General features: G+C 49.8%; 1 protein-coding gene across 3 annotated transcripts; it reads right to left on the reverse strand.

The window, feature by feature from the left end:
* Nucleotides 1-6,267: 6,267 nt before the first annotated feature.
* Nucleotides 6,268-102,442, reverse strand: Erg (ETS transcription factor ERG). 3 transcript variants are annotated; one of them, XM_026399403.2, is made up of 10 exons: nucleotides 102,324-102,442; nucleotides 56,774-56,991; nucleotides 40,144-40,295; nucleotides 24,314-24,517; nucleotides 23,476-23,556; nucleotides 21,735-21,806; nucleotides 14,402-14,470; nucleotides 13,719-13,775; nucleotides 13,060-13,107; nucleotides 6,268-8,157 (listed from the first exon to the last, which is right to left on the reverse strand). In XM_026399403.2, the coding sequence occupies exons 1-10, from the start codon at nucleotides 102,339-102,341 to the stop codon at nucleotides 7,637-7,639; spliced, it is 1,440 nt and encodes a 479-aa protein (XP_026255188.1). In that variant the 5' UTR covers nucleotides 102,342-102,442; the 3' UTR covers nucleotides 6,268-7,636. The 3 variants fall into 3 exon arrangements, with proteins under 3 accessions (XP_026255188.1, XP_026255190.1, XP_026255189.1); XM_026399405.2 differs by lacking the exon at nucleotides 102,324-102,442 and adding an exon at nucleotides 101,852-101,976; XM_026399404.2 differs by lacking the exon at nucleotides 21,735-21,806.
* Between the last annotated feature and the right edge of the window lie 41,737 nt (nucleotides 102,443-144,179).

Consider the following 144,179-nt stretch of genomic DNA (forward strand, 5'->3'; position numbering starts at 1 on the left):
AAACTTTACAAACTGATTTCATAGCATCTAATGCAAATTCTTTCTCACACATTTAGGCTACAGCCACACCCCTTTCTTGGCCTCTGTCTACCTCAGGAGCTTGTGTGAAAAGCCAGCCTTGGTCCCCAGCCTGCTCTGCCTACTAGGAGTGGAAGTGGTTCATCTGGAGTTGGGTTGACCAGGTCCCTGAGGCAGGCTGACACTCTTAGCTGAGCCATGTCTAATGCTGAGCAGGCTGTTACCAACAACCTCCATGTCGTGTGGCTTTGTGCCAGTGTGCTGTGGGGAGCTGGTTTTCCTCATAAGTGAGGGAAAGTCCAGCAGTTCCATTAGCTGGCTGCTGCTGTTCTCAGGGCCCTGCAGAGCTGAACAGATAGGTGGTGTCTAATCTCCAAGCCGACTGGGCTCAAATCAGTCTGGAGACATAGCCCAAGTAATCTGGGGTGATTCCATTGCCTCTAATGTTTAAACCCTAATGTGGTCTTGCCCTTAGGACTAAGTGGTAATGATTCAGAGAGAGGCTACTGCACCATTATTCATGTCAGAACCTCTTCCTGCATTTCCTGTGGGTCCATATGTAATTTAATAACTGCAGCACCCTAGTTGCATAGAATTGACAAAAGACCTAATGAGCCATATAGTCCATGTGCTGCCAAAAGCCTGGCAATCACATGTCCTTACCTGAATCCGAGAACTCCTGGACAATGTTTGGTCATTCCATTTGTAGTTCCTACAACTATTAAAAAGTTCTTCCTTGAGTAGGACCAATGGGCAACCCCACCTTTAGTCCCAATACCACCTTTCTGCATGTTCATTCATGAACACAGCTTACTGTTTTCAGGCACCAAGCTTTTCCTGAGTCAGTGGGTGATAAATGCAATAGCACTCCCAGCAAAGACACGCAACCTTCCCTCCAGGTTGTCCTCCGTGGCACAGCCTTGAGTTCCCTCCTCTATCTCTCTCCAGTGAGTTTGCTGGCTTATGTCACTCTTCATAGGTAGGCCCAGAATTGATATGGGAATCTGTTCAGTGCAGAGTAAATAATTCTTTTTCACAATCTATTTCAGAAAATATAAACCTGAGATTGAGCTGCCACATCACCCTTTCATTGGATTTTCTGTCACTATGAGGCAAAATAGCTTAAGACTAAGAGTAGAGGTTTGGGGATTGGATAGCACTTGAACAAGACTTAGTTCTACCTCTTACCTTGGGCTAACTAGGCAAATTGTTTCTCCAGATTTTTTAAATTGTGCCATGAGGGCAGTTGGAAGGAGAAGGAGTAATGAGGCAATGCGTGTGGCATGTCTGGCCCATATGTCACTCATTTGGTGATGGCTCTTCTATATATTATTGCTATCATATCCAAGACTCTGAAATCCTCTTCACACGAGTTTCTGATCAGTCCAGCACCCTGGTGCTTACATATGGATGGAGGTCCCAGAATCTTAAGATCTAGCCCATCAGTCTTGCCTGTTCTTTGGGATCCTGAATTTGTCATGTAACCTATTGTCAGCCCCAGGACATCTGAAATTGTCTTCAGTGTGCCTTCTGTTCCTTATTCCTGAAAAGTATGAACAAGTGAGTTCAAGGAAAGAGACATGCAGTTTGATCCTGACCTCCCTTCCAAATACACATTGATCTTTTTTATTTTATTTTACTTTTTTATTTGTAGTTGGGCACAATACCTTTATTTTATTTATTTATTTTTATGTGGTGCTCAGGATTGAACCTAGTACCTCACATACTCTACCACTGAGCCACAACCCCAGCCCCAAAATATGCATAGGTATTGTAATCAATGCTCTTGATCCATACTTTTCCGGTATTCTTAAGGGACATGTTGTTACAAAACATGAAAAACTTGTTTATTTCTATGTAAACCATGCTTCCTGCACAAACCTGTAGTTGAATATGTCCTAGCAAAAATTATGATCAATTAATATTATGGCATATGTCTACAGAATGATAGTTTGTAAAAATTTTGTGAGAAAATGAAGCTATTTTACATAGTAAGATGAATTTATAATTACAGTGATAAGTTTAAAAAGCTTACACACTTGTTTCTCTATAGCATTAACCTGGACAGCTTTTCTTTCTTTTAAAAGGACACAGAACAGCAGATGAAAACTTAGCATTGGTCCTGACAATCCTGATATGAACAGCTTCAAATCCATCAGATCATAACTGTTAGATCGGATGGAGAACCACACTGCCTGCCTGCAGGAGAAGGAGGGATGGATCGCCGGACTTCAGTAAGGTGCGTGAGTGTGGCTGGTCTTCTAGACGATGTGCATATTAAGGACACTTGTTGGCCCGAAGGCTTTCAATGCTATAAAGACAGGCAGGATACCCACGGTGTGGAGGCTCAGTTCTAATATGGCCTCCAGGAGTCCCACCCTTGTCCACGTGCCTGAGAGACAGGAAGCACCATGGAAGGGGCAGAAGCTGGAACAGTGAAATGACCCCTCAGGCCTCAGAGACTGTTGCCTGGGAAGCAGGGCGTGTGGCTTCTCTCCTCCTGAGCTCCTTTCAATAGACCCACGGTGAGAGCCTGATAAAACCCAGTAGAAAAGGTTTTCACAAGATCAAATTGTTATGGGAAAACTCTAAATAACCTTCTAGCTTCACTTAATCAACTTAAAAGTCATTCATTTTGGAAGTCACACCTTGGAACCATGTGCTGTAGTCTCCTGCTGGCTTTGCTATAAAGGACACCTCTGACGGTGAGCTACAGTCATAGTGACTGAGGCCGGTTGCAGGGACTTGAAGCCCCCTTTTGCTGAAACCACTGACTCTTCACTTGGGCCCACAGAATCTGATGGTGAATGAATGGGGTCTCTGTCCTCATGTCTGTCCCCTTTGCTGCCTTGCCTTTGGGGTGGGAGTCTGCTCATGCTGACATGGTGACTGCCCACGGAGCGGGTACCTGTTTTCTTCTACTTTCACTCCATGCTTTTCCGGCAGCATCAGCAGCCCAAGCATCCAAAGTCCTTCAGCCCTGTCATCAGGTCCCAGATGGAGCCACAAGGCCAGGAAGTCTGCACATTGACGGCACCAGTAACAAGAGTGACCACCAGCTGGTCCAGGTCTCAAGCAAGAAACATCTTTTGGAATTACGCCATTGACCAGGGGAGATTATAGGACTCTTGCCCACTCCAGCAAGACAACAGAAGCTTGCATCTCCCTTTGTTCAGAGAGCAGCCTGGGCTCTTGGTCAGTGCTGTCTCCCTCTAGCTGAAGCCCTAATTGAAGCTTTGCCTGTGTGTACTCACAATAGTTGGCTAGGCTTCATTTCTATTGTTTCAAAGCAAATCATCCCATCCCCAGTATCACTAATGTGAGCAGACCCTGTGATTATGATGAGCCACGAATCCTGTGATTAAGTTACATTCTATGGCAGTAAGGATTTCACAAACTAAAAAAAAAAAAAACAAAAAAAAAAAACAAAAAAAAACCAATGATTTTCTTGGGTGGGTCTATCCTAATCAGGTGAACCCTCAACCAGTCAGAGAGACTCAAAGTAGGAGTCTCCCTCTGTCCTTGAGTGAGTAAATGACCTTGTGTGGACAAGGCCATGTGGCAGGGACCCTGGATGATCTCTAAAAATTAAAAATAGTCCCTGACTGACCAGTAAGGACATAGGAGTTCAGTCTTACAATGGCAGAGAACTCATTTCCACCAAGAACCAGAAAGGACCCTGAACTTCTGGTGAGTTTACAGCCCCCAGCTAATTCCTTGATTTAGCCTGATGGGACTGAACCACCCACACACACCTGGACTCTTGGTCCCTAGAAACTGTAATGGTACATTGTGTCAGCTGCCAATTGTGTGGTTATGTGTCATGCACCATGAACAGCTGATTGCACAGGGAGAAGTTAGCACTGGTGAGGACAGTTGCTCATAGGTGGCACTACTTGCAACAACTCTTTCAGGGTAAGATGGTTTTCTTAGTGGCTGATTTTAATTTGGCTACAGAAAAAACAGTCCTGGATTTCGTACTCAACATTCCATGAGGAGACTTGGGCTTTCTTTGCTTCTAAGACAGGGGTTCTCAAACATCAGTGCATATCAGAATTACTTATAAGGTTTATTAATGCCATGGTGGGCCCCACCCTAGAACCTCTTTCAGCAGGCTTTGGTCAGTTCCTGGAAATTCACTTGTCTTACAGGTGCTAGGTGTTGCTGATACACTGGCCCAGGCTCCTCTGTGTAAACCACTGCGGTACTACAAAAGAGATTTGATTGAATACTGATTTCTATATCCAATATTGCTCATTTAATGGGAAAATGACAAGATTTTTGAAATCAAAGTTAAAGTGCAGAACTTGATATACCTTTGAACCGTCCAAAGCACTTCTTATTCTCCATCTGTCATAATTTTATTTGGGTGGAGTGATAACAGACTAATTAAACCAAGTTTTTAAAACCTTAGGCTGTTCCCTTTCTGCAGGGGAAGGGTCTGTTCAGGGATCCACAGGACATCCATGATCTCCTGCTTCCCATCAATTCCCAGCTCACAAGCATTAGCAACTGGTGCTGCACCTGCCATCTGAGTAGCTGCCCCAGGCCCTTGCAACCAGCAGGCAGGTACTTCAACTGTGCAGAGGCACTTGGAAGAAGCAGAGGACCAGCCGAGCCAGTCCTGACAAGTCACACTCATCCTAAACCCACACCAAATGTAACAAGGGCATCAGACGGGGAGTGACGGTGAGGCCTTGACTGAGGTTTGGGTATTTCTCCAAGTACGAAACCCCAAAGACTGTTTAAGGCAAGAAGAGAAGACAGAGCTCTGCCAGCAGGAGTGGGGTTGTGCAGGGACTGTGATCATCAACAAGGAGGAGCCAGGAAATGGGGAGAAGCCTAGAGAGAGGAAGGATCATGTAATTGTGAAATTGATCCAGGGGGACTTTGGAATATGATCGTGACAGGAGCAGAGCACCACCATTATTTCAAGACAACTTAAGAATCATTTATTTGGGGGAACTCAGTATTATCATGTTATCCTCAAATTATCCCAGTTGCTCACGCTTGTGGCTAATAACTGAATTTGAGGGAGGGGTTTTGAGAAATCTAACTTAAAACATCTGTTAGAATTGAATATGATAATCATGTCTTGTTTTTATTATTTTGCTCATATTACAGTCTTGAAAGGGAGAATTGAATGATTAGCCAAGCAAACTTGTATTTCACACATGCAGAACGTAGGTGAGCCTTGCATTTGCATTCCAAAATAGAAACAAATGCTCTTTTCCATTAGGACTGTCTGCTTTTCCTCATTGTGTCCTAAGGAGATGCAGGCCCTCTGTGGGCCTTTCCCAAGCTGCTGCAGAATGATTGATGGTTGGGCTCCTTTCCATCCAAATAATGAGGGATGTCTGAAGCTTTGGTAATCGTACCCTACTGAGTTTCAAGACCATTGCCAAAATATGCACAGCACAGAGGTTTGGCAAGTTTGTTTAATCATAGCAAAAGGATTACAAAGTGCAAAACAAGCCCCGAAACCGCTATAAAATGGCCAATTTAAACTGACTCAGGCTAAGAAGGTACACAGGCTTGCTCCTTTTTACAGGTGACTTGCCTCTCCTCTCCAGAATCACCTTCACCTTGGCCAAGGTGGGCCGCACTTGTGTCACAAAGAGAAGGTGTTCAAAGAAATCGAGTTTGGATCACAGAAACAGGATGTGAGAGGAGGGCTGGGAAGGTCAGGCCCAGGGCTGGGGAATCACAAACCACAGTGCCTGACTATTCTGGCATGGAAGGATCAGAGCACTCGTCTAGTTGATGAGGACCCCAGAAAGAAGCTACATGGCAAACTTAGAAGCTGTCCCTGAAGTGAAAAACTGCAGCTGTCCATGATGATTCACTGACCAATGGTAACAACAGCTTTTGTTCACAGGAGTGGCTTGTTCACCATTCTGCAAATGTTTTATGATCATAGCAGAAACTAGGGTGATTTGTGGCCAGTGCTGCCCTGGAATTTCTCAACTATAGCCTCAGTTTCAGAGGCCTCTTTCCCTTCTAGGTGTACATGTGGAGGTTTCACGGTGAAGCTTTGGGCCCTTCTGTTGCAGATGGTGCTGAGAATCAAGGTGGAGGCAAGAGGGTCGGGAGGGGTACACATCACCTGTCCAACATCCTATCTGCTTGGCCCCCACTGGCATCAGTTCCTGGACAAAGTAAAATTGTAACACAAAACCCACAACACTCAGCACAAGTTTCTATTAGGCAACTTTCGTCACTAAAAAAGTGCAGATGCAGACTCCTGTGTAAATCTGATTTGCCATGCTAGGCCAAGCTTATTTTATTACATACATTCTGCATTCTAAGAACTAATAACTTCATATTGTAAACATTAAGCATACAGAGTTAAAGTTCAAGGCCACATTATATCATTGATTGTCTCTTTTTTTGTGTGTCATGTGTCTTTGGCTGGCCGAGATCAACTCGTAGTGTATAAATGCATAAGTTATATAATTATTATATAAAAAGGAAAAAAAATTGACTTGTATACTTCATTCTGACAAACGCACAGCGTTCGCGACTCGAAAAGGAAAACTGGACCCCCACCTCCCCAAAATGCCTTTGAGATCTGATTGTGGTGGCCAGAGGCCAACTCTTACCTGACCCTGTGGGGCACAAGGCCCCTACAGAATGCTGAGGTCCTGAACGTGTCTTTTAAATATCAGACAATTCCAGTTAAATTTTTCTTTTGACAAACAAAGAGATGGCTCTTTTGGTTCTTAATTCTACCACTCCCCCCTCCTCCATTACACTGGGTCCTTTCTGGTAACACTGGGTTTGGTATAACACTGACTGCATTAAACCTCAGGTCTCCACGAATAATCTTTCTCCACCAAAAGTGTCCTAAATCCAGTCTTTGCTGCTTGAAAAGTCTCTTCCACTCCTCCTCTCCTCCTCCTCTGCTTCCTCCTCGTCCTCCTCCTCCAGCCCTCTGTCTACCATAACACACCCACTTAATACACATCCGCAGTCCCACCATTTGGCTCATAGTTCCTGCAATCCTGTAAAGGAGATGGAAACTTTGGGTTGTCTTCACAGTTTGAGAGAGCTGACAGCTGTCTGTCAAATGGAACGAATCGGATTCCAGCTGACGCAGCAAATGCCGAGGAGCCCCGGCCATGTCTGTTGCGGGGCCACAGTCTCTCTCGTCTTCTTGTTTTGGCTTTGATATGTTTCTATTTTAAATACAGGTAGTTTTCCTTAAAATGACATTATAAACGGTAGGTTAGGCCAAGACTGTGTTATCTCTATTGCTTTAGTTTAAACCTGGGTTGCATGAGCGGGATCCCACACTCTACAGTTCATACACTACTTAAGGCCACTTCCTTTGGCACTTGTCCTCAGGACTTCCTGCTTGCTGCACACAATGTCTTTGTCACGGTTGGTCCCACAGATCCTACATCCATATGCATTACACTTTGAGCATCTTATTTCTGTAGTAATACTTTAGAAACTCCCTCCCGCCATGAGTCTTTGGGTCTCTTCCCTGGCTCCCTTCCCCAGCCCATCAAGCTTCTTCCTCCTGCGTGAGGCACTTCTAATTCATGTTCTCCGACAGAGTTTGTGGCAATTGATCGGCGATTGTACACTGTTGGGAAAGGCCTCCATCGAGGGGTTAGTAGTAAGTGCCCAGGTGGGAAGGCATGTGGCCGGTGGGCAGCCTGGTGTTCGGGTATATGCCCCCAGTGGGTGAATTCCAGTAGGGGTTTGGGGCAGCAAAGAAACTGGAGGATGTGACTGGGAGGGCTGGAGGGTGGGGCGCCACAAAGTTCATCTTCTGAGGGTGGGCGTGGTAGGAGCCCATGTAGGGGAGGTCTGAGGGGTACTTGTACAGAGAGGATTCTGGCGGGTGGGGCTGGAGGGCCTGGGCGATCCCGTGGAAGTCGAACTTGTAGGCGTAGCGCTTCCCGTGGACCTTGGTCATGATGTTCTTGTCGTAGTAGTAACGGAGGGCGCGGCTGAGTTTATCGTAGTTCATGTTGGGTTTGCTTTTCCGCTCTCCCCAGCGCCGGGCCACCTCGTCGGGATCTGTCATCTTGAACTCCCCGTTGGTGCCTTCCCAGGTGATGCAGTTGGAGTTGGAGCTGTCAGACAGGAGCTCCAGGAGAAACTGCCAGAGCTGGATCTGGCCACTACCTAGTGAGGAGGAAGGACAGAAAGCAACGGTGAGAACAGGCTCTGAGCGGTGGGCACCTGGCCAGGGACAGCAGCTGGCACTCTTCCCATGCCACCCAGATGCCCTGGGCCAAAGCCTTCCCCCATCCTTCAGCAGCTGGAGTATTCCTGCTCTTGTCCTGTGGTCACCCACTGCTCCAGAGAGATGGCCTGGATGGACAGGGGCTGCTCATCTCCCCAGGTGTCCCCTGGTCAGAATGACCCAGGAACTACGGGACAGCCCTTGGCCTCAAGAAAGGATCTACATTGTAGGTCTGCTCCCCACTCCCACAGGACCAGGTGGACGCTAGGGTCCAGATTCAAGGAGGCTTTAAGAAATCTGGAACCTCCTTAGTCTCCACGCCGCCCCACGCTGCTTCCTCAGCCTTCCCTGTTGAGAACACGCCTTTGACCATGACTTGCCCAGTAGCCTCATCCCCTGCTCGACACCTAGGAAGCTGACCTTGGTCATTCTCAGGCTCATCTGAGAGATCCAAGTCCCCTATGGAATGCAGGAAATTCACATGGGGCCAAGCTCAGGCTGGTTCCATCCATTTCTGACTTCCTTCAGAGAGGAGCCAGGTCAGCCTGGTGTTTGGGGGGTGGAAAAGCTAATTTTTCCTATTTTCTAAGGCAGAGAATGCCATTCTGTGGATGGTCATAATGACTTAATACTATTTATATTGGCTAGGTCAAGTGAAATAATAAAAGTCAGATTTCGGAAATGAACATCTAAATGTTTATGGAAAAAAATAGAGAATGGAAGTAAACACTGTTATTTCTGACAAAACATTTTGCTGGTGCCCAGAAAGCAATTCTGTCAAAACTTTTCCTAACACAGAATTAACCCACTCAAAATGAGGAAGTTCAGAAAAACGTTGGCTCCATTTCAAACCAGATCACCCATTTCCAGTACAGAGGCCAGCACAGGGCAACGGAAATCCACGTGCGGCCCTGCTGGCCACACCGACTGTGAAGCAGTGTTCCCGAGAGAAACCCCCCAACGTTACACAGCGGCAAGTCCTTCTGGGCAGCAAAGGAGACCGGCCCAAAGCGCTGCCACTCAGCTGCGAGGACAAAGTCGGGATTCTCTCCATCTATCGCAAGCACATAGAGATGGCCTTTGGTTTTTCTTAAATCAGAGAAATTCCTGGCCCTGTCGTTCTGACCACCCTGCTACAGTGCTTTAAGTCCACTCACGGCTCCCCAAGGAGGGGTGATGTGAGTACCGACAGCCATCACGAGCCCAGAGAAGCTGAGCCGTGTGGCACAGGCTTTAGAAGCTTTAAAATGGATGAGAGGTGGGTCTTCTCAAAACCCCACTACAGAATTATCTTGGGCTTAATGCCAAAAAAATTACCTTCTTTAATATGATAAATAGGATCAATAGATGTGATAAAATGATTAAAATAACTTCAACTGGGAACTACTCAGGGAATTGATGTCATGTGAAAATCAATGATAATTTTTTTTCCCCATAAATTCTTCCCACTGGCTCCCTATGTAATTGTGCAACTCATAAATCCTTGTTTCCACTTTGGCTACATGGAAGTGGATGTTTGTGAACTCATCCTTACTATAGCATCGTGAGAAAGGTCAGCTTTTAAATATATATATATTCTGGAAAAGATGGTCTTTAGCCTGCAGTACATTTGAAACATATTAACAGCTTGTAGCTCATCGCAATGGAAGTCTTTGCTTTTTCGGAACTACATATACAAACTGTTCCCAATCAAGTTGTGTTCCTTCCAACATTTCATTAATATGCATTTTTAAAATACAAAGAATGGTATGAGAGAACCATATGGTTTTAGTATATATATTGTAACCAAAGGATTAAAACTCGAAAAAAGAATTCTATAGTTGACCTGGGAATAGGAAAAACCATGGATGTTTGATTTAACAGTCTAACATATGCTTCACTATAAACATATACAGTTGTTTGAAAATAAATATTCAGTGTCAACTTGCTCCCATAGAGCAGCTCCACAGATTTGCCTACACAGCTCAAAGAGCACTTGGTGTCTGTTCAAGCATTGTCGTCACCTCTAAGAAATGTGTCCCTCACCCACTGCCCCCACCAACATGATGGGAGGGAACCAGTGGGGGATGGTGGGCTCATACCTCTCCTGCCTCTGAGGAGCTAGAGAGTGGGGGACTACATCCAGGGCAGGAAACTCAAGCTGGGCAGACAGGCGTGCCAACGGCCTGCTAGGCCACTTCACCCACTGACTGGCAAGGCACAGGGGTCAGGCCTGGGAGCACCCCAAGGCTCTGTGGAACCAGGAGATAGGGGGCAAGATTCAGCAGCTTCCAAACCTGAGAATTAAACTACACATGTAAATCTCAGTGCAAGTTTGAGTGAACAACATAGAATTTAACACGCTATCAGCCTCATTAATTGCTAAATTTAACACTGCGAACCAAATGCTTTGCGTTTCCAGTGCAGGCTGCGAGGGCTCTCACTGTGTGAGAACTCTCAAGGACACACAGTGGTAGGTGAGAAGTCACTGTTACTCTTGGCCACAGAATTTCAAAAATTTCAAAAGCACCTTAATAAGTCTTATTTTACTGCTAAAACAATAATGATGTGTGATGAGGTGCATTTTGTGATATGGAATAGAATTCTTTAAAAAAAAAAATAGCATTTAGAGAAAACCAAAAGTGGCTTGGGTCACACACTGGCTATGCCAACAAGGAAAAAGATAAAAGGATTTTTCATGTGACAGCATTGCCACCCCCCTGGAGAATCACCTGTCTGGTAAAAAGCCCTCCAGACCTCCCTTCTCACCCTGTCTTGCTGACTTCTGTCCAACATCAGCAAGGAGGAACCAGTTCTGTCCTCAGGCACTAAACTAAAAAAACTCAGAGTTGGGAAAAGACTGGCATGTGCCAGAGAAAAGGTGGCACGTGCCACCCAGCTACAGGGTGAAAGAGTTGAAGTGTAGCTTTAGGAGTTTGGAAGGCCACCCCTTCCACTGGTGGGAGAAGAGCTGTCTCCCAATAGTCAAGAAAAAGAGGAACATCCTAGCAACGAAGTAGAAACTTAGCAAAAAGGGCAAGACACTAAACAGTCCCCAAAACACAGCGAGGCAGAGTGTTGCAGGTGGACACTGTCCCACTGTCCCACTGAGGCCTACAGCCCTCCGCTGACCAGAACCAAGGGCATAAAGAAAGTGAACAGCATGCCCCAAGGTAGCAGTGGTCTGGGGCCACTTTTTATAGAAGGTGGAGGCGGCGCAGAGAAGCACAGCACAGCTGGACCCTCTGCATGGAGGCAGGGGTGTCCCCCTGGGAGCCCCTTCCCTGAGCCCTAGAACTGGACGGCAGGTGAGCATGTGCGGGCCTGGGCTGCTCAATCTTGGCTCTGCTGCTCATGGGACTCGGGGGAACTCCCCAGCTCTCCGCACCTCAGTTGTCTCTTCTGCAAAGTGGGTGGGACAGCAGTAGGCCCACCTTGCAGGTCACTGTAGGAATGAACTCAGTTCAGGGATCTCGTTATGATTGTCTGGGCTGGAAACCAGAGTGAGTGAAGGTGTCTCTTCACTGAAGAGGAAGGGGATTTGTCCAGCAGCACTCTGCTGGCTCTTCTGATGCTTAAGATATTGGTGTTCTTGGAACTTCCTGAGATCCTCTGAAAGCTTACTCTGTGCTAGGCACTGTCCTAAATCCTTACAAGTGACAGTTTAATGCCCATAGAATCATGAGATTAGCCCAATAGAGCCACAGGACATTGGAGCTCAGAACTGACTTTGTTGCCCACGGTGGGCAGAGGTTGGAACCCAGGCCCCAGGTGCAGTGCACGGCTGGAGCCGGGGGCCTGCACAGCTGGTTCTGATCTGAACACAAACAGGACGATTAGGTTGGCACAGAAACATGAGGACAGGTGATGTGCTGTAGCCAGGTGCTGGCTACAAATGGACCAAGGAGGCATTTAAACACCTTATTCTAGTGTTTAGATTCAGAAACAGAGGATGGAAGAGGGTCCTAATTTGAAGTCTTGTGGTTGTCATTAAGATGAGTTATTTTATCTGCATGTGTGATGGATTGAATTGTGTCGCCCCCCCCCCCAATTCACGTGTCAAAAGTCTTAGCCCAGAACCCTAATTCCTATACCTAAAATGTGTGTAACCCAAATCCACCCATCACAGTCTTACCCCCCAGAGCCTTTGTTTTTACAGAGATCATTAAGTTAAAGTGAGGTCACTGGAAGAGGCCCTATTTCAATATGACTGTGTCCTTATAGAAAGGGGGAATTTGGACACACAGACACATAAAGAGGGAAGATCATAAAAAGAAATATAGGAGCTGGATGCAGTGGCACACGCCTGTTATCCCAGAGGCTCCGGGAGGCTGGGGCAGGAGGATCGTGAGTTCAAAGCCAGCCTCAGCAAAGGCAAGGTGCTAAGCAACTCAGGGAGACCCTGCCTCTAAATAAAATACCAAGTAGGGCTGGGGGTATGGCTCAGTGGTCGAGGGCCCAAGTTTAATCCCTGGTACAACAACAAATACAACAAAAAGTCATCGAAGGAGGGAGGGAGGCCTGTGGCAGGTCCTCCCTCACAGCCCCCAGTGGCTGCCACCATGTGTGTGGACGTCAGACGTCAGACCTGCAGCCTCTGGATGATACTTTCTGTTATTAAGCAAACTGCTCCATAGTACTTGTTACAACAGCCCTAGAAAAGTTACAGCTTAGATTAGGTCACAATGCTCTTCGCTGAAACTAATAATCTTAATCTATACCCCGACCTGTTTTTCCCCTAAAGCAAACGATCCAGTGAAACCTGAGACTACAGTTTGTTCAGTTGAAGGAATTTCTCACCAGTACACATTTGCCACCACCTGAAGAGTAAGGTGTGAGAACAAAATCATCAGATATCTCACCTGGGTTAGCAAGGCGGCTACTTGTTGGTCCAAGAATCTGGTAAGGATCTACAGCAGAAAGAGAAGAAGTCAAATCCAAAGGCTCACTGTGACTTGGTACCCTGAGTCTTCAGGCTAACAGAACCGATTTCTGTATTTCAGAACTGAAATCGTTCCCTGTCCCCAAAGCACCTGCCTCCATCTCCTTTAGGAGGTGCCACATGGAATCCCAGAGATGCTTCTTGCTAAAGGCTTCCTGGGTAGTAGCAGGACTTGGATTCCCAGATTCCCAAAACCTGGCCCACAGCTCCCTCTAACCCAGGACCAGAACAGGGCTATGAATTTGTGCCGAGTGCCCAGGCTGGCCATTTCAGCTCAGGGCCACATCGACCTTCCTCTGCTTTTCCACCTGGCATGTGTAATCGTCCTGGCCCTGGTGCACACAGCACAGGAAGTAAAGTTAAATGAATTTGTAGATCTCAAAGACACAAATATTTTTTTTTTCCCATTTTTCAGCAAAATCTCAAAGTCATCCCAAAAGAGTGGACAGACTGTTTGGCCCCTGGTTTATATATGAAGAAAGACATAAACTAAGTTCTTTTCAAAGATGGCATGTTTTAGACGTTCCCTGATGCCCTGGGTCCTCTCTTATGACCATCCGGAGGGGTCCTGAAACGTACCTAGTTGAGGACGTTGGTCTTCAGTTTTGGGCACTGTGGAAGGAGACGGCTGAGCAGCTGGAAATTCAAACACACAAAAAGAGGACTGGCTATAACTTAGGTTTGGGTTGGCCACTCGTCTTTGATGTTGTTGATTACATAATGGTTCCATCGATTACTTTCATTATTAAGATGATAATCTGACTCTTTTAACAAGAAGCAACTTACGGTGAGGACAAATTTCCCTTTCCAATGAGAGCAAATGAAGACATTGTACCAAAAAGAAGGATTTAAATTTTCCATTATTTAAAAATTTTGTGACTACCTTATTCCTTTGAAAAATAAAAAAGGAAGAATTTGAGATGGTTTACAGAATAGGAAAGAAAAATGACTCATATTGTAAAATAAACAGATAAAAGAGAAACCATCAGGAAAATAAAGTGAGGCAGAGCCAAAATTGAGGAAAACACCAGTCATTGGGTCTGTCCTCAGACATCTTGTCAAACACGCACCTCATTCCCTCCTTTCTGTCCCGAAGGTAGGTCTAACCCAAACAGCATTTACAGCTGGTTGTGCTTTGTGGCCGAAGGAGTAAGCCAACCACTTGTTGAAAATCATAGATTAATTAAATTGTCATTTACTCCATCAGCAGTCACACACACCTGGTGACATGCAGATCAAGGCAGGGGGAGACAACTCTGTACCTTTTGACTGAGGGGTGGGATGGCCATGACTGGTCCAGGCTGATCTCCTGGGAGGCTCATAAGGTAAATCTGGAAAGACAAAAAGGTGGACTCAAAAACCCAATAATGCAATTGTTCTAACAGATTTTTAAAAAGATTTTATGTTTATTAGAATAAATAGCTTATAAGAAAGTCTAGTAATAGAAAACAGCATTCAACCTATGTGCCATAGATCTTGGTTCTATGTACAAATTATACTTTTGTATATTTTGTTGACATAACAAAATTATCCATTCTCTCTTCCATTTATCTGAAAATTCCTATTGGCAGATTCCTCCAGAGCTTGCTGACTCTTCTGAAGCATTTTTCTCCAATCAGAGGTCGAGGCCATGTTAAAGTTGTTTTTTGTTTTTGTTTTTTACCATCTAATTTGTCCTGCTTTCATCTTGGACAGACCCAAATCCACCCCTCTGTTGGATGACCCTCCCTCCAGCTTAGCTGATTCACCCACTTCCTGTTTGTGGTCTGCACCAAAATCCATCAAGAGGCATCTGGACTCCTCCTTCCCATCCCTAGGAACCATTGCTACCTTCGATCCTCACATTTGTGAGTTGACGCCCGTGGTTTCCTCCCATTTTTCCATCTGTTTACACTGCTAGTCGTAACTGGTCTAGTTATGTTTCTAGGCAAATGTCCATTCTTTCCCCTTTTCCAAACAAATTTAGAATGTCTCTAAAATTAATTGTATGAAATGAATTAGAGGACATTACAAGAACTACAGAATTGCCCCACAACCTATTAATGATGACCTTCAGAGCTAAGGACATGTCGATGAAAATATGTCCTGGATCCTTGATTCTTAAACTGTGGTCCACGGACCAACAACATCAGCAGCACTTGGGAGTTAGTTAGAAATGTCAAATCTTACTCCATGATTTCTTCGTGTTTGTATGGTGATCTCACTTGTCCATAAACCTCCATTGCACTTTGCAGAGTAAATCTAATAACTGTGCTTCTGCCTCCTCAGTGTGAGTCCTATTAATGAGCACCAAGACTCTATGTTATTTCAAGTTTCTTTCAAAAATATATTTCAAAAATATTATTATGCCGGCTCTCACTCACTATGCATATGCAAAGCTGTTCCTCCTTGCAATCTGATTACAGAGTCATTTCACAACTGCTTCTTGGATCCAGGGGCCTCAGTTCAATGCAAATGTCCACCTGGGGCCAACTGAAAGCCATAGCCAGGTATTCCAACAGGTGTTCTCCTTCCAGACAGCAGGAGATGGCTATAACAACCTCACTTGGGGGCAGGCAGTGCCGTCATCGTTAAGCCTCTCTTTAAACAAACCATTTAATCAAATTTAAAAATGGCATTGGGGTGGGTCAGTCTTCAAAGAGCTTGACCAAGTTGCTGAGCATGTGTCTCTTCCTATTTTCATATCCCAAAGAGAATAGAAGTGATATGTGATGTGAAATCCAACACAGGATTGCCTTAATTTATTTGGTCTGTTTGGCTGCAAGCATTGCGACTGGGGTGGTCTCTGAAACCCTACCCTCCTGAGCTTTGAAGGGCTAGAGAATTTTTCTTTTTAAACTTGCTGTTGCTCACTTTCCTTCTCGGCTGGCAGTCTTGCAGGAGACCTTCAGCTTTTCCCACCCAGCTCCTCAGAGTTTCACTTTTCCGGAGTTGGGATTGCACGTGGGAATTACATTTGCAGCCGATATCAATTTACAACTAAATTTCAACCTAACTCTCTGGGAGCATTTTGCACTGTACAGATTCTTAAAAAAAAAAAAAAAAAAAAAAAAGGTTAGCCAGAGTCTCAATATGAGAATTGTCTCAGAAAGAAGACTCTATGAGTAATGCATCACCTACCCCAATTCATGAGCAGACAGGCACATATTTACCAAAAGAAAAAGCAAGATACCATGGAAATATGTCTTGGATCCTTGTTTCTTAAACTGTGGTCCATGGACCAACAACATCAGCAGCACTTGGGCGTCAGTTAGAAATGTCTAATCTTGCTCCAGACCGACTGAGTCAGGTTTGGCATTTTAATAAGATTCCAGGTGACCTGGGTGCACACTGGAGTTTTGAGAAAGCCACCACTAGGGAATTTCCTCTGGTCCTCTTGATTCCACATTCTTGCAGGTAACGATTTCAGAATGCTCTCTGGAGTGTGCCACTACAAATTTCAAAGAGGGCCGTGAGCTCGAGAGCGCCTGCTTCTCCCTGCGCCAGGGGACTGTGCCTCCGCTCTCGCTGGCGTCCGTGGGTAGCTCAGACACGACTGCGAACCCAAAAGCTTCGCAGATGAAGTGTGACTGGAAAAACACCAAGCACCAAACTATGACTACAAAAATATTTTCCAACTCTTTATTCATAAAAGTCCTTTTCAGGATGAATAAGCACGTCCTCTCCTCCCTAGACAATCAGCCGGGGCCTGAACACACCAGACAGCATCCGACTCTCAGCCAAGTGCGCGAGACGTCGCTGGGCGTGATGGACGTGTCCATAAACACGCTGCACGGCAGCTCAGCTCCCTTTTGTTTTCCTTCATGCCATTCTGGGCTGGCCTTCCTTGTCAGATAGGGATCACATGCTGTGGCACGGAGCTGCCCCCTGTGGGACGTGACACTGGGAAGCGCTGACCCTGGGAACCGCTGGTGTGAGGGACACAGGGTGATGCCTCTAGCGCCACACCAGGGTGGGTAGTTCTACTCTTGGTTCCCTAAAAAGTGACGGCCCCACGTGTCCTGCCTGCCATTTGTCCTTTATCACAGCAGGCACGGGGTTGGGTAAGGATACAGTCCGTCTTAGTTTTGGGGGATCATTTCAACACCCTCATCGTTTCTCTTCAACTTCCACTTTCAAGGGCTTTTGCTCCAGTGCCTGGCAGGTTCCGTGGGTGGGAAAGCTGCCGTCTGGCTTCGTTGTGCTCTTCCTCCTGCACAAGACAGGGTTTAGAAGCTAGACTTCATCCAAACGACTTCCCAGGCGTCTTGGGCTGACTGTAGAGTGTGCTACACACCGTGATCCAGACAAGAAATAATGTGACGGCACCAGGGAGCCTGGCGGGTGCTGCTTCTCCACACTCGAGAGATGGAGGGGTACATTTCCTGGGAACAGGATGAGTTTCCGATTCTGGGTGAGGCTCCTTCCCACGGCATCTTCCCAAGACATCAGCAAATCAGGACGTCCTGGCTGCCCTTCCCAGGAGGCTGAGTTCTCACCAAGTTCTCGGCTCTCCTTCCCCCAGCTCACTGACACTGAGCGCACTAGAAGCCTCCCAGTCACTTCTGCCAACTAAAAGTCCAGAACCAGGATCACAGAAGAGCTCACTTGCACAGGATCCAAGCCCAGTTTGCAAAGCCACTGCGGAGGCCCCTGGCAGGGCTGGCTGGGAAAGGAGGAGACAGGCCCTCTCCCACACGCTCGGATGCCAACGGGAAGTCAAACTTGGAAAGACTGAGAGCTATTTCCCAGAATCATTCAATAAATTCCTGTTCAGTGGAAGGGATTGAGAGTCAGCCCTCATGCCATTAAGCTCATCTTTCTTGTCTTCCTCCAGATCGTCCTAAAGTCTTCTAAAATCCTGTTTGCATCCTCTTCTTGCCCAGGTGCACAATTCTGTGGTTCTGGTATAGCTATAGGGGAGCAAAGAACACCTGGAACCATCTGCTGAGATGCAGGCTTTCCATGGCACCTGAGAGCTGGCGCACTGTCCCGCCGTGCTTGGTCACACTGAGCAGCACTGAGCTGAGAGCGCCAATGCAGGGGTGATTTAAGATCCCAAGAAACTCCCAAAGAACAGCAGCTTCAGAGTAGAAAGCAAGGCTGTGTGTGCAGGTCACACTCTTCAGTCACCTTTGATAACAGGCAGATGCTCAGCCAGATACCCGAGTTGTCATGGCGATGCAGGAGGAAGGAAGTGCTAGTAGAATGTCACCCTTGTGACAGAATGGAGCTTCGTAGGACTGCTCCTACGAGACCAGGCAGATGGTGCATCATGAGGTCGAATACTTTGCAATGTTCTGTGGCTCACACCTGTTTTTATCCTGAGGTCTCAAGGGGCTGTGGCTTCAAAAGGAGCAGAATTAGCAAAGGAGAAAAGTGTTGACAGAGGAGGGGGAAAGGGTTTCTGGTAGCAATAACTGTGACAACTCAAAAAACACAGTACTGTACAATAATGACCATAAAACCACAGCATGTAAAATAACAGGTCTCTGTGCCAATATTTTATAGAGACTGATCTTAGTGCTAAGGCAACACAGGGGTCATGGAAGGTGTGTTTCGAATCAGGAAAGTATAGGGACAAGTAGGGGCTAGAAGGGATGAGGCATGAGCAAAGGAGGTGAGCACTGACCAGAGGTGGCCACCTGCAGGGTCACTGAACAGTCTTGGCCAACCATGAGGTGGGACTGAAGGACAGGGGCTCTGGAATCAATGACTCACTGAGGAAGTTCAGCCATGATAAAAGGAAAAGGCAGACTGGGACAGCAGCCCAGGAAGGGGTGACCCAAGGCAGGAGGGAAAGGAGGCAGGGTGGGGAGGGGGCACCAGGAGGAGGACAGGACGGAGATACCCGCAGGTGGAAGGGCCTCACAGAAAGGAGAATGCTATTCAGACTAGCACAGCGGGAAGACCATCCCGCTTCTCCTACAGGGACTCTGTGGTGAACAGCCGAGTGCACAGAAGGGTCTGGACAGACTTTCTGCTAGGAACCTGGCTTGGTTCAGGGTCAACACAAGGACGCCAGCCAGGGTCCTCTGTGCCTCATCCCATGAAGATCACAAGGGTGTAGGGGGCAGGAACTTGGGGCTCTACTTCCAGGTTAGAGTCCAAGAGTTAACAGTCATCTCTTCTGAAAGCCACTGGCCACAGGGACAGGGCTAGATTCCCAGTGGCCCTTGCTCCGTGACTCCTGCCACTCTGGGAATCACAAGTACCAGGCCCATTCTCCCTGAGGCCCAATCCCAACCTCTTAGGCCCGGCGGCTGAGTGGTTGATTCTTGGCGATGGCTGAGCCAAAAGGTCAAATCCCTGAATCTGGCCTACAGTAAATATCCTCTGGCTTCTCCAGTCTGATTTACTTTCTTTACAAGTCAGATACCAATATTTGTATGCATTTTCATAATGACAGTAGTAGTAACCAGAATGGGAATTTCTAAAGACAAATCAAGTCCCAGAAGCAGACTGTGCTAATACTAAGGGAGCAGTGAAAGTGTGAGGCCTCCCAAGTCTGCTTAAACGATGGGCACATGGAAGGGCACCATCAAAGCGATGGGTGAAGTTGGAATCTGTCACCCTGGCCCTCCCTGGGCTTGGGGACAGAGGGAGGCCAGCATCTCCTCTGCTGCCACCCTCCTTTTGATACTTCTGGGTGAGCCACAACTTCTGGGCCTACCACATTCCAAAACATGAAGAAAGTATGGCAGGGCCTGCTGTTCTACCAATCAGCTGGTCTGACCAATGGGTTAGGCGAACAGAGTTGGCCAATGATGTGGTCAACTCACAACATGAGCTCACAAGCCCAGGCCTTGAAACTCAGCAGGTGATATCCATGAGACAGCTTTAAACAAACGAGTTTTTAAAGTTAATTCATTGTTTTTTGAGGGGGAGGAGGTACTAGGGACTGAACCCAGGGCCTCATGCCTGCCAGGCCGGCTCTCTACCCCTCAGCTACATCCCCAGCCCAATTGACCATTCCTTAAAGGCCAAATGTTTTGCAGATAAGTTTACTTTTCTAAAGTATGGATGGAAACATCTCTGAAGTGCTCACAATGTCGCTGCCGCCCTTCCCTGTGTTTACCCCCACGCGCACTTGCTAGCCGTGAACTCAGACATCTCTAGAGCCAGAGGTGAGCTACTTGTTTTTCATTTTCAATACACTTGGTGGGGTTCTTTGGGACCAATCTGGTTTATTGCAGACTCTAGGTCCTGTCGGCATATCAATGGCCTCTAACATGACAGGTAAGGACTCGAGCTCAGCCTTCCCACCGTGCTTCCCAGGAGCAGGGGAACAAGCTTTGAATCTCAGACTGGGGGAGAGAGAACCACAGCAGAGTCCCCCTGGCAGTCACAGGGCAGTACAGAGGTAGAAACCTCCCCAGAGAGCTCCTGGTCCACGCCCGTCCAGCTCCTCATCCCGTCCTCATCATGGGAAAGCAGCCGCAGAGCCACTCGGACCACTTCAGCCGAGGCTGATGCGGCTGGGTGTGGACAGAGTTAGAGGGCAGCCTGGGTCTCGGAAGACACGGGTTCCACATTTAAATATGGAGGAACCAGCCAGTGCCCAGGATCACGACTCCTCTACCTTGAGCTGGCACTAGTACACTCAGCTCCCAGGTGGTCCCAAGATGCTGAGGGGACGGGTGTCCAGGGATGGCAGCACCCTCGGTCTCAGGTGCCCTCTCCTGCTCACTCTCCTCCTGGCAAAGGCCTGGTCCTCCTGGGGCCTGGGCCCAGTCCTGTGGGAGGCTCCTGACACCTCTCAGGTGGGCTGCATCTCTCCCGGCTCCTGCGGCTGCCCCCTCTGGGTTTTACAGCTACAGGGGGCCTCTGCTGTAAGATCCAGCTCTCCAGGTTCAGCCTTTAAAATCCTTGTCTGCTCCTCTGGCTCTAAGTGCTCTACGGAAGCATCTAGAAATTTAAGCATTTCCTCTAGCTCACAGCTGTGCCCTCTGTGGCCTCTACAGGGGGCACTCAGCACCGAACAGACCCAGGAGCCCAGTCGGCAGGTGAGCTCTCCAAAGACAGCCAGCCTCCTGGGGTCTGGTTCGTGTCTATAGTCCCAGGGTCTAACTTCACGCTTGGCACTAAGAGACACTCAATACACGTTGATTTTTGGGTGAGTGACATGTAAATCAATCACCTAAGTGAACCTTCTTACAAGTGAGATTCAGAGGTAAGTATTATCTATCCTGTGCTCCTACTCGAAAGATTGGCTTCCTGTGCCAAGCTGGGAATTTGGTCACTACAGCTCTGGAGATGCCTCTTGCTTTGTGCTCTCCCCCGAGGAAAGATGACACAGCAGTCCTTCCATCAACCTGAAATTACACGTATTACTTTTTCTCAGGCACCCTGGGCGCCTTTGTTGCCCATCTGTCTTCAGAGCAGCGAGTTAGAGAGCTAATGTTCTTCTAACTCAGAAGTTCGGACTCCTTTCCTGGGGTCTCTGAATGCTGTGCTTAGACTGGATTTAGTTTTTGAATCAACAGGGGCAGCAATAAGACTGTGGGGACTCCTTTCAGACCCGGGATTGGCTCTCTGTACATGGGACTTAGGTCCCGGCTGTCAGCGGGACATCTGGGCTCTCTCAGTGGGGGTCACGCGGGGCTGTTGGCGTACCTGGCCTAGTTGTAATTCTTTGCGTAGCTTCAGGATATACTGAAGTATTTGGGAAAATAAAAGCTGCACCCCCTGCAGAGAAGGAAAGACAAAACATGTGAAGGTCTGCGTGGAGGTTGTCCATCTCAGCCTCAGCCAGTCCACCTGCCCTGTGACCACGAGGAGGACCTCCTGGGAGCTGCTCACCAGGCCTCAGGGGAATGAGCAAGACGGGGCCCAGAAACGGGTTCTGCAGTGCGCAGCAGCCTGCTCTCCCGTGCTCTGTTCGCTGTGAAGCACTTTGTGTTTCAATTTCACAGCTTCTTCCCAGAGCTTCACCTGTGACCCACCAGCAATTTCATTTTATTTAAAAAAAAAAAATTCTGTGGTGCACATTTTCCCCCCAATTTGTATAAAAACCCATAAAATATTTTACAGATCTCTTAGAAAATAGTACCAGGGACTTGGAAATATTTTGCTTAGGACTATATGGATATCATTAGAAATCAACCCACGGCTACTCAACTGCATGTTTTCTCATTCCCTTTTCAATCAATGCTCATAGTGTCAGCTGAGAAAATTCCCTTTTCAACATTCAGTCCATTTGGAATTAATTGTCCTGCTTTTTGAATGCTTTTATGTTTAACAATATAAAGTTAATGAATTCAGAGCTTTCTTGAAATTTTCGTTCACTGTTAGAGTTTTTTAATGACTGTGAAATTATCAGAAAATGTGCGTAGCTCCAAGGTGTCTCCTCAGAGGGGAACATTACTTTGCCCGTTATTTGTTGTTTCTGGCCACAAGATCATTAGCAGGTTCAATTGAAAAGGTCTACTACCAACTCAAAGCATTTGTTATGTTATATGAAAAGCCTGATCTTTTGAATACAGAATGAGAGAAACAGCAATTTCATCATAACAGTCAAACTAGGACTCACTCGGGTTACACATTTTCAAATAGAAGGTTGGACAGTTGGGAAATGGCTGTGTTTCTCCAGGAGGGTGGCCCCTGAGCTGGCTGGCTGGCTTTTGAGGCCCGCCAAGCCTCTAGGCCTTGCTGCTTTTCCCCCTAGCCTGGGTGGTTGTGGAGGGTCCCTGCAGGCTACCCAGGGGGTGAGCGACTCCATCAGGAGGGAGGAAATGGAGGCAGACCCAGAGCACACCCACCCACAGAGAACCAGGCTCAACTGAGCCCAAGGAAAGGGAGGAGGGTTAGCCAGAAGGAAGCTCTGGGTTCCACCCCAGCAGGCCCAGGCCTGACCATAAACCAGTGGTTAGAGAGAGAGGCATGGGGTCAGTGACCACCGTCCTACTCTCCAGTTAGAGCAGAATTTCCCTCAGAGCCAAAGTTCCAGAGAAGTTAACAGACATTCTCTCGGACTGCGTTTCCCCAACAAACACGTCCGAGCCAGACAAGTCTGATGACCCAAAACTGTATCAGGAAGGAAAACACAACCCCAACTTGTAGTAAGCAATCCCTTGGGAATCCTACTGGGGGAAAATGGAGGTGACTGGGGATCCCGCTACACCAAACAAGCTGTACATGTCTATTCTGGAGTCCGCAAGGTGGACGCCTTGGGATCAGCAGCAGAATGCTGTAATCCAGCCAAGGTAGGCTGAAGTTCAACCTCCTTTAGACACAAGGTCCATCAACTGCCCCGTGTCCTGCCTTCTGATGCCCTGACTGGTCCTGGTTTCGCCCTCAGCGTGCACCTGCAGACGGGGCCCTGTGTTCCTCCTGGGGTGGGCGGGGCTGGCATTACCTGTGTTTCTAGCGTGCATTAACCGCGGCGAGTTTTGTAAGGCTTTATCCACATCATCGGAAGTCAAATGTGGAAGAGGAGCTACAAGACACAAGAAAGAGCAACATCCAAATGAAAAAGACTTCCCTTAATAAAAAGAAAGAAGAAAGAAAAGAGAGAGGAAGCCACGAGTCCCGTGCTCCCACCAGGGACTGGGGGAAATACCCACATCACCCGCTCAGCATGTTCCAGGGAGAGGTGACTGGCACACTGGGCAAAGCCACGCAGGGGAGGTCTCGGCCCCTCCACGCTCTCCTGGCCATGCCTGGCGGTGCAGAACTAAAGCCTACCGCAGATGCTCGGCTCCCTAGCCTGGTCACCAGTATGCCATGCCCCCTCCGTCCGGTAACGCTGACTGACTGTCTTGGTGAAGTGAAAACCTCCCTCCTTGTGCTGGGCTGGGCATGAAGGGCCCTGGCTCCGCTTCTGGCAAGATTCCCCTCAAGCAGGCACCTTGCTCTGGTGCTTCTATTTCAATTTAGGGCACTGTGGAGACCAGTGAGAGTGTGACCACAGAATGCGTCTTTTCCCTGGGACACTCCACCTTCCTGCCCACAGGGACCTGCGGGAGGTGGCACTGAGCTATGGTGGCTTCAAAGAAAAGCACTCACTACTTCTCACGGGTGACGTCTTGTTCGCCTACGTCCACGACCTTCTAGCACATTGTCCCCTTGGGTCCGAAACAGGCAAGGGGGGAGGGCAGGAAGCTGCTGTCCACCCCTGTGTCTGGACCCTCTGCAGCTCAGGCCCCTCAGCCCCTGGGGACAGCCAGTGCTCCTGGTGGGGAGGGGCGGCTTACTCTCTCTGAGGTAGTGGAGGTGGGAGAGCAGGATGTCAGCGTTGTAGCTCGGGGTGAGCCGCTGGAAGTCGTCCTTGGTCATCTTGCACAGCTCCTTGCCGTCGATATTCTGGAACAATAAGATGTCCACATCCGGAAGGCCATACTCTTTCACTGCCCACTCCAGCCACTGCCGGACATGGTCTGTGCTCCACAGTGTGGGATCTGAAAAGGGGAAAAACATCTGCCATCAACCTCTGAAGACAGGTTTTAGGGCAGAGTGTGCCCCAGCCCCAGCCCAGCCCAGCTCCAGCCCCAGCCCAGCCCAGACCAGACCAGCCCCAGCCCCAGCCCCAGCCCCAGCCCCAACCCCAGCCCCAGACCAGCCCCAGCCCCAACCCAGACCAGCCCCAGCCCAACCCCAGCCCCAGCCCAGTTCCAGCCCAGCCCCAGCCACAGCCCCAGCCCTAGCCCCAGACCAGCCCCAGCCCCAGCCCCAGCTACAGCCCCAACCCCAGCCACAACCACAGCCCAGCCCAGACCAGCCCAGCCCCAGCCACAGCCCCAACCTCAGCCCCAGCCCCAACCTCAGCCCCAGCCCCAACCCCAGCCCCAGCCCAGCTCCAGCCCAGCCCCAGCCCCAGCCCCAACCCCAGCCCCAGCCACAGCCCAGTCCAGCCCAGCCCAGCCCCAGCCCCAGCCCCAACCCCAGCCCCAACCCCAACCCCAGCCCCAGCCCCAACCCCAGCCCCAGCCCAGCCCAGCCCCAGCCTCAGAGCAGCCTCCTCCCTGCTCCAGAAGTGCCCGCCTCAGGCAGGGTTCAGCGCCTGCTCCAGAGTGTCTTGGGGGAAAGAGAAATGACTCAGACCACAGATGTGAGATGTCTTTACATGGATTGTTCTGGAAGGTGAGGATTATGCATACCACCTACCTCTTTTGGGGTTCAGGTAAAGTTTCCCATCGGGACCAGGGATATTTTTAATTCTTTATTTTTCCATTTACTTTCATTTTAACTTATTCATTTAAAAATGCATAAGACAAAAAGGCAACTTTTTCTTCCTTGACAGACTACTGGGATGTTTGGAGAGTTAGAATACACGTGCAGGGGGACACTCACTATGGATTAGAAAAATAATAAAAACACTGACCACAAATGGGTGGTGAACCCAAAACCCTAGCTGCACTTGAAAGTGAGCACCGCTAGCTGTCAGCTGCCAGTTAGACTTTTCCTGTGATGAACTGGCACCTGCAGGAGCCGGGCCTGTGAGTGACTTCCACATTCCAGAGCCTGGAGCACAGACACCCCCGTAGGGTACAGAGAGTGTCTTCACGCTCCACTGCCATGTGGAAGGGGACCCGGGTGCAGGACAGGGAGGGCAGGCCCTAGGGAACCAGAGCAGGTGACCCTGAACTGTAAACAGCCCCAGCTGAGGGTCTCCCCCGAGACTGCTCCCCAGAGTGCTCGGAGACACCTGGGCAGGCAGAGGGGCCCAAACCCTGGTCCTGCCACTCTCCACTCTCTGGACCCCACCAGGAGCCCCCTCTCCCCCTGCATCTGCTTCCTGTGGGCCAAGGAGCCTTGACCTCGGGCTCTGGACAGGCTCCGGAAGCCAGGCATGCCACACCCTCTGGTCATCTAAATGAGGAAGTGGCATGGGCCACTTTGTAGCCAGATGTCCCACTAACGTTCCCAGCCACCCGAGTGTGCCAGGAGGAACCCGAGTGAGGGTGAGCACAGGCCGCTGCCCATCACTAGGGCTTCCCTCCCTCCCGTCCTTCCCTGCTCTGGTTCTCACCCTCTGCCTCCCTCCTCCCTTCCCTCCCTCCCCTTCCTATCTGCTGAAAGGAAGAAGTCATTTCAAACCCAGCAGAGTCTTCCCCGTGCCATGCCCCTCCTGGACACCCCAGAAGTCGCCATCACCCTGAAGTGAACTCATGCCACGTTCCTCGACGAATCTTAATTCTTTACCATATCAACAACATGTATTGTTTTGCGCTTTTTCAAGTTAACATAAATGGTATCTGGCTTGCTTTGGGCCCACAGCACTCTACTTGCAAGATGCAGCCCAGTGAATTCAGGCAGATACAGTCAGTCATGAAGCAGCCCTGGGCGTCCTCTGTGTGAATATCCCCACTGTCTCCCTGCACCCACGTGGAGGAGGCTGCACAGGTCCCCAGCCTGGCAACCACCTGGGAAGACTGAAGACCTGCAGGGCCTCACCACGGAGGTCCTGGTGTCCTGAGGCTGGAGAGCAGCCTGGGCATCCAAGGTGTGAAAGGCCCCTGCTGGAGACTCCAATGTGCACCAAGGTTCAGACCCAACACCCAGCACCTCACCATTCAAGTGAGGTCCTCGGCCTGGGAGCCCCAGCTTGAGGGGGGAGCTGATTAGAAACACAGACTCCCTGCACCCACCCCACCTGCTGAACCACACAGCGCCTTTCCACCAGGCCCTCACTCGATACTGGGGGAAACTGGCCAGGAGTGAGTACTGTGGTGTGGAGTTGCTGGGACCCAGGGCACGTGCACCTTCCACAAGGCCAGTGAGTCGTGGGACACGCTCTAAATCAGCAGCCAGGGTGCAGACACTGAAAGCTAAGGGTGCTCTGGTTTTACTGCAAAGAAAACATCTCTAAAAAGGCAAATGGCGGTGCAAAGAGCAAGGAGGGGGGTTCCCTGTTGTACATCTGCTCTGTCATATGGGAACAGGTTGTTTGTCTGTGGAAACTGAGTGTGATGTCGAAGGCTAACGCTGTCCAGCTCACTGAAGTTCAGAAAGCTCTTTGTCCTGGGTCGGGGTTTTACTTTCAGGGACAGCATGCTCAAACCTTTGGGATATTTTAGTTTTATAGAAAATATGGACTTTTTCTTATCCCCAAACCGATCATACTGATGTCCCAGGATACCCTCGATTGAACACTTGATTCTCAGTTCTGTGCTGAAGACACTCCGCACACCCTCACAGAGGGACACCCCACCTCCCACAGCCCCACCCCAGTCACTCCCAGTGAGAACCTCTGTTAGGCACTAGTCAATCTGTCCGTTTGGTTTGGTTTGGTTTTCCTAGTAACAACATGGGAGGGCTATTTCCTCGGTACAACTACTTCCTAGAAATTGGTTGATTCTGGAAGTGGATTTTCTCTTCTTCATGTCCTCAAAATGTTGAATAAACACCTCTCCTAAAAGTCACGGGCTCCAAGTTCAACAGTGAAGTGCACTGCAGGAAGACAACTCAGAAGAGAAGTCCAGTCTCTTTGGGGTCCCGTGGTGCACCCTTTCCTGGTTTCCCAGTCAATGCCAAGGTGCTTGTACCTCAGTCAGCTGTCCTTCAGGAGATGAGGCGCAGTCACCCTACGTGTCCTGCCTCCAACATGCTCCGGTTCCTCTAGGAGAAGGCTATTCTCGATTACTGCCAAGGAGTTTAAATCTCTACCAACTTTCTGATAAACAATTTGACCACACATTTCCATGTCTTTAAACATGGTCACAGTCCGCGGCTTAAACACCCCATTTCTAGAAGTTCCTCCTAAGGAAATACTAGACGATGGCTTTTCAAGGATGCTCCTTGCAGTGTTGTTTATAATAACAAGACACCGGAAACCCCTACGCCTCCAGCAAAGGAGAACGAGTTAATTTGTGGTTCATTTAGGAATATTCCTGTGATTTTAGAAACTAAAAGCTACACTGCTAAAATATATTCATGGATCTGAAAAAAATGTTCAAAGTAGACTAGAGTTAAAAGTTCAAAGCAGTGTTGCAATATAGCTGGCTCTTGTAAGTATGCAATCTGTGGGGAAGAAGCTGGGGCCATGCAGCAAAATGACAGTGGCTGTGTCTGGAGAAAGGAGAGGGTATTTCAGATTTTTCTTTGCCATTAACTACATTTTCTCTTTCTAAATTTTGGTTAAAATTATTTCTAAAAATGAAATGTATTTTCTATTTTAAACAACGAAAACCAGGAATTAGAAACATCCCTCAGCATTCTCAGGAGATTAGCTCCTGTGCCAGACTTGGAGGATGTTCAATCCTTTATGTGAAGTGACGGAGTATTTGCACATAACTTATGCACAGCCTCCTGCATAATTTGAAGCATCTCTAGGTCACTTACAATACCAAACCCACGTGAATACTAAGTAAATAGTTGCTATTCTACCCGGTTACAGAAATGACCAGAAAATCTCCCTGGATGTTCAGTTTAGACACATTTCTGTTCTCCGTATTTTCAACACCCGGTTGGTTGAACTGGCAGACGTGGGACCCACGGATAGAGAGGCTGACGGTGTGTGTTCAAGTGTTTTTATGAAATTTCTTTCATGAGTGTAAAGATTTTGTCTCACTTTCTTTTACATTTTGTTAATACAAATTGTTTTATAAGCAAATGCTGAAAATCGAAAGGGACACTGGCAGAGGAAATGAGGGTGTCCATATCTGACCTGTCTGGGTACAGCCGTTCTGACCTCCTCTGGGTGCCGCAGTGGGGGCAGGGGCCAGGGGCAAGTCCAAGCACGAAGCTCGCAGTCTTCGGTCACCAGTCCCTGCTGTCTTCCCACCTGCCGCCCTCCCTGCAGCCACCCACAGCCTCCTGCCATCTCCAGAACCGACACCCCGTGCCTGTGCCCCACACCAACTCCTGCCCGGAGGACCAGACCCTTCTCCTGCCCTCACTTGGCCTTGTCCCCTCCTTGGGCAACTGCCCTGGATGCTCTCACAGGACACATCTTGTGAGCAGGGAAGTGACAATGAGACTGAAGACATGGCCCTGCCCCAGTGACACAGCCCCCTCTGACCCCCAGCTGCCCGGACCAGGCCTGCAGGCTGCAGTGGTACACGGTGCCCCGTAAGCTGGGGGTCAGGGTGCTGGGTCCCCACTGCCATCCATGGGTCACCTTTCACTCCACAGAGAGCCCCAGGAGAGTCTCTCTGCCCTCCTCCACGGGCCTCCTCTCGCTCTGCCCCACCATCAGAGAGAGAGATTACTTGAATCCTAGCAGGAGTGACTGAAAGTGAAACTAGAAAGTTCTGAGGGATCAAAATACGTCTTCCAAGACCCCCGGCACAGGAAACTTGGCCATGGAAACATAGGGCTTCCCTGGGGCAGGGATACGCAGATTTGCACATTGGGGTTCAGAGTCCTCCACTTACTGAACATCAACTGGAATTTCTGGAATTCAATTTTCTTTTTCTGTTGGTCATTGAATGAAATGTCAGGGAAACTGAAAAGTCAGTGAGATAATGCATGTGAGCACGCTTTGCCAACCACAACGTGGAGCAGAAAAGGGGTTCGCCAACACGTTGGATTTTGTGTCTCAAACTCCGCTAAAATGAAAGAATATATTTAATCGCTGGGGCCACCTCTTCCTTTAAACACAAAAGTCTGATTTATTGCTCTGTTTTAAGGAACTCTTGGAGTGGCCGCTGTCAGAGGAATCACGAACCACAGAAGATAAGTCATTTTGTTTTCGTCTCCTGCGGCCACTGTTTTGGAAAGAACTGTCATCAGCACTGCGCGACTCCCGGGCAGGAGGATGGTGAAGCCCGCAGCCCAGGGGAACGGGGCCATGATTCCCGGCCGCCTCTTGTGTCTTGGGTTACACGGTAAGAACCCATAAGGTCTCTGAATCCTCTTTCAGGAGGTCCAAGTTTTAAAGTGTAACAAAGAATAAAGTGAAGCGCACCCTCGTGCTCTCGCTCTGGAGACGCGCTGTCTCCTGCCCATCACGTCGGTGGGGTGGGGGTGCCAAGGTCAGGGGGTGGCTGGCACTGAGCAGCGAGAGGCTGGAGGAGGTGTTCTTTAAATTGCTTTAGGGTCTTCTTTAAACAACTCTCAAAGTGGACAAGTTACTCTGCAGCAAACCAACAGAAGCAAAGGCGCTGGCTGGGAAGTCCAGGGCAAGTGCTGGAGGGACAGACTCTTGACAGGGTCCACTGAGGTGTGGGGAGCTAGGGATCCTGGCTAGAGGTGTCTCCGTTTGTCTGGGAAGGAAGGTAACTGAATCTAAGAAGGCGATACCCAGCATTTACTCTAAGCTATTGTTAGTGTTCAGATACACTAGGGTCACTTCTGACCAGCTACTGACCCCAGCGCCCACATTAACATGGGATTGACTTGTAGACAAAGCCCCCTGATGAGCATGGCCACCATGACCGCTCCAGAGAGGACCAACTAAGGTCAAAACTCCACACCCGACGTGACGGAGGAGCTGAGCACCTGACTTGCAAAGACTGAAGGGGCCGGTGCCTGGTTCTCCCGGTAAACGTCAAGCAGTGGTCAATCTGCAGACAGCGCTGCTTCCTGTGTGGTCCTGTGGACACGGCCACTGTCTCCCTTGAGAGTGCTCCCTGCTTGAGCCTCACTTTACTTTAACCTCCCTGGTGCACATAATAAAGTTCTCTGCCTGACTTTGGGGGTCTGACTTTTAATCTTCTTTCTTCGGAACACAAGAACCGAGGTTTGGAGTTTCAGCTCCCGGCGTTCCAGAGACACGGCACTGGGTGGGGGAGGGCTGAGCGGTTTGATCCTCCATGAAACAGGAGTCTGACCAAGGAGAGCTCCAGGGCCACCAGGAAAATATAAAGTCGACACTGAAACCAGGCCAAAGGGTGCACACTGCCCCAGGCCACTGCCACCCCTCACCCAGGCCAGCGTAGTATTTCCAAGGCCCCTCGAGAGATGGGAAGAGGAGCAAGATTAAACAAGGGCCCAGGTGGTGTTAATGAAAGTCCTGAGTGTCCTTTTTGCTGAATCATATCAGTGTGATTTAATGCTTTCCTGATATAAAAGCCACCCTCAATTATAAAAAAAAAAAAATGAAAAAAAAAATCAAATGGAATAAAATGTGTCCCCAAGCCATATCACAGGCCTGGGGAGGTCTTTGTTTATGAAACCAGGCCCCAGGCCCATCTCTGTCCAAGACACTCTCAGAACTGCAAAAACAAGACGGAGCCTGTCTGCTCCCCGGAGGGTAGGGCTCCCATTCCTGAAGCAGGCTGGACAGAGAGGGCTGCGGGCCGGGGACAATGCCTTTGTCCTCCACAGAGGAGCGGGCCTGCCTTCCAGGCTGCCTCTGGACCCTTCAAAGTGTTGAATTATGGATCCCTTCATCCTCCTGTTGCTGATTGCTAGTTGTACTGCTCTCTGGCCAGCAAATTCTGGTTTGTACTTTTCTGTTAGCACCATCCATGGCCAATCTTTGTTTATGTCTCTTGACATTTAAAATCCATTTCTCTAATTATTAGGTGTAGAGTTCTATAGATCACCATCGTATCAGAAGTGGTCATGCATATAGACATTATTTATACACATATGATCAATTTTAATGTCACGGACCCTGCCTTTGGTCTGCAGAGCTTTTACACAGCACTATCTTTGGGGTTCCGCCGTCTCTCCCGGATACAGTCCGTGTGGGCAGATTTGCATTGTCCTGCTTGACTTGGGGTCACTGTATTTGCAGGTTGGCCTCATTCACCATTCGTCAATGTCTTAGCTTTCATCGGTTCCAGTGTTTGATCTCTTCCACTCTCTTGGTTTTCTCCTTTCCATCCGATCACACAGGACGCTGTCATCTCGTCCTTCCTGACTTCCAAGTCGGCTGCACAGATGGAAATTTCCACATTGTTCCATATTCTGCATCTCCGTGTCACCGTTTTGTGCCCCGAGTAACGTCCTTGTGTCTACTTTCTCTAATTCACTCCTCAGCTGTTTCAAGTCCCTGTTCCACCCGCCTCCTGAGTGCACGTCATGCACCTATTTTCACATCTATCCGTTTCTGTTTCCAGAGTTTACTGCTGCATCTTCCCCATGCCTTTGGACACGGGTACCCACCCCCATCCATGCCACCCAAGACAACCAGTGCCAACACAAGGTGCTGCTCTCCTCTCAGTCCCCTCCTTGTTTAGTCCCTAAGGAATTTTTTATTCCCCATCCACCTGTCACTTAAAAAGACGTTGAACTTCATGCTGCATTTCCAGGGGTTTTGCCAAGGGAATGTTATTCTCAGGTCCTTCTAAGCTGTCGGTTTTACTGGAATCTAGAGCATTCTCTGCTTACTTGTTACAGAATCAAACATTTCCCATTTTCAATGCAGCCATCAACCCAGTTCATGCTATTGGTATGCTTCCCTCCAGGCATTACTAATCAACTGTCCAAAGCTCAATTGTCCATATAAACTGTGCAGCTTCCTACGAAAGGGTCTAAGTCTGTAAGAAATGGTTTTATATAACTAAATTATTTTTGCTGGGCTCTAAACACATCTTTGACATGTCACCCAAATTTCTTTCTCTGGATGGAGCCATGCTCTGTTCTTCTTGAGCTAATGATGGATGCTGACCTTTGTTTTTCCTTCCTGTTCCTTCCCATTAGTGCTTGGCAACATGACAATGTTCTTGAGCTCATAATGTTGAAGCGAAAGAATGGCTTCCACCTGAAAATTTCTCCCTGCTTGGGTTGTCTTTCTTTGTCCCTTCTTTAAATGTCAGTGCCCCAGAGTTTTGTCCTTGGTCTACCCCTGTCCTTGTGGCATAGGTATCTTAGAGCTTTCTTATCCACTCTGTGTTTTAATTACAACATGCAAGCTGTATCAGTTTCCTATGGCTGCTGTAACAAAGTGCCATAACTATGTGCCTTAAATTAATAAAAATGTATTCTCCCTTTGTTCTGGAGGCTGGAAGTCTGAAGTCAAGGTATCAGCAGGGCCACTGCTCCTCTGAGACTATGGGTAGAACCCTCCCTTGCCTTGTGCTGGCTTCACTCCTATCCCTTCCCTCTTGACATGATGTCTCCACTGTGTGCAGCCATAGCATCTCCCCTCTGTGTGTGTCTATGTCTGAATTCCCACGTTTGTGATTTTATTAAGCCCACACTAGTAAATATGCCTTAACTGGACTGAATCTACAAACACTCTTTCTAAATAAAGTCACATTCTGAGGTATTAGGGGCTATTGAAGCCCTTTCTACATATTGTCAAAGTCAATCCATAGGGCACCATGTGAAATGGGCATTACAGGTTAAACATCCCTCTAATCTGAAAACCTAAAATCGGAAAGGCACCAAAATAAAAGCTTTTTGAGCTCCAAGATGGCAGCACATATGGAAATTTCCACACCTGACCTCATGTGAGTTACCGTCAAAATGCACGTGCACAGGAATATCTAAACGGCCTTCAGTCTGTGTGCATGAGGTGTGTGTGAAACGGCGACTTCTGTTTTAGACTGGGTCCCACCCCTGAGGTATTCATCATGTGTGCGAACGTTCTAAATTAAAAAAAAAAGAAAAAGATCCAAGATCCGAGACACTTGCTGGTGCCCGGCATCTCGGGTCAGGGACACTTGGCCTGTACAGTCGTGTTCTGTGCATTCATCAGCATCTACTCAGCTGCTCAAGGTAAAATCTAAGCTCCTTTCAAAGTGGAGACTGTGGGTTTCAAGAAAAGCAGACCAGGTCCTTCCACTGTGGACATGTCCAGGTCAGCTGGGCGCCATGGCAGACCATGTGGGCACCTCTGTACCCCTTCCTTCCTTCCTAAGCCTTCTTGGGAAAGGACCCTGCAGGTCCTTCACATAACTGAACCCCTTCTCCTGTGCCCTTTCTGGGTGCCTGCGTGGTGCAGGAACAAGGGTTCAGACGAGTCCACAGAACTGGGCTGGGTCCCGGCTCTCCACACCACTGGCCAGGACATCTTGCGCGGCCCTTCCAGCACCCCTACTTTTGGTTTCTTTGTCTGTAGGGGGATGATAATAAATAGAACCTACACCAGTGGGTGATTTGGAGATGACACCTCAAAGTAAACGTTCAAGCGCCCGACAATTGTGCGTGCTCCGGAGACTGCAGCTGCATATTAATAAATATATCTATCTCGCTCTCTCCTGTGACCCAACCTCTATTCAGCAGATAACTTTACAAATATAATTGACTCTGACTGAGGATGTCCACTCTAGTTGGGGTGGTGGCTTCGTTGTCCGGCCTGCCACAGCAGGAACTTAAATAGAAGCTCACGGAAACGCCTTCCACGATGTCGGGTGGTGGGACGGAGTCTTGGGAGTGCTCCGTGGGTGGTGAAGAAGATGCAGAGACGTGTAGGCTCCCCAGCTGTGCCTGCAACCCTGGGAAAGCCACGTCACCTCTAGGCCTCGGTGGTCTCGTGTTTAAAAGAAGACACTGAATTAAGATCACCGAAGACCCTGTGACTCCCGGGAGTCTGTGGTACTCATCAACTGGGTCACAGTTAACCCAAGAGGTCACCTTCACTGCTGCCAAAGCAGACCACATGCCTCCTGCTTTCTCTGGTGATCAAGAACACAGACACCCTGCATTGCCACCTCAGGAAGCTTCCTCTCCAAAAGAATAGACAGGCTTGTAAATAAAGAATGCCCATAAGAAGGACCCACAGTAGACTGGCCACCAGTGTGGGCAGTTCTACTACTTATCATGCATCTGCTTTCAAAGGTCAGCTCAGGGGTGTCATATTGAGGGAGGATTATGCGAGAGTTCTGTGGTCCTCTTTCACGTTCAGAACTCAAAATCCTGTCTCGACATGCAGACACCCCACCAAAGACTCACTCCAGGTGTCCGTCTCCTGTCTGCTCTGAGTTGTTCTCTAACATAACTCAGCATTTGCCACCATGTCACAAGCCACGGGCTGATGAAATACAGTGCTGCAACTGTGCGGAAAGAGCTCAGGTGTACAGTGTCAGTGGAGCCCACTCAGAAAGTCAAGGGATCCTGCCTTTAGGATTCCATGCTGAGATAAACATTACCTTCCCTATGAAATTTCTTCTTGAATAATTTTCCCCCAATTTCTCTTTTTATCTTGGCTTCCAGGAAGCTCAAAGCTTGTACTAGAAGAATGACTACAGTATCTTATCCAAGCTTGTGGTCAGAATGCCTTTATCCTTCCTTGGCTTGCTCTTAGTTTCCATTGGTATTTTTAATGGCCTTAATTAATTTCCAGTTTTCATTGGATCTGTTGTTTGGGTCATATGTTTACCAGTAATTTAGTTGAGGCTTCTCAAACCCTTGTGGAATTAAATGGCATATTCTTACATAAGTAAGTATCTATATTCATTAGAGAATGCAACATGAACAAAATAAAGCGTGTTAATTAAAGAATTGGAAATGTCACTAAGAGCAACAGTTAATTTGGCAAAGGTATTGAGCACAACTTTGTAGACAGGGTGAATTTCAAAGATGCCTTGAAGAATATGTCAGTCCAGAGGGTGGAAGGGCATTGCGGCAGCAGGAACAGCAGGGACCAAGACTCCGGGCTGTGAGAAGGCAGAGGTGAGCCCAGCAGCAGCGTGGCCAGGGTCAGGACGGAGGGGCAGAGAACCCTGGGCTCGGTGTGGTACCTAGACTGTGGGGTGCTGGTGTCAAGGAAGCTTCTTGAGCCCTCCTGTGGTATCGATCCACAGTCCTCAGATGGTCTGGCACGTCTTAGCCACGCACCCTGCGTCCTCTCTGCCTGCGCCACGTGGGTGGGTCTCTTCTTCTACCATGGGCTTTGGCCAGCTCAGGAAGTTCCAGCCGTGAGTATTGGGAGAGGGGGTGTGGGTCTCACCGGAGACACTCTCAGGTGCAAGTCCTCGTGAGTGAGAGGATGAAGAAGTAGGGAAGAGGGGAGCGTGGCCGCTCTGTCCCTGAGGCTGCTGGATGCCACAGGGGCCTGTGCCTAAAGTGAGTGAGTTTAAAAATGAAAGTACAAATGTGAGAGTAAAAAGGTAGAGATCTGGAGAAGTTGGCTGCTCCGCACTTTGGGGAATAACACAGGGAAAAAGAAAAGTATTTCAAAATGCTCTGAGCGGCTAAAGCCAGAGGCCCGATTGCATTTGGTCAGCATTTTGCAACATTTCAGAAAAGTGGTGAAGATGGAGCCTTCCTCTTGGTCTCCCGCTTGGTTGGCACATCCCCGTCAATTCCTAAATCAGCAGTGACCGCCACGAGCGCCCAGAGGCATACAGGGGACAGTCCCAATGTCAGGTCAGGCGTTGATGGGACTCCCTGACATGTCTGCTGCTCTCATTCTGCTAATCCTTGCTCACAGCTGGGGAGGCCCAGCTGGAAGCACCTGAAGTCAGGTGCCTGAGCTTCCAGGTCACCTTTGGCTGTGGACAGGTGCAGAGAGCACGGGACCCGGGCCTCTTGAGGGGCCTGATCTGCTTGTCAGCTTGGGGCTCAGGGTGACACCAGGTGAGGCCAGGGGGCTGCTCTGTGCTCCCCGTGTTGGTGCAGTATTTAAGTCATTGCAGGAAATGTTCAAAGCTTCATTATAAAATAGGCTTTGTGCCAGAGGGTTCTTCCCAGCTGTAGCTAAGGCCAGAGTTCTGGGCGGGTTTAGGGAAGGCCAGGCTGAGCGAGGGCATGCAGCAGGTCAGGCGTGTTGGGCAGGGAGCGTGGACCCAGCACGATGCCCACGTGTGCGCACGTGTATCAGCGTGCAGAGCACCTTACTCCTGGCTTCCCTCTGTTAAATGCTGACCTCAGTCCATGCTCCGTATTTATTTTTTTTTTAATTTTTAATTTTTTTTTATGTGGTGCTGAGGATTGAACCCAGTGCCTCATGCATGGTAGGCGAGCACTTTACCTCTGAGCCACAACCCCAGCTCCTTATTTATTTTAAAGTTGATTCTACAGTGCTCTTCAGTGTATATTTACGTAAATGTTCTCAAATTCATTCTGAAGTAGGAGGCCCTGTAAATATATCAAATAACAGTAGGTTTTTATTCATTAGGGATACTTTGTAGGATTCTTTACAGCTCTTGAATATTAAAGTCAATCTCAAATCCTCAGTTGAGTTTTTAAAACTGAGTTTCACATATAAGTGCTCCATCCCGACCTCAACAGGGCCCCAAGCCCTGTGTTCTGTGACCTCTCAGTCCACACGCCCATTTTCCTGACTCTATCTGGGCCACTCCGATGTCTAGGACGTGAAGGACAGAACGTCTCTGCTGTTGACGGAGAGTACAAATGCCTAGGAATAGTAAGTGCTTTTTCCCATTTGGCTGTCTTTCTGATTTGCACTTTGGGGTGCCAAGCAACATGCCTAACTAGTAAGAGCTGTGTGGATGCTACAGAACTGGATCTGGAGAATTCTGTGAACCGCAACCCTCCAAGCCCGAGCTGTGCCTGTGAGGTGCCTGTGCTGGAGCCAGAGGACAGGGACGCAGCTCGTAGGACTTCCTGAGGTCCTGCAACCCCGTGGCCACACTGGAGGACTGGCCAGATTGTGCAAGGAAGCCCATGTGTGCGCGTGTGTGTGCATGTGTGAACACACACACCTGAAACTTGGTCAATAACTGAAAGACTCACAACTTGCAAAATCAGCCACAGCTAGCTCTCGTACAAACACGGTTAACTGAATAACTGCCTGTGCTGGCGTGAGGCAACCGGGGGAGGGAGGGCAGGAGAGCCCCTTTCCTGGGGGAAAAGCAGCCTCGCACCAAACCCAGCTCATCTGCAGAGCCACCGTCCCCTCCCGCCAGCACCTTCAGTGAGCACCCACCACGCACAGGAATGCTGCGCTCCAACGGGACGACCCTGGCTCTTGGCTGCTTCCCCACAGAAACACCGCCTCTTTCCTAAATAGAAATCGTTTACAAGGAAATAAGGCAGAAAGGCTCAAAGTCGGATGCCCCCCAAGGAGACAGCTGCACCACGGAAATCCACCTCGCCAGTGAAAGGGGCACTGGGATCCCCCTCCACCTTCTATAAGGGACAAGAAAAGCACCTGGCACATGGGCCGTTCAGATATTCTCTCATCCTGCACAACTCAAAGTGGACCTGCCTCAGGGGCAGCCTGATTTCCCCCCAGAGCCGGGCGCAGGGGAGCGGGCGGGCGGGCTTCCTCTGGTTCTCCTGCCCCCTGTCCTACACTGTCCGTGCCCAGCCAGCCTGGCCCCGCCGGCCTCCCAGCCCCCTCCAGGCTCATGGTTCTCTCAACGTTTTTCAGGCACCACATCGAGGACAGGCACCTGGGCCTGGGACACTGCATGGCCAGCCTTTCCCATCCCCTGGGCACTGACCCTGTGCTGAGACACGTGGCGAGCCAGGTGGTCTCGGGCAGTAGCTCGGCTGGCATGGGTGGCCCTGGATATCTGCCGGCCCCCTTCCAATGACCAGCACCACGGTTCTGTCCTTCTCCTAAGGCGCACAGCGGGCAGCACCATCCCTGTCTCCCATAAATTCCACCATGTGCTTCAAAGTCAGGCGTAACCCAGGGGACGGTCCCTTCACACCAAACCTCCTCACATCAGCTTCAGGCAGTTCACGGAAAGCCACGCAGTGACAAACTGGGGAGGAACCCAGAGCACAGGACCTCTGCACGCTATGCTCCTGTGTGGAAAGGGACAGGAGCCACTGGTGAGGTCTGATGCAGGGCATGGGGAAGTAGGCCGTGGTAGCCTTGATCCTGTCTGTACTGTGCTCACAGACATGGATTCAGGGGAACCTGGGGCACGGGGAAATGGAGTGTGGACATGTGTCACCCTGCACGTCTTCTGCCACGGTGACAACCAGGAATGAGTAGTGCCGAGCTGCCCAGCAGCCACCCGTGCCCCGTGTCAGTTAATATCCACTGAGCACCTACTGCACGCAGGCACTGCGCTTGGCCCTGCAGACAGGGCCTTTGCCAGGGTCACCTCTGGGGAGGGAGGAAGGTAGCAAGAGAACTTTCACACTGAGGTATGACATAATGAAAGATGAGAATGAGGGAAAGAAAGGAGCAGACAGACAGGGGACTGAGCACCACGGGGTGCAGTGGGGAGCACTCCAGACAGGCGCATGGGGACAGGCTCAGAAGGCTATATATTCCCGGAGCTTTCATGAGGAAAGAGGAATAGCACGACCTGGAATCCAGGGTTCCAGGGTGAGGTGACAGCAAGTCCGAGCCTGTGGCAGATCTGAAGGTGGTCAGATGGCTAGAATGAGTGACAGGAGGGGGATTCTGACTCAGCCTCTTATTGGCTGTTTGTCCTTGGAAAAGTTAGTTAGCCTCTCTGTGCGTCATATTTCTTAGCAGGGAAGTTATGAAGCAGGGAATCCTCATTCCCAAGACTGCACATCTCAGCCCCAGACGCTTTCCCACGACACGGAGCACAGAGAAGGCGCTCACTGAGCACTGGCTGCGTTGCTGAGTGCCGGTTTTCTGCAGCCTGGATCTCCCAGGAGCTTTAAGCCGTTCTTTCTCCCGTGGTTTTGCTAAATAACTAAGTTCTGGGCATTTCCCTCAAAGTCAAGAAAGCTCTTCCTTGGGTTGAGTTTGGATTAGGTCTGGGGTAAAGAATCACTCTGATTATTACAGTCTGCATTTCAGGCCAGCGAGAACTGGAATTTCAGACGTCCAAGAGCATGACGGAGTGCAGGACACAGCTGCCCACTCTTCGTTGTACTGGACGAGAACGTGTTTTGGACGAGCCTGCCATCTATTAAACCCACACCTCGTGAGAGACAGGACTGACACAGACACCTGGGGGAAGGGAAGGTCGCCTTCCGTGGACTCATGCACATCTGCACGTGTGTGTGCATGTGAGTGTGTGTGAGCCTGAGGGTTGTGCCTGCCTGGACACCTTCCTTCCACATGGGTGTGCACACTTACATGTAAGACAGAGTCGGGAGCCAGCTGGCTCTCCCACGTGTCATAAACCCCAACACGCCTGTGCCGGGGTGTGCACGTGGGCTTGCCCGCTTCCTTGCTCTGAGGGAGATCATGAGCCTTGGCCTGCGTGGGTGACCTCTGCAGCCCCCTTCTCCATGGCCACCCCAGACCAGGGAGGGCGACGGACGGCCACAGCAGGGGTCCCACACGGCAGCGCCCCCCCACCCTTCCAGGAGGGCGTGGGTGCTGCGGCCGTGAGCACCTCACCTGCTGGGACGATCACTCTGCGCTCGTTCGTGGTCATGTTGGGGGGTGGCATGTGCTTCTCCTCCATGTAGCTGCCATAGTTCATCCCCACGGTGTCCGGGCTGCCCACCATCTTCCCGCCTTTGGCCACGCTGCACTCATCGGGGGAGTTCCTGGGGAGAAGACAAATTCTTCCATGATTATGGCAACTGCAGGGCTGGCTCCAAGGTCTTGGGGTCACAGGGAACCAGGCAAGGGCACGGGCAGGAGCCTGAGGCAGAAGGAGCAGCGAAGGCCCCGGGGCAGGGGCAGGGCCCAGGAGATCTGGAGGCTGTGCCCCTCCCCCCAGACTCACGATGGCACTGAGGTGGGGGCTGTGGGAGGGTTGGTTAGATGGGGCCGTGAGGGTGGAGCCCGGGATGGCGTTAGTACCCTTCCTTTCCCCTCTCCCTCTTTCTCCACCAGGTCATCTCAACCCCAGGACTCTAAGGCACCTTGACCTGAGAGCCCAGAACTGGAGAACTAAAGTCCTGTCTAGGGGCCTGGCGATGGCAGCCTGTGCCGGCCACGATGCTGCCCCATCAGAAGCAGCACGCAGCACCCTCGCGGGAGCAGCACACAGCTGCCACCGGCTCCTGCTTCTCCAGCCAGCTTCTTCTGAAACCACCGGTCAGCTCTACGTGCGGGAGCCGACCGGGAGCACGTGCAGGAGCAGTGAGCGGCCGTCCTCCTCAGCACGACAGCCAGCAGCCAGCACCTGCGCCCAGCAAGGGTCTTCTAGATATTCCCTCAAAACCTCAGAATGAAGCCCCTGTGTCGGACTCCCTGTCTCCACGGCCAGTCCCAGGATCTGGACTCGGGAGACTCACCGTGCAGCAGGAAGGGCAGGGTGGGGAGCTGAGGCGGGGAGGCAGCTGGAGAGCAGACCCCAGCAGCCCACGAGGACCTGGGGAAGGGGCGTGAGTGGCTGCGGGGACAGAGAGGAGTCGGCAGTCAGCCTCAGGTCTGCCACTGTCTAAGGTGGCCACCGTCACTCAAAAAACCCAACACACTTTGAAGGAAGAGGAAACTTGTTTGTTTTAAATGAAATTTGAAAGCAGCAGAACACGGTAGAGTTGGATCTAAAGGGGAACGGCAGCTGGGAAAGCCAGATTAACCAGAAACCCAAGAGGCGTGTCGGTGCCTTCCAGATGACTGACCCACAGCGGCAGGGACCCTGAATTAGGGTTTTAACCTCCAAGTTAGACTTTCAGAAATGCCTCCCCATCTCAACAGGATGCTTCCCCGCCAGGTTCTTGGGGAATCCGAACCGTCACTGTCTGGATTTTACATCCCTACCCCAGTGTTTACGGTCAGGGTTCCTCTCCGTACCTTCCTGGCTGAGCTCTGCAGTGAACTTGTAGAATCCCAGAACCACAGGCTTGGCATGGGCCTGACCTTCACGTCCGAAAGGTCAAACCCATCTCGGGCTGAAGGGCACTCCGTGGGTGAGGCAGGGCTGGAGGGGGATGAGGTCTTTGCACACCCATAGGCCTTGGCAGGGTGTGAACAGGAAGGGCCAATCAAGAACCCAGAATCCTGGGAAGCGTGTTTTGGTGTCTGGAGACTCTGAACATAAGCTCATCCTCAGCGTCTCTTGCAAATGTGTCTGGCGCCTGTGGAGGGAGCTCAGCGTGGACCAGAAGGAGAAAGTAGCAGCCATCTAACAAGGGCCGCCCAAGACTGTGGCCCTCCAGAGGGCCTGGGAAGGCACCGCCCTGCGGCTGCCAGCTCACAGCTGTGCTAACACAGAGGAAATTCAAAAATATCAACCGTCGGGTTCCCATGGATTCTGTATGTTTCCGATGCGGCGGCACATGCATTATTTCCTCTTGATGCTGTTTTTCCTGGCTTCAGACATTTATCTCTGAAAGACCCATCCTAATATCAAAACACAGAATATCTTCACTTGAGACTTTCCCTATTCCTTTGGAAAATTCCACCCGCTGGGTGGAGTGTGCATGTTTTGGTGTATTTGTCTCAAGGAGAGAAGTTACTAAGAAGGAGAAGTTAGAGGGATTTGGTTGTTTAGGAAAGAGATTTTAGATGGTAGATGGTACCCGGGTCGTGGGAGTAATCAGAGCCACAGCCACAGAGTCCTGGTTCACTCGCCACATCCATTCAGGAGCCCTGAGTGAGTGCAGCCTGTTCGACTCTTCCCCAGCAAGGGAGTCGGCCATCTGAAAAGCTAAAGCTCCAAGAGGTGGGCAGAATTGTAAAAACAGGGGACACTGAGGATCATGGACCCTTCAGAATACCATTGATTCATTTTATTTTCATTCTTTTATTTATTTATTTATTTATTTACTGGTACAGAGGATTAAACCCAAGGGCGCTGAACCATTGAGCCACACCCCCAAACCCTTTTTATCTTGTATTTAGAGACAGGGTCTCACTGAGTTGCTTAGAGCCTCTCTAAGTTGCTGGGGCTGGCTTTGAACTCACAATCCTCCTGCCTCAGCCTCCAGAGCTGCTGGGATTACAGGCCTGCGCCACTGTACCCAACTCTTTTCATTCTTATTAGTTGAATTTCCATGCCTGAGGATAAGAACTCTGGACATGGATCACAGAGTTTTTCTATGGCATTAGAATAGATCTCCTCACCTCATCTGGACAGGATAAGTCATTAAAATGCATTTGTCAGAGCTATCCAAAAAAAATATGTGTAACTATTTAAAATAGGGGCAACACTTACAGAGTTATTTTGTTTTCATTTTACAATGACCCAATGCAGTTCAGCTCATTAAGATTTCCCACCCTGGCTTTCATGCTAGCAAATAGTTAAATGAGACCAGCAGGTGCTGATTTCAAATTTTGTATCTTTAGGGCAATGAAAAAATATATATATATAGCCTCTTCCCCCCTTGTATTGAGCTTTAGTTTTAGAGGAAGCCATCCTAAATGGAACTCCCAGGAAACCTAACCCCAAGAGGGGCTCACCTAGGTCAACCGATGCCTCGGATCTAAAGCTCAGCAGATGCTGGTCAGCGAGGTCTGAGCTACTCTCATTGCCATGTACTCTTGCAGGCACCCTTGGAAATCTTCACAGCCACAGAGTAGCATTAACAGCTGTGGCCCTGCTTACCATCTATGGTCCTCACCACAGCCCCGGGTGGCAGGTGCTGGCCTGTCGGTCTCACATGGGAGGGGACAGTGTACACCAAGGTAAGAGTCAGGAGGAGGCCCATGGAGACCTCACTGGGTGACCTCACCTCGGTGCCCATGGCCTTCCCTGTGCGGAGAACACCTCCACAAATAAAGCTCAGCCACTCTGCTTTGAAAGGCAAGATGGGCACCAAGATCCCCGGCCCACCTTGCTCTGGTTTAAAGTGTGCACCACGGTCCACATCCTGACCCACCACGTCAACCCTGGAGAGTGGTCACTCCCCAGCAAACCAGGATGTGTACATGGGAAGTGCCCAGTAATAACTCAGGGCACTTCCTGCAGAAGCAAAGAACTGACCCTATTAGGGTTCCCGAGTTGCAATGCATCCATCTGGAAGTCCTGCTCTGAGTGCATTTGCACACCTGCACTCTGGAAGCCTGCCCTTGCTCACTGCCCAGCAGCCACACCTTCACCGTGTCTTCTAGCAGTGCCTGTCACCAGGAGGAACTCATAATCCACCTGCACCACGACGACCCACCTAGAGGCCCCACCACAAGAGGATCGGGTGTTTGATACACCACTTTCAACATGCGCTAGCAAAGAGCACCCCTTCAAACGCTGTGTTCTTGGCATGTGCATGTGTGTGTCGCAGCAGTCCCCGTGCCAATTCTAAGGTTGTGCATCACACGATTGTCCAGTGGATGATCACTCGGTGATATGAAACGATCTTATCATTTGGGGGATACACTTCCTTATTGCAATAAGCACAGTTCAAGGTACTGCTCTCAAACACACTTTCCTTTAAAGATGTCCAAAAAACATTGCACCTTAACCACATGCTCAAATTCACATTTGTAGGTCTGGGTCCTGTTTCCAAACCCTGGTCTGGACATGCGCATATGATACGTAGGGTCAACGAGAGGGAAGAGGCGCACGAGAAGAAGCTCCACATATGGTGGGGTCAGCCCAAGAGGGGAAGACTGTCTCAGAATGAAGGATTCTGAGATGGAATTAGACATGGCCAAGAAGGGTGTCAAGGAGTCGCCTGCCTCGCCGCCCAAATACCTGACCATCCTCCAGAGATGCACTTGGAGGAGGCCAGACCCTGCAGCAATCTCACACTGTCCCATGGCCTTTGACACAACTGTCATCTCCCCAGGAAATAGAGAAACGGTGTAGGGAGACGCAGGACCTTCAGGAGGAAGCCGGTGGAGAGCGGTGCCCCTCTTCTGGTAACTGCAGACATGGCCAATTAAACGGGCCTGCTGAGCCTCAAGCACATAATTGCTCCTGTGTGGCGGCTGGAGGACTGAGGATCTGAGACCATGAGCACTGAACTCTTGAAACACTAGTATTCCAGATCCATGGTGAAAGAACATGGCAAAGCACATCAGGGAAACTATAAATTAGCTGAATTTCAATCGAGAAGGCAGACAGGGCCAAGCCCCATAGGTCCAAACCGAATCTGAGGCCTTTTTAATTGGGGAGGTCTCCTGGGTTCAATCCCAGTACCCAAACAAACAAACAAACCAACAACAGCTGTTTGTCAGAATCCAGAGCCTGGGAGAAACAAGCCCCAGAGAGCTCCGTGGACAGACCGGGGTTTGGCGTCCGATGGCTCTCTGGGGCGGGGACGCGGGATTTCCTCTGCAACTCTGAAGTGCTGCTGTGGGCGTGTGGTGTTCTGAATACATGTCACTCTCCTGCTCATCCTCAAACTCTCTGAGGTTTAAAGTGGGCCACAGAAATGCATGAGACAGAAGGTGACCAAGGGAGAGAATCCCAATCATGAAACACAAGAGAAGAAAAGTCATCAGGAGACAGAAGCCATCCGAGACCACTGGCCACTCTGGAGGCCGGACTCTGGCTGACCCCTGAGCTTTCTACCCGCCAAAGCCACGGGCAAGAGATCTGACCTCAAGGCTCAAGGGGTCCACAGGACACACCAACGAGATGTTCAGCAGAAGCAAGGCGTTCGCTGGGCTGAGACGCGGGAGCAGTTTCTCTCACAGCATCTCATTGGTAGAACTGGGTGACGCTGGGTGCTACAGCCTTTGCAGCATCTCCTAACTGACCCAAGAACTGTCCCCCCATGCCAGCGGAGGCTGGTGACAGCGGTGCTCTGAGCACAGCTCTGCTGCTTCCGCTGCAGGAATCCAGACGGCGTGCGGCTCGCCTTCCAGGCTGCCTGTGCTCAGCACTGATTCTGGAGATGACTGGCAGCCAGAGACCAGAAAGGTGTCAAGTCAGTGAGCAATTTAAAAACTATTGAAAACACCTCGAGAGGTACAATTTTATACATTCCTCGAGTTTCTACAGTCCCCCAATTTGTAGATTCAAAATAGAAATCTGTTAACATTAAATAGGTCAAAACTTATGTTCCTGAGCCTCTGGCACATTATTAGCAAACAAATCTTTACAGAACTGATTTGGTGCATTGAGCACGAGTTTACTGGAGCTAGGGATGGCTCCAAACTGTCTCCATAGGTTGACATTAAATACACGGGCAGAGCATCTAAACAGGGCCTGGCACATGACAGGTGCTGTGTGCCAGCTGTCATTATTAATTCATCTCACAACTCCTTGAAGTCATGTCTGCAGCAGGACACACAAACACAGACCACACACAAGGTGGTCCTCTTGGATTATACTGCCCAGTGACAGGATGGTTAACTTACTCTATATAAATACATCTACGATGAAATCACCCAAGCCCACATTTCTCAGAATGCGCCCTGTCGTTAAACAACACACAACTGGATAAACGCAGCAGGAATTTTACAGATGAAGCACAGAGAGGTGGATAGCTTGCCCAAGTCTGCACAGCTGGTGGCAGAACTGGGATTTGAACCTGGACAGTTGAGGTCCTGAGTCCAAGTTCTTGCCTCCCACATAATATGAGCTCACTCAGTCAATCCCCTGAGGAATCCCTTTCACACACACGAGACAACTGACGGACCCTCAGAAGACTCAGTTCAGTAGGTGAAAACAATATCCTCAGAGTGGCCCTGGGACAGTCATGGAGGAGTGTTACCAATGGGAACTGGGTGTGGGCGGCCACAGGGGCAAGGCAGGTTCCTAGCTGGCGCTGAAGATGGCCGTGTTTATTCAAACATACAGACGAGTTTCAATGTTTGGCCACAAAAAAAGTCATTCATCCCAATCTGCAGTGAAGTGTCATGTGTCCCTCCCCAGAACTTTACGGAGGAGCTCAGCATGGTTCATGTTCTAGGTAGATGATGGATGAGCTTTCCTAGTGTGGAAGGAAGTCAGACTGGAAGGCCCGCTGCCAAGACAGCAGAGCTGGCAGGAATCTGACTCAGACCGTGGGCCCAAGGAGGAGGGCCGAGGACCAGGGGAGGCCAGAGGGCCGGAGGAGCAGAGCCTCCGCTGCTCAAGATGGGGTGGGCACAGGCCAAGATGGAGCCTCCTGTGGCCCTCGCCGTGCAGAATCCCTCCGAGAGAGCTCATGAGCCACAAAACACATGAAATATAACGCAAGGGCTTTGAAGCCAACGAAACTTGGCATCTGACATTAGCCTTCTCACATCAGAGTCTCCCCGTGGTGGGGCAGATTCTGTCATGGAAAAGCCATAGAAATGGCCCACAGGGAGCCTCGGGCCCATGCTGCGTCTCCACGGCCCTGTGACGGTGAGTGGACCTCGCTGTCAGCGGGTGACCCAGCGTCCAGCCCGGAGCTATCCAGCAGCCACACGGAATCTGTGATTCACCCTCCCTCAGGACAGTCAGCGGAGGCACTGGGCCATGGGTCAGAATGGACTCCGGGAACCAACACCTCCTCTTCCCGGACTGCCCACTCTGTTCAAACTTGCCTGTTCTTCCAGGTCCGTCCTCTCCGCCCTCGATGCCCTCTGCACCCACAGTCTCTCTGCTGGAGCCCCGAGCTCCACTTGTGGGGTGTCCTCTTCCCTGCCCCAGATCTCTCCTCCCCAGGGACGACCCCAAGCTGGCCAGGTCCCAGCTAAGCCCTTCCTTGGCCCATGGCACCCCAGGATAAGTCAACATCTCCAGCTGTCCCGGGTGACCGGCCCTGGCTCCCCAGCTCATCCGGGACTCAACAGGGCGCCTGGAGCCCTCGACACCAGCTGCCCGGCTGCTGGAGGAGCACCAGGGCCCCTGTTCTCCTGGTCCCACGTCCAGGTGTCACTTTGAAGCCACACACCGAGCTCTGGGAGCCCACGTTGCACGTCACTCCGGCCACTCTCCCATCTGGACCCTGACTTTCGCTCATCCCCAGAGCCCCTGTCGCTGAGGGCACGTGCCCAGTTGACATCTTTGAGAGGGACAGTGAACCATCGGCTTGCGACTGAATCTCTGCAGCCAACACTGAGCTCCACGCTGTGACCCTCATCTTGGACTCAGGAAGTCACGGTTGATCATGGTTGACCATGGGTGAGTCTCCTCCGAAGCCACCTTCTTCATTCATGGGGAGGACTGAGTGACTCTGGGAGGGTGTGTGAGGACATCCCTGGGGGTGACAGGCTTCGCCAACTGAAGCTCTGTGCCAGCCAGCTCGGCAGCACACCACACGTGTGTGTATGTGGGGGGCGGTACACACGCCTGTGTGCACACGTGTGTGTATGTGCATATGTGTATGTGATGTGTGCACGTGTGTGCACATGTGTGCATGTGTGTGCATGTATGTACATGTGTGTGCAGGTGCGTGTCTCCCTGGCACCTGGCTCCTACTGCACGCTCAGGTAGGGAAGCCAGCTGACTCACCATCATCCCTCCCAGCCTGTGACTGTTTGGTAGAACTCCACATGCTCTCCTTGGGGTCTTGGGTTATCTGATGATAAGAAGGCGTCTGTGTGGAGCTGCGTGGGGGACAGGTAAAGGCGTCTTTGGCAGCTCCACCTAAAGGCCAGGGTCACTTGCTGGAGAGCCCGGCAGGAAGCTGGCGGAGACGGACACCCAGGCCTGGGGCAGACCCAATCCAAAGCCTCCCTCTGCGGGGGGCTCTCTTCTCCAGGACCCTGAGGCCGGGCTTGGTCCTCATCAGCCCAGCAGAGTGTGGATGAGAGTCCGTCGCCACAAAAGGTATTTTGGAGGCCAGACAAGGAGGGGATTGTCTGCAAGCTCCGGGGTAATTTGTGGGCCTGTTTTATTTTGGAATCTGAGGCAGTGGAAAAGCTGCTTCAGACCCCAAGCCCCGGGCGGCGGGTGGGGCCGGGCTGTGATTCACGCACAACTCGGCACCAGGGGAACCCTAGATGCTGCTCCTCACCGCTGCGAGTTATTTTTGCCTTCTCTGAACATTCTCCACACCTGGGATCCCTGCCTCTCCCCAACAGTCCTGCTCCTTCCCCTTTCTCCAAAGCAGTTGAAGACAAAATCAATCAAACCCTCCCCTCTCCCGCTCACCAACAGTCGGTCCTTTGTCTCTGGAAGGGGCTTGAGGTCTCCCTGAGAGAGTCTCATTATTTGAGTGTTTATTTCTCTTAACAGCTAGAAATGGAAGTCGGCAACCATGCCACATTGAGTTGGTGAAATCTGGGGGGAAGCACACCCTTTGGGGGCTCAGTGTTTGGAAACAGAATGTTCTGTAATAAGGCCTCTATAAGCCATGTCTTTTCAAGGAGCCACGAGGGAGCTTCAGGTTTTGTTTTAGGAACAGGCTGTGCAAACTCTGGCTACAGAAAACGCCAAAGCAGTCCCCCTGAGCCACGGACAGCACCCACCCTGATCCAGAGGGGTTTCCTTCCATCTACCCGGTGTGTTCCCCTTGTCCACAAAAAAGTGCCCCCGTGAGTCCCTTTACGAAGAGGCCAAGTTGCTACTAACTGACCAAGATGTGTGTCTACACTGAAGGCACCAGGAGGCACCCTCGAGTGGCGGGGTCAAGAGAGTGGAGCCCTCGTGAATGGACCAGTGCCTTGGCCCAGGAAGAGTCCAGTGTCCCTCCTGTCATGTGGGGATGCAGCCAGAAGCTGCCCTCCAGAAGCAGGGGGCAGGTCCTCACCAGACACCAATTTGTGCCCTGGGGGTGAGCTTCGCAGCCCCCGGAACCAGGGGAGATAGGTTTCTGTTTCTTCTGAGCCCCCCAGTGTGGGGTGTTTTCGTCACAGCAGTCTGTGTCCTCCAAGGCACTTGCTGTGACAGTACCTGGTTTGAAAGTCTCCAATGCTGCGCTGCCCACAGCTCGGAGGGTGGCCCAGCCTAATTAGGAGGCATCTTTTATGGGGATCCAAGCCAGAGCCCTGAGGCAGAAGGAGCAAAAGCAATTAGAGCTGTGAGTTCTCTGGCTCAAAATAACGCACAAAGCTCCATAGAGAAGCCAGAAAGCAGCCTCCCTGCCCAGCCCAGTGGGCCAAAGCCAGCAGGCCCCAAACGCCCAGGTGCCTGTCAATGGGAGTGTGACAAGAGGCAGAGCCCTGCCGCGACGGTACTAGGTGCAGCGGGCGGGTGGAGCATCATTTCCAACACCGAGATAGGTGGCGCGTCAACGGTCACCAGCCCAATGCGCATTCCTGAAGGCCACTCAAGTGTCAAGACTGTGGGTCCCTTGGAGAACCCTGTGAAGTGGACATAGAGGTGGGCACGGGTAGGCGACGCGCTGTGGCCAAGAACAGCAAGCCGAAAGTCAACGCTCTAAAAATCCACAACGTGAATTTCAACAACATGAATAAATAAATCAGAAATCAGAAAATTCACAGTCAGAACGCAGCGCTCACTCCTGGTCCCCCACCTGGAGTCCCTGCCAGCACAGAAGGTGCCCCGCTGAACGAGGACGCTCGAGGCAGCCAGGAGCACAGGCCTGTGGTCGGCAGCCCACGGCAGGGGGACCTGAGCCAGGTACAACAGCCCCTGGAAGCTCAGGCCGCATCCCAACACCGCCATTCCTAGATGGGATGACGTCACAGCAGGCGGTAGAAGTGTGACTGACAGTGACTCTCTGAGGCCGCCTCCTGCCCGTGGAGCCCATCACCCCTCGGCCCTGCTGTGGCCGGGCCCTGAGCATCTCTTCTTGGGCCCATCTCAGGACCTCAGGGGATCTGTTTGCCCGGGATGGACCACGGGCTCCTCCTGGCCTCTCACCACAGCAGCGAGGCCAGGCTTGTCCAGAGTCGGCACCACCCAGAGGAGGTCAGTGTGCGCAGGTGTCCAGGCTCCCAGGCCACTGGCCCGGGGGCGGGTGATGGTCGTGGAAGGGGAAGGCTACCTGGTGCGCTGCAGGATGTCAACAGTCTCCTGGCCTCCATCCCCTGGGTGCCAGTAGTGTCCCCATGGTACTCAAAACTGTCTGTGGACATGGCCAAGTGCCACCTGGGGCAGAATGCCCCCGCTGAGATGCACGGTTCCCCTTGCTGAGGCCCACTCAGCTCAAGCACGGAGGCAGGAGCACCCCCTCTCCACCTGGTGTGCACGAGAGCCAACGGAGCCCCCAGTTTCTGGGCTGCTGCTGAAGGGGGGTCTGGTCCTTCCACAGCTTGTCTGGGGCACACCTCTCAAGCCTCCAGCCCACCCTAGCCTCCTGTCTCCCCCAGACCCTGTGTCCAGCTCAGCAGCAGAGCACCCGGGCTCTGAACTGGTTCAAATCACACGCAGATACATCACCTCCCCCAGCCTCCCTCACTGCCACTCTGTGGAGACCCCACGGCCCCCGCCTCGGCATCGACATAGAGCCAGGACACCCCACTGAATCTGAGTGACATCACATCCCTCCTTTGCTTGAAGCCCCCAACCCCCTGGGCTCCCCCTGCACAACAGTTTCCAGGCTTGCTCAGTGGGAGAGGCAAAGCCCCTCAGGGCCCTGTGGTCTCTAAAAATTCATGTCCTGTGGCTCTGGCCCTTGGTCACTAAATGCCACCATCTACACCTGCATCTATACCTGCTTGCCTCAAACACTTCAGGGTGGCCACAGGGCCTTTAGCTGAGCATTCCCTTAGCCTGGAATATTCTTCTGTTGCTCAATCATGAGGCTTCTCCCTCAGCCTTTAGGACTAACGGATTGTCACTTTATCAGGGTGGCCCCCCTGGAATGGCCTGCCTCACTTTTCTCCTCACCTGCTGTATATTTCAATAAGTTTTGAAAGGCATTCTTCCCCACAGAACTTAGCAAGTCAGGATTTTTTTGTACATTTTATGGCTACATCCCTAGAACAGTGGCTGTAGAGAGTAGGTGCTCAATAAATGTTGGATGAATGAATGACTCTGTGTCTGAGGCCAAGATGGACCAATCAGGTAACCCCTTCCCATCATCCCTGTCACATTATAGACGGCACGCTTTTAAGGTAACACCTCCCAAGCACCTTGTTACCTGATCCTAGGCTGGAGTTCGGCAGGTCACACAGGGTTCCCTGCCCAGATGGCATGGGGAACAGTGCCCAAGTAACATCACTCTGCCCTGCTCAGCTGGCCGAGTGCCCTGTGGAGAGGGTCAGAGGTGCTCCTCACTCAGGCAGACACTGTCCTGGGAATGAACCTGCCCTGCCTGCTGCAGCCCCCAGTCCACTCCCTCGACAGGCAGCCGGCCCCGCTCAGGGCACCCTCTCGTTCCTCTTCCTGGATCCTGTAGCAGAGCAGAGCTTCCCCGATCTGTGCATCTGATTCCCCTGGAGAGCTCATTAAAACACAGCCTTCTGGGCCCCACCCCAGGTCCATTCAGATCCGGAAGGTCTGGGGTGGGGTCTGAGAGTCTGCACCAGGAACAAGCTCCCGGATGTGCTCCTGGAACCCCACTTTGGGAATCACTCCACCAAGCAAATCCTCACCCAACAGAATCAAGTGCTGACTGGCTCTGGGTGTTCTGGGGACTGGACGGGGAGTAGGACACGCAGCGTGGAGAACTAATTCATTAAGTTCTGACTGTTGGGAGCCTCGGGGTAGGCTGCAGGGTATTGACATCACCATGAAGAGATGCAGGCAAAGATGGAGGCTACCCGTGGTGGGCTGGCCGGGCCAGGGAGGCTCAGAGGAAGGCAGCCTGGCCTGCAGTTGCGCCCACCTGTAATGGGAAGGCAGCTTTGGCGTGGACCTCAGCTTTGGCGTGGACCTCGTCTGGGAGTGCGCTGCCTCCTGGCCTGTCTCGCCAGCCCGCAGTGGCTTGAACCTTCGGAACCTCACAGCGAACTGAGGCAGCAGCAGGGACTTGGTGGAGGCTGAGCCTCCCGGGGTTCCCTGCAGGATGCTGTGTACCATGCTGGAAAGACAGCTGCTCTGAGTTCAGCTGCACATGCCCAGTTTCCCACTGTGTGAACTCTGGGGCTTCTTTTAAATGAGGCTGGAGTAAGGGAAGGGACAGACAGGGACCCCTGAAACTGCCAAATGTGTCCTGTGTCTGCATGACTTGCAATCAGGTCCATGCCTGCAGGAATCCTGCCGTGCAATCCTGTGTTGCCCAAGCCAAACCCACAGCGGCTCCCCTGCTGGCTCACAAAGCATGGTTCCTTTCTCTCCAGTTTTTCTTTTATTATTTTTTACAGAAATTCTGTTACAATGGCGAAAGATCTCACTCTACCATTGGTATTTCACTTCAGGAGCTTGTAAGCACATTAGAGCTAAGGTTTGTAGCATTCTGCCTCTTGGTTACAAACTGAGTCCCTCCTTTTTCTCAAAGCTGGTGGCCTTTTCCTCTGTGGGGGATGCATGGATGGGGACAGACAGAGGGCTGTGCCCTAAGACCCTAGGTAAAAGCAGGTGGGTCCTGCTCTGGCCAGACAGGAGCTACAGAGAGGGCATTCCTCCCGTGGAGGCCTTCACAAAAGCTGAGTGACACACACGCAGGTCACTACACACGTGTCCCAGCAGCAGCCAGCTGGGACAACCCAAATCCCCCTTGTACTTGGCTCCAAGAGGCATACTGCTACAGGAAAGCCCGTTACACAGAAGCTCAGAGCAGGGGCAATTAGAAGTAGCTGCTGGAAGGACAAGGAGACAGGCCGGCCCCTTGGCACAGCTGAAGGACGCAGAAGGTGGCGCGTGCAGGAGCTGCACCCCTGTTGGTGCTGCTCATGGGAGCCATGCTGCCCCAGGCATCCCGCAGGAAGCCCCCCAGTGGCTGATGGACATCTCAGGACCCCACCTCCAGCCCTGGCACCACAGACGAGGCTGGTACAGCCCTGATGTCCATCCAGGGTCTCCGGGAGAAAGCAGAGGGATTGATGGCCATGTTCTTTCCATGGAACTAGACCTGTCTGCACAGGCCTGGGATGTGATCCAGGTGAGTCCCCTGACCCCTGGGTCACTTCTGACCCTCCAGGCAACGTGAGTCTGGGCTGCATTGATGAGCTGTGTGCTTTTCCTTCCTGACGCTCCCTGGGCAGCAGATTCAGAGAGACCGACTGCCCAGAGACCTCCCGATGCTCTGTGAGTCTCAGAGACCAGAGGTCCCTGGCGAACCATCAATCTGATCCTGACCCCCCAACGACATCCTGTCCAGCTAGGGGGAGTGTCTTCAATGTCAGGGAACTGGCCACCTCAGGGCATGCTATTTTGGAGATCTGAAAATAGAATGGTCCCATCACTGAGCAGCAGACACCTGGACAGAATCAGGCACCATGGTTGGCTTCTTGTGACAATGTGATTATGCTATAGCACACAGGGACTTAATCAAATGCTAATCTAGGTATGAAGACATTTGGTAAAGGTGGCTAACATCTACTATCAGTTAACAAAAAAATTACCTTGAACAGTGTGGGTTGGCCTCATAATCAGTTGAAGGCCCATGGAGATAAAGCTGAGGTTTCCCAGAAAAGCAATTCTGCCTCAAGACTGTGATGCAGGAATCCTGCTGAAGCTTCTAGTCCCTGTGCAGACTTCAGACTTGCCAGCCCTGCCGATGCATGAGCCAATTCCTTAAGATAAAGCTCTTACAATGTTCAAAGCTCCCATAGGTGCTGTTTCCCTGGACCCACGGATGCGCTGGGTCAGACTCCACCAGCTCCACAAGTCCACAGGACACGGGGCTCTGGAGAGTCAGTCCTGAGCACTGAGCCTGTCTCTTGTGCAGAGAGGACCGACACCTGTCCACACTGCATCCCCAGAACGTTCCTGGGTGGGGCATGCCACCACTGGGTGCCTGGCTGACATGGGCACCATCACTGGGTGTCACGGGCGCACGAGGCTCTGGGGTGGAAGCTCGCAGCCTCCCTTCCTCCTGCCTGGCTGAGTCTTTCCGACGGGGAGGCACATGGACCTCACTCCAGGTGGAGGGAGCTTTCTCCACGAACAGCGCCTGCCAGGCTGGCGCCCCAACAGGCCAGGGATAGGAGCAGGAGGGTGTGGCCATGCTCACTGGGCACCCACCTGCCCAACCACATCACCAGCCTCTTCAAGGCTGAGCTGTGCTTGAACATCTACCGTGAGAGTATGAGCCAAGCTGCAGCTCCAGGGCCGAGAGGAAGAGCTGAAAGGTGCCGGGCTCCCTGCAGGGAGAGTAGGCCCCAGAACACAACTTCCTGTCCCCAGAAGAGACCAGCACCCGTCTCGTCTCCCTCCTGAGCGAAGGTACATCCGGGAGCTTCCCTAGTTGCAGGGTCAGGGGCTGTGAGCTGCCCCAATATGTTTCTTGGCCGGGGTCAAGTTACCTGTGCCTAGGCCCTGGGGTCACCACCCAGGCCAGACAGGTTGCCCAGGCCAGACCAGGACGATGAGTGGACCTCAGCCACCAGCCCTGGGACTCACCAGACTTCCCCTGCACACAGCATGCTCGTCTTATGCTGTTTGATCAACCCAGAAGTAGCACAAGAGAGCAGAGGAACCCTTGTTTCTGAGACACTGTCCTCGCCTTCCTGCTCCTTCTGCTCCTGGAGGCTGGCCCTGTGCAGACTGGCCTTCCTACATGTGGGCCCAGGCCACAGTCTAAACAGCAGGCCAAGGCACGGCCATGCTCACTGTCAGGTCCTGTCCCTCTCCGTCGCCACCCACCCTCTCCATGCACACCCACACAGGTGCACTCCCCACAGGTGGACATCAGCCTCTGAGGAGGAAAAGCGTTAGGGCCATATCTTGTTCTTGGTGTTCCCAACATGAGCACGTGGGGACGGGACCGTAGGACTCCTTCCGAAAGGGACTTGGCTCTGTCACCATCTTAGCCCCACCCCCCCTTCTTCTGTATAAACATTTCTGCTTTCTGTAGAACTTGACTGCACCGAATTCTTTTAAGACTCAGAAAGTATAATGTTAATGATCAGAAGAAACAGTCTCTAATCCGTAGAATTTAGCACAAAAACATTTGCTCAAAGTTACTAACTTCCCATGATTCTGGTGTCCTGGGCCCTCCGCCTGCCCTTTCTGCCAAGGCCCTTTAGAAATGCTGGGACTCATCCCTCCTGGGGACCTGGGAGGAGCCCACCTCTGTTCCACCTGCAGGACCTGTCACAGGACATCCATCACTTAAGTCACTCCCACCTTCAGGAAGTGCAAGCACACAGCAGCAGACTTCTGGGAGCCCAGGCCGTGCAGGCACCTCCTGCCTCCCCACGTGGAGCCTTCAGCCCTGAGCTGACATTCCCCATGGGGCACTATGACCTGGTATGGCTGACCCTGCACCATCGGTCAATGCCAAGGTCTCCAGGGCCTGGAAAGCCTGGCACTACACACACTGAACACTAAGACATACACAAAGTAACAAAGAGGACTTGCTACAGCGGTGGGCACTCAACACCCTGCTTCAGCCCAAATTCTGAGCCCCTTTAAATGGTACTTCTGGGTTATCATCCCTGTCCTCAGCCACCAGCTGGGGACAAGCATTCGTCATGGGGCTGCTCAGGGGCTGCTGGGCTGCTGGATATAAAAGTACCTTCACACAGCAAAGCGCTAGACAGTGGGAACCATTCTTAGGATGCTACGGAGAAGGGTAGATCAGGTGACTGTTAAAGGAAATCACCTTTCTTTGTTTTGAGATCTCATATTCTCTTCCCTGAACGTGTCTGGGAAAGCATATTGTAATGAGAGTTAATTGGACTTTTCAAATGTACATCCAAAGAAATGCTTTTGCGTGCTGGGGACAGGTGTGCACCAGATAACACAGTCTCAGTGACAGCTACGTGTTCATGACGAACTCAGGAAACAATTATGGGAGCCTGGCGTTAAGTGTGTGTTAAAATGAGGGAAAACCAGCCTGCATGGGGAGGGGGAAGCCGCGGGGAAGGGTGGAGAGGGGTCAGGGCTGGCCAAGTAGACTCATCAGCTCAGTCAGGTGGCTTGGACACGGCCTGGCCACTAGCTGACACTGTCCCTCCATCAAAGTGCAAGACGACACTGTTTTCCAAGTGATAAAACCTCAGAGATCAGTTTTGCCACATGTGGACATGGCCCCCTCCCCGAGAGCCCTCATGCCTGGGAAGGAGAACCGAATACGCCATGTTCAAAGGGAGCTTTTGGTCTTACAGCCTCTACCCCCAACACGAACCACTGCAGAGCACATTTTCCCCACGACACCCAGTATCACCGTCCAGGGGCCTCCCCGTCTCAGCAGTCTGAATAGAAGCGGGACAGGGGTGGGGAGAGGGGGTCTGGAGGACAGGCCAGCTCACTCCTTACCTTGAGCCGTTCACCTGGCTGGGGTTGCACTCCATCTTGATGGTGACCCTGGCCGGGGGTTGAGACAGCCAGTCCTGCTGAGGGACACGCGGGCTCATCTTGGATGTCTGGCCATAGTCACTGGAGGAGGACGCGGTCATCTCCGTCTTCGCCAGGTGTGGCGTTCCGTAGGCACACTCAAATAGCGACTGGTCCTCGCTCACGACGGACAATGCTTCCTGGAGGCCCAAAGAGACACAGATTCAGGACACTGCCGAGGACAGTCATCTAAAGCTGCTGTCTACAGAGTCATCTCAATGGGGACACCACGTTTCAGTTAGTTTTTATGGTATCCACGACTACCTTTCAGAAGGAAAAGCACCTGGGTTTGTTCCCGCCAGACTCTGCGGGTTGGCCTAGAGGCCCGGGAGGCAGGTCCCCACCACCCCAGGCTCGGCTGCTGCAGAGCAGCGAAGACCACTTTAATCTGAACTCAAGGAAGTTGAATTTCAAAGGTCTTCGAAGACATTCAAGTGCTTGTGTCATGATTTGACAAATGCAATCTATAATTCAAACAGACAGGGTACAGAACGGGCGTGAAGAGTAAAAAAGAAATGTAAAGGCGGACACCGAAGCATCTGGCAAAACTGTCCCATTCCCAAGAGATTTGGAGGAAGAAGTCCTTCGAAGAAGGGAGGGGAGGCGGGAGACCAAAGGACAGCTAGACAGAGGTACGGATTTTTCCACTCTACATTATTAGTTGGAGTCGAGTTCCAAGTGGTGCTTCTATGATGGCAAACATCTGGATGATAAATGAACCAAAAAAAAAAAAAAAGAAAGAAAGAAAGAAAAGAAAAAGAAGCTGTGAATTATCCAGATGCTTCCAAATACCAGGATGTTAAAATATCTGGATCAGTGAAAAGCTCTTTTTTTTCCCCCTCTGTACTTTCTATTAATATCTTTGCTCTTCTGCATGATTTGATGAGAAGAAATAGAAATTTGTCATGGTTGGATCATTTTTCTATGGTTTTGAGTCAAACAAGTGGTTAGTCTATGGCTGTGTTTATAGTCTACAGCCAAATCAGCAAAGGCAAATGGGATTGGAATTTCAACTACTTGAATGATCTATCGCATGGCAACTGTGCAGAGCAATTGCGAGACAATCTAATTTTGGTTTCTATAACACACACAAGGAACCTCAGGAGAGGGCTGGTTTTCACCTCGTCCCCTGGTGTCCTCGCCCTCCTCTGGGCTCAAGGGAACCAAACGTCAGCTTGGCCATATTTTTTAATGGAGACTTGGAGGCAGCGGGGACTGGGAGACCTTCTCTCTCCCAGGATCCAGAAAGGCCCAAACCTGGGCTTAAATCAGCCGGCCAAGATCAAGCGGGGAGCTGTGTGATCATCTGCCCCGTCTGTCCCCCAGCCCCAGAATGCCCTTGTCCTGTGTGGGGGCTGGGGAAGCGTGTTTGAATTGGCTTCCTCCTCGCTCTTTGAGCTGACTGGGATGCCAGCCAGCAGCGGTGGCCTCCCTCCGCGGCCTTCTGGGATGGGAACCTCCGGAGGCCTCAGAGCCATTCCGTTTACAAAGCTGCCGCCCTCCCTGCCTGTGCCCTGCCCCTTGCCCTCCACTGCCCAGGCCCCAAGCCTTCTGCCAGATCCCCAAGGGCCTGACCCACGGCACCACGAGTTAGCCAGTAGGAAGAACCAGAGGAATGAGCTTGAGGGTCGGCTCCCAGGGCAGTGCCTGTGCAGGGACGCCACAGCCTGACCCCATTGGAACCCCTGGAATCCCAGCCCCGCGACACCCTGAGAAAGACTGAGGTTCCAACAGAGAGACACGCTCTCCCCAAGGCGGCTGTGCCAGCCAGAGCCAGGACCAGGCAGAGGGGAGGAGAGCAGGGGAAATGCACCACACACTCACACCACGCGCTGCAGGGACCCAGGTGACCCACGGCGAGGTGGTGGAGGGGCAGAGGGCAGCCTCGACGCTCGGGGAGCGACCTGCACCCCTCTCTCTCCTGGTCACAGTGAGCGAACGAGGACGCCCGGGCTCAAGCTCACAGGCGCAGGGTTAAAAGTCAAATCGGCACCACAGACGAAGTGGTCTTGCTGAGCAGTCAAGGCCAAAATGAGAGTTTCTTCTGCCTTCGCACAGCAGCGCTGAGCAGAGGGTCTACCAACTGCCAACAGAAAACAAGGCCGAGGCCGCGGCCTCTCCCCGGCGGGCGGCAGACCCAGGCAAGGCGCCGAGGGAATAACACGCTATGTAATGTTGGCTTTGGCTCTCTGGTGACAAGAGGCATGAATGCATGTGTGATTTATGTCAGAAGTTGGCAAAAACAGGTCACATATACCAGTCGGGCAAAATTTTAAATTACAGAATTAAAAATAAAAGGCCTTCAACAACAACAAGACAGGCAATAACTTTAAAATATTAGCACTCCCCCAGATAAAGTAAGAGATTCTTCTAAACAAAGTCACTGGCCAAATACTGTAGCACAGTACTGGGGGGCAGGGGGGACCAAAACATTCAAAGTAAGCCTAAGCGTGTGCTTGTGGGAAGGACCTGTTCTCACATCGGCAAAGAGCCCGCTAAAGAAAGGAATCAAAGTTAATAGAGATCGATTAAGAGGGCAGAAAACCTTACCGGGGCTAGCAGTGAAAAAGGCAAAGTTCCCTTCTTTGAGAAGAACCTTAAAATTCATCTCAAAGTTGACTTTGCATAAAAATGAGGGAGGTGCTCTAATTCAGAACTTTAAAGCCACCCTTCCGTTGCTTTGGCTGACAAAAGGGGAAAGGTGCGGCCTTCAAGGAGACTTCAGGATGAACATTTCAGAGAGGCTAAAAGAGAGCCCACATTCTGAACAGAAGAAAGAAATCAAAAAGCACAGCCCTGAAGTGATGATTCTGAGTTCACAGAGGCCGCCCAGCACCCAGAATTAGCTGCAGCCTGAGAAAATGGAAGGAATGAACAGATTCACACACTCCCACCACCGAAGCCATTTTCATGGGGGGAGACAAAGAGAAGACGAAGGGGTCTTTTCCAGAAACCTGTTTCAACAACAATGACCACCAGAGTTAAACGCTAATAAACCAGCCGCAGAGCCACAGGGCTCCTCGGTTCCTCCTCCTGACTTGGCTAGATGGAGGTTTATCATCCACTTGTGAAGTCTGAATGGCCAAAGCCCCCATAGACATTCCCCGCCGGCCAGCTCCAGGACTTCAAAGGGGAGCCGCTCTGGGATTACAACCGGAAGGGGGTGCAGAGCCTGGTAGTAACCAGGAACATGTGAGCTCCCAACTCCTGCAGGGACTCCCTGCTGTGGCTGACGGGCCCCTGCTCCCTACCTCTGTCACCTGGCCTGTCGCCTACCTGCCCACCACCTGCCCACCTGCCTGCCCAGGGTGTCTGCAGTCCCTAGTCCACAGGAATGTTCTTCTTTCAGAACCTGCAGACAGCCACGGGGCTTAGGATCTGCAAAAACAACCCAAACCTGACAGAAATGAGGCACAATAACCTAATATGCCGACTCCACGTTCGTATAAAAAGACCTGAACTTTAGCCTGGTGTGCACCAGGGCGTGGAGGTGTCTTTCTGCAGCTCCAGGGAAGTTGGGGGTAGTGGGATGTAGCAAGTGGCTGCCTCCCAAGCCCATTTTTTATGGACTTAGGAGAAGCACATAAATTCTAAGCGAATCGACCCCAAACAAAAGGCACCGCTGTGTTAGAATCCCAGCGTCGACTGCTTCATTTGAGCACTAAGACTTCAGGACCATGTGAGCGCCATTCAGCTGGATTGTATTCCATAGTGTAAGACTGAAGTGAGTGTCTACTTTCAAGTAAGTGAACTGAAGGAGAGCAAAGCATCCAGAACACTTAGATTAAAAAGAGAAACTAAAGCAGAAAAACCGAGTGGAACACAGTCCGTGTGCACACTGACATTCCCAGCAGCAGGAGTTCAAAGATCCCCGTGCAATGGATCAGTGTTTTGTTAGGTTCTTAAGTTTCAAGTAAAATGTTAGAAAATCAGCATTTGGGCCCAAATTTGTTTCTAATTTGTGATCCCCAAGGCCCATAAAAATACTACATTGTTAATACAGAGAATCCATCATGCTTAAATTTGCCTGAAAACCTGGGAGTGGCCAAGTGTTGAAACTGAGAAAATCTTAACAAATGACCAGCTGTCCCCACCGCTGGGCAAGGAAGGGCCATTGAGGGAGGGGGTCTGTATGCACTTTTCAAAAGTGAGCAAGACGGTCAGGGGGAGACTTGGAGAACTGGATTCCCAAGTCAGTCTTCCGTTTCCTTAAGTCTCATGAGCCTTAATTATTTGATAATAAGTAGAAAAATGATGTGGAACAAGCATTTTAAGATCATGGTTGTGCTTTAAAACGCTGATCTTACAGAGGTGCTTGCTCTCCCAACACAGTGTGGAGACGTCGGTATTTCTTCTCTGATGGCAAGCAAAGTAGTGGCCTATGTTCTCACCTGGGTCATCTTTTAACCCTTATAATAGTTTAAAAGGCCGTCGTCCCCCTGCCCACAGATGAGAGGGCAGGATTGGGAAGCGAAGCAGCATCACAGTGGGGGGAGGTGGAACAGCCTTGTCGGTGGAATGCTCCTCCCCGGGCTGACCACCAGCCACTGTCTGGGGTAATCAGAAGCAGGAAGGTGGACCAGGGGACACTCCACAGCTGGCTTCCGATGCCCTGCCTGGTTGTGGCTGTGAACACAGGAGATGGAGCCAGCTAGAAAGAGAGTGGCCAGTGGAGAAGAGGTGGAAGGAGAAAAGGGCACAAGGCGCAGAATCCTAGGATCTGGGCTGGATTCAAGGGTCAGGGCCCTAAGTGGAGAGTGGAGGGTCTCCCGGAGCCCAGGAAGGAGCCTGCTAAGCCAGGCCTTCCTGAGCCTCAGGCCCCGAGTGCATGTAATCCCTGGGGAATGGTTCAGACCAACACACCTGTCTTGTGGTTGATCAAATTAATTATTCAGGCCCAAGGAGATGGCCACGTGTGGGATTCACAGCAGGTGGATGGCTGCCCTCTCTTAATGAATGATACACAGGAAAACAGGCAGGTAGGGAGACCATCTGTGAACACTCCAGAGCCCGTGCCACACGGGGGACCTGGGACGGATGTCTGTGGACCCAACAGGACTGGAAAACTACTCATTAGCTGTCTCAGCCCACCATCTGAGGTTTCTCTTCAAGGCAAAGCACAGCAGATGCTTCTGGAAAGTCTGGTTCCTAATCACATTTGTAGAAGGAAAGAGCAACACAAACCAAAGCAGAAGCCCCTCTGCCCAGGAGCCCAATGGCATCAGCCCAGTGGGGATTCCAATCCACCGCCTTGGTACTTCTCCAGTTCCAATATGGCAGCGTGAACCTCCTCTGCCCAGGGTGTCTGCTGATTATGACACACGGCCCACAGCCCAGCAGTGTGAGTCCAGGACGCCTCGTCCAGCTGGGCATGGGCAGTTTTCTTCCTGCTAGATGTTCTTTTCTTAATTCTTGAGAGGAGGAAGCATTAACTCAGATATCGAATGCAGCATCCAGCTTTGTGTTCACGTTTTTCTAATTTAACACATTGCTATTTTAGTCTTTCAAAAATATAAAAAGTCTTGGATTAACCTCAAAGGAAAAATGTATGTAGGCAAATGAAGTCCATCTAAAGAGCCTATTTATCCAATGTGGTATCGCTTCAGTATCAAATGATTTTACAACTCGCTATACCAGCCCAGTGCTGGGGATGAGACTCAGGATATGTTTGCACGTACACACACACACGCTTGCATATGCACACATGCATACACACATACTATGAACATGTATGCATATACAGATGTATACACACATATACCTCATGTGTATATATTAACAAATATAAAGATAAGGAGATAATCCTTATTATCTTTATTAATGGAGCACTTTCATATATTCCTTATCTTTAAGGCAATCTGCGCCCTCCAAGATAGATGTTGCCTAAATAATACAGAGAACTTGAATTCTCACTTTCCACCTTTGCCTGTTCCTCTCTTGTCCTGCAAGGCTTGATCTCCTGCTTCCGCCAGGACAACCTTAGCTCAGACACCTCCTGCTGCTCTTCCCTGCTCTGGGCTCGTTTTCTCTAATGGGCTCTGGGCAGGCTGAGCTGGCCCCTGGCTCACACGACTTCTCCCCTGACCATACCTTTATTGAAACAACCATCTGCAGGTCCTGCTTCTCTGTCTTTCTAAACCAAAACAGTTTCTTGACATCACACATCTGCTGATGTTCATATTGATCATAGGACTGAGTCAGGAAATAATAGAGAATCCCGTCATGATTCTCTAAGTGGAGTCCAAAATTTCCATCATCCAAAGTAGCGGGGACACACGTTCTGTGAGATGGGCAATTATGGGGTTTAGAGGCTCGCTGCAGTCGCCCCCCGCCCCCCCCCCGACACCCCCATCATGCTACCATGGAGCACGACACTGCACTGCAGGCTTCGATTTAAATCCCCGAAAGTTTGAACCAGGAACTGCATTGGGAAACCTACAGAAAAGGGTAAGAAAGCCCTGGTAGAAAACCAAATTTTCCCAAGCAAAAGGAGAAGGCCCGAATTCTGAAAGCAGAAAGCCTAGAAATATTCTGAAAGACCGGCGCTTCATAGAAAGCTTTCAGGGAATGGTCATGCTCCCCATCATGAAACGAGATTTAAATGAACCTTGGGGAATTACCAGCCTAGTGTCACAGTAAGTCCCCTCTGCCATCTTGGGGCTGTGCACGCTCTCCAAATGCACACAAAATGCAAATGAGCTGGGTGCATTCAGCCCAGCCAGGGGCATCTGGTCAGTTAAGGATGGTGTTTGAGGAGACCCAGGAAGTTAGCCCAGTGCATAATGTGGACAGGCACCCCTGGAGGGTCACGCCATACCCTACTAGATGCACGACTTCTTTGTCTTTATGAATCAGTTAAAATAAATTTAACTTAAAAAAATGAGTTTGATGTTAATACCTTCTCTTTCCTCTAGCAAAGAAACATTTTCCTCCCACCATAGGCTTCCTTTGGTTGTTGGAGATGAACAAGAAAATGCCAGAGCATGAGCAGAAGCACCCTGTTACGATGTTTTAAATCTGAGCAACAAAAGGCCATCTCCGTCCTCCAGCTCTGCCTGCCTGTGGGGTGGCTGGTACTCTTGACTTTGACACTTGTTTCTCTAATCATTGCTGTCAGGTCACACTCTGAATATTCATACGAAAGCCTTTATTGTAACTCGTTTTAAATAACCCATTTGAGATGGAAAGCTTTCTGTTTTTGTTTTTTTAAATCACAAAGCTTCGCAGAAGCATGGAGAGGCACTCAAATGTCGTCAACGATGACGTGGCAGAACAAAAAGGTCCTGGGTCTGGAGTCGGGGCCTGGGTCAAGCTGGACCCTTTCCCTCTGTGACTGAGCCCCTTCCTGCTCCAAGCCTGAGCTTGCTGGGAGCCTGTGAGAAGTGTGGCCTCTGGGCTGCAGCCCTGCTGGGGGAGAATCCACTTTATAACGTCCTCAGGTGAGGCTGGTGCACCTGGGCTAGCGCCACAATTTCTTCAACTGCGAAGCTGGCTCAGGTCGCAGATGCCCAGCTCCCGAGCAGCTGGTTAAATGGCCCAAATGAACTGCTGCATGGAAAAGGCTCGGAAAGCCTTAATATTAAATTTAAATGACTATCACATAGGAAGTTGGTATGACTGAGCCAGAGTCTTCGCATGGCTCAAGGCAGGATTCTCCATTTCTAGACATTTTATTCTAATAAGCCAGATGCCAGAGGATTATGCAGTCTCCTGTATGCCAAGGTGGCTTATTCTTCCTAAGCGTTGAATTTTAAAATTGTGTGTCTGTCTGATTGGGGAGGAAGATTATGTTGGATCTTTCATTGTTAAGAACACACATGTCACTTTGGCCCCGTGTGACTCAGACGTTGTGTCCCCTGGTTCAGTTCTTTCATGGGTTTCCAGCTGCAATTTCATACTGATGTCAATCAAACAGAGGCTTCGTGCGGGAAGGGATGGATCCTGGTGCATTCCCCAGCTGCTGCTGGTGTTCTCTAGAAAACCAACCAGGCTGGGTAAGTAGCTCAGCAGCAGAGTGCTTGCTTTGCATTCATAAGGCCCTGGGTTCAATCCCACAAAGAACCCAGGGCCACCAAAAGACAGAAAAGCAAAAAAGAAGAAAAAAAAAAAGAAAAAAAAGAAAAAGAAAGAAAAAGAAAAGTCAATGGGTAAATGAATGAGCAGTCAGTGTCCTTAGAAATCACTCTTTTTCCCTAGAGGAGCACATGGCACACTCTTGACACTCCTCAGGGTCCTGAAGGAAGGTCTTCTCTCCCAGGGTGGATGGTCCATGATGCTATTGATCAATTTTCCCCTAAACGTCTTGGGATTTTCCATAAACTTGTAGAAGGACATGTTTCTATGGCAGCTTTATGAAGAAGTTCACGGCCCCATTCTACTTTTCTGATTTGGGGAGTTTGCAAGCCCAGGTGGAAATTCAGATGATTCTGGTTTTGAGGGGCCCAGAGTCTGCTCAGAACATCCGTCCAAGGCTCATGGAGAGACACAGTCATGTGCATCATTCCTCTCTGGGAAGGGTCCCCTCTGCACGCCAGGCAGGACGGGGTAGCCTTCCTCTGGTCTTTCCCGTGCTTGGCCTTCTCAAAACACACATATGCTACAAATACAGTGTGCTACACATCTGGAATGGGTCTCCTCCATGAATCTCTGACACATGGATTCATTGTTTTCGATAAAATTCCAAGTATTTTATTCATGAGGAAATTCTGGCACCATGGAAAACCCTGGCAAGCAGAAGAGAAGCAGCAGATGTCCTGGCCTCCACCCATGATTCTGTCTCTCGTTCAGCTAATGTTCACCAGGCATCTCTCTCAGGCCTTCAGACATCTGATCCAAAATTTTCCATATGGAGGTATTACAACAGCCTTAACTTTTTAAAGAATTGATGTCATTCCCCCAAGATGGGTATCAGGCCAGCTTCAAGATGCAGGTGCCCGGGGGACATCCAGCAGCAGCAGCCTGAGCACAGGACACTGGTTGGAGAGCCAGCAGCTCATGGCTCGGCCACTCAGTGCCCCTCCTGTTCTGAGGCTTCTACCTCCTGAGCTAGTAAATGAGGGTCTGGTCTCCTGACCTTTCCTAAGGTTGCTTTGTGCACCAGAATGACATCTATTCTTTTTAGCCTTCTTCTGCCACACCAGCCTACAACTCCCCCTTTGACATCTTTGAGCAGATTCATAGATGGGTGGAGATCTCTCGGGCACAGAGGTGCCACTGTTTGGTTGCTGTGTGTGGGGGTTAGAGGTTAGTTAACTGTAGGCTCTGCCCACACTGTCTGCAGATTTTAATTCCCCATGTCCTTGTGGACATCTTATTTTGTGTTAATGGCAAGAAGTCGGCACTTGAGAGCTGGTTTTTGTCACCAAATGTGGTTGGGAGCCAATCTCCTGCCTGGGGATGCTGTAGCTATTCTGTGTGCAAAATGCACCAATCATAAGAACGTCTGGTTCTCCTAACAGGAAGTCTCGCAGAAACTGGGGCTCTCAGAGGAGGAAGTCAACACTGTTGACACAGTGCTCTGGGGATCCCTCTTCCTTTTCATCCAGTCCCCAGATAATGATGCTCACACAGTGTAGAGAGCGTGGGCAGAAGTGGGTATTCCCATTTTCTTAGATGCTGATCCCCACTGTGGAGAGAGCGAGCCCGTGCTCACCCCTCCAAGGGGCCAATTCCTGCCAAGCTGGCACTTGGTCTCCATGAATGATGGCCCCTCCCTCCCCAGGGCCAGGAAGTTAAGCCAGTGCTTTGCAGAAGATTTTCCAGCACATAAATCTTACCCAGTTGTTGCACAGGAAGGTGACCAAGTAGCCAGGGTGTCAAAACCTTTGTGAATGCTCTGCACCCAGCTCACTCTTCTCCCATGAGGCAGTGTGAGCACCAGTCTACACCCTGTCGTCCCAACACTTCCAATGCACCAATAATCGGGTTGCTGCACTTGATTTTTATGACTCTGGGTGTGATGACCTCAACCCCCAATGCATCTCAATTATAAATGGTAAACCTGCCTGATAATTCCAACCTATGCATGCATAGATCATGCCCAGCGGGGCTCTTGTGCCTCTGGCTTAAGCCTCTCTGAAAATCCATCTGCTTTGCAAGTCACAACTGCTCTTTAAAATTCTGTGGGTTCATTCATATGGAAACCAGTCTGCCCTGCAGAACAGCTCCATGGCCTGAAATCTCAGTGATGTTCCACGAGGGTCTCTGACTGTCTCCTTACTGGGGATCTGTTCACCACACTCACCTCCATGGAGGAGGCACGTATGGACATATTTACCACCTCTCTTTTCCGGGAGTAGAGGAGGGAGTTCTAGGGCTCCTGGGCACCATGATGCAAGTCCTGAGCAGCACAAAGACACCTGCTGGTGGAGGGGGACAGGTGAGCGGTGTCAGTCACCTGCCAACCAGGCCCTGTGGTCTACGCAGCATTCCCTCCTTTCAGAGCCCACCCCTCAGCTTGCACGGTGAGCCCAGGGGATCATCTGCTTATGGGAGCAGCTTCCCTAGAATGGAGGACGCTGCATTCCTGACCTCTAGCCTTCCTGGCTTGCACTCAGGCTACCAATTTGTAAACAAAGCTGTGCTTTAGACTAATTTAAAATTAAAACAAGGTGTAAAGAATTGAGGCCCTGGAAATCAGATAACACTTGTGCCACTGTCTTACCTTAACCCCGAAGCTCCTGATCTGAAGAAACCCAGCCGACCAGACCACCCAATGCTCCACCCCTCACCCAGGCCCGGGGACCGGTGGCCACGCTGGTGCTCACGGCCCTGACCTCCAAGGCTGGGACTGTAATGACGAATTGCTGCAGATCCAGAGTTTCCACCAGCATGGTTCGCTTCCCCACATCGACCCAGGAAGGATTTACCCGGGATGGTTCTCTTGATTTTCACACATCATTGTCTCTCCCTTTGTACTTTGCTTTTAAGCAAATGAGTATCTGTGTTTGGGTCCTGGTGTAGGGATGGGGTCGGTAGCTGGTGGTGCATGGGGATGCTGTGGGGCCAAAAAAAAAAAAAAAGGGACCAAACTATGGGTGAACCATCAGCCCTTCATTTTCTCAAGTTCCTCAGCCACAGATTAGACCAACAGCAAGTCATATACATATATATATATATATATATATATATATATTTTTTTTTTTTTTTTTTTTTTAATTGCATCTCTAGTAACATGTATGGACTTTTTCCTTTCCATGTCATTATTCCCTAAACAATCCAGGACAACTGTTTACTCAGCATTAACATCAGAGTAGGTATCCTAAGTAACCAGAGATGACTTAAAGTATGGGATAGGTGCTTAGGATAGGTGCCAATGCTGCACCCTTTTGGGACTTGACCATCTGAGGGTTGGGTCCCCAAGGTGATCCTCAGATACCCAAGTAACGAGGGAGGGCTGTACTTATGAAAATATTTTATGACGGAGTTTTCATCTCCCACTGGCTCCTCAGGCCTTGCAGCTGGTCCTGATGCTGCCCTCCTGGGACAGACAGTGGGCTCCCCACAGCCCCGCGCTCCAGGCTCCGGGCTGGCCCCTCGTCGTCCACCCAGGACCACTGAAGACCGTCAGCCGCTCTCCTTTCCCACACTCCTTTCCGGGCTGCGGCACTGCTGCCCTGGTTCCTGACAGCCCCACCCCGGCTCCTGCACCTTCCCTTTTCCTCCAAGGACCCTCCTGGGGCACTTCCTGCCCCAGGCCCAGGCCACCTTGGGTGAGCTCCTCCAGTGACCTCAGCACTGTCACCTCACACAGCCTGTCTAGTTTCCAGGGAGAAAGTGCTCTGGAGGGATGGCAAGCGGGTGCCCTGTAGCTTGCTAGGTTTCACCCCCCTTCAGTCGCGGTGACCCAAGGCCCCATAGGTGTAAGCACCAGAGGACAAGGTCCAACACAGAGGAGGGGCAGTCTCAATGGCAACTCTAATCGTGTCACTGTGTTTAAGGTGGCACTTGATTCCCCGTGCAGACTCCAAGGCAATCCAAGGGCTTGGTCACCACCAGACTTTCCTCTGGGGACAATCTAGCACATCCTCAGTCAGCTTGGCAAACATCTTTGCTTCTGCTACTCTGACAACCTGAAGTTACCACTCGGCTTTGTTATCACCCAAAGACTGGTCCTTCCACACCACACGGAGCGGGACCCAGTCAGCAGTTCAAGACCCTTTCATTCAAAGAGGATAGAAGTTCGCATCATAGGAAAGTCCTCTAATCTCCACTATAATCACATGTCCCCACCAGGAATGACAACATTCACTTACTCATAAGTTAAACAAGTATGTCCTGAACACCATTTATAATCCAGAAACTTCTAGGTGTTTCTACATGACATCAATTACCAAAAAAAAAAAAAAAAAAAGACCCCCGTGTACATAAGGCTTGTATTCTGTCAAATGCAGACAAGAGATACATTTTAATAATTTTTAAAATTCAATCAAATTATAGAGTCAATGAGAACCTTGTTTTTGAAGTCGGCCCTGTGGACCAGCAGTAGCAGTAGCAGGTGGGTCCTTGTTAAATAGGCAGAACCTCAGCCCGGCCCAGAGCTACTGCATCAGGATCTGACTTAACCAGGTGGACAAGGAGAGCCACATGCAGGTGAACTCCGAGAACCAGGTCAGAAGATGGTAAGTGTGATGGAGGAAGGCCCAGCCGCGAGGAGGCTGGGGCGAGAGGGGCGGGTGGGTGTTCCTCATGGTGTGGTCAGGGTGGTCCTCGTGGAGGGTGACTGAGGGACTTCAGGGGAATCTGCCTTCCAGCTCAGGCCAGGGGTGGGCACTGGAGGTTGAAGGGGGAACACTGGGATCAGGAATGGTCAGGAAGGAAGCCTTTCGTTGGCGGGAGGGAGAGCGTTGCAGCAGAAGGTGCAGGGTGAGCCAGGTACGGCTGGGCCCAGGGCCTTGCAGGCCTTTCCAAGGACTGCTCTTGTTTCTCTGGGCAGGACTCTCTTCAGCTGTCTTGGCTAAAAGCCCAGAAATTGCCTTCTTCTGTGAGACGTACTAATATTTTCCACCTCGTTAGGGCTCTGCAAAGAAAATTCTTTCTATCTTTTAAGTTTTATTATTTTCAAACCTAAACGCAATCAGAATGTCCACAGTATGCTCGCCATGTGAACAGCAAAAGCCACACCTAATAAAATGTTATGGCCATGCCTGCGCCACGTGCAACGGGAACTTCCATTCATTCTCACGCACAGGAATGCTGGGAACTTTTCATTCAGAATCTACGGCCATTTGTAAAGGACTTGGCACACACAGGAAGTACCTCACCGAGTCCACCTGCCATCCACTCCTGGGAAAGGGCAGCCAGGGAAACTGACCACAGCAACCATCCCTAGCCATCCAGGCCCTCATCACTGCCAACCCCACGACGGCGGTGGGCGTGAGGCTGCAGGGCTGCAGGGCCTCTGGGTGGCGAATGGCCACTGTGGGGTCACTTCCTTCCTGCTCACTGCGCACTGGAGCGAAGGTTTACGATTTGAGCCGTGATGCAAATGGCCAGCTATTTCCTCTTTAAACAAGATGATAAACGTTTAGGAGAACCGTGCACCGCTGTGGAGAATTCCAGTTCTCAGAGCTCCGACTGCAGAAGGGGCCTGCTAGTTATTGAAGGGCGGCTTGACCTCTATGGTGGACCCTTCTAGGAGTCAGCAACCTGGGCCTCAGAACTGCCTTTGAACCCAGGTTCAGCATCTCTTGCGCCATCTGTGCAAGTGCCCCAGGCTGGGCATGAGCAGCATTTATTGTCTCACAGTTCTGGAGGCTGAAGTTCAAGGCCAGGGGGTCAGCACAGCAGGTTTCCCCTGAGGCCTTGCACCTTGGCTCGTAGCTGGCCACCGTCCCCTCACCCACCTATGCGTCTCTGTGCCCCAATATCCCTTTCCCCAAGGACACCGGCATACTGGGTTGGAGTCCACTCACCTGACCTCATTTTAACTTAATTATTTCTATGAAGATTTTAACTCTACATAAGGTCACATTTTGAGGTGTTGAGGGTTAAGACTTTATCCTCCAAATGTATGAGACACAGCTGAACACGTAAGAGTGTGTTAGGTCCCGGAGGGTGGAGGTCATGTCCCACGGTCACTGCTACGTGTCCCCACCCAGCACAGTGCCAGTTACCACGCTAACCACTTCAGGCCACTGCCTCTGAAGGTGTGCTCCAGGAGCCCCCTGGGGTCCCGAGGCCCCGAGGCAGAGCCGGCCCTCACTGTGGTCAGCTTGCTGTGTCCTCTGCTTTTCCACTCTTACCCTGGGGGAGGCGAACAGGAAGCTTCCCATGCCATCCTGCAGGACAGCCCCAAGGACTCCGCCTCCTGCAAGGCCAGGCATTGAAGCCATGTGCCAGAAAGGACAGCAATGCCAACTCTCCCCCCGAACGTTTCCTTTGGATGTAGCTCTCATAAAAATGGGACAGCTGTGTTAACATGCAATGGGTTTGTCATCGTCACTTTTAAGTGAATTCGTAAGTCAATGTTTTAAAACCCCTAGTTTTAGCAACAGGTACAGCCAATATAAAGACATTTTAAAGAGACTTCAGGGGTCCCGAGACCATTAGGTTGAGAGCACTGCTACAGGGAATTAAAATGTGGCTGGGATCCAGCCTGTCCTCCCTCAGGTACCCACAGCCTGATGGCAAGAAGACACTGCACAAGAACATATAGTTAGCAGCAACGCACTGCGAAGGGGACACTCACTGGCCTTTCCCTCAAGTTGACAACAGAGAGCTCTCAGCAGGGGAAAAGCCAGTCTGGATTCTTCCAAAACAGTGCTTGTGATGTGTTAAACTTGGAACTTGTGTGACTTAAAGTCCAGGAGTGGGAGATTGGCATTTTTATGCACCCCAATTGCTGAGTGCTGGCTCTCGACTCTTTAACCCCGGGAATAATTTACTGAAGGAGGGGACTGCCCACTCTCCATTATCTACAAAGCACGAACATCTGTTTCCCCCTGAGCCTTCTCAAAAGTGGCGTGTCCTCTGGCAAAACAGGAGGCAGGTCTGTCAAGGGGACCCAGAGCAGCAGGAAACAGGCAGATCATAGACGGCCTGACTGCAGTTAGCTTTGCCTGTGAGTCAGAGGTAGCTTGAGAAGCTGGTCCCTGGACTCCATGCCCAGCGCCCAGCTTGTTCATGTCGGTGTTCCTGGTGCAGCTCAGGTGAGCAGGTGGCATGCCCTGGGTAATGTCAAGGGCAACTTGAGGTTTTTTATTTTGTTTAATTGTCAAGTTGTTCTAATGTTTAAATTGCATCCTATACTCGGACGCTAGAAGATCCTTCCTGTTTATGTGCTTCCTGGGAACTGCACACACCTGTCTCATTTTAACACCAATTCTTCTAGTATTTAACCCAAATAATGTCCTTGGGTATCCACTGTGGGCAGAGAAACACAGTGGGCCTTGGTGGCAGTGAAATAAAGAGGGTTTCTCCTCTAAGTCTGTCATTTTAGATTGTCATTAGTTTAATATAGAGGGACAAAAATACACTGGAAGAAGAGTCAGGAAACTCGTCACTATTAGGGGATATCAGCTCCTTATGGCTGTGATTTATTTATTTTTTCCAGTTTTTGGAAAAGGCGCACACACAGCTTGCACACCCAGTGAATATCAGTCCCATGGATTCCTACATGTGGATGCTAAGAGTTGGCTGTGATTGACCATCTAGATGAAGGATGAAGGAAGGCAGGGTGGAAGAACTGGAGTGCGTTGCACTGACCCTTGAAGAATTGCAGGAACTGGGCCCACAAGGGGCATCTCTGGATGAGGGCCCATGAGGAGAGGCACGGAAGTAGGACCATCCCCTGTGAGTGAGGACCCTGGGTGGGGCGGGAAAGCTAGGGACACTCAGAGGGGACCCGTAACCTGGGCCCAGTTCCCAAAGGCCTGGGCTGCCTCCCCCAGATGCTGACTTCTGTTCTGCCCACAGTGCGGGCGGGTGCTCCCTACTCTTACATCTTCTCACTCCTGATCTCCCCTTTCACATCCTTCCTCTCCGTGATGCAAACGAGACTGTGGCTAGGTAAATCTTCCCTAAGAAGCTAAGAGTGCATCCGGGCGGCATCTTCTCCATTGAATCCATGGCAGTGACTCAAATGGGGAAAAACCTGAACACCCGGACAAGCCTTCTGGGAAGATGTGTTGGGAGGTTAGTGGCTCAAAGTCCCACGTTGCTTGCTAGTTCTACGCGTGACCCCGCACATCCTTCTCTGCCTTCTGGGAACGGAAGCCTAGGGAAACCTGGATTATCCAACCCTAGGAAGTGAGGAGGAAGTTAGTTAGACAAGAAAGCTAGACTTAAAATAATCGTGCTCTGTGTTAGTAGGTTTTTGTGAGTTGACTCACACTTGAGGTTTTCCAGTCAAGTTTGATATACAAAGAGACTGTCCGACTTTGGGGGAAATGAGGCATTCCGGGGTAAAGAAGCCAGTCTGCACACTTACCTACTGCACACTTCCACCTACAGCACACTCCAGAAAAGGCAGAACTGCGGAGCTGCAGAGGGTCAGGGGCTGCTACCACTGAGTTAGGGAGGGAAAACAGCAGAGCACGGAGGACTTTCAGGGCAGGAAGACGGCTCCATGTGACCCATAAGGATGGGTCCATGTCATTAGACATGTCTACGACCTATAGGAAGCACAACACCCACAGCGAGCCCTGACGTGATCTGTGGATTCTGGATGCCATGTGTGAATGCAGGGTCCTCGACATCATCGGGGTTCCCTGGTGGAGGTACAGAGAGGGGGGACACTGGACGGAGGACAGGGAACACACGAGGACTCTCTGTACCTTCTGCCCAATGTTGCTGTGAACCTGAAACTGCCCTGAAAATAAAATCTATGTGAAAAATGAAGCACTGCCACCATTCTGTGAGTTCTGCCCACTTGTGATGACAGCCCTACCCACTTTAGTTTGGTTGACCAGCACTGACCATGTTGTGGATATATCACCTGCCTCAATCCTGTCCCCTACAAAAAACAGACATAGAGGGTGACATAAGGAGGGGAACAGCCCCTCCCTGGTTCCCACGTGGCTCTCCAAGGAGAAGCTGAGGCCCCCTGCGGGTCCTGATGTTGACCCTGCAACTCTGAGGACCACAGCACAGCTTTGGAGTAGAGCTCGGGCGACCCCAGGTGAGGAGCACTCCTTATTACTCATGTGTTTTTAAAGCTACTATTTTTAAACTTGTCTCTGAGTTAGAGACATTAATACTTTGTTGAAATAATACATAATATGATAAAACTAATGGATGCGCTTATCTTGGGGGTACACAGGTGCCAACATTCTTGGTCTACAAAACTAGAACCCTCAAGAAAAGTCCTTGCTGCAGCCATGATTGACTTCATGTTAAAACATTTAAGGCTCTGAAGTGTCTAGACCATCTCCTCTGGTGGAGGATACCATCACTGTCAGGTAGTAAGGCACTCTTGAATAAGAATTTAACTAATGAGGAAAGCGTAACTGGTTTGGTTTACATTAGCAATGAGTGGCTTCATTCCTACAGCGTGTATGGAGATGGCCCCTCGTGGGCTCGTGACTCTGGAGGACACAGTCCCAAAGCAAGGGGGATACCTGTTGGAAGCAAAATTAAAGCCAAGAATGTGCAGACTGTCGGATTCTCTTAGGGATGGTCAGTTCTCCAAAAGTGGCCCTGATAAGATGGGCACTGTGTCACGGCACAGTGTCCAGGCACTGATTTGTAACTGATTCATTAACTCACCCGACAGATAAATGACTTAACGGGTTGGGACTATGGCCTCCACCAAGGGTAGCCAATTAACAGCAGGGAGGGAGGCTCAAACTAGGAGCCATGTGAGTTCACTTACAAACTGCAGAACAGGAATTCTCATGGGCACATGGCGATCCTGCCACATGGTCCTTCAGCTCAAAGATAAATCTAAACTCTTGAGCCTGTCCCAAGTAGCCCCATCTCTAGCCCCTAGAAACCCTGAGTTTGCAAAGAGGGGGCTTGAACCCATTGACTGCTCTTCCAGCACTCTCCTGTAAGTGACTTGAACAAGGAAGACAGTGTCCCAACAACCAAAAGAGGAAGGTTGATCTGGAAAGGGGTGGCCTCTGGCCTGGCAGGAAATCCCTCCCATCCTACAAACTCAAGTGGTGTGTCTGGAACTGCTGCGAAGCAGGATCCTGAAAGACCATCTCATCTGGACGAAGTTCCAGCTAGAGCTCATCAGAAAGGTCCAACGACGGAAAGCAGAAACAGCACGGTGAAGCTCACGTTCAAACTCAAGAGGCACAACAAGAAAGTTCTTGAACGGCAAATGTTTCCCAGGACACACACACTCCCAAGGGTGTACTAGGAGGAGCGAACACACTCCAGCAGTGTTGCTCCACAAGAATCCTCTTCCTCCTACCTGGCCCCAAGTCTTTGATATATTACATTATGTTATATTATATTATCATATTAGTTTTCAAAAAAACAGTTAGAAACCAAAGTGTGAAAAGAGAGTCACACCTTCCCAATGAACAAGTGCATGATACTAACAAGGTGCAGTTAGGTGCATCCTTGGGGAAAGGGAAGGGGGATGGAGGAAGAGTTGGGAGGAAGTGTGTCAGGGACCCAGACATGGAAATTAGAAGCAGGGACCCGGGAAGGCACACCAGCAAAGGGTTCTGCAACGCTAACGAGCTCTCATCAAATGACCAGTTTCAAAGGACGCAGATGTGAGGCCAATAGAAATCCACTAATTTGCACCTTGACTTTGAGTATTTCCAAGTACTTCAGAGTCCAAACAGAAAAAAGAAAAAAAAAGAAAAAAAAAAAGCCATATGTGTTCAGATCATATGATCAGTTGGTGAACTCCAAGGGAAGTTTAAGTACCAGAAGAGCCTGCTTTGGTGGCATTCGATGTAGAAACTGACCTAACACACATCTACAGTGTGTGCGTGTGCGTGCGTGTGTGTGTGTGTGTGTGTGTGAGAGAGAGAGAGAGAGAGAGAGAGAGAGAGGGAGGAGCATGTGGAAGCGTATGCACACACCCAGTAGTCATGGCCCTTCCTGCCTTGGGCTGTCACCACTCTGGGATTCCCAACCCTGGGTCTTTCTCCCCCCAGCCTCCTGCCTTCTTACCTGTTCCACTAGCTGCCAGTCAATGAGAGGAGCTGGGAGCTAAAGGGAGAGAGGAATGGACTGCAGGCCTACCCCCTGGCTGCCGGTGGGTGAGGTTCCTGGGGGAAGCCCGAGGAGCCCTGGGTGGAGTGAGGTGTGTGGCTCACACAGGAGTGCGCCTCCCCCTACGCCCCATCGTATGGAGCAGATACTAGGAACTCGCTTTCCAAGAACAAAAGTTAAACCTGAGATAAGCAAAGGATTCGAAAGCTTGCATCACGCTGGCCACAGTTCCTCAAGGGTCCTGAGACAACTTTGAGGATCTGGCTGCCCCATCTCCACAGCTAATGACCCCCAAGCACAGGTCACAGCGGAGGCAAGAATGGAGCCATCTCGATGCACCTTTGACAACTGCAGCCCGGGGGGAGCCTTCCCCATCAACCTCTGTGTCCACCACTCGAGTGTGACTTCAAGGCCAGGCCTCCCAGGAGGAGCTGGACATGCCCCTGGGTGTCACTGTCAGATTCCACTGGAAAAGCGTTTCCAAGAAGGATGGTTTCAGGTCAGAGACTCCATCACCTTCTGAAAGTCCCTCTCATCCTGACAACTCTGAGCACCCTGGTTCCTAATATGAGGTCTGTCCATCCATGAGCTCATTCAGCAAATATTTCAGGACTAACTAACTCTGTCTCTACCCTGAGACACAGTTCAAGTATCTCTTGCAAGAGAACTCAAGAGGTCCGGCCATCTGACATTGATAAGCCATAATTTTAAGAAGAATCCCCATCTTTCTGGACGGGAGTTTCACAGAAATCCAGCCACAAATGCTCATTACCATCATCAGCACCAGCAGGACTCGATGCTTTGGGACATCTTGTGTCTTAGGAACATGAATGGGGACATACGGACATGATTAACTGCATCTTGCTTTCTCCCAGAATCATTTTATAAATGGCTTTGGGCTACTCTCTTTCTTTCTTTTTAGGCAATATTAATTTGTCGGGAACACTTTTTATTACATAGTAAATTATTTCTCATTTTATTTTCAAATAATAAACTGAGAAGTGAAACAATAGAACTTCTAGGCAGCCCTTCAGTCAGTCTATCATCACGCAGTGTTACAGGTGGGATCTGGCTCACGTGGTGAAGGCTTGGTCCCTGCTGCAGGTGCTGTTGGGACAGGGGAACTTCGGGAGGTAGAGTCTCACTGGAGGTCACTGGGGCCAGGCCTTTGAAAGGGCCGTTGAGACCCTGGCCCCTTCCTCCCTCTCTTTCTACTCCCTGGTCACCATGAAACCAGCACCTATGGTCCACCATGCACTCCCCGCCATGATGTTCTGCCTACCACAGTCCCCAAACAAGGGGACCAAGTGACTATGGTCTGAAACCATGAGCCCCAAAATAAATATTCCCTCTTTTTAAGCTGATTTTTCTCATGCACTTTCCCCAGGGTTGGAGAACTGGCGGACCCACTTGGGTAGTGGAGTAGTCAGTGTGCAGGCAAATTGTCTGTGTGAAGGAGACCATGCTGGGCAGGAATCACAGCATCTCACAGTCCTCCTGTCTATAGTGTACACGTGCATTCACACACACGGCCTCGTTTAGTTCTATGATGACCTTCATTCCCCATGGGGGTCAACATCGTCGTCTTTAGTACAGCCACTTCCCCAGCAACTTGTCTTTTCAATTGTATCATTTCTATTGAGCACTGCTGTCCACCATTTGCATATGATGTTATATTCTCTCATGGCTCATGAGTCTGTTTCCGGAGCCAACCACACTATCATTGAATGGATTCAGGTGGCCATCTCCTTATCTGTAAGATGGGGCCAAGGGTCCCTCTCACCTGTCACATCTGCTCCAAGCTGTGAAACATTTCATACGACGCCTCTCTAAGCTCCATCATGATGGCAGTGGTCGCCCCGGTTACTTACAGCTGACTGATCTCAAGTTGGTGAAGGTGAGCTAGCTTATACCAGTGGACATGATGGGAGATGGCAGAAAGAAAGGAAGGGCAGGGATTCTGTGTGTGGATCCCAGATCGTCTAAACTATCACGCTAACATGAAAGGCTTTTCTCTTTTAAAAAATGACTCCAGGGACTGGGGTTGTGGCTCAGCAGTAGAGCACTCCTAGTCAAAGATGACAGCTGACCTCAAAGTCTAGCATGTGTGTGGCACTGGGTTTGATCCTCAACACCAATAAAAAAATAAATAAATAAAATAAAGGTCTGTGTCCGACTACAAATAAAAAAAAATGTATTTTAAAAAAAGGCACCAGAAAATCACTACCTTGAAGGGATTCCTGTGCTTCTTCTCCTGTCCTGACTGCACTTACCTGAGCACACACCTGTGGGCCATCCCCAGGCGGCTGTGTCGCAGGGGAGAGACCTCACTGCACCCTGGTGCTCCTTTTCTCCCACATTCACGCTTTATGGTCACATTCAGCCAGCTGCTTGTATGGCACTACCAGCCATACAAGATTCATTTTGTTTTAGAATGTAATGAAAGGAAAACAAAGTGCATTAGACATGGCACTACTAAGTTTCTATTTCACTTATTTTTCTAAGAGTCTATTGAAATCACCAGGTAGTAATAGTAGACAAAAGATCTGGTTGAATAATGTGCGTTTTTTAGTAGAAATAAGATGCTAACAAAAAAGACCAGCCTGGGAGACACCTTGTAAATTTTCTCCTAAGACGGGACTGTGGGCCGGGAGGCTCTGGAGGACAGAGGCTGGCTTCTCTGCAGGCACATAAGCACTGGAGACTTCATAAACACGTCCCCTTGAAGACCAAGGTTGTGGAGGCCAGTGATAAATGGGTAAATAGTTCCACTGCTGAAGTATTAAAGACAGGAAAGACCACGCAGTTACAGAAAGTGTTGCATCCTGGTTCTCAACTCAAGGCAACATCCCTTCCCTCCCAGGGAGGAGGGTGTCTGGCAATACGTGGGGCAATTCCAGTTGTCACTGCGATGGACAGGGCGCTCTGGCAGTCAGAGGGCACAGCCAGGAACACCTTCCAAGGGTGGTCTAGAGCCACACAGTCAAACATGACAGCCGACCTCAAAGCCACAGCACCTCCTGTTGAGAAGAGCAGTGCCCCCGGAGTTCACTGAAGACGCAGAGCTGCTAGAAGAGCTGAGGCCAACGTCTCGTCTTTCTGGGACACAACCAGTCACCGAGTCGTTTAAGTTTGCCTCCCACCCCCACCTCCCCAGGTGAATCTGCCAGACACTCATAGTGTGGCTCAGACCTAACCAAGATCCTGAGCACAGAGAGAAAAATTACTCAATGACCAAACTGTCATTAGCCTCTACAAGTAAGAAAATGAGTTAAGCACCATTGTTTCACTTTAATTGCTCAATTTCTTCTTATCTGAACTTGACCGCACAGATCTAAAATCTGAGAATTGTAGGCCAACAAGAGTGACCATGATTCAAAGCCTCACCTATTTGTTAAACTTGGAAAGAAATTCCCTTTCTAATTACATCTACTGTGGAAAACAGGGGTTGGGCTAGAAAGATGAAATGCTTCTAGATTTTTTTAATGTCTAAAATGCACCTTGGACCTCACAGGCCCACACAGATCACTGGATCCTCCTCTCTAAAATCTGCCTGTCCCTCTCTCCATCCTCTCTATCCTTTTTTTTTTTTTAACCATACGATTTATTTTTATTTATTTTTTAGTCATACATGACAGCAGAATGTATTTTGACATATAATACATACGTGGAATGTACATACATCAATCATATTGTCTATTCTCTAACCTGCTTTTTCTGATTGATTGCATAACGTGTGATTTACATATTGTACAATGATTATGAGCATCTGCGGGCATTTATTTATTTGGTTTCTATCTGAAATAATGGTTCTTGGTTTTCAGAATATAAAACCAGAATCAGAACACAAACCCCACGAGGACAGAAACTTTGTCCCCAGAACGTAGGACAACTCTTGGCATACACCAGCCATGGGATATTTGCAGAATAAAGGAATGAATGAATGAAATCCTGCACTATCGTTTGCTACCTTGAGATTCTGATGTAGAATACTGCATTCCAGCACTCTATGACATGGGTGTCACATGAGCCGTTATGCCAACTCATCGACTGACTGTGCGCTGAGCACTTTGCAGTTTAAGAAGCACCTTGCGATCATTACCTCACTGATCCTCCTAAGCGCTGCCTGTGGCATACAGGCTGAATTTTATGGTGGCCAGTTTAGAGATAAACCCTGGGTCGAGGTAACAGAGCTCACGTCCATCCGGCTTTTGGATCCTCCAAGGCTCTAACTCTGTCAGGGCACAATGGCAGTGAGGCTGTGGGCTTCCAGGTGAGGGGCCAGAGCCAGGGAGCTCTGATGGACTCATGGTTTGTCCAGGGGCAGCCCCAGTTCCGAGATTTGGAGGTGCAGCTCTGAGGGTCAGGAGGGAACAAAGGCTGTTCCCACTGCAGCAGAGGGAGGGAGGTGACACAGCCACTAAGATAGTTTCCTTTTTTTCATGACCTTAAGAGAAGGAGATGACTGCATGGGGCAAACCTTTGACTTTGAGCTCCGTCCTGCTCGCTGTCCACGGGGACCCATGGGCACCTTGTCCAAAAGAAGGGACTGTGGCCACCCACTCCCTGCTCTGCAGCCCTCCCCTCACCTGCTGGCTGTGCCCCCGTGTCTGCTACACTCAACGGAAGGCCAGAGGCACACACAGGAGGGCGGCACTGCCCGCGACCCACAGACCCTGTCCACTTTCCCCTGGCTGGCCTTCTGAATATTAAAAAGTCTGCAAAAATGCACAGGTGGTCCCGTCTGCAGAGGCTCACTGAGGTGAAAGTGACACACATTTGGTAGGAACCATACTCAGAAGTTTGAATCTGAATTTTTCCTGGGCTAGCATCATGCACCACGGTCTCCTGCGATGCTGGGCAGCAGCAGAGCGGTCAGCCACACCACCACAAGGGTGAGCAGGGCCCTCGGGTGTGCTCGGCTGCTAGGCCAGGAGGGAGGCAGGTTAGGGTCTTCAGCGCTGTCTCAGCTCTTTTCAACCTGAGATGGGCTGGTTGGGATGTCGCCCCTGGCAAGTTGAGGGCACCTGCACTTCAAAATGAAGCAAAGCATGGCTTAAGAATAAGTGAAGGCTCAGAGACAGGACAGACGGACACAGGAGCACCCGAAGGCTGATACTGGGGTGAGCTGAGCAACCAAAGAAATCAAGAAAGTCCTCTCTCAGAGTCCAAAGAATAAAATAACTATCCGTGTCGATATAAATTAATGATAGAAATGAGTGAACAACTGGAGGATAAGAGACATCTTTTTAAAGAAAAGAATCCCAAATAAGAAGCAGGGAAGGAACGAGGGAGGCGGAAAGTCCCCGTCGGAGCCCCCCAGTCCTGACTCCTGCAGGAAGACCAGCGACAGAGGCTGGATTAGTGGGAGACACAGGGGGAGGGGGCATGCGGTTGTTGCAGGACTTCACCTCCTCCCTCAGAAGATCTGCCCCTGACTCCTGCTGCGCTAACACACGTCTACAACCCAGTGATCCCTGACCCTCCGAGAGGGAGCTTCGTCCCTCTCCCCTAGAGCGGGTGCAGTGGGTGGCCTGCTTCCCAGACGTAGGCGTGGAGAGAGAGAAGGGCAGGAACCGCGGGGAAGCAGCCAGGGACAGCACCGCGAGAAGCAGGTCAACGCGCCACACTCACGTGACACCACAGACCCTAGATGTGACCCAACAAGGTGCACACGTTCCCTCTGGGATATCCTGCTGACCGTCTGTACTCTCTGTCCATGGCAAAACCCAAGATGGGACAATCCAGGAGATGTGACACTAGATGGAACGGGTATCCTGGGTCGGAAAAGGGGAGCCACAGAGAATTTGGAAAATGTGGGTAAGTCTGTAATTTATTTAAAGCAGAGGATGGCGATCTCTAGTCGGGTGGTAAATATTTTCAGCTCCATAGGTCACATGGCCTCCTCTGAAGCCACTCCCCTCCGCCATGGCAGGACAAAGGCAGGCAAGGGGTGGTGGATTCTAGTTAAACCTCCTATTGTTGTAGGATTGGGATGGATTCAGCCTGGGAGCCAAGTTTCCCAACTCCTGGTTAATAATGTTAATTTTATTGTTCATTTCTTGGTTCCAATCACTGGACCATGGTTATGTAAGATGCTAACACAGGGAGAAGTGGGGTGCAGGGTGCAGGAACTTCCTTATGATCTTACCAACACTTCTATAAACTTGAAATTTTTAAAAATAAATGTTTTTTAAAGGAAGTAGAAAAAACTTGGTGATCGTGTGGCACTTCCTGATGGTTTCCGTGTCCCGCTCTTCTCCCTGGTAACTAGACACACTTGAGAAGTGACCACACATTCAGGCCACATCCCATAAATACAGTCAATGCCACAAACCACCTCTCTATGTCTACTCTGAACAAAGCAGAACAAGCACAGCAAGTCCACCCTGTGCTGGGCTGAGCCCTGTTGGGGAAGTTCCTCATATGGCTTCGGCTCCATGTGCCACCACACGTGCTGTCCAGGCAGGTGTGGCTGTCACGCCGGCCTTTATCTCGCTCAGAGCTCCACTGCTCCTGGGGACGCTGAGCCCAGCTTTTTCTATCTCAACATAACATACGTCTGATTCTCTTTATAAGAACATTCTCTTCCTTTTGAAGAGAACGTCATTATCTTCCACACCAGAGAGTGTTGAAATAATGACTCAAGCTGGATTCCACCTTGACCTACGGGAAACTGACTCAAATCTGTCGAACACGAAGACACATTTACACACACCCAGGAGGAAATATTCTTTGTGGCCACAGAGCAAATAATCAAAAAGAGCCCCGGGGGCTGGGGCTGCAGCTCAGGGGCAGAGCGCTTGCCCAGCACGTGTGAGGCACTGGGTTTCATATTGAGCTTCATATAAACAAATAAAGTCACGCTGTCCATTGACAATCACACAAAATATATATAGAGAGGGGAGGGGACGGGGAGGGATGTTAAAGACCAGGTCCTAAGGATGCTATTATTTTGTGAAATGAAGTCATATTCAAATGTAAGATTTAGTATCATTTTACAGTTCACTTGAGTTCTCCTACATAAAATGGGGTGAGTTTGGAATTGCATAAAGGAAACTGCATAACAAAGGAAGTTAGAAAAAGTTAAGACCACTGATTTTTTTTTCCGACAGCATGATAATGGGGACCAGGCAGGGAGCTGAACGTGTTTCCACAGGCGCTCTCATTTCTAAGGAGCATTTACTTCCCAGAAGTGGCATGCTATCTGGGAGGGGCAGCTCTGGCCAAGGTCTGAGTCACGGAGCCATCCTAGGAGGCAGGACACTGTGGGTCCTGGACTCCACCCACAGAAATGGTCATGCTGAGGTCGTCCTGCGCTCTCGACGCCACCTCCCCCAGCACTCACGGCCCTTGCTCCTGCAGGAGGTCTCGGAAGGGAAGCGGCCCATTTCTCAACAGAGAAGCCGGGAACTGAGAGCACGGGATCACACTGGGTGCTGCCCTGGAAGGTCACCAGAGGCAACACGGTTCTGCACAGCCTCTTTGCAGTGAGGGTCAGGTGAGCCTCAGCTGTCCCTGGAGGGGCGTGTCCTCCAGTTCTCAGAGGCAGGGCCTCTAGGCCAGAGAGGATGCACCAAACACCCAAATCCTCCTGCTGTCCCTCCTCCTGGCTTCTTACTGGAAGACCTCGTGCTTTGGGGGCTTAAATGTCTTCTTAAGCCACACAGAAACTTGAGGGACAGAGAGAGGCTCTGACAGGGTCACTGAGAAATGATGACATCTGCTCCTGCCCTGAAGGTGGTGACCGTGTCCCTGTATTCAGAATATAGAAACAGCACCACAAGAAGAGAACATTGGCCCTCGGACGTCTCTGACCCACAGCAGTGTCTCTCGGCCTGACGACAATGCACCTCCCTGTTCTCAGTGGAGTAGATGGATCTGAGTAAAGGAAACAACATAGATGGCCCACCTTAGTGACATGGTCACAACGTGGCAGGCTCTAGGAGAGTGCCCCTCTCAATCCCTGCAGGGCTGCATTTGGACCTTTTAAAGTAGGGAGCTACCATTATGCCCACTGTCAAAGTGGGGAAACTGAGGCTCTGCACTTAGGAAGTTGTCTTGAGCATGTTCCAGAAGGCATCCCAAGTCTAACCCCCACTGCTCCGTACCAGCTGAAGACAGTGCACCAAGCAGCCCCGGACTGACCGCCGGCAGAGTCACCCCAAATACAGGGAGCTAGAGGATCTGCAGAGCTGCCCAGGGCCAGGAGATGGGGTGAAAACAGAGGAGCGGCCCCTCATCAGGGCAGACCCCTCCTCGAAGGCATCCTCTGTGAAACCACGAGAGGACACACTGCTCTCAGACATACAAGCCGGTCCCTGCCTCGGGCCTTGGCCCACTGCCTGCTCCCCAGACAGACAAACGTCACTGCCATCACCCTCACTGACACCTGGTCCACACTGAGCCCCACCTGGCCCCCAAGGGGCTTCCACCTCCGTTCTGCCCAACACTTCTGGCCTCCTGCCAGATCCCATCTTGGCCACCTGTGCGCCACCTGTCAGTGTCTCCCACATGTCCCCACTGCACTGAGGGTGCCCAGTGAGCCTGGCTGTCCTGCTAGGTGGCCCTGGTGGAGCCCAAGACGTGGCTGGTGAACAGTGGGTGTGTCAGTTGGCCCACACCAAACCCCAAAGGGACCCAGCAACCTGCCTGTCACCTGTAGGTAAAGGTGATACGTGAGAGGCTGGGCTGGGCCTCGGTGTAGAGCACAAGCCTGGTGTGGGTGAGGCCCTGGGTTTGATCCACTGCATGTAAATAAGTAAATAAATAAAAGATCCATTGACAACTAAAAAAATATATTTAAAAAAGAAAAAGGAAAAAAAAGATGATATATAAGGAATCTGGGAAATTAGAAACCTGAAGTGTACACAGGACTAAGGGGAAGAGCCCAGCGTAGGTCCCTCTGCGCGGGGCTCAGCATGGGTGGCACTTGACACACCCACCAACTCTAGGACCCTTACTTTGCTTCCCCTGGGTCGCTATCCATCAGTTACAGCAGCACTCAGGCTCAGTGGGCGTCCTCTGGAATGACCTCTAACTGCAGAAAAACTATCTTAGAATCTTCAGGAGCCTGAACCACAGCTCTGTGTCACAGGGTGGGATTCTGTGGGGAGGTGGCTGCGATGGCCTTTGGGCCTTGTCACCACGCACGCTGGCCCCAAAGCTCCAAGTGTCCCTGCTATTTGTGAGCCTGGGCCTGGCAACACCTCCCAGCGTATCCTCCTGCGCTGTTCCCTGAGAAGGGCCACCGCTCTGCGCTGCCCCTCTGCATCCCACCACTCACAGCCCCAAGCAGTCACCCTCCTTCTAACGGCCGATGACAGCTCCAATGGCCGGGCAAAAATCAGTTGAAGGAAAGGGAAGTCTTGTCGGAAACGAGATTAATCTTGTAACGAGTGTTCAGCCCTGATAACCCATCTGGGCACAGAACTGCTTAAACCGGAGAGCAATTAACCTTCACCCGACAGGCAATGTCCAACCGTTATAAACATTAAAGAGACAGAACCGTCCCCGCACCCCTAGACTAAACAACCAGATTTGGACTCCATGCATGGCCCCTTTGTGCAGATGTGCACCAGTGACAAAGCCCAGGGTAAAGGTGGGTGCCAGCTCTGTGGCTGACTCGGGTGACTCCCAGTGCTGTTTTGGGTTGAGGGATGAGCATGACAATCTCTAGGGGACCTGGATGCAGCTGTTCCCCTGCAGGGCCCAGGTCCACTGTAAGGATGAACTCAAAATTTTTCTTTTTCTAACTGCAGAAACATTGGCAGTGAGCTCTCTCTCTCTCTCACCAGCTGCTCTCTTCCAACCACGCAGATGCTGCATGGGTGCCTTAGCATGTGGGCACAGACGCCCGCCACTTCCAATCTCTGAGAAGTTCTTGGCTTCACGTGCAAGCCTGTGATCTCGCCCTTATCAGCATGTGCCCCAACGGACTGAGCTAACCAAGGTGGCCTGTGCCGAACACCAGCAGTGGGGGAATTCACTAGGAAACCTGCAGTTAAAAATAACCTTTTTAAGCCGGGTGCAGTGGTGCACACCTGTCATCCCTGTGGCTTGGGAGGCTGAGGCAGGAGGACCACAAGTTCAAAGCCAGCCTCAGCAATTTAGCAAAGTCCTAAGCAACTCTGTGAAACCCTGTCTCTAAATAAAATATAAAAAATGGGAGGGGATGTGGCTCAGTGGTTAAACACCCGTGTTCAATCCCCAGTACAAAAAAAAAAAAAAAAAAGATAATCTTTACAACACCAAAGAGCTCCGAGGTCATTTAGCTCATCAGCCAGGCAGTGGCTTCATTTTAAATTAGGAGTTAGGAATTATATCGAGCCACTGGATTCCATGTATATACAAGGTACTGACAATAAACAGAGAAAAGTTGAGTCCCCTACAACTCAGAGGTGGCTACGAACCCATGTAGGGTACATAACAGGCTTACATTTAAATGAGAACAATATTTAGGTCTCTGTGCAAGGAAACATAAGAAATAGATCCTCTGTTTTGCCCAGCCATTGGAGCTCAGTTTTTTTAAAAAGGAAAAAAATGAAAGCATTCTTTTAGTGTGTTCTAAGCACACTTCCCTCCCCCAAAGTTTTAATCGAGTCATCATAATGGCCTAGGACAGATCTCGGAATTGCCGGTCCTACCACGGCTCTTATCTGGCCTTGAACCCCGTGGGCGACTCATGGATGTCAAGGCCCCTAGTGCCACAGGCTGAGCCCAGGGTTTGGCTCACCCATGTCTCCAGCTGGGTCCCACTAGCAGCACTCGACCGTGGCATGGCAGGGCACGTGCACCACATGGAGGAGTTCTGCCGAGTCCCAGGACCAGGTGTTCTGGCAACAGGGCCTCGCTATGATGGCTGACGGTACTTTCCTGAGGGTGAGAAACCCTGACCCACCGAGTGGGCACATGGAGAGCAGAGCAACGGGAGTCACCCCCACCACGGGGTTCCACCTCATCTCCGGGTCTGCGGCTAAGTGGATGCCGGCAAAGGCTGGCAGCGGTGGGACTCTCCCAGGCACACTGGAAGCTTCCCAGTGCCTGAACCTGGGGAGAGGAGGAGCTGGCCGTGGGCACCTGAACCGGCCAATGACGCGTAGTGGAGTGGCCGTCATGTCACCTAACTAGACAAGGGCACTCGGGGATGCCACAGGAGCCCCTGGATTGCTTTTTAAAGTTGTGTTTCTTTCCCCAGAGGATCTCGCGGAGTCCTCCGAGTTAGCGGCATGATGAGCCATCAGAACTGACCGTGTCTGACGGTGATGCCAGCGGAGGGGGCCCACTGTGACTCCTGCCTTGGAACTGTGTGGACTCAGCTGCAGACGTCCTGGAGGAGGCCACAGGAACCATGCTTCCACGGACCAGGGCAGGCTGGAAGGCGGGAGGAGGGCACGTGGTCCCCGGTGCGGAGCCGTGAGCCTGCCCCGGGCTGCCTGCGTTTCTTGACATCGCCCAAGTAAAGTGACGAGATAAGGGAAACCACAACATCATGCCCAGCCAGTGTCTTGTGAAACTGAAACAGTTGCCGAGTAAACACTTGGCCTGACAGTGATTTTATTCTGATTGGCACAGGATTTGACAACGTAATGGCTCGCGGGCCAGCTCTAAATGCTGTGAAGTTTCACTTCTTTTTTTTCAGGAGAACTAGCTGCACTGCCGTCTTCCGATATTTACACCTGAGTGACTGATTCATGAGCATGGACAGGACAGTCCTGGCAGGACTTCACCTGTTAGTGACTGTGGATGAAGGAGCCCGGCACCACCATTAGAAACCTACGACCAGGGGAGAGGGTCCCCCTTGAGACCTTTCCTTCCTTCCCACCTGTAGGGTTTGGACAGTTACCCCAAGTCCACATTCACCTGGAGCCTCAGGATGTGGTCTTGTTCAGAAACGGCATCTTTGCTAACGTCAAGTCATGACCGAAGTGAGGTCACACCAGATCAGAGTAGGCCGTGAATTCCGTGAGCGCGTCCTAAGAGACACAGGAGAGCCCCCAGGGACACAGAGAAGGGAGAGGAGAGAGCAGAGAGTGGACGGAGGTGTCCACACCCAAGGATCACAAGGACTGTGGGCCACTACCAGAACCCTGGAGAGGGCCAGGGAACGGAGCCTCCCTCAGAGCCTCCGGGAGGAAGCAGCCTGCCCACCTTGGCCTTGGCCTTCCGGCCTCCTCAGCTGTGGGAGAAGATGGCTCTCTGCTCTCAACCCCGGCCCTGGGAGACGAACACCCCACCTGTGGATGCTGTTTATAACAAAAATTTTGCCACTTTGGGGAACTAGATGACCATCACTTGCCTCATAGAGTTAGTACGGCTTCCAACAGCGCTGGAGTGTATGTGAGTCAAGAATTAAGTTGCTCTCTGGTTACAGCAACCAGAGAGTCTACATTTTCCAAAATAAATCTGATTTTGTAAACCTTTACACATCAACTCCTATGCCCTCCCTCACACCGCTGGGCAGAGTGTCCAGTTCACATCTTAATGGCCCTCACACCTGGCCCTGTGGCCAGGTGTGGTGACAAACAGCTTTAGTTCTCTCAAAGTTTCATTTGTTTGAAAATAATTTTAGAAGTCAAAAACAAACAACTGAAGGAAATTAAAATCTCATTTCCTCTGTATGTTTTCCAACCAACAATCGTGGGCAAATTAGTCAAAATCATGGTCCCTCCACACACACTCGTCCTCCAAATCCTGGTTGCTTTTAATTATCCTGAAACAATTAAAAGTGGCCTGATCCAAAGGATAATTAGGGTGAGACACAATGGATTCCTGGAGGGCCAGGCAAGTTGCCTCCAACATTTTGACTCCCAAATAAAATCATTTCCTCTTCTTTGACTCCTTAAAAACTAGATTATATACAAGAGGAACCCTGTCAGATTTCTTGGCATCACATCACTGCCAAGTGTGTGCTTCACTGGGGAAAAGTGCTATTTATTTATTTATTGGTACCGAGGATTGAACTCAGAGGCACTTGACCACTGAGCCTCATCCTCAGCCCAACTTTGTATGTTTTTTAGAGACAGGGTCTCACTGAGTTGCTTAGTGCCTCGCTATTGCTGAGGCTGGGCTTTGAACTTGTGATCCTCCTATCTCAGCCTCCCCAGCCACTGGGATTACAGGCAGGTGCCACTGCACCTGGCTGGGGAAAGGTTTTCATGTGCATTCTATCACTTATTCCTGCTTCATTCATTTAGCAAATCCTTTCTGTGTGAGCCCCTGTGGAGACAAGGGCAAGATGAATTCTTCAATGATTAGACTGAAAACTTAGTTCATAAAAAACTTGCCACAGTAATAAAAATACTTTAGGTTTTAGGAGACATCACCTTTTCATTGTCTTCTATATAATATTTTAATCTGTAAAATTCCATATATTAAATAATATGTTTGTAGATTTCTAAATTTCAGCAGGAAGTGCCATTTCACTCCCTAAATCTAGTTATTAATGGCTATTGAAATCCATCTTTATGATAAAGCAGATTATTTTGCAACTGAATATAAATCTTCATTATTGGTGAAACCATGATGTTATATGACATCTACTGTAGATGTCATTTACGTAGTAAGTATAGTCCGGTAGTCAGCCAGATTCCAATGAACGTGGAAACCTTTGTGTGAACCAGTTCGTGGAGACCAGCGTGTGTGTTTGAGGGATTAAATCACAGTGTCACTGAAATTTTAAAGGAGTGACCACGGGAACAAAAGTGGAAAAATAAATAGTCCCCATCATAGCCCATTAAATACAACTTTTCATTAGTTCCTACCCCAAAGGCCTTTTATAAAATGGGCTGTAACCATTGAATATTTCAATGACCCAATGTGAACCCTGAATAAACACGGGTAAGCACTGCTGCCCCCCAAAGTGAGAGCGCTTGGTCCACCTCATGAAGACAAGAGCCCGGAACAAACACAGGCCAGTGTCTCCAGGGACTGGGTCTCCCCTTTGATGTCCCAGTGGAAATGTTCCCATTTGTGGCCACGAGAGACAGCGTGACCCCATCAGGTGCATGCCCACAGGGGGGCACCCATGTAGAACCCAGAAGAGAAAACAGTGTTCAATATGCAGAGAGACAGTCAATAGAACTAAAATATGGTTCTAGGCGGGACAGGAAATGGGAAGATGGAAGTCAAAGGATTCAAAGTAGCAGACACCGTCAGGGGAAGATCAATCTGGAAGTCAAAGGTACAACAGGGGGATGACCCTTAGTGATCATAGTCAGGAACCTTGTTCAAGGGGTAGCTTCTAGGTGCTCCTGACATATGCACTCAGGAAATGGGTCACCATGGGAGATAATAGAGGTGTTCATCTTTTTGAGTATAATAACTTTATATATAACTCTATGTATATGTGTGGGTGTGTGTCCATATAGACACACTTATCAAAACTCATGTCATGCAACTTAAACATATACAACAAATTAAAAAAAAAGAAAGATAAACCTGGGCACAGTAGCATGTGCCTGTAATCCCAGAGGCTGAGGAGGCTGAGGCAGGAGAATCGCAAGTTCAAAGGCAGCCTTAGCAACAGTGGGGTGCTAAGCAACTCACTGAGCTCCTGTCTCTAAATAAAATACAAAATAGGGCTGGGGATGTGGCTCAGTGGCTGAACGCCCCTGAATTAAATCCTGGTACTCAAAATAAATAAATGAATAACGAAAGTCACAGTTCAAAACAGCTTTGGGGGGAAAGTATGGATTCATTAAAATAAAGGTACATAACAATTGTTCACCCCTCTGGGAAAAACCTTAAATGGACTCCATTTGCCTTCGTACAAAAAGCCAATTCTGTGTGATACAGCACAGGGCGCCACCCATGTTCCTCCTCCAGCAGGTGTTCCTTCACCCATGAGGACTGACAAGATCAGCATCAGTCAAAGATCCTGTGACACAAGCCAGGCAACTGAAGGCGCAGAGTTGCTGGACTGGACTGAGGTGCCTAGACCAAATCACAGCAACGCCCAGCAGGATGGTGACCAGGAGATGCCCATTCCTCTCCTCTAAAGAACGTGCCAGCTCTAGGAGGTGGCTGGAAAGCACCCTCAATTCCTGAACTCCAGGACCACCCGTGGCCCTCCCCATGGGAGGGGACAGGAGACAGCTCTCAGTCTCTACCTTGATTTCCTCTGAATCATCACAACATTGGCTTTCTGGGTTCCTGAAAACAGGGCTGAGCTGCTGAAAGTTTGGTCACATGCTGCTTGAGCCACTAGATGGTCCCAGGATGGTGACTGCACTGTGTTGTCTCTACGACCCTCAGAGGAACAGAGTGAGGAGGACGCCAACAGCACCCAGAGAAATACTCTCAGCCCTTGCAAAGGAGCTGCAGATCCCGGAGCCTATGGAGATTCCTTTCCAGAGGTAAGACAATCCAGGAAGAAAAGCAAGGATGTGAGGACCCAGGCAGGTGAATGACCCCTCAGAGCTCGGGGCAGCCAGCCCACTCCCGCAGGCACACCCCAGCTCGACTCGCAGACGGGCCGAGCAGCTTCCCCTCCACCACAGCACCATCGTCCTGGGGTCCACCCTCCAGATGAGGAGAGGGAGCGGCAGAGAAGGGAGCCACCTAGCCATGACAGGGACGTGACCTGAGACCGCTCCACACCAAGGAAGTGGGTCCTCGGGAAGGGTTGCCCAACCTGATCCTAAGCACTGCACAGAAGATCTGGGAGACAGCAGGAACTTCAGAAGAGTCTCTACTCTAGATAAAAGGAAGTGAGTAGGAAATGACTACCAAAAATGAATTTAATTTCTCCAATTTTATTTAAAGACTCTGAGAAAAATGGAGGGAAGACTTCAAAGACTCCAAAACAACCAAGTGCTAACAGACTTTGATGCTGTAATATCAATTATTTTAATTAACCCATTCCTGTGATATCAACTGAATTAATCAATTATTTAATTTTCTAAATATTTATTTTCTAAATTCCTATAATAATTGTTTTTGAAAAAGGAAAAAAGAAGAAAGTTTTTGTTATTGTTGTTTCAAACATACACCATTCGGTGGGTCTGTTGGATCTGTTTACTCCTGGTCAAAGCAAACAAAAAGCAATCCATGGCCGGCAAGCGTGGTTTTCAGAGAAGATGCCAAAGGGGTAGGCTGCTCCAGCAGGCCTCAGAGACGATCTATGTGCCATCTGGCTGCACGAGCATCACAGGGCTGAGATTCGGGTGGCCCTGGGCCCACACAGGCACAGGAACCAAGGAAGGCATTTTGCAAAGGAGCAGAAGCAGCAGAGGCATCGCGTGGTGTGCAGGGGGATACTGGGAGATGCCCGCAGAGTGTCACTACCAGGTGACAGAGAGGCACACTAAATGTCAAGGAAGAAAGCAGGCCTCATTCCACCAGGAGGCTAGGCATTTGACCGGCCTGTCTACCAATGAGACAAGCAAAATGTATCATCAAATGATTCTCTAAAGGAAAATCTCTTTTGGGATAATTTTATTCAAATACAAATAAACAGATTGGGTGATTATGTAGATAAAAGTCAATAGAGTATATTAACATACGTTCCCCCTCATGAGACACTAACTACATCATCTCCCTGTGTCTGCAGCTGCTCAGGGCAACCATCCTCTGCTCTGCACCTGGCAGCCACCGTCCCGCATTGACTGTGCTCCCCAGGGACAAGGCTCCACTGGCCACTGTCTGCTCTGTTGCAATCCAAGACTCCCAGGTGCCTTCTGCTCTCCAGTGGAGATGCTTCACCGTGACCTGACCCAGGAACGAGCGAGCGTTGGCTGGTTTTCTGATCACTGTGGGTCTCTCTGCAGGAGACCTGGGTGGAGCTGTACATTTCCATGCATAAACATCATTCTTTGGTGTTCTGCCAGTGCTTGAGTGGAGGGCCTCTCAGGTGCTATTTATTTTGTTTAGTTTATTGTTCATTGTTATTGTTTGTTGTCTTGAGATATTCTTCCCCCTACAAAGGGTCTGGTCGGCAAGGACATATCCTGTGGAGGGGTAATTGATGATCCCCTATTGTTCAGCGTTGGTACCTTGTGGTTTTATTTGCTTTGGTTCAAAGGGCCTAAACAATGCATTCCTTGGAATTTAATAACTGGTGTAAACTCAGCACAGAGAACAAAATAGGAGCTGAAATTTTTGTACCCAAATCTGGTGATCTCTGTTTGAGTAAAGAAAGCAAAATTCAAAATGCCTTTAAACAAAGCAGCCCTGGGAAAAGTCATTAATCGGATCTCAAGGAGAACTATTAGACTCATGCATTGTCATCCGGGATTCAGAAGGGACTGAGGTACCCACAGGACACACCATCACAGACAGGGCTAGTCTCCTCCACCCACCAGCAGACACCAAGAACAAGAAGAGGACAAAGATCGTTAGTTTAAAACTTCGATTCTTTACCTCTTTCAAGGCAGGGAATTCTCCCCAGAAAACCGAGAGTGACAGGTTTATTCCCCTTGGAGAAGAGATAACGAATGAGGAACGAGCCACACAGTGGCGGAGAGGAAGTGTCCACGGGAGCCCTTCCTGCAGGGCGCGCCTGCGCTGGGCTTGCTATCTGAGTAGGAAGTGAATGCAGGAAGGATCTGTCTACAAACCTTCATCCTCAAGGTAATTGCTGTAGCAGCATTTTACTGTTTACCAAAGCAGTAAACATGTGATCTAAAAAAAGATGTTTTCCATCTCCAGAGAACAAGGCTTTAAAAAATCACATTTGTGCTTATTTCATAACCAGCTTCTTATCAAAACTGGTGGCCACACGCCTGTGCTTCCAACAGTGAGATCGTCGGAGGGACAGACTTAGAGGACAGAGGGGGGTCTTCTCAGGGGTGTATGAGAAACAAAGGAAATTTCTTTGGTAGCAAAGGAAATTTTACTTCTTTACTAAGCCTAACACAGGCTAAACTGAGATCATATTCTTTGGCTAAAAAGGGGTAAAGTCAATGAAAACTGTCCTTTATAACTTCACTGGTGGAATGAACAAGTCATTGGAAAGTCATTTAATTTTGTCTGTGGGCAGTCTTCTTAATTTGTATGTGAATATAAAGGTGCGTCCAGTTCCAGGAGTTCAGATGAGATGAAGTGGAATGTCAGAATGAGGATGAGAAGGTGCTGAAGACCCTCCCCTGGCCCAGGCCAACTCTCCGGGCACCTTATTTTCATTTCTTTATTCTGGATCAAAAGTCTGCAAACCTGCATTGCCCCAGGTTTCCCAGAAGGAGAGAAGTGACTGAGTGTCTGGGAGGGAGCGGCAGCTATAAGGGACAGAACAGGTCCAGCCAGGGCTCTGGGCACAGAGAGGCTCCAGGAGGGTCATCTCCCCATCACCGTCTGCCTGCTTTTCAAACCTCCCAGTGGGCTGCCAGCAATTGCCAAGTGGGTGAAAGAGGAGGGAAGGAGAATAAGGAGGAGAGCGGGAAGCCCAGGGGACAGGGCCCTGCAGGTGTCCTCCCAGGTCAGGGGAACTCAACACAGGCACTTCCAACCCTGAGCTGAGTCCTCTCCGACGCCCACAAAGTGCTTCTGAATAACTGGGAACTCACTGTTTCTATCGGAGCTTTTATTTCATAATACAGAGAAAAGAACATGTTAGTCCAAGGAAAACAGACACATTGGCTCCTTGGGAAAAAAACTGAATTTGCAAAACCGTGGTGGCAATTGAACAAAAAAGGAAAGAAAGAAATATAAAAATTAAAAGCCTTTATGGGTTTCTTGACTGCGGTCCCAGAAGGAACACTGGACCTGATGGACGGTAAAACTTGGCTGGCACTGACTGAGGGGCTCCTGGGTGCCGACTGCGGTGTCCAGAGCTTCCACCTTGGTGCACTCATGTAACACCAGAGCTGGGGCCCGAGCCCTCTGTTCCAGCTGTGAGGCTGGAACTCACTCACCAGGAAGGGGCCAGGAGCAGGTGACCTTGCCATGAACCACCCTGGGGCAGCCACATGCAAGGTCAGAAAGGAGAGGGCCCACCAGCCCAGCTCCTCTCTGTGAAGGAACCAGGTCCGGGGAGGGGACTGATTTCTGCGGCAGTCCCACAGTGACAGGCCACCTCTCCCAGGCTGGCCTCTTCCCTGACCTGTCAGCAGCCATCTGTGCCTCCCGCCCCCTGCAGGGAAGATAAGAGCAATCCTTTCCCGCAGAGGCTATTTTAAGGGAGCCACCGAGAAATAGAGTATCAAGTGCCCCTCGGGGCAGAAGATAAACGGGGGCCATGCTCTCGAGATTCAGCTTTCAGGATTTTGATGTCCCTTGGAGGGTCAGGTAACCAAAGTGCACTACGCAACGAAAAACCACACACTCTCTCCTTTTTTCTTTTTTAACTTGGAGCAATGTCTTGAGAAATCTACCTCAAATTGAGACACAAAGTAATACGTTGACAAATTCCAAAGTACCGTTTCAACAGTTCCCTCTTCCTCAAAGGTGTGCTTTGCTTCACGTGGCCACTGTCAGCTTTAAAAAAATAAGAGCCAGTGGGACCCAAGGGGAGGGGCCCGAGAAATTTGCTGTTGGCTGATGAACCTCAAATTGATGGCCTGGGGTGAAAAGTGAATGTGCAGGTGGAAAGGGGTCCTCTCTGGTGCACTGCCCCTGAAGCAATGTTTGCTTATTGAATTTTTAAAAATAATAATAATAAAGCGCAGGCACTCTTTGCTAGACGCTAATTTCAAGATGGCAAGAGAGATGGAGGCGGAAGGATTGAAGAGCCAGTGTATTATATTTGCAAGTGCGGGATCTCTGCGCACTGTGATGTATGGCATTTTCCAGAATTTGACATGCTTTGTTTTTCACAGAAGTGTTGGAAGTAACAGCCCCAATGTTCATGTTATGATTGGATTCTGCCAGGGCACTTTAAAAAATAAATCACTTTGCTCGGCCTTAGCACTTCTTTTCTAAATGTCTCAGCACTTATCTGCGCAGCACAGCAGATGCTGGGTTCCTCCCGGAGCCCAACCCCGAGGAGGCACACGGGGAGGCCTGGCGGAAAACTCTGACCTGCCTCGCTGCTCCTGACGCCCCAAGACGGGAGCGCGGAAGTGGCCTCTTGGGGTGAGGACATGTATGTCGCAGCTGATCTGGCATCAGGAGCCGCTGCCCTTTGGATATTGCCAAATATGGAAAGAATTCTTATCACCGACCACATGTAGAATTGAGTACTAGAATTTTTGTTCCTGAATTTTCCAGCACTTTATTTTGCCCGGCCACCAAGAGTAAAATAACTGCTGCCCTGCGGGACTTTTCACGCAGGAATAGACAACATAAAGGAGCCAGCTGGAAGGACTGTCACTCCCCAGTTTTGGAACGCCTTGCCCTGTCTCTTAATGCAGCGAGTCTCAGCAGTAATTTAATACCTGGGTCAGAGGGGAAAACGGGGACAAGGAGGTCAGGATGGCACGGAGAGGAGACAGAGACGCCTGGGTCCCCAGCCCTCTGTCCTCAGCACCCAGGGGCTGCAAGAATCGGGGAGAGAGCAGGAGAGCCCGGCACCAGCTGGCAGCACCAGGAGGACTCCAACCTGGTCCACGAAGTCAGGATGCTAGAGCTTCCTTTGACAGCAGTTTTACGCTCTTTAAAATATTCGTTTCAGCCTAATTTGTTCCAACTTATGAGAAGAATTCTCTCTAAAGAAATGAGAATTCTATTTGAAATTCACAATTGTATTACTCTGATCTCTTTAACTTCCTCTTTATGACTTCAGAGAATTTTAACTAACATTAATGTTTTCCAGTAAATACTTATTTAATGCTTATTGGACGCTCACAGCTGGCCTGCTGAAGACAGACACAGTGGACGGATGCCTCTGGAGAGGAGGGCCCAGGGACTTCAGTGGGGATCAGAAAGTATCCAGGCTCCCAAAGGAGGACGGGAAAGAAAACGACGGTCAGAGAGTGGACAGAATGATCCGATCTTACACTTGAGGAATAGATGGAAAGCAAATTGGATCAAACAGGGAACAGAAGTACAAATAGAAATAAAATCGGAGGACACAGCGGAGCACTAGTTGAAACAGGTCTACAGGAAGAAGAAAGTAAAATTAACAGTAAGAACAGTAAAGTTAGAGAAATAGAAACCAGTTTCTGTCCTTGCCTGCCAGAATGAACAAGATGCAAAGAATAAAGCACTCAGGGTTGTTCTGGGTGCAGTGGAACCGGACGTACAGCTAGAGAAAGTGGGAATCGGTACAATCCTTCTAGGAAGTGAACTGGCAGATAATCTTGAAATCAGCAAATATGTGAATCTGGCAAAGATTAAAGAGATGTATACTTCTTGGCCCAAAGTTCCTTTTCTAAGCACTGATACTAACAAAATAAATTTTTAAAAACCCGAAGAGAGGCTACACTGCAATATGATTAGTGAAAATTTGAAAACAGGACTATTTCCTGCAGCAGGATATGGTCATAAAAATTTTAATACTCCTTTTAGATGTCGGGCTCTCCTGCTCTCTCCCCGACATAAAATTCTGCCTATCAAAATCCTTCCAAGATGTGGAGAAATGTCTGTAAAGCAGAGCTAAAGGCAAGAAGCAAAACAGACAGGTGCAGGCAGCAAAGACACACCAAGTGTCAACCATCATTTTCTCTGCTCGTTGGACCTGGGGCAGTTTAGGTTGATTGTTTCTCATCATCTCAACAATGAGAAGGCTTCGTGTTGGTAGTTTGTATAAAGCAACAGGATGCATTTTTTTTTTTCAAAATTAACAAGAAAATAGGACCGTGGAGATGTTCCAGGGTCCCTCTTCCTGCACTCACCAGGAGCACAATGTCACGGCAGGCCTCTGGCCTCTCTGCACAAACAGAGCAAAAAAGACTCAGAGCAAGAGGAAGCCTCTGAAGGTGGTGGCTGACCAGCACCACCTGAGTGACTACATGGACACTCCTCTGTCCCGTGCTGGACACCTGCCCCAGTGCACCTCCATTGGAGGACCTGGCCAGCTCTCTCCTCCCGCCCTGCCCAGACTCACTGCCCCCCGGGTTCCATGTGCCTGCTGCAGATGTGGGAGGACACTGCTGTGCCCCACAGAATGACCCAACCCTGTTACTCTCCCTGTCCCTGCAGAAGCATCAGGACACAAGGAAAGCAGGCATAGAATGAAGAAAAGGGACACAGAGACAAGGCGACATGGTGGCAGGGCTACATCCCCTGGGTTTTCTGATGGCATCTTCCATTTACTGAGCACCAAACAGAGGCATGACAGACATTAGCCCGCACAGCACAAGACAGGACAGTCGCTGCCATCCCATTTTGCAGGTGAGGACACTGAGTTCAGACAGGTCGGGGACCTTGCCCCGGGGCTCAAGATGAATGAGGATTCAAGTGCAGGTGTGTCTGTGGCCCTATCAAGTAGGAGATCGACTTTCAGGGGTGCTGTGGCACACTCCCTGGGGCAGGGCAGGGGACAGCTCTCCCCCATCCTGTCAGGATAGGAGGAGGGTGGCAGCTCCTGCAACGTTAAGATGTGTCCCCAGCTCTAAAGAGGAGGTCCCACAGAGCAGAGTGTGCCAGCCAGCCGGGCAAGGCCCAGAGACCCTCCTCTAAAACGCCTTCACCGAGATCAGCTGTCAGAAAGCTTTCAGGTCTGGCCTCCAGGGCCTCTTCTATCTGATTCTCCGGAGCATCAGCTGTTCGATTTCCTGCCAGCCCCTGAGCCACCCGTCCTGCCTTGGGCCCCACTTACCACAGAGTGCTCAATACAGAAGAAATGATTTTCCTGAAGATGTCAGAAATGGTTGTTTCTAAAAATTTGATTTCATTCTTAGGTATGCTTTTTTAAGAGACATAAGTGTGGGTATGTGTGTTTGTGGGCTTCCCCCCCCTTCAATAAAGGTCTGTTTGCAAAACAAAAATTTAATTGAACTAACACTTTTTAAAAAATAGAAATTTTAAAAAGATGTAGATGATGAAGAAATGGGTCCATTTTGGAACATTCTCTAAGAGAGTAGCAGACCGATGGTGCACTAAATGAAACCAGGGTCCTCGGGCCCTGGATTTCCCACTTGCCCCGCAGGGTGGCTGAGCACCCTTGTGCACAGGTATGTGCCCAGCAGAGAGCCTGCGGAAGTGAGCTGCGGCCACAGAGGGCAGCCTGGGGTCAGGAGCAGCCCGGGGACCAACAGCAAGTCATTTCGACATGATAGTCTATCAGTGCACGTTTAGGCAAGAGCAGGAGGTGAGGACCAGCCCTGGGATGTGACATTTACACAGCAGGACAACAGCACTTGGCACTGTCATTTTTTCTACTATCACAGAGTATCAAGGAATAAAATCTGTCACATCCCTTCAAGCCAACAGGTGGGTGGAAGACAGACACTTGTTGCTATTGAGACCCTGAGTCACGTTCACCAGAACCCAGGAGGACATTCCCTCCTTCCCGTCACCCTCCATTTTAATGAGCTTGCTTCATGTGGGTGGCGCTATTCTGGGTGCCTGCTGTGTGCACAGTGTGACATGGAGAAAGCTGGCTGCATGTTTTTAAATTAATAAAACCAATTTCCCATCACTTCATGTTTTATCGTCAAACTTCCCCACCCCTGTGGCTTCAAGGAACGCCTTTCCCTGGGAGTCACTGAAGCAGGCACGGAGTCCCCGTCCCTCAGCCTTGGGCAAGCCTCTCGGTGGCTTCCACATCCTGCCTGGTTCTCCTCTAACACTGCTCTCCCCAGTCGTGCTGGGCCTGTGTGACAAGGGCACCCCCCAAGCACCCATTTTAAAGATTCAACTCTAGGATCGGGGCTGCAACCTGGGGTTCCTGACCCCCACGGGGGACCCAGGGATAAAAAGAGATTCCCATTGTATTCTGAGTATTTTCTTTGATGTGTTGAAAAGCACTCTTCTGAGTCGGGCTCCTGACTTCACCAGACTTCCTAAATGGTAAACAGGATCGGGGAAGGCTGGGGGTCGGATGAACCCCCCAAAGTGAACCTCACGGAGTCATGGGGAGAGGAGCAGGTCTCCCGGAGTCTGCAAGCAAACACCGAGCCGGTCTGTGGTGAAGGTGGGACAGGTGGTGTCCAGCACCAGAGGCCAGCGGAGCCCCGAAGGCCAAGGGTGAGCAGCCTGCACACAGGCATGAGCTCCGTCGCTCGCCCGCGTTTCCCCTAGAACTCTGGGCCTCTTCCTAAGACCCAAGACCCTTAAAAAAAGAAACATCAGCTCCTAAGTTCCTTCACTTCTTCCAACCCAGATATTTGGCTCCCAATCTCAAGTCACCAGGGGAGAATGATGGGGATCACAAAGACTGGGCCAAATACTTTTCCCCTCTTCCAAGAGCCTCATGGGATCTTATCAATGTCAGTGAAGAAAACAAATCCCACCCAGATGCAGAGTACAACCTTACAGATTCCCCGGGCCTGACACCTGACCAGCTAATGGATTTATTTACTAGAACAACCCCAAACAGTGCGCACACTAGAAGACGGGAAGAGCCTGTGTCGGGAGCTGTTTCCTAATTCCACCGACAGCGGTCATTTTCCCTGTGCTAATTGGAGCTTTGCACTAACACAACTCACACTGCAGTCCAGGACTCCAGACCTCGTTTCTCTACTCTGTAAACAGGGCTGGAAACTCATCTCTTGACCTTGCCCAGGAAGACTCACAGGGGCAAGTCCTCTGGGAGTGACCTGTGAAGAGAGGCTTTTAACCAAGGGCTTTGAAGTCACTTTTTAGAGGTTCACTTAAGAGACACTCTACACATGCATCGAGTGTAATAAAGTAGTAAATCAATATTAAATAGAAGCGTGAACTATTTCCCAAAACTCATTCTGAGAATCACAAAGCACTCAAACTTCCAAAACAACTTCATGTCTTTGCCAACATATACTCTCAATTGAACACTTGAACTCATCTGTGTAGTTTTCAAAGTTTCCCCTACCTCCTAAAGGATGGTCAGTTACTTCTGTCCCTTTTAATGCACGGATGGAGGGGAACATGGAGGCTTCTACTCAAGCTACTTAAGATTTACACCAAAACATTTGATGGGATTGTTATGAAGTATGGCTATAATGAAGAGTAAAAATAAGAACCAAAAGGGTAGCATTGGGGGCCGCAAAATCAAGGAGTTTCTACTGAAGTTTCAGGGAAGATGAAGCACCTCAGACCTCCAGCTCTAAAATTCTTTTTGATGATAATTGTATTTCAATAGAAGAAACATCTCTGTAAGGCGAGAAAGTCTTTGGTACATGAATTTAGTGACAAATTATTGAACACACTTGAGTAATAAAACGGAATAGAGCTCCTGAAACACAGTTTATAGGGTGTGTGTCAAGCAAGTCTCCAGAACAAACATTTCAAGCAACAAAAACACCAAGCCAAGAGGACTCTGGGAAACCCCTCGGCCCAACTCCAGGCCAGCGTCCATGTCCACGAGCTCTCCAGCTCACCCACACCCTGCGCAGACACGGCCCGCAGCTCCTCGCCTCTCACCGGCTGCAGAGCTCAGGGCGGGCCCCTGTTCCCTGTCTCCCTGCTTTATCTGCTGGTGCTGCTGATTTTTCTCATTTCTACAAATGTCACCAAGGCCTGCGCCTGGAAAATGCCCCAGCAGACCCACCGCCTCGCAGACTTGGCCGCTGGCACTAAGCACTGCATTGACTTCATTTCCAGGAGTTGAACCTCATCAGGTTTCCACCGACCTGGGTCTAGCTCCCGGTTAAACTCGACCTGCCATCCACTGAAACACTGCAAGAAAACACTTCCGACCAAACACCCAGAGCACAGAGAACCCGCAGCCCCTCGCTTCCCAATCCCCACAAACCCAACATCTCTCGGAAGAAATCTTACAGTGCACAGAGGGGTAGGAATTTTATTAACCATAAACACGTCCCCAACAAACCCAGTTACCACCACCAAGGAACGCTTGGCCTCCCCGGCACGGAGGTCCCACCAACCAAGCCAACACCAGCACGTCCCATTACCCACAGACACCTGCTGAGCATCTCTTCGTTTCCACGGGGACTGGCTGGCATGCCTGGGGCTAAGGAGTCCCTGAAGAGCTTCCAAAAGTTCAACTCTGTCAAGCCCATCTCTTCCTTTGCCCCTGCCCTCCAACCTCGGCGACTCTTGCCCAGAGTCGGAACCACCACCAGGCACCGCGAGGAATCAAGAAAGAATCTAAAAATTCAGAAGCGCTCCAAAAAGCTTTGCAAAAGTCACCCACAGCACTCAACAGTGAATTTAGAAACCCCAATTTTTTTCTGAGTTTGAAGTTTTTAAGCCTTGCGGATGGTTGGAGTAGGAAAAAGGAAATTTACTAGGCAGTGCAGAGGAAATCTTGTTGTCCTCTATTGTGGTAGGGGGGGGTGTTGCCCAACCCTAACTTATCTACCCTGATAAAGGAAACCAGAGAAAGCGCAAGAAGAACAAGATTCTGTCAAACGAAAAGGAACCCTCTCCTTACCTTGATAGTGCTGGCCATAATGCAATCAAGTTTATTGATCGTTAATAAATGTTAATAATAATTATTGCTTCTCTCTGACCAGAAAGTAGTTTTGATGAGGTTGTTTAGAGCGGATGAGATTGTGCTAAGTCTGGGAAATGAAGTCAGCCAATGGCAGGAAGAGGTTTCTATTGGTCCTGGCCGCCCAGCCCGAAGAAACAGGATATTTGGGAGTGGAGAGATAAGAGACCCTGAAAACAATGTTGTTTTTCTTGATGATATGCAGCCAGGAGATTTTTTTTTAATTAAAAAAAAAAAAAGACATCAATTGCCTGGGACTGAGCCTGCCACAGCAGGTGTGACCGGCATGGCTCCATGTGACACGCTGCACCAGGACCCAGGCAGGATACAGATGTGGTGGGACTCCGCCTGGCTTCACATGGGGAGGGCACCCTCCACCTGGGTGCCAGGACACTCGGCCCCCTTCTCCCGGGACGTGCCACTCAGGTAGGAAGGAGGACCTGAGCTGTTTCCCCTGCAGCCCAACTCTGCAGGTGGGACCCTCTTCACGTTCCTAGATGGCTGCTGGCCGGCTCAAGTGATCCTCCGTCCCTCAACCGAGTGTTTCAGAGCTACTGAATTTCATGTTGTCCTTCCAAACACACACACAGTGGTGATCTGCTCCACAAAATGAATAAGTAAAGGGTCAAAGATGTAGGCTCTCAACCCAAAGTCACCAAGAGACGGAAAATAAGTAAATAAATAACCCTGTCAAAGTTTGGTTTTCAAATATTTAAAATCCAAACAGCGAAAATACAGCCCACGTTTCAGAATGTCTGCGAGCAGGTCCCCTGGCAAGCGGCAAGGCTGCGGACAACAGCCCGGCCAGCGTGGCCTGCCAGGGGCTGCCATGTGAGGATCTCGTTAAGTGCTGCAGGCCCCCAGGTTCAGGGCCACACGGCTGTTTTCCACTCAAGGAAGTACAGCTCATGCAGCCCGCACATTCCTTAGAGGATTCCAGGCCTTTAATTGCTCATTGTCAGGAAATTACTTGTTCTCTGGAAGAAACAACATTCTGTGTTGGATCTAGCGACACAAAAGGGGGACCAGTGAAGAGGTGTGGTCTCAGTGGGGACCCAGGGACACAATAGACCAGAACCTGAGTCACTGGCCACTCTGGGCTTCAGAGGTGGAGGTTTGGAGTTGCTTTCATTCAGGCTGTGGGCTGGCCCGGGGGCGGACGCTCTCCACTGGCCTGCGCCTCTCTAGTTCTGAAAGGTTCCCATGTCCTCGGCCCCATCCCAGGTCCCCCTCTTGTGTTAGGATAGGGCAGGAGGAGGAGGAGGAGGAGGAGGAGGAGGAGGAGGAGGGATGGGGAAATTAGGAAAAGAGAAGGGAGAGACAAGAGGAAAGGAAAGAGAAGAAAAAGCAAACAAGCAAGAACCTGAGGAAGAAATCCTACAAAATCTCATTCTGTGTAGCAATCAGAAGCTGTGAGTTCTCAGCACCTCCATGTTGAAGGGAGGCTGATTTCCGCCCTTTTCATCTCTGAACAATGAGTGAGATGGTAGGCCGATTAAAATTGTGTTTCCCCTAAAATTTCAAAGTCCTGAGTTGTTTTATCTGGGAAGCTTCCACTGGAATTCAGGAGTAGTAAGAAAAAAGGAAAAAAAACCCAAAACCCTCTCTAGCTTCCCCAAGAGTTCTTGCTTTTTGTTCTCTTCTAAAGAGGACCAGTTCAGGGTTCCGTGTCGTCTCCCATAACAGTGCTGCATTAAGGATCTACCAAGCACCAGCTTAAACAAGACGACCCCTTTGCTAACAGAGCAGCCGGGGAGGGAGCTGTGCGTGGTCCTGCCTCCCTGGCTTGCCCTCCGCAGCAGGAAGCTCTAGCAGGTTTGTGGAGATCCCGTTCTTCCACGATGATCTCCCTATTTATTTATGCATCATATACACATATGTAATATCTCTTATTCTTTAAATAATGAGAATATTGTGTTATTAGAGACTAATTTGTTTGCCTGGATCCCAACAAAGAGAAACCAGATGAAATTTTTATTTCCTAAAGATTCTGCCAGTTTGATTCTAGTTTTGAAAATGCATAAAATTCTAAAAAAAAAATGATTGCAGAATGTTGACTTTTAGATCATGAGTTTTAAACCAATTTTTTAAAGGCAAATCCAATCTTTTCCATTTCTTCCTTTCTCCTTTCTTTTTCTTCTTTTTTTTTTTAATGTTACTTAGGATAGAACCCAGAGCCTCGCTCTCACCTGGCAAGTGCTCTGTCACTGAACTACGTCCCCAGCCTTATCTTTCTCATTTCCAATGAAGAAATGTTGATTCCTAGCCTCTTCTAGGAGAGCAAGTCCTGGTGTCTAGAATGGCATGAACAGCATCCACACCTGGGAGTCTCGGGACAGTTAAAACCAACTTGATCAGCCCCTGGTGGCACAGGGCAAACCTATTAATCAAACACTGCACTGCAAAAGCCACCTCCCGAACATTACCCTGAAAATGGTGACTTCATCCTTCCTTGACCCGGCACCAAACCTCAGCCTGGGGCCCAGCTGCCTCACGACTGGCACCTTTACACCCAGACCCCACTCTTCCTTAGGGAAAGCGGCCCTCAAGGTCACCAGTTAGGGGGCCATCTGCAAACGGCCCATCCTGTCCTACCCTGGCTTGAGGAGACACCAACCTGGACCAGGGAGCCCACCCAGCAGCTGAGGGCAGCAGCCCCTCAATCAGTTACACCTCTCTATCTTGCAGTTATCCGTCAGGCATCCATCACCCACGAATTCTCCCAAATCCCTCAGAAGTCTGCAGTGTTTTGCTCCAAATAAAAGGAGGATGTAAGATCCAAAGACCACCAAAGAACTGCGACAACCAAGAAGCCCCGATGTTTATGTGTCCTGAAACTCTTCCCACTTTCTGAAAGTTCTGCAAGTTCTCATCTTTGTGCTCTTGCTAACTTCTCCACGTGGAGGATGTGAGGCAGCTGGGGAGTGGAGAAGGCTCTGGAGGAGAACAACATAGTTCTAACAAGGACGTGTGACGTGGTGGAGAACAGAAGAGGCGGTCGAGGCTCATAACTTACCTCGTCCTTGGCTTGGCCGTGCATGAGGCCTGCAATGCCATGTCCATCGTCACGGACAGTGTCCAGAAAAATGATGTAGGAGACAGATGCTCTGATATTATGACTTCTCTGACATGCTACCCGGTGAGTTAAAAACCATGAAGGAGAATTACAGCACAGACCCATCATATTAAAAATGAATAAGGAAAGAAAAAATATCAGCAGGTGTATACATACAATACTCATAGTAGATAATTTTGGTCATTTTTTTCTTCCTTTCTATTTAGAATCATCTGTATTTTCAGAACCTTTATAGTGAACAAAAGTTAGATTCTAATGTAGAAGGTGTCTAAGTGAGATGGCATGTTCTGTTTGGGGAAGCTGCTGTCAACTGCAGGCTTGCTCTGTGGAACATGCAGAACAGGACACCTCCAGCCGCCGCGCCCTAGCCCATGTGTCACAAAATGCACGTTGTTTTTAAATTTGCCTCCAGCAAGGCAAGGTTCACTGTTTGGGGATAAATGTTAGTAAGAAGCCCCAGAAGACAGGCTTGTGCTCTGTGATGGTCACTGACCCCACACTAATCCATCCTGTCTGTGTCAACGGCATGCCCCTTCCACGCAGGAACTCTGGTGGGCACTCAGGAAGCCAGGCTGACAAGACCCCTCTTGGGGGTTCGGGAAGCTGTCAGTCTGCATGGATTCCGCACACATGAAACTGCGGAGCCTGGAACTGACCCATGAAATAAACACAGGCTTTAAACAGTAAAACAATAGCACAAAAATGCTGTATATTGTCCCTAAGATGACACATGAATCTTAAAATGCATAGTGTTTGGATTATTCACAAGAGCCCTGCAAGAAGGATGTCCCAAGGAATTCTGCCAGGGACATGCCTGAGATTGTAGATAAGACTCCAGCATCTGGAGCTGCCCCACAATGGAACAACATCACTCAGGGGGCTTTTCCGTCTGCATCAATAGGAGGATTTGCCTGAGAACAAATGCCGAGTAAGGCGCTCCCAGCCCTCAAGGTCGCACTGCACACTGCTGAAGGACCCTCCTTCTGTTCATAGCACACCGCAGGACTCGCCCCACTGGGTAAAGCTGTGTGTGTGTGTGTGTGTGTGTGTGTGTGTGTGTGTTTGTGTGTGTGTGTGTGTGTGTGCGCGCGCAATGGGTGCACGCCATCCTCCATCAGCACATGAAGAAACAATCCAATTACAATTTAAATAACTGCTGTTCCAACACTTTTTCTCTGTGGTCAATATATTCTTCAGTCTCTTGCTTGATTGGAACTCCTCTAAACCAAGGAAATTGTTATCACATACTAAATCCTCGACTTCTCAACACCGAGTTGCAATTTCCTTCATTTTGAAGCCCACATCAGGTCGGCCCCATGGGCTCAAATGAAGCAATGATTTCAATAAACACAATTGCATAAGCAGCCCCCACATTCTCCCGTTTGTGCCAGCTTTGCCTACACCACACGCCTCTGCAAATGCAAGAATGTCGGATCCATTATCAGAGATCCTAAATACGTCAATGTATTACTCACAATTAAAAAATACAGCCCAAGAGGAGAGCGATTCTCTTGCCACAATAGTTCAGCTTAAAGCAACCTTTAAAGTTTTTGATGGTGCTATCAAGCTTCTACATAGAATCTGTGAGCAACTAAATGCGTCTAAATGGGCATGTCTGAGCCCAGATGACACAGCCATCAGGTTGCCTCTGGTCACCTTGAGGCTTGGTCTCTCTAGGAGGCACACAGTCTGAGGGTGCCAGACCATCTGGCCATCCTGTCTCGAGGCTGCCCTGCCTCTCTGCCCCATTCCTGGATCCAGTGGATTCTGTCCCAGGTGCTAGACAACATCACTGGCCACCCTGAGAAGTCATCTTGGGTGGTTGAAATGAACATCAATTTTGATCACTGGTCAGAAGTTTAAGTGATTTTTTTTTTTTAAAGAGTGTGTCCATCTCCCTTATAAGATACTGGCCATCATCTTCATCATATAATTTTCTTTTGTCTTGATCGATAATTAATTTTAAAAGAAAATATAAATTATCTCCTAAAGACAGATAACAAATGGCACTCTAATGCCACTCAACTGGTGGAAATGTACAGAGAAGTCTGCATTTAATAATTGCTCCTGCTTTTCTTAAGGGCTGCTTTTGAATTACAATGGTCTTTTATTTATTTCAACATGGCTCAGTATGATGATTTATTTGCTAATTTACTAATATCACAAATGGAATCAGAAATAAAGCCAAGACAGAAAATGTGTGCCATAAATTCCTTTACATTCGCATTAGTATCACCAGGAGACTAAGCCTATGCCAAATTTGAAGCCATGAAGCACTCAGAGCCCCTCATGGGGGCAGGGGCGGGGGGACATGATGACACAGGACGGGATGGGATGGGATGGCTGTCTTGTAGCCTTTATCACAATGACCCCCTCTACAGTGCACCATGTCCCATGCACCCAGGGCAGGGAGGACAAGGGTAGAGTGGGAGTCAGTCAAGGTGGCCAGTTCTTTCCAATTTGCCCACGTGAAGATGTGCCTAATCCTATTTCGGTAAATGCACTGAACAGCAATGGAGCTAGACAGTAAGTTAATTTGTTGTCATCTGACCCCAACTCAGATCTCGATATGAGTTTGCAGAAAGGCTGCAGTGTTCAGCACCACCTGGAAAGACTTTCTGAACATGCTGGCAGTGATAAGCCAGGAGGGAAATCACGGAGTCCCCATTGTGCCCTTGCCTGGTGGAGACTACTCTGTCCTTTAACTACAGCTACAAAAACAATCCTGCCCCAAGAATTTCAGGAAGCCTACCTACAGGGAGCCAGCCCTGCAGGAGCTTCCCTTCCAGCAGCTCGGCTCCTGGACACTAGAGGGCGCTAAGGGTCCCCCCAAAAGGCCCTCAGAGAGAACACCCACATGCCCGAGTCCTGACTTCAAATTCCTTGAATTGATGTTATTATCCTACAAAGCGGTTGTGCTTTCATCCATTAAAATTAAAACACAATATTCATAATGTAGAAAAGTTTTTTTAAAAAAATGTGAATTGTGTGGTATTACAGAGCAGAAGGACATACAGGCTGTTAGGAGCAAAGACAGCACAGATCTGCCCCTGAGACTAACAGCGTGGTTTTCTGGGTGAGACTGGACCAAGGACATTGTATAATCACTCTACCCCACTGTTATAATTTTGAACCCCAAGAAATATTGTACTTTACAGTAATTCAAGATGGTTCCAAACCTTCCTGGTACAAGTTGCTTTGAACTAACAGGTCAGTTTCTAGTGTGTGTGTTTTGTGGGCCATCCTGGCTTGATTGCTAGAATCTTGCCTAAACTCAGATTTTAGTAGGGTCCTTTTGGAGCTGAAATCTGTGGAAGGGAACAGAGATTACACTATAATACATCAGATGTGAAAGAGTCCTGTGGAACCTCCTTCCTTTATTTAAAAAAAAAGTGGGGGGGGATAGTATTTTGAGGTGTTTATAGTTTTCATTTACAAAATGGTATCATAAGTATATATAATTGTATATATAATAGTTACATATGTGTATATATATATATATATATATATATATATATATTAAAACAAAAGAAGCTTTAAAACTAAATCTGGTGGGTTTCTTGAAAAATAATATCATACAATTACACTAACTTTTTGGTCATTGAATGCTGAACACTTAAACAAAATGCAGTCCTTGGCAATATTTGCCCCAAATATAGCCTATTCTGTAAATTTCCTCTTTCTGTCCTCACTTGTACTTTAAAATATCTGCAGTATTTCCTTTTTTTCCCCTTCCCATCTACACTGGTTCATCTCCCAAGCACTGGTGAGGTCAACGGGTGAGAGTTGTTTGCGTCCAGGGCTGTCCGGGGCAGGCTGTGTGTGGTGCGGCTCTGACCAACATCTGAAGAGGCCCCAGGGGCTGTGGTCAGCGTGCACTTTCCTCTCTGTCTGCCAGCCCAGCAGAGAGGTCGGCGTCCAGTGGACTCTGCAGAAGGATGATTCATGCAGTTTCATCGGTGACTCGGCCACTTTTAGAGGCAACAAACAGGCTTCCGCGTGTCAGCGGTATCACAAAACAGACGGGATGCGGCTGCTCCTGTGTCATGGGGACCCTGGCCTAGCGTCACCATGGTGCACCTGCAGGTGGATAGGACCTTGGTGGAGGAGCCCCAGTGACACTGACTGCTGGCTTAGGTGGAGACAGAAACAGGTCGGGGAGGTCTGGCTCGGGTGTCGAGCCTGGCTTCATCCTTACCTGTCAGGTAGCACCAGTGAGGAATTTAATCCGTTTGTGCCGATTTGCCTTTTTAAATCAATGAATACCTTGACAGGTGGTTCAAAGGAGGAACCGGCGTGCGTGTGAGCAGGTCCATTGCCATCCTCCCTCCCAGTTCCCCACAAAGAGTGGCAAACCTCTGGAAGCCCAGAGCTGTCACCATGGCGAGTCACATCCAGCACTGGCTATGTGAGTGAATGAAGCCTGTCCACAGAGCCCAGAAGTGCAGAGGACGGCGGTGTGGCCGTGGCTGTGGCCAGCCCAGGACAGGCCCTCAGGGGCACAGTCTGACTTGATATTGGGATCTCGTTGTTCTGCGTGAAGTACTAACCAGTGACAGGGCCAGGCCCAGCTGCCCACAGGACAGCTGAGGCTCACCTGTGGGCTGTGGCCAAACCACCAACCCCTCCCTGAACTCTGAACACAATGTGCCCAGTGTCTGGGCCATCTGTCTGGTTTCCAACAGCCTTCTAAGCAAGTCCTGAGATTTTCACTCAAAATAAGATTACAGCTGCTGCTGTGAGTCACCCCAGTGCCCCCCCCCCACACACACACTAGATAGTAAACAGATGAGAGACTCAGAGGAGGCCTCAGGCCCACCCATCCCTTCCCCCAGAGGTCTGCATCTCCCCTCCCTGTGTCCAGCTGTAGGCCCAGGTCACTTTGGAAGTGGCCTTTTGATCAGCTTTCCAAATCACTGGGAAGGGAGGTAAACAGTCTCTAAGAGGGCGACTGACCCTGTGGGCTACGGGGTTTCCAGCTCAGCAGGAGTCCTACCAGGCCCCGGCAGCGAGTGGATATTCATTTTTTAAAAAACACTGAATGAAGAAGTGAATGAATGAGTGGACATCTATTTTACCTGCATCGTGACAGGGTGACAGAAGATTCATCTGGACTTTGACATAAAATCGTAGCTCCCATTTGGCAATTTTCCAAAGGAACTCTGCCTAAAATTATTTTTAGATAAACTATTTCAGCAACTCATTGGGTTTCAGGCATATTTGTAGAAACCATCCTGAAGGCGGATTCATTGCATTGCTAGGCACCCACCATATCACCAGGAAGGTTATACCTCCCAAGATGTTCCAGTAGGATTTTCTACCCACCCATGCCCTTCCACATGTCAGCACCGACTTGGCTGCTTAGAAAGGCTGGTTCCATATGCCACTCCTTGAAGAATCTGGATGGGCTGGTGCCTTTTACCGTTCAGCTACGTGACTTCCAAGGCCAACTTCACCAGGTTTTCTTGGTGACACCCATTCTTCAACCTCAGCCACCATCATGGGAGGAAGCCCAAGCCACATGCAGGAATTCTGGTGGTCAGTCCCCGCCCACAGCCAGCATGAACCCCCAGAGGTAGAAATAAACTACCAGAAGACTCCAGCCCCAACAGCCACTTGACCACAACATACATGAGACCTGAACAGAGAATGCCTGTCTCAGTCGGCCAACCCCTGGAACCATGAAGGACCACTGTGATTTAAGGCCTCTGAGCTCTGGAGTCATTTTTTAGGCAGCAATATGTAACTAGAATGTCATGGCCAGATGCCTTAAAGAGACATTGGCAACATTGTTAAAGAAGAAAAATATTCTTCCTAGGTGATTGTTCATCTATCCTCCAAATCTGTATTGACCTTGGCTGCCAAGTCATGGGTCAGGCACTGAGGGTCCACACAAGTCCTCACGCAAAGAAGAACCTGCATAGTAGTTGGAAAGAAAACTCTATCAAATCACAGCACTTTAACCTGAGAGAAGAACATAGGAAGTGGGCCTCAGCAGTCCATCCCTCTCCTCTTCCACCACCTTCCTCCTCTGCTAAGTGGCTGTGCGGATGCTGCGGGGGTCACTCTGCCCCAGCAGGAGACCCTTCCTGCTCGGCCTCCAACTCGGGTTCTCTGTCCTTGCTAAGGGCCGCCAGGTCCTGTGTGACTGGATTCGGCCCCATGCTCCAAAAAAAATCTCTGCATCCGCCCCAGATCACCTTCCCCAGGAGACGTGGGGAATTCCCCTGTGTCTCTCTGTGACTTCCAAATCAATGGGCAAATGGGAAGCAGAGGCTGAAGGTGAGAATTCCGTTCCCCATGTTATTGAGAAGAAAAGCCCTGGTGTGGAGAAGGTGCGGACACCACGCTCCCCCCAGCACCAGCTCCTGGAGGCCAGGGCTCGCTGCCCCTCGCACCCTGCTTCAGGCTTCCAGGGTGCAGTGGGGGTGGGAGTGCTGGGCACCAGTCAAGTTCGGATGTACTGAGAGCCATCTGGAAGGTTCCACCGGTGGGCCCAGCTAACCACTGGACTGCAGAATCACTGTGGGCAAAGGTGACAGGCACAGGTACACACAGTAGGTCTCCATTCTGTCAAACCCTCACCAAGGGGAACAGGAAAAACATATCTGTCCCTAGCAGGATCCTGGCCAAACACCTGCAGGGTTCTGGGAAGGTCAACGCTTTTCCTTTGAGATGGGGATCTCACTGTGTCGACCCAGACTGGCCTTGAACTCCTGGGCTCTGCCACCCTGAGGGGCGGGGACTGTAGGGCGGACCACTGAGCCCAGTTGTTTCCCCTTTCATTGGTTCTTTTTGGTGACACTTCACATTACGACTCATTTTCAACTCACAGACCCAGTTCCTGTAGATAAAGCATGGCTGCTCTGATCCCAGAGGGCGAGGGTGCCCGAGGCTCACCCCCACACTGAGCAAGGGCGTGGGAGCTTCCATTCCCCAGACTTAAAGCTGCTCTGAGCTTCCCACCAGATCCGGGAGCATCCATGTGCCTCCCCCGCCACTCTCCGTTTTATGGAATTCTTGCGCCTAGGAGCCCTTTTATTTTATTATTTTCTTTAATAGCCAGAAAACTGGGAAGTTCACAAAGAAATTTTTCAACTGCCTTTAGTGACCCTTCACCTGAAAGGTTTGGCCTAATCTGTAAATGGGAGTCGAAGGCATCTCAGTACCTCGGCCGTGGGGAGCACTTTGCCCTCAAAGAGCGGGGAGACTACTGCTAACAATGCGGCTGTACGCACGTGGTGCTCCTTTGTCAGCGACCGCAAACCAAAACCAGATGTGGACTATCAGCTGCTACCTAGCAGTGACCCAGGGAAGTGGAGGCTAATCCAGATCATTCTTAATAACTCAAAACCGCCACCTTTTAACCACCTCATTTTTTTTCTCACTTACAAATGCAAAAAAGAATTGACAGTACACACTGAAACCCATTTCCCACTGAATATGTTCAGATTTTCTCTGATAAGAACGGGGCGGGGGAAGCTTTCTGCTAAATTGTGTTCTGTCATCTGATCGAGCTCTGGTGTAGGCGATCAACGCCGTCAGCCAACCAGGGCCTGGAAGGAGAGAAGCCATATGGAAATCAGATACTCCTACCATGACCTTGTCCCCAAAGTCAGGAAGCACAACACTCCTTGGCCGATCCAACTGCTTACAAATGTTAGGAAACACAGAGGGCTCAGGCTGGAGAAAGTTTGCCAGGCATTCCAACCATTAATTGTCATTTTCCTGCATTTAAATGCAATGAATGTAAGTCATGGAGAAAAGTCAATGGGTAGAGAAGGATTCATGGCCTCCCAAGTGAATACATGGATCGTTCTGCCCTGAATATGAACATTCTATCAATATTATGTCTGTTACTGCATCCAAGAGAACTATTTTAATGTAAAATCGAATATATGGGATGGTTTCAGACCCTGCATTTCACTCTCAGCCCTGGAGTAGGTCTGCAGTTGAAGACACAGGTGCCCAGCTGGACACGGAGCGGCTTCTCACCCCTACAGACATGGCGATCACACAGACTTCCTTTTGCTACACTGGAATTAGACGTAGTCACACGCAGAAGTAACTCACAAGACATGGTCATGTTATCATCTTTCATCACCTCGGAGGCTGAGGCTGGTCAGATATGAAGGGATCACATGGAAAGAGAAACAATTCTGCCAATCAAAATTAGCCATAATGCAACCCTATTGATTGTAAGACACACGCCAATTCTTGAAAATCAATGTGTGCCCTAGAATTGATGCAGTGCGGTGTAGCCATGGAAGGACAGTCAGGAAAACCCTAGGACTCCTCAGCCCTCGCAGCATCGGCATCCGGGGCTGAATGATCCTGCTAGGTCCAGGGGGCTTCTGGGTATAGGAGGCTGGCCAGACTTCCTGGCCTCCCCTCAGTAGACCCCCCAGCTCCTCCCTCCTTACGGTTACAGCAACTGAACCTGTCTTTAGACTTTGCCAAACGTCCCTGAGGGGAGACAGAAGTGCTCTACTTGGGAACAAGTGGAATCAAGAAATCCAACTTCCTAATGTAGTTTAGTCTCTCTCTCTCTCTCTCTCTCTCTCTCTCTCACACACACACACACACACACACACACACCCTATGACAGACAGATGTCAGCCAATCAGAAAGTACATCATTGGATGAGACATAGCGACATCAAAAATACTAACAGGTGGACCATGTACCAGAGTACATTATCTCGCTGACGAGTAAAAGTTTAAAAAGAACATATTGCACGTCTATTGATCAGAGATCGATTGGATAGACATACTACACGTATTGACAGGAATGAGGCAGAGCTAAATGAACTGCACAGAAAATAGTCAAGGTGTAATAAATTTTCAAATGATCCCATGAATATATTAGCATATGCAGAGAAGCATTCAGAAGAATAGATTTCACTTTGGAAGCTGAGATCACGTGGTGACTTTTTAAGTCAAACATTTGGGGGAAATTGGGATACAGTAAGTGTGTACTACTTTTATAATTGGAAAAAATTTTCAAGTCATCCTTATTTTAAGACAGAAACATTAAAATATCAAGAAAACTTAAATATACTCATTAAGACATGTACTAAGCTATCAGACTTTGTAGAATACTTAAATATCAACATAGATGCAAAGAGATTGAAGTTTATTCATTAACCCAAGAAATATTTATTGAACATCTACTTCATGAAACACACTGTCAGCAAAATTCTGAGACTGAGGAAATGAAGCTTGCTGAGTCCCAAAGAAACATGCCATGTTCCCACGGTGGGGGGCGGGGAATGGCAAATCAGTGAAGAGTAGGAAACTTGGGTAAAGAACTTGGTTCAGCACTGAAGGAAAAAGTAGTTGAAGGTTTTTCTGAGAAACACGGTCAAGATGAGAAGATACCGTTGACCTCCACAGGCTGCTGTGCAGTGGACTGACTGGCCCTCCTGGGGGCGCTGGGGACAGTCAATGTGAGGGCTTCTCGCTAGAGTGCAGGTTGTGAGCCGGTGAGAGGAGACGGCCACAGGGACCGCACACGTCACGTGAACTTGAACTAGGCTTGGTTCCACAAACACAGGAGAGGATGCATGAAGTGGATCAGGGACCTTGCTGTTCCCCTGGGCGATTGTCCCGGGAAACCTGCAAAGGAGTCCACCTCAAGAACTTAGAAACACCCGAGGAAAACAACCAAAATAGAACAAGATTAAGGAAACAGAAAATGAGCATGTGGTAGAGAAGATTAACAAGGCCAAATGGGGTCCTCTGAAGATTAATTATTCACTAGCCACTAATGAGTACAATTAAAGAGAGAACAAAAACATGAAGGTAACAAAGTCAAAAATAAAAAGGGAAAATTACTATCCATCCTGAAGACATCAGAAGGAAAATAGCATATTGTAACCAATTTCCTATCAATAAATATGGAAAAATCAGCTAAAATCGATAAACTTCTTGGAAAATAAAATCTACCAAAACTGTTAAAAAAAAAAAACACACAAAGTCTGAACCTCTACACCATCAAAGACATTGAATAATCTCAAACCTTCTGAATCTCAAACTCCAGGAAAAAAAAATAAAATTCCAGGCTGAGACTGATTTATCATCAAATTCTAAAAAATACTTAAAAATATGATTCTGGACTTACACAAACCTTTTCAACCAACAGAAAAGGAAGAAATTTTGACATTAAAATGTAACTAGGACATTATTATTTTGGGAGGGGGTACCAGGGATTGAACTCAGGGCACTTGACCACTGAGCCAAATCCCCAGGCCTATTTTGCATTTTATTTAGTGACAGGGTCTCACTGAGTTGCTTAGTGCCTCACTTTTGCTGAGGCTGGCTTTGAACTCACGATACTCCTATCTCAGCCTCCCGAGTAGCTGGGATTAAAGGCATGTGGCATGTGCCCCGGTGCCCAGCTGGAACATTATTTTTAAAAAAGAAAATTATAGGCCAATCTCACACATCAATGTGGTCACAAAAATCCAAAACAAAATCCTAGAAAACAAGATCCAACATTATATGAAAAAAATAATGTATACTATAACCAAAATGGGTTTATTCTCAGGATAAAATGTTGTTTGAATCAATGCAACTGTAAAAAAAAAAAATAAAGAAACTCATATAGTAATCTTACATAGAGGAGGAAAAGCATTTGATAAAATTCAATATCTATGCATAATAAAAAGTCTTGGTAAATTAAAAATAAAAGGTGATTTTATGAATCTCACAAATTGATAACCAATTGCATCAACCAAAACCTAAAGTAACCACAAATTCAGTAGTAAGACATTAAAATCTAATCCTCTGAAGATGGGGTATAGACAAGGGAGGCTCATGTATCACCTCTCCCTGTTTTATCAGAAATTGCACTAGAGATCTAGCCGGTATATAAGGCAAGAAAATGGATACAATGTCAGGAGATATTTTCAGATGGAAGTTTTTACATAGAAATTCTAAGAGACTTTAAGAATAAATCATTAGAATTAATGAGCGAGTTTAAGAGATTAGATATAAGAGCAACATAGAAAATTTGATTTCATGTCTACATATCAGCATCAATAGAAAGTGAAAAATTTAAAAGATCCTACTTTCTTTAGCACCAAAAAATATTATTATGATATGAGAATGAATCAAAAATAAGAGGTACACAAAATTTACACTGAAAACTACAAAAAAAAATGGAAAGAAGATAAATAAATGGATACGGTGGTCACAGATTGACAGAATTAATACTGTGACGATATCCACTTTCTACCAGATTCATCAATGGATTCAATGAATATTCAATAAAAATTACAGTGAGATTTTTGTGGAATACAACAAATTAAATCTAAAGTATACACGAACATGCACAAGGTCAAAGACAGACAAGGCAGTCTCAGAGGAGGGTGAGGCAGCCGAAGCTGCTTAGAGAGAGACCAAGCACAATAATGAAGTCACAGCAATCAGGTCACAGTGACGTGCATGCAGGTCCCCACAAATAGATCCATGAAGGAGGCGAAGCCCAGGAGCAAGTCCACAGGCATAGGGACACACTGGATTTTTGACAAAAGTGGCACTGTAGCGGAGCCAGCAAAGGGGGACACTTTTAGTAAATGGTTCTGGGAAATGTGACATCCACATAAAAAAAATTTTTTAAAAAGAGAAGGAGAAGGAGAAAGAAAGAGAAATTTGGTGAGTCATTCATACGATCAGAGAGATCAACGCCACACAAGTTACAGATCTAAATATGAGAAGCAGCATTATAAAAAGTTTCTGAAACATACTAAAATAAAATGCGTTCATGACTCTGGGATGGGGATTTTGTATACAAGGCCAAAACACTATCTGTAGAGGGAAAGACTGATAACTTGAACTGGATTAAAATTTTTAAAAATAAGAGCTATTTTTCCATCAAAGATTCATTGAGAAACTAGAAGGAACCCCAAAAGTGGAAGGTGATATTTTTAGCATCCTAGCCTACAATCCACATTCACAATTCGTACCGAACGTCTATAAATCCATCAGTAAGACACAACCCAAAGGAAAATCCAGGAAGAGGTCTGAAAGGCCTTCATAGAAGAAGATACCCACAAGCATTAAAGACATGGAGGGCCTCCAAGTCCCTAGAAACCCGGGAAACGCAGGCCAAGCCATCGAGGAGAGCCTGCCCCACCTGGGAAGGGCTGGAGTGGGGGGCTGCGGCGCTCCCTGGTGGCTGTGCGCACAGGCCTGGGAAAGTGCTGACTCTCAGCTGGGGAAGCAGAGGGCAAGTTCAAAGGGAAACTGAGAAGAGCTGAATGGGAAGCTCACGATGACCAACGAATCTCCCAGGGCTGCGAGAAAGGGAGGCCACCTCCATCCTCAAGCCCAGGATGGCGAGGAGGGACACCCAGAAACTGGCCACAGAGAAACCACGGAGGGGACCAAGGGAGAGAGGTGGGAGGTGGACCCCTGGCCTCTCCTGCTGCCCCAGCCTCCTTCCAGGGCCCCTCACAAGCTGAACACAGGGGACACAGGCCAGGGAGCCCCTCTTCGGCCACCGGCCGGAGCCAAACCCCTGGACGAGAAGCAGGGCGGAGAAGGACAGCGAGGGAGTGGAGGGAATCCACCCGGCTCCCACCCCAGAAGGCTCGGCAGCCCCCTGCCACTGCACGTGTGCCATGTGCGCCTGGAGACGCCCACCTGCTTGGCACAGTGCTGCCCAGCTTTGCAGAACACCAGGAGCCCCCAATGCCCTCGGGAAAGGAGGGGATGGAGGGGCTGTGGCACACACACCACACTCCCTGGCAAGGAACCCCAGGACAACGGGGCTACACGTGAGCACAGGAAGGAGCCTCAGAGACAGAGAACCTGGGGCAACACCAAGGAACGCGGAGCCACTGCAGCTTCATGAAGCTTGGAGGAAGCCGGGCTCCGGAGTCAGTAGGCAGCGTTACTGAGCCGGTTCCAGACGGCAGCAGGGAAGCCAGAGAACAGGACGGCATCTATCTCTAGAGGAAGGGAGGGTCCGACCTGGGAAGGAGCCCAAGGGAAGCTGCTCTATAACTAATCCTGATAAGCATTTACTGCCGGGGACTTTTATTTATGTTATGTTCCAAATTTTTTAGAAATTGACTTAAAAATGGATATGAATAAAAATTAATGGAATTGGTGGATGCAATTAAATTTAATGAATAAATTTAATGCAAATTAATACACAGTGCATGAGACATTAGATGCTTGGAAGGCGACCTCTTGCTGGCAGGTCAAGCAGTGTCCAACCACATGAGGAACTCGGGATGCCCCCCAGCCACACACACAGGAGCAGGAGGAAGGAGCGGCCAAGGAGCCCCCACCATCCAGTTAGCGTCCAGCACAGGAGACTCAGCTCAGGTCACAGAAAGCCTTTGGTAGAAAGCACCCTCGTCATGATCCATCCCCGCTGAAGCAGAAGTGAACCATCAAACCCTCAAGGGCTGGCTTTGTCCTGGGTCAGCGCATCCAAGCTGGGCCCCAGAGGCACCATTTCCAGCCCCACAGGAGAGTGCAGGACCTGCTGTGGGTGGCTGCCTGCTCTCTCCCTGCTGGGGAAGGAGCCCAGGGGAAGGAGCTTGTAGGTGAGAAGCAAACTCAGGACCCTCACAGCTCCCGAGGGAGGGCCAGAGCTGGAGAGGGTCTCGCTGAGGAGTGGCCCTCGCCAAGGAGGTGGTGTCAGGCCCAAACCTGCAGGACAGGCAGGAGTCAGCCCTTACAGAGCGAGAGAAATGGCCCCTGAGGGTGAGGGACCAGACAGGTAGCTATTCCCCAGCCCCAGGCAGGGGACTCAGGACACACAGAGCGCTGACATCTGTGGGCGAGGACCCCAATGCCACAGGGAGTGAGGGCCAGTTCACTGGAGGGAGTGTGAGTGAGCCCCGCTCAGGCAGGAAGCCTCTGGGGCCAGAGACAAGTGGGGATTGTCTGACTGGCTCATCCTCAAGGTTCTCCAGCTGCTACGTGAATAAAAGATTTATGAGCATCACAGAGACCTGGGATGTTCGGCACCCGTCCAGGAGAGATCACCGACCAGGAGCGGCTGCAGGAAGAGGGACAGGACAGGACAGACTAGGGGAAATGGGGGAAAGAAGACCCTGAGACCATCTGCACTGTGTGGCAGCTGGCAGTCTCACAGTCCTCACACCTGGACCACAGTCCTCCACTGCATGGAGCTGAGGAGACAGAGAACAGACCTCGAGGACACGTCAGTCCTTTATCGAAGTGCTCACGATACGTTGAGACCTCAGTTGGGGGCTGGCTGTGGACAGGGACACAGGATTGCAAAGCACCAGGTGGGGTTTAAAGGCCAAGACTGGATCTCACTTCTCGGGTGGGAGAGACGAAGGCAGACAAAGAAAAGGTGGTCAGAGCAGGTCTGTCCACCACCCAGAAGCCCAGCAGAGAACCAGGCACAGAGGACTTCCCAGCTCCAGCCAGGCCCATCAGAGGTCTGTGGTCACGAGGCTACAGTGAGACCAGCCTGTGGGGAGCTGTATGCAGACACTAGGAGCCACGTCCCACCAGCCACCAGAAAAACTCACCAGTGTCTGTTATGAGCTTATAGCGGAGGGTAGGAAGGCTCAGAGACAGTAAGAAACTTGCCTACGGCACAGCAAGTAAATGGAAAAACTGCCAAGTCCTTCCAGAGCCTTCTCTCACGTCCTTTAAAACTAGGCAATGCCACATCCAGAAACCAAGCAGAAGCTCTGAGACCAAAGAAGCCCCCAAAGAGGAAACAGACAGAGAGAAGCAGGGACCTTGAGAGTCCAGCAGAGGCGTCCTCCATGTGGACGCAGCTCAGCGCATCAGAGTGAGGAGAGACAGGAGCCAAATTTGTCAGCAAAGAGAAAATGTAATTCAGGTTCTGAATTTTGGAAATCAAGATAAAATAGTAGATAACTGGAACGGTCTGAGGAATTTGCAGCCTGACAGGCAGGACAATGACAGAGTGACTCTGAGCAGACAGGACACACTGTGGGAAACTCCAAGGGAGGGACCTCGCCTCAACCTGGCCTGGGCTCCTAGGTCCCCCGGGAGGAGTTCACGGGAGGGTGGGGTCCCTTTGCACACTCAGGCATTGGTGATATTCTCCATTAAAGATCTGCAATGTGGGGTCTGGATGTTAAAAACATGGTGTGCGTGACATTCAGCCGTCTCTGGGTGAATCTGATCATCCTTCTGATCAGCTCAAGTTCTCAGTACGAAGAGCTATGGTTGGCATTACGTATGGACACTAAATGGCAGCACATCACCATGGAGCATTTCCTGTTATAGGAAAATCACTTAAACTTGAACTGAGGGTAGCATCAATCATTCCCCATAATGTTCATTCCCCTGCCCAAGAACAGGCTGCCAGAAAACTGCTTTTAAGAAGGAGTATAATTGTGGGCCGCTTCATAGGTAAGTGTTGGCAAAATCTAGCCAATTAAATTAAAAGATATAAAATAAGATTTGTACTTTCCCTCAAATGTAAGGGAAGATTCATTTCTGATGTAATGGTCTTTAAAAAATATGTATTTTTTGGTTCCTTTTTCTTTTTGTATCTATAAATTTACTAATAAAAGGCTTTTGCCTTGATTTACTAACATTTGAAAAGATGGATTATATTGGTATTGCAAAAGAGACTATCATAAATTAAAGATCCATACAGTGCTCTATTCGCAATATGACAAACGATCATCTAAAAATATCGTCAATCAAAGCTATTTGAAAGTTACAGAAAGGAATTTTCCATAACGGCTCTTCTAGCAAAGTTTAAAACACGCCCACTATTTTTAATCATCAGTTTACAGTGTGGTTCTAGTATTTTGAAATATTTCACTTTAATCAAGCAATTATCCAAGCGGAGCTTCGCACCACAGCATGACAGCTGGGTTCAGAACAACTCCCAGGTATTTATCACAGTTCAGCCCAGGCCCTGCCTCATAAATCAACTTCAGGAAAGACAAAGGGAAAAAGCAAACTCTTGTTTATTTCAGTATGGCTCCAGCCAATCCCAAACACTGAGCCGCTCTTCCGTGTGCATCTCCAGCTGAAGGCTGAGCAGTCTCGCGGACGGTCTCCTCCGATACCGTAAAGCAAGCTCCAGCGCGTGAGACTATTTCTCTTGGACCTAAGATCTGCCATTCCACGTGGACCAGCGGAGTGACTTCTCCCGTGGGAGCGACTCTGAAAAGAAGGCTCGTCAAAGGAGGCTGTGTGTCCAGGCCAGGCCAGTTTCCAACCCTGGATCTCACACCTCCAGGTCCCTCTCTGAAACATATCCTACGGTTCTTAAAAAACACAGAGGTGGCAGGAAGGCAAGACAAAGGGGTCATGTGCAAATCCTGCCCGTCCACGAGATACTTTAAATGAACTATCAGGTGGTTGTCTCTCCTGCATCAACAGCCCAGGATGGTATCCCTGCGCCTCTGCCTAGACTCCAGGAGGGAGCACTGTGAAGGCAGATCTTAGTCCATATTTATGGTAAACAGCCCATGAGCATCCATCACTAACACCTTCCCCAAAATACTCAGGGAAACATCAATTCTAATTTATTTATTTATTTATTTATTTATTTATTTCTCCCCTCCTCCTCCCCCTCCTCCTCATTAATTCTAATATCTTCTGCTTCTTCTTCTTTCTTCCCTCCCCCTCCTCCTCCCCCTCCTCCTCCTCCTCCTCCTCCCCCCCTCCTCCTCCTCTTCCTCCTCCTTTAATTTCATGGAGAAAGTGGAGTTGGTTAGACAACAGTGATAAACTCTGCCAGTTTGGCCCAGGCCGGAGACCACAGTCAGTGCTTGGTGATCCTAGGTCACCTCCGCCACCTCTCACCACCACCCGCTGGAAGGCGCCTTCTTCTGTCTCTACACGTGAGGGAGCAGTCACGGGGGTAAGTGCTGTTCCCAGAGCCAGACGGTGAGAGGCAGAGTCCCTGGGAACCAGGACCCTGGCCTGAGGCTGGGGCCACGCTGCTCCCCCCCCCCCTGCGGCCACCTGTGAACGATGCTCTCTCTGGTTCTCTCCCACCCGTCATGGCGACTCCAGCGAAGCCGCAGTCACCCACATGGAACACCCATCCCCGTCCCGCCCAGTGCGCTCCTGGGCTTCAGTGTTATTCCACATGAAAACGATCAAGAGCAGAAAGGACCCAGCTCTGGTCTGAAAACACACTTGGAAAGGAATTCACTGGGAAGCTCCAGAAGCCCGGTGGTCATCCTGGGCTCCTGAAGGGCCTCTCAGGTACCCTGTCGTGCGACGGAGGCCACCAGGTTCCAACTGCGGGTCTGGCTGCTCTTGCTCACCAAGAGGAACGGGGTTCTTGAATCCAGAGTCGAGGCTGCGCTTCAAGACTGACTTTGTTTTTGTAGGTGTTCCAAGATCTGGCATCAGAGTGGCAGAATGATTAAAATTAACCCAATTTTCTCTCATTTATTTTGCTAGCTCATACCTCTAAAAGACATGTTTTGGAAGGCACCGTTCAACCCTCCGCGGACAAACCAGGCTTTCTTTGGAATCCCGGAGGCCTAACCTCGACAGCAGGGCCCTCGTCAGCTCGGTGCCCCCCCCCCCCCGCCCACACCCGGAGGACGGGGGAAAGCGCCATCTGACTGGAGCTCACATTTAATGACAGTGTCAAAATTCAGACTTCACTTGCTTTAATCAGCTGCCAAGACTGTGAGTCTTCCTGGCTGGGATTTCTATAAACAAAGAATAAATTCAAATATGACACAGAGTGGCAGCAGCGCGTCCACCACTGAGCTAGGAATAGTTATGCAACCCCTGCTCGCCGGGCGGAGTTGGCATCTCCGCACAGGACTCTGTGCTGATCCTTCCAAACCGTGAGCGTGCAAAACGGTCCCGAGGCCGATGAGCAAGGGGCACTGAGATGCATCCTCAGTCCTCCCGGCTTCGGTTCCTGTACCAATAAAGGAACATTGTCCCTGACTTTTCCTGCTCCAACCTAGGGCAGTTTTACCAACGTCACTGCATGATTCAAATGTGATGAGCAACAGAACTCCTGAGAATAAAATGTGCTTGACTTAAAACTCCAGAGACAGGAGAGGTGATAAGAAGTTAAAGTTCCTCTTCAGAGGGGGAAAAGACAGGAACCGCTTGGCCCTTCAAATAAAAGTGGCAGGACATGCAGAGGCAAGCACAGCCTGCTTTATTTGGGAAATGTTTAAAAGTCTGTTAGGAGAGAGACCCCCACACACTGCAAGTTCAACCCAGCGCTGGTAAGCAAGTGGCCTCTCAGATTCCCCAGAGCTCTGGAGCCTTCTGTTTCAGTGCGGCCTAGGGCAACCCACCCGCACTCAAGCAGGGTCCAAGCACTGAGGCTGGCAGTGGCCAGTTAGGAGTCCATGTGGGCAGCCCTGCTTCCCACCGCAAGCCACCATCGGGAGGAAGGGACGCATGCGAAGGGACAGCAATTGCATTGCAGAGAGATCAGAAAGTTGAACTTTGAAAGGGAAATTCATGTAAGACAGCCCAAGTAAGGATGACACAGGGGACCTCAAGACCCCTCCCTGCTGGTGCCTGACCGGCTCATCCCAGAGTCCCCCCAGCCCCCCTCCGCGGCCTCTCCTTTGGCATTACCCTCTTCTGGCTTCCACGTCCTGCTCATTAGCTCCAGGAAGAGCCACATGCACATCCACAGTTTCCCTGCCTCTTACAAACAGACGCCTCCACAGCCGCCCCAGCTCTGATGAGGTGCTCACCTGAAAGTGCACCTGACAGTTCTTCTGTATGTCTGCCCTCTCAGGCTCCAACACAGGAGGGTCAGAATCCAGCACAAAGCTCACCTAGGCCTCAAGTCTCTCCCTCCAATGCTCCTTTATGCTCTCAGTCATCGGAGATAAGCCTCTTGAGTCACCTCTCCACCTTGTCCCCACCACTCAACCTACCCCAAGGTCCTGCCCACCCACCTCCCAGATGTTGTTATGGACATTACCAATGTCTGCTTTGTATGCAGGAGGAGAGGTTCGTTTATAACAGTGGAGAAATGGCTCCCTAAAGCTCCCATCAATTCACTGAAACTGGGAGGAGAGGAAGAAAGCAGGCCTGAGGTCTGAAAGTTTTTGCCGTTCTTCTACTGATCACACCTTTGGTTGACATACAGGTCTGTAGAAATGCAAAGGTAGCCCAAGGCCTACTGGGCCCATGGAGGATCTGAACAAAGGACTAGCTCACTCTGCTTTAAGACGATGAGATTAACTGTGATGCACTAGGAATCCATTTTTTAAAAAATAATACTGTTTGTGACTAATGTGGGGGAATAGCAGCTGAGGGTGGTGGGTGTGAACCAGATGTGAACGTGCAAAGAGCCCGTGGAGAAGGAGGGCTCAGCATGATGCACGGTGGGGGGTCACAGAGCTGCTTGTGAGGGACACACTTGGAAAGGAGCTGGCTCTCCCTCTGGGGGACAGCTGGAGGGCAGGAAGGGACACCAGGAGCAAATCACCCACGCAGGGACCCATGTCCTTGGAAACAGGACCCAGAGCCAGGGGTGGCCAGCGAAAATGTGAGCTGCACTCTGCACACCTCTCTCTTTCCCCCCTTTTCTAGAATGTGATCTGAACAAGGCAGAGGGATCCACTATGTTTGATCCCAACTTTGTGGGTGACATGTCCACCCATGTCCACCTCCAAGAGTCAAAGAGTAAGAACAGGTCAGAGCCGACTGCCCTGGGAGAGGGCGGGTGGGGGGGGCATTTGTGGTTATACTGATGGAGCAGTGAAGAAGACTGTAGGTAAGACATGTCTAATTTTGCTAATTTAAAAGTTCATTTTCATGTTTCAAGTAAATGCATACATTTATATATAAATGCACGTAACTTCATGAAAATATATAGAGAACTAGGACCTGAACATATCAATGGGGCTCAGGAGAGCTTTAATTTTCTTTTTACTAATCGTACTTAACTAAAATGTCAACCATGTTGTGATTCTGTAACAAAATAAATGTCCCTTTTGAAAATAAAAGGAATGAGAAGCACAGGTACACAGATATTACTAGAACATGTGAAAATATAAAATCAAGCATCAAAAGCGGGAAATTACACTAAGAGTCAGAAAAAGTGGGTTAAGAATGTGTCGGAGTGAAGCTATTGTCACTGAGAAAAAGCCCAGCTCCGGAAGCCCCTGGGAGCCTGGAGAGCAGCACCCTGCTTCCCCAGCTGCCTGGCGCCACCTGGCACTGCCCTGGAGCCACTCAGAGGCGAGTCCCTACTGGCCTCTCCTGCAGGCCTCCACCACAGCACAACCCCTGCAAAGGCACCTCTGTCCCCAGGTCCTCTGCCTGCAGCGGCTCCCACAGGGTCTCTGCGCCCTCCAGTGCGGGCCTGTGAGCTCCTCACTCTCCCTCCACTCTTCCTCCTGCCCCCTCTCCTGCTCCTCGCCTTCATCCCGCATCCACTCAGCACCACTGATGGACACTGACCTGAGTTCTGCTGGTGACCATCTCCCCAGGGAGGAAGGCTCTCGGGGCGAAGGGGTTTTATCGGGTTTGCCCACAGCTTGAACTCTGGGTCAAGAAGAGGGCTTACTTAGCTCCTAGCACACACCTAAACACTGCTGAGGGACCGAGCCACCTTCTTCTTTGTAGGAAACTAGGTCACTTCCAGTATCCCAACCTCCAGAATAAAGTTCTTTTTAAATTTGTCTAATCACTTAGGAAAAAATAATAGAAATAGTATTAAATCAGAGGATGCAAATGTTTTTATTTTCAATTTCTAAGAAACACTGCTAAATATGCCAGGCATGATGGCGTGTTCCTGTAATCCCATCAACTCAGGAGACACAGGCAGGAGGATCACAAGTTGGAGGCCAGCCTCAGGAACTTGGCAACTTGGCAAGATCCTGTCTCAGAATTTCAAAAGAGGACTGGCGATGTAGCTCAGCTCCCCTAGGTTCAATTCCTAGCACCAATAAATAAACAAACATTGCCAAATTTGTGCTTCACACTGTATTATCAAACTTATAATTTTTAAATTGCTTTCAGAGACATTACCATGGAAATTGTGACAATAAGTTAATAGGAGATGACAATATAATGATTTTCCCCAAAAATCTGTTCACCCCTGAGGTTAGACACTTCACTCAGACCCTCACCCGTAGTTTTCTGAGAAATCTGATGTGGAGCTTTGAGCCAACCAATGGGTGGACCTGAAATTTGCTTCTGGAAAATAAATTTGCTTCAGGGAAGCAATCCTTCTGGTAAAAGCAGGTACCCAACTCCTCCTATGGGTACAATCTCCAAGGAGTTAAGAGCCCTATTTTCAAGATTTTAGACCCATTGATTAGAACATAATTGTGTGGTTTTGGGGGGGTTTTTTGTAAATTCTGATTTGAAAAAAATACATTTCTTTCCGGGGTCTTTCTTCAGTCTAACACAATTAATCACAGGACATGTGACGGGGTGTGACGAGGTCACAGTCAGGCCCCTGTGGCAGGGAGTCTCTGCGTTTCCTCCGATGCAGATGAACCAGTGTTTGTGGCCAGCATTCAGATCTCAGTCCAGGGGTCAGTACTAAAACCTTCAATGGCCCAGCTGCTTGTCTAGGAAATGAGCTACCCAATTGGGAATTCCCAGTGCTTAGAATCTGAGTGAGTTTCTTGGCAATTTCTTTTCCTATCATGCCTACATACGTGTGTATCTTCAAGCTTAATTATCCCCGGTGTGCTGGAAGATTCCTGGCCTCGGTGCTTTTGTGAGGCCATGACACTGGCCACTGCCTGTGAGTGAAAGTCAAGACGTCACGGGTGTCCAGGTGGACAGTACAGAGCAGGCCTGAATTCTGTGAGTGCTTCTCCTCCCTCTGACATCGCGCTGGAAGCCTGTGTGGACGTCACGGTGTCACCAGGTGGCAGAGCCTCTGGTGAGTGAGTGTGGTGGCACATGAAACAAACCCCGTCTGGTTGAGCCCCTGGGAGGTGGACCTGGTGTATCCGGCGCACACCTGGCTTCCCCGACAGACCGCCTCCTGGAGCCCACTAACCGGGCCGCCGCTGCTCGCGGCTTTCTGGTCTCATCATCATTGACATCTTGTCACTCCTCCTTTCACCACTCTCTAAACATGAAAGATACAGAGATCTGATTTTGCTTTTAAACCTTGTTCTTCCTATTTTGGTGGCTCACTCACACTTTTTGAACTGGGCAAACAGGAATCCACGTAATCCCGTATTGACAGACGGAGTGAAGTTCTCAGGGGAGCTTTCTCATATAGGAAAAAAGAAAGCGACATGCAAAGAGGGAGCAGTGCAGAGGACCCCAGAGAAGCCCCCCGACCCCTGAAGCACATCTCCTCTGCGGCCGCCGCGGAACTCACAACTCTCTGCTTGGCTCCTCTTGGGGTCCCACCGGCACAGACGGAAATGCCCGTGTTAAGAAGCGACTCTGGCTTTGGGAAAATGCCCACTGCAGAACAGGCAGATGCTTCAGGAAATAAAATCTACAGGGCAGAATGCTCAAGGGAGCTACAGAACTGTCCTGGGAAGGAGAACAATGGCTCCCTTCAGGAGCCCCAACTGTGTGGTCCCCACCACCTGGAAAATTCCATTTCTAAAAGGGGTTTACTTCATGGTTCCCGTGGTCAGTCTGAGACCCCTGCGTGAACTTTACACCCAGTGAACTGACAGCCTCCTCCCAGGGAAGAAAGGTCACCACCCGCCAGCCTTCTGTGGGGAGACCGCACGGCTGGGTGCAGAACTGGCCGCGTGGTGCCGAGTTCACTCCACACAGTCTGCATCGTCAGTGTCTTGGGGACAGACCACACGGCCAGGTCCTGATCATTCACCAGGGACATTCCTGCGAGTGCTGGCAGTTCCCATGCCCATGGCGGACGCTGGGGAAGCATTCTGCCCTGCAGGGTGGCCTGACTGCACCAGGACTCACAATGTTCAAGGGTCTAAAAGCAAAGGCAAGAATGTAAAGACCTGCAGGAAGAATGGGTCTTCAAAGTCCATCCAGGTTTCCCAGGTTGGACTTTGTAGGTGTGCCTGTCTATACATAAAAATTCCCATCTTGGAAAATGTGCACAGTATTTAGTATTTAGCTCAGAACAAGCGGTAGAGATGCCTGTGGGCAGCAGCTGAACCCCAGCTGCACCAACCTTCACATCCTTCAGAGAATAAGGGCTGAGCTCACAGACACGGATATAAAGAGTGGGCCTTACAGCCTAGAATCTTCTTTAATTGGGTGGGGGCAGGGAGCGTAGGCTTCAGGTCTGGCCTCCCTCCAGCAAAGATGAGCACGAGAAGAGCATGTGAACAGTGCAGCCCGCAGGACCGCCCTCGGGAAGCTGCAGCGCCTGCCCTATCACATCTGGTGACCAGTGGTGCAGATTCCCCATGGAAGGGATGTCAAGGCATCGTTATTCAAAGTGGCCCTCCCTCACTGGGGATAATTAGAACCAGTTCCCGAAAAACAGACACCGTGAGACTCTTCATTTCTCTAGGTGAGCTCCCCCAGTGACATCACTTCACATGCGGCTACGCGGCTTCTCCAGGACCTTTGTCCCCCCCAGGACTGGAATCCAGCAGAAAGCTAAAATTACCACTTAAAACAAAGGCAACCCCTCCTTGACACTTTGAAAAGGGGTCTGCATAAGCAGCCAACCTCCCCGCCTTCCAAGAGTGGTGGATTGTGCTCATCCTCAACTGGAGAAAGACTTGGAATGAAGGAAAAATGGACAAACATCAGACATGCAATTTTTTACTTGCTCCTTCAATCCGGCTCGGGTCTGTTGAGGAAATGGCCATTTTCTATGTAGAACAGGGGCAAACAAATCTCAAGAGATTAAAAATCATGTTCTTGTGGTTTTCTTTTAAAAGCTGCAAATTTGAATTCAATGTTCAAAATCATGGCACAGGGACAAAACAAGAACGAACAAAGATGGGGAAAAAAGTCCGTGCCATTCTGCAGTCAAGAGCCCCGCGACAAGCATGTTTCCAATTACAGACCGCGGTCCGCGCTCCAGGGGAAGGATCCGGCCGAACGGCAAGCTGCATCCACCAGAACTGGCTGGAGAAGTTACGGGCACCGTGGCTTCCGTTCCACCGAAACAGTCATGTGGATGATCCAGTTTACTTCAAGAAGGAAAAATAATTATTGGTGTGCAATTTCTCTTTTGCATACTCAAAGCCAAGTTGTGTTGGTGTAGGAACCACATTTAGTACTTTCTTGGCTGCTTGTAGGACAATGGCAGGTCACAAAGAGAACAAGAGCAAGAGAGAAAGACGGCTGAGGTTTAGCCGGGGGTGAGACCTGCTTCCCCTCTTGCACAGGGGCAGACACAGCCAATGGTAACTGGGCGTGAGGAGGTTTTGACAAGATAATCAGTCAAGGGAGTCAAGGTGCCAACTTCTGGCTTCATTTGAGCTGCAAGAAAAACATATATATCTATCTCCCTGCCCACCACCCATTATCAGAGCCACTGGTGAGAGGTGGAGAATGGGAAGGTGGTTAGGGACCAGTGTGTTTGTGAGCTTCCATTTCTACCTTTCACGAAATGAAAAGAAGCCTTGATATCTTGACTGTCCCTTCACCAGGAGAAACTCTGGTCTGGAAACAGGGGACCCTCTGTGGAAGCATCTGGAACCCAAGCCCACCCCTTGTCCCACAAGCCTGCCACTCACCAGTGGATCTGAGAGATGGCTGGCCCAAGACGGAACCACGTGGAAGCCAGGAGAGGGGACCCGCCCCTTTCCATTCCCATTCCCAGGACCTGGGAATCCACAAAGTGCTTTGATGCATCAGAATGAAGTAATGCACTCTCTGTGTGCAAATCAGCCCTTCTCTGGTGCAAACAAAAATGGCCACCGATTTAAAAAACGTCTCCCCTTTCATTTTTGCTTCTTTGTGTCAAATTCCAAGAAGCCTCACATAAAATGATCAAAGACTTTTTAGTGGTTCCTCCCAACGTACATACCAGCGACGGCTGCTGCACTTCAATCCGTTTCTGTGAATCCTCTAAAATTGAGGGTTTTGAAGATGCCTGCCAACGGAACGCTGTGCCTCACGGCTATAATATTTTTTAAAAGGCATTCAGTTTAAATTAATATATTTGGCCAGACAACTGTATTAAAGTTCTTGTTATTTTTTCTGTTATAATGGTAGCCTGTGGTATGACTAGTCTTCTTCAAAAAAATCTGTGTCGTTATTGTCTCTCTCTTGCCTGGGGGACATCATGTGTTTTCCATTTGAGTGTGCTGCACTGCGATACCTCATTAAAACAAACACTCGGGCACAACCAAAGTCTTCATACCCTGCCACAAAGGGCGTCAACTAACTCACAACGTTTCAGAGCCTCGTAACTCATGGCAAAGGCTCCTCTACCAGCTGCCCAGCTGATGCTCAACTCTGCCGGATGATGTCACAGGCCCGGCTCTTAACAGCCTGCCGGGGAAAGGAGGGCTTCCTTCTCATGCAGCAAAACAGAGTGACAGTGAGCACAGACCTTCTTCTCCCCAACACAGAAACAAGTACTGCGCGTGCGCACACACACACACACACACACACACACACACACACACACAAGCACACCACACACACACGCACGCACACACCAAGCACTTACACTTGGGCTGCAGCAGGAGCCACAGACACTGTGCAAACCCAGCCCTGTGGCTCGTCCACCTCTGTCCTGCTGGACAGCTCCTTGCTCAAGCGCTTCCTGAGACTGACAGTCAGGAGGGACGAGGGACAAGGGGCAACAGGTCAAGGTTCTTGGCACCGGTTCTAGGATCCTGACCTACTAACGTTCGCCTCCTCGTGTGCCAGTAAGTCCTCGTGCACAGAACACAAGTTTGTGATTTGTTTTTTTCAACAAACTAATTTTCCAATTTTTCTTCTAAGGTTTGGGAAAGGAAGTCGTTTTGGATGCTTTCTCAGCTTCTCTTGCCAAAAGAACACCTGGTTCAGGAGTCCCTGGAAGGCACCCTGAAGGAGCCCCCGACGGGGATTCTCTGGGGAATGACTTCCAGCGGGACATCGAGGGGAGCACACGGGGGGTGATGTTAGGGGGACCGTCGCTGTGTGAGACCGACAATGGCTCCTCGGAACTCCAAAACTAGAGTCATATAATCGTATATTCAGAGAACAACATCTCACATGAACACCTTCACAGCGTATTGTTCAAAATAGCCACAATGTGGAAGCGATTCAAGTGTCCGTGGACAGATGAACGAATAAACAAAATCTGACCAGCACACAACAGAATATCACTTAGCCTCTCTAAAGAAGACAATTGTGACTCAAGAGTTGACTCCTGAGGCCACTGTGCCTAGTGAAATGAGCAGCCGCAGCTGGATGAATGGTGGGAGGGCCCCGAGTGGTCAAATTCACATGGAGTGTGGGGGCCGGGGTGCGGAGCGGTAGGATGGGGAGTGTCTCTAATGGGCACAGAGGTTCAGTTTTGCAAGACAGAAAGTTCTGCAGACTCTCTACACAGCAACAGGAGCACACTTCACCTCACTGATGCGGACCGCGGTCATGATGACACGTGTTGTGTGCATAGTTCACCCCCCTGAGTTTACAACAGTTATGACACTTATGATGGTCAATTTAATATTGTGTGTATCTTAATACCACTTAACTAAAAATAAAGTAAAAACCAAAGATTCGCATCCCATCTGAATCCACTTGGTACCGCACACTGGGGGACACTTCTGATCTTCCAAGTGCCTTTACCCGTTCCCTCTGCATTCTCCCTCTCACACAGATGACCCACCGTGCGTCAGGCCAGGTGCGGCCAACTCAGGAGTCCCAGAGATGCACCGACCAGAAGGGAACCCACGATTAAACACCTTGAGTGAAGAAAACATCACTGACATGAAGCAGGATGTGGTCTTAGGCAGCTTTTTCACCACTGTGACCAAAAGACCTGATTTTTGCTGGAGGAAAAGTTGATCTGGGGCTCATGGTTCACAAGTGTCGGTCCATAGATGGTCGACGCTATCCCACGGGCCTGGGGTGAGGCAGAACTTCTTGGCAGAAGGGGATGGAGGAGGAAAGCAGCTCAGGACATGGCACCAGGAAGCAGAGAGACAGGGCTCTGCTCACGAAGAACAAAACGCATACCCCAGAGGCACCCTCCATGACCCACCTCCTCAGGCACCCCTGCTGCCTACAGCTACGGCCTGGTTAGTCCCTATCAGGGGACTAACCAACCAACTAGATTAAGGCTCTCATAACCCAGTCACCCACTTCACCTCTCTACCCTCTTGCATTGACTCACATGGGCTTTCAGGGGACACCTCACACCCAGCCATACAAGCTGGGTTCACTGCTGAAAACTGCCACGTTTTATAGATGTTTCAACTCAATTGCAATTTCCAATATTTGGTCACAGTGGTCTAGAAAATCCAGCTGGGTTTACAAGCTTGTGTTAATCAGCATTTCATCATTGTGACCAAAATACCTGCTAAGAAGTTTATTCTGGCTCACAGTTCTAGATGCCAAGTCCACGGTCAGCTGTGGACTGGCCCACTGGGAGCCAGAACTTCATGGCAAGAGGTTCTGGTGAGGAGCCCTGCTCCATCCACGGCAGCCAGGAGGAAGCAAGTGTCGGGGGAAGGGTCACAGGGAAGATGCACCCTTCCAGGGCACGTCCCCAATGTCCCACCACCTCCAGTGACACCCACCTACCTACAGTTACCACCCGGCCGGCACATTCAAATTAGCGTGGACTGACGAGGTTACAGCCCTCACAATCCAACCCTAGCTCCTCTGGATATTCCTGCATCACAGAAGCTTTGGGGGACACCTGGTATCCAAACTAGGACACAATGGGTGTACTTGATTTTCACATAGCCACTCTTTTCCCAAGAGGGATACAGATCAAATGCTAAATGGAATTTCAGGCAGACAAGGAATTTCCTGTTAAATCCACATCTTCAACCAATAAAAAGTAAAAAATCAACACCATCTTCTCGAGGCTTCTCCACCTCTCGTTCTTTTAGCTTCTCCGTCCTTCCTCAGCAAGCTGTCTCTGGACCCAATCTGGGTTATTATATCTGGTGACAAGAACTGCACTGGCTATCAGCCATCAGCTCCTCCACACTCCGGGGAAGGAATTCACGCGAGGACTTCCAACATATTTTGTATTAGTTTTTTCTTTTTTTCTGTTGCTATACAAAAATACCTAAGCTGAGAATGCGATAAAGAAAGAATATGATGTAGCCCCCAGTTCTGGAGGGTCAAGGGCATGGTGCTGAGAGCAGCTTCGCCCTGGTAAGTCCTCCTGGTGGACAGCGTCACAGTGGTGTGCGGTACAGACAGGTGACATGGCAAGGCTGGAATCCGGGAGCCAGTCTGCTCTTTGACCACAGCCCTCTCCTAAGGACTAACTGGGGTCCTGCAAGAAGGCCGTCAGTTCTTTCCGAGGGCGCACACTCGACGACCTAATTTGCGTCCCACTAGCTACCATCTCTTGGCTATTCCCCACCACCTCTCACATGAGGACCACGTTCCCAACATGTGAATCACTGCGGGAACACCCTGAGACCACTGCTGTTTGGGATTAAATACCTTGCTGATAGGTTAATTTTGAAAATGGGCCCTCTAGGCAGATACTGAAGTAGCCTCCAACCCAAACTGACACACACACAGGGACTCTGGGAGCTCATCACAGCTAAAGCCACATCTCCATCCGGGGCCCAAACTGAAAAGCTTATCACATGACACCAAGGAGGAGCCATCGGGGGAAACGGGCACTTGAAAATAACTGTGCTCGGGAACAGCCGTCCTCCCAGCCCGAGCGTTCTTCTCTGCATGCACCTTGAGGTCTCGTCCTCCCCCCCGGGTCAAGCCTCCCTGTCCACGTGAAGGCCCCCTGGAGGGCACGCCCTTGCTGTGGGCCCTGGCATTTTTGCGTGTCCTCTGTTGGAGCCCTGGGTCCATGGGCATATGCACCACTACACTCAGAGGCAACGGGCTACGTGCTCAGCCTCCAGCCAGGAACGGCTGGGTTTCCAGGGCACAATGCAGGGGAAGACCCAGCAAGCAGGCTGAGTCGGCCATGGGTACTCACGGCTGAAAACTGTGGGACTAGCTGTGATCCGTCAGTGTCTTAAAAGGCTCAGCTGATTTAGTCCAAATCATTTCAACCCTGACATGACTTTCTAGAAGTTAGGTCTTTGCTTAACCAAAACAGCAACAAACAAATAAACTAAAGATGAATGAATGAAGTCTAAGCATTTTGTGCATGGGAGGAAAGTACACAGAACGAGTCCTTGATTGGGTCTCATGGGTTCTACGTCCTTCATGACCCTGAGAACGAGGAGATAGAACTATGACCAAAATTACCAAGTTATCTCTGAGAACCGGGGTCCCACCTCATTGCCACCTGCCCTGCGGCAGAGCTGCATGGGGGAAGCCCTGTCTGGGGTCTGGCTGGAGGGTGTCCATGAGCCAAGTGGCTGAGACAGGGATCTGGCCTGTCAGTATCTGGGGCTGAAGGACAGCCATACAATTTCACCACCCACCATGGCCTTCTGCTGTCTGTAAATGACCAGGCAGGACAGGTTCTGGCCCAGGAACTGGGGGATAGGATGTGCCTCGGTTCCTCGTTGGGCCCTGGAAATGAAAGGAATTCTTGGTGAGGCTCTCATTCGAAGTCCACCATCACCAGCACGTGACCTGCAGGAGAGCTGCTTGACCCTCGGGTTCATTTTCGGTTCTGTCAAATGAGGCTGAGTTCCTTTCCCACCAGGAACAGAGACCACCCAGAGCCTCTCCAGAGCACTGGGGAGCCAGACAGGGTGGACCTTCCTGGACAAGAAAAGTGACGTCAGTAAGCTCTTGGTCGCAGCTCCCTCAGCTGTGAAGTGGGAAAGGACAGTGCTTCTTTGACTACTGAGAGAACGAGGAGGAAAAGGTGCTTCCACATGTGAAGGCTATTTCTGATGCTCAACGTGGTGTCAATCATCCCCCTCTGAAGTTTTAGTTCACTGAGCACCTCTAAGACCACAGGGGTCCCCCAAAACAGTAACTTCTAGATCCGCACTCTCCCCACGGCCACAACTAGCCCGTGCAGCCACTGCTCACTAGTAAAGTGAGTGGTCCAGGCTGGGTGTGCTGGAAGTGCCAAGCCCCACTGCACTTGGAAGACACAGTACAAGAGGGGGTGAACAGCTCCTTAAAATTTTTATTGTACAATTATAATGCACCAATAAAAAAGGTGGAAAGAAAATGGAAAAATTTTTTATATTGACCACTTACATGTCAAAAGAATTCTATTGGGATATACTGGACTCTCCAGGCAAATAGGGAGAACATATCCAAGAAAGTACTGTTTCAAACACGACTGACATTAATTCACCTATTTCTTTTAACTTTTTTTTTTTTTTTTTTTTTTGGCACTGGGGATGGAACCCAGGGAAGCTTCCACTGATCCACATCTCCAGCCCTTTGTATATTTTATTTAGAGACAAGGGCCTCACTAAGTTGCTGAGGCTGCCTTTGAACTCGTGATCCTCCTGCCTCAGCCTCCGGAGCTGCAGGATTACAGGCGTGCACTACGGTGCCCTTCTTACTTTTTTATGTGACTCCTGGAGAATGTGAAATCACCCTGGTGGCCCACATTCTGTTTCTCTGGACAGCACTGATCTAGATGGAGGAAGGTAGCTTTTGAGTTGGTTCTTAAGCCTGGGACCCAGGATAGAAAGAATTCAAAGGGCTAAAAAGGAGAACTTGGTGGCTATTTAAAATCATCACTGAGCTGTCTGAAGAGGTTCTCTAGTGCACATTCCTTCGTGCCAACCTTGGACTGCCCACCTCCCCGTCTACCCGGCATTTCTGCTAACATGCCTTGTGCCTGCCACCGCAGGAGGGAGGGCTCCCAGGATCTGACCCCAATGGCAGCCAGCACTGTCCGACACCCAGGAACACGTCGCATGCTCTGATGCCAGGGAGAGCTGGGAGGAAGGGTGTGTTTCCAGCCCTCTTCCACTCTAGGTTTGGCATAAAAGAGCATCTTGGAGGCTTGATTTTCTTAAACACCATTCAAATTTTGGTTTTCTAGCTAGTTTTGGGTTTTTTTTTTTTTTGAGGTAAAATTCACAAGAAATTGCCCACTTTCTTATACTGACTTTTCATTGTCACTAACTTTGATTTCTCATTACTATATGCCTTTAGCTGATAGTCACTGAATGCAGGGCACACAGTGTGGATGACGTGAAGAGGGTCCCTGGCAGGCCTCTGCAAACACACATGGGTTCTGCACAAAGTTAGCCTTGTGCAGTGAACGATCTGGGGCACTGAGCACAGCCGGGGATGCACCCCACCCCTCTGCCTCGTTCAGATATTCCCACCATCAGCCCAAAGGAAACCAGCAGCCATGAAGCACAGACTAACCTCCCCCACTCTCCCCAGGCCTGTGTTCTGTGCACGGTCGACTCATCCTGAGGCCTATAAGCTCAAATTTAAATAAAACTCATGACCTGCAGACCAAACCCTGGTGAATAAATTATTAATTGCTCTCAAGAATCCTGACCCCAGTGATCCCCCAGGACAGCAGTGGCCGGCCATGACAAGGACATCCACCTCTGCCTGCACAGAGGGGGTCTGGCCAAGTGACCAGCCTCCTGCTTCCCATCACCTCCAGGTCAGCCACCCTGGCACAGGTCACCAGATGCACAGGCCTGAGACTCGGTCTTCCTGGGCCTCCCTGACCCTTGGCCTCTCAAGGAACCGGGCTCTGCTTGTACAACGTTTCTGTCTATCTCAGAAAGTGCCTTCCGAGTCAGCTGGATAACCCACCCCGGGTTCCCAGAGAGACACCCCTGGGAGGGGACAATGGGGGGACTGAAAGGCCACACCCTGCCCCCTTTGCCAGCTCTCCAGGAAAGGCTCTGGCCCTCAGTGCCCTGGTGACAGCCAAAGGGACAAGCAGGAAACGTGCTCCCTTGAAATCTCGCTGAACCTGACCCCAGCTGCGAGTGGAGAGAGCACCGCTGTGAGTCTGCCTTGCCTTTCTTTACAGGGCTGTAAAGATCCATCTGGAAGAAAGATGCCAGCCAATTATAAATGCTTATTACTCTTTTTATTGCCCTTCGAGAGTTCTGATGCGCGATCTGCACGCCCATGTGTTTCTGTTTAAGACGCCTCATTCAGATCAAATCTGAAGAATAGTCCAGATTACACAACCACCATCACCTGGGAAAAAATCCCCTCTGTCACCTAGGTAATCCAAACAAACCCAGAGCAGGCAGCCGGCCGGGGACGCACGGCTGGAGAGCGCCCTCTCCGCGGTTCAGCTCACAGGGGTAAGGACACTGAAGGCCAGCTCCTGTTCACCCACAGGAAGGGCCCGCTGGTGCACACACAGTGCTATCTGCCGGAGCGACAGGTAAGCCTTACGTGACGATGGACATCCCAGTAAACTCTCTGAAAAAGCAATCATAATGAGTTCTAAGGCCATGCAGAGGCTTAAACAGAATCTTAATTTAAAATTGGTGAGTAACCGAAATTAAAATACTAACAAATTTATATCCAAAATGTTTAACTCCAAACCCATTTAAAATACAGGCAGAACAAGTCAAATGACCCATGATCGTATTTAACAACAGAACTTCTGCAATCCAAATGATTCATGGGACTCTCCTTAGGGGGGGAAAAAAAGACATTCTGAAAATATCAATAGCTTCAAAGTAAAAACACTACACACTATTAATTCTACCACTTCATTTTAAAGCTATCAAGACGCCCTGTAATTTTTGAGCACATGAATTACTCAAATTACAGACTTTTCTTTGTGTGTGTTTCCAATGGATTGTTTATGAATTCTGCTGGTTCGTCTGCTCCGATTTCTCCCGAGACTAAAAGATGTTTACAGGACAGTTGACATCATGACCACGGCAGGACTAACTGTGTTTACCCAGTGGAGTTTAGAGGGGCTTCACAACGTGGCTTGAAAAATCTCAGTTATTATGGAGCTTAACGGGTTCCTGATGTCTCTGAGTAGCATGTTGCTAAAAATAGAGAAGTGGATTTGCCGTCAGAAAGTGAACTCTTCGAGTGATCTACCGTAGACATAACTGATTAAAGGTGTTTTCCCACTCTTCCAAGATAGCATGACAGATAAACTGCGAGTGCCAATGGAGTTTACCCTAACAGAGAAAAATGAGTAAATAAGGAGATACTCCCCAAAAGTCACTATTAAAAAACTTCCTATGACCGTCAGAAGATTGACTGTGACTTGCTTAAAACCGTGAGCTTCTCAGACGTGTCTTTGCTGGTTTTGATTCTTTGGATGAAAGCCATCAAGTAGAGGGTTGACACACGGCCAAGAAGTTTCTACTTGAGTTTCTAGTGATGCCAAAGCCTGTTCTCCAAAGATGAGCCCACGAGGGGTGGCCACCTAGAGGAAACCCCATCTGTCTAGGGAGCCGGAATCGCCCTTCCACAGCTTCACCCACCCCAGGGCGCACGCCGCCCCCAGCCAGACCCTCAGAACCCTCACACTGTGCGGAACACTGATGCGCCCCCTGGTGCCCAGAGCCTGCTGCCCTCCAGCTGCCCAGAGCCTGCTGCCCTCCAGCTGCCCATCAGATGATGTCAGGATCACACTTCCTCCGATCTGGTCCCCAGGGCCATGCTCTATCTACCAAAACTCCCGCCTGCGGAAACATCGGACTCGATGTGCACAGGTTAAAAAGAGAGATAGCACCCAAACATTAGTGGGAGTCACTGCTGCAGAGAATCACGGCTGTGTTCTGCTCTTTACTCTGTCGAAAAGAACGGAGGCGCAGAATGTGAGAACGGGCGTGTGCGACTTACAGTCTGGTGATTCCGTGTTCACTCCATGAACAGGACTGAGCCCCCACTGTGTGCCGGGACCACTGAGGGGGGTGAGAACGGAGCAACAAACAAGTCAAACAAACCCCAGCCCCACCCTCCTGGACCCTCCTGATCCTTGGAAGCGATGTGCATTTTAAAGATCAGGATAAATGCACACCGCGGACAGCATGCTGACGGAGAGTGACACGGGGAGGGGGCAGGGTGGTGGGCGAGGAGCACTGATAAATAGGCCTTACCATGGAGGTGATGGAGACCTAGGGTGGGGGATGACCCACAAACACTGGGCAGCAAGAGCACAGGCCTGAGGCAGGGACACAGCCGGCCTATGTGGGTGGAGTGGGGACAAAGTCCAGCCAAGCACAAGATGACACCAAAGCAGTGACCAGGGTCAGACAGCAGGACCACTGTGCGGACCCAGGCCATGTGGAAGGCGCCGGAAGGTTCACAGCGCACAGGGACCTGGTCTGGTGTTGTGTTTCCACAGGGAGGACTCAGGGAGGACTGGGGCCGAAGGAAGCCTGGCTGGGAAGGCAGAGCCCAGACCCACGCGCTCGGACCAGAGGGGGGGGCAGCCGCAGGGCTGGGAAGAAGTGGTCACATCCTGAGTCCCACGTGAGCCGTCATGAAAAGCAACGCCTGGGACCCAACTCAGCCCGCCAGTGTGGTCTCCCGACGGCAGACGGGAGGATTTTACACTTCCTTTCCCAGGGTATCTTATTCTCACAAACACAGAAACCCCAAGACCAGCCAACAAACTCCATGAAAATGATTCAACAGGACACCCGCCCAGGCCGACGGGAGCAGAGCTGAGAGGTGCTGATGAATGACCACGGCTCCTCTCTCTGGCTTTCCGCAGCCCGCCTGCGCTCTCATTAGGACCCCGTCCTCCACTCGCTCCTATTTCCAGACTCTTCATCAACTCCCAGTTCCATTTACGGCCCCGGGTCAGCTCGTGTGCTTCAACAGGACCCCGAGGACTCCCTGTCGCTAACCAGTCCCCCCTCATGCTGCCGTGGGGAAATGTCCACGCTCCTGCCTCTATCCCAAACCTCCTCTAGCTCCACACAGGTTGACCCTGGATTTTCTTCTTGGTGGAGAAGAAAGATGATCTAGAATGTGTCTTGCAGCACGGGCCTCTCGTCCTCGGTGTTCTCATCAGCTTCACCATTTTTCCTTTGCTCCTGACTCGGGGAGCAGCTACCTGTCCAGGTCCTTGGTCAGTGCAGCGCTGGTAGCTGCTCCTCTCCAAGTCCACCTCTCCATCTGCACCCTTGACAAGACTCCACCATGGTTCTCCGGTTCACTGTCCATCCACCACCTTCCCTCTCACATCTTCCACCCACCTTTCTGCCAAGGATCTTTTCCCTGTGCAGGAGAAAGGTCTTCTATGCTATAGTTAAAAAAAAAAATCCAAACATCTCCACCCATGCTAACATTCAACGTCTCGCCTTCCCTTGTGTTTACAAAATCTCAGTCAGGGAGGTGCTACAACCTGTACGCCATGACAAGCAGGACCTCGTTCTGACATTGCCACCACTGTCCTCCAGGGGATCTTCAACCATCAACACCCTTGGCCATTTTGCCTGTTTTCTCCTTAATTGCTTTCAGGATGGCCTCTCCTGAGCTCCACTGAAAGACCTTCCATGATAGGACCAGTTAATCCCCAGGTGACACTGACCCTGCTGAGGGTCTTCAAATCCCTCCAGGCCCAGACTGTCTCCTGACTCCACCCATCTCTTACCCGACACCTCTCTTCAATTCTTCCAAATCAAAGGTCAGAAGCCAACTCTCTAATCATGTCCATCCCCTTTTCTGTCCAACTCCATTCTTCTCTTCCTCATGAACCATCTTACTCTGGAAGCGGCACGTCCACCTTCTGGGCCTCCCAGCTCAGGCCTTCGGCCATCTTTAGTTCCCTCACACTGGGAGCCCTAGACCCGGCCAGCTCTGCACACAGCACCCTGGTCCCACTGCCCTGCTCCAGTTCCCCTCGTCCACATCCCGCCTGTCTGCAAAGCCTTTCTTTTACCCCAGAGAGCCCCCCTCAAGTCCATCAGAAGTTTTCCTGGGACCCTGGGACCCTGTCCCATTCCTCTCTGTCCAACATGAGGTGTGCACACTGTGCCACAGGGAGAGCTGTGCGCCCCCCACCTCCCGTCACCTCCAGCCCCTCCTCCACCAGGTGTGGGCCCTGAGCTGCCACACGGGCACTGGTCACTGTCCAGTCCTTGGGCCATACTCACAGAACTGCTCAGGCCTCAGCACAGGGCCCGACCCTAGGAGAGTGTGCTTCCCCTTTAGGATGTACACTTGGAGACTTCTCTCCCTGGGTGCCACGGTGTTTCTCTCCTAATCACTGCATCCCCATCAAAAGAAACCAATAGGGGAGCTGAGGGGGCATCAAGGAACACCCTGGTCCAGCCTCTAGTTCCACAGAAAATGCCTGCTGGAGGCCCATGCCCGGCTCCATGACCCAGACCCGACCAAGGTGGGGCTTCCCTGGAGCATGGTGGTCGGTCTCTCCGTTGATCTCCCTGAATCTGCTGTGCATTTCTTGACAGTCAGGATGACGTTAGATTAATCTCTCCTGCCTGGCAGGGGAAGGGCATGGCTCGGTTCTTGTTTGTGGGTGAGGGTATGAAGCCGTCTGCTTCCCAGCTGACAGTCATTAGAAATCATATTCCTCTTTTAGACCTCAAAGGAGGTTTTTCCTGTCTGTACGCCGTCTGCCTGTCTGTCTGTAGAATCATAGCTTATAATTTCCTTGGAGTTTGGAGTTTGAGCTGAGACTGTGGGAAGGGGAACAGTCTAAGAGAGGGTTCACAGGGTCCTCAAGGCCATCGGCTCCGTGAGCCTGGACAACTGGAGTCAGTTCTCCCTGAAGGGTAAATGGAAAGCCACAGATTCTGCGGCATCTTCCTAACCTCAAATGTCCTCATTTGGCATTAAAGCCCAGCATCCCATCAACAAGGCTGTGGGTTTGTGACCAGAGCTGAAAGCCGTGGCATTGGGCCAGCGGAGGAAAAGGGCCATTCTGCATCACACAGAGCCTCGTGGCTGCCAGGTGACAGGTTGACCACATGTGATCTTGATAAACCCATTTTAGAAACAGGTGTCCCCCAAAACTCATGTGAGAGACCATGCAAGACAGTTTAGAGGTGAAACGACGGGGTTATGAGACCTAATTGGTGCATTAATCCACTTAAATGGATTGACTAGATGGTGAGCGCTCTTCTACCCCAATGTCCTGACTCCTTGGTCCCAGAGCAATGGAACTGGCCATCTATAGACTGAAACTTCTAAAACTGTGAGCCCCAAATAAACTTCTTCTCCTCTAAAATTGTTCTTACCAGCAGCAAAAAAGCTGATAAAACAAAACCCTGCTGTCAATTCACCAAAATGGAGAGATCCTGGCTTGCTCCCCCAGGACAAGAGAAGATGCTCCCTCCAAAGACAGTATGCAGGCACCTGGGAGACTCTCCAAAAGTAAATACAAACAAAGCAAAGGACGGCAGCTACCCGGGAACCGTGGGAGGGCAGCCAGAGGCGGGGACATCTGTAACTGGTGACCAAATGCCACATCCGACTTTACTGGCTCATGACCACTTTTGTTTTGGTTTGTTATTTACTTGTAGGAACTTGTTTTCCTTCTATAGGCAAAATAACTGAGCAGTTATAACCACGTATATCTACAAAAGAAAGGGGCTGGGGATGTGGCTCAAGCGGTAGTGCGCTCGTCTGGCATGCGTGCGGCCCGGGTTCGATCCTCAGCACCCCATACCAACAAAGATGTTGTGTCCGCCGAGAACTAAAAAATAAATATTAAAAATTCTCTCTCTTTCTCTCTCTCCTCTCTCACTCTCTCTTAAAAAAAAAAAAAAAAAAGAAAGAAAGAAAGAAAAAGCAATGCCCTTTACCAGGTCAGATCCACTCTTGGCCACTGCAACGTTTCTGCACCCAACAGGCAACAGGATACAGCACCAAAACCAGAATGTGTAAGATCACACCAGTTTTTAATAAAGACTAGTTCCGTGTTTACTGTGTTTAAAAAAAAGGGGGTAAAAAATGCACAAAACATCACATACTACTTGTGCTTCTTACAAAATTAAATAAAATACACAGACACTAAGCAAGAAAATACTTCAGAGCTCTAAAACTGCATAATCATTGTTCCACAAGAAAACTCTTTTGCACAATAGACACATATGATGACATTTTTCTCAAACGTAAATCTCTACCTTTTCACTCTCCTCTTTCTCTCAGCTCTTAAAGTCCAGCGAAAAGGATTACAGAAAAGGGCCAAACTGCAACCCATGGCAGCTCTATGACAGGAGAAGTCCCACTGCCCCCGCGTCTCCCTGGTCCCACCCTGATTCTGGGAGGTGAGGACCCCATCTCCCCTAGGGAGCTAGCTTCATACTAAGTGCCACCAGGAGACTTGCAACCACTTTTTAAAATTATGACACTGTTTATAAAAGCATGCGTGGCTGGCTCAACTTCTGAAATCCTGAAACCAACGCAGGCCAAACAAAGATCCCTACAGAGGCTTCCCCTGGACAGAGACCCTGCTTGTGGGGCTTTTAAAGAGAAAGTAAAGAATCCGTTTTAGAAGTTCCACATGGTGTGATTTTAGAACAGTGCTTAGAAAAATGATTATTCAGAATGATGGCGTGAAAACCTCAGGCAGCATATCGGAGCCACGCGGAGGCTTTTTAAACAGCCATCCCAGCCCACCCCGGCCAGTCCCTGCTCCCATCTCCAAGGCTGCGCACAGAGGTAAGAATTTTTTGAATGCTTCCCGAGTGATCCCTGTACTAAGGGTTGCAACCCAGCATGCTAACACATCATCTTCTAAAGGATCTTCACAATACAAGAGACGTTCTGAATTAAAATCCCATTCTATTGCACATGGTGTCACTGAACAGGTGCATCTGGGCACCTGACAGGGACAAACATCTACAG

Source organism: Urocitellus parryii, chromosome 2, assembly GCF_045843805.1.
Source record: "Urocitellus parryii isolate mUroPar1 chromosome 2, mUroPar1.hap1, whole genome shotgun sequence".
Taxonomy (NCBI): domain Eukaryota; kingdom Metazoa; phylum Chordata; class Mammalia; order Rodentia; family Sciuridae; genus Urocitellus; species Urocitellus parryii.

Excerpts from the sequence above, each read along its gene's own strand:
- Erg (XM_026399403.2), bottom strand. Across the intron at positions 40,296-56,773 it reads AGCCAGGTGAACGGCTCAAG|GAACTCCCCCGATGAGTGCA; the intron begins GTAAGGAGTGAG and ends TCTTCTCCCCAG. Across the intron at positions 14,471-21,734 it reads AAGAATTACAACTAGGCCAG|ATTTACCTTATGAGCCTCCC; the intron begins GTACGCCAACAG and ends TTGTCTTTCCAG.